Source organism: Carica papaya, chromosome 9 (genome assembly GCF_054855325.1).
Source record: "Carica papaya isolate Zhongbai chromosome 9, ASM5485532v1, whole genome shotgun sequence".
Taxonomy (NCBI): Eukaryota; Viridiplantae; Streptophyta; class Magnoliopsida; order Brassicales; family Caricaceae; genus Carica; species Carica papaya.
The window spans coordinates 11,527,308-11,666,499 of NC_142317.1; the positions used below are offsets into that span (position 1 = coordinate 11,527,308).

The 139,192-nt window shown below is 38.0% G+C and overlaps 1 long non-coding RNA gene, 1 other non-coding gene and 32 pseudogenes across 2 annotated transcripts; 19 read left to right on the plus strand and 15 right to left on the minus strand.

Moving 5' to 3' along the window:
• Positions 1–51,598: 51,598 nt before the first annotated feature.
• On the minus strand, positions 51,599–51,718 carry LOC148239825 (5S ribosomal RNA; annotated as a pseudogene).
• Positions 51,719–51,924: 206 nt separating this feature from the next.
• On the minus strand, positions 51,925–52,043 carry LOC148239826 (5S ribosomal RNA; annotated as a pseudogene).
• Positions 52,044–52,249: 206 nt separating this feature from the next.
• Positions 52,250–52,369, minus strand: LOC148239827 (5S ribosomal RNA; annotated as a pseudogene).
• Positions 52,370–52,894: 525 nt separating this feature from the next.
• On the minus strand, positions 52,895–53,013 carry LOC148239828 (5S ribosomal RNA; annotated as a pseudogene).
• An 801-nt stretch (positions 53,014–53,814) lies between these two features.
• On the minus strand, positions 53,815–53,933 carry LOC148239829 (5S ribosomal RNA; annotated as a pseudogene).
• Positions 53,934–54,462: 529 nt separating this feature from the next.
• On the minus strand, positions 54,463–54,579 carry LOC148239830 (5S ribosomal RNA; annotated as a pseudogene).
• Positions 54,580–55,432: 853 nt separating this feature from the next.
• LOC148239831 (5S ribosomal RNA) lies at positions 55,433–55,551 on the minus strand (annotated as a pseudogene).
• Positions 55,552–56,689: 1,138 nt separating this feature from the next.
• LOC148239832 (5S ribosomal RNA) lies at positions 56,690–56,808 on the minus strand (annotated as a pseudogene).
• Positions 56,809–58,548: 1,740 nt separating this feature from the next.
• On the minus strand, positions 58,549–58,667 carry LOC148239833 (5S ribosomal RNA; annotated as a pseudogene).
• A 1,756-nt stretch (positions 58,668–60,423) lies between these two features.
• Positions 60,424–60,542, minus strand: LOC148239834 (5S ribosomal RNA; annotated as a pseudogene).
• Positions 60,543–62,292: 1,750 nt separating this feature from the next.
• Positions 62,293–62,411, minus strand: LOC148239835 (5S ribosomal RNA; annotated as a pseudogene).
• Positions 62,412–63,674: 1,263 nt separating this feature from the next.
• On the minus strand, positions 63,675–63,793 carry LOC148239836 (5S ribosomal RNA; annotated as a pseudogene).
• Positions 63,794–68,287: 4,494 nt separating this feature from the next.
• On the minus strand, positions 68,288–68,406 carry LOC148239837 (5S ribosomal RNA; annotated as a pseudogene).
• Positions 68,407–69,056: 650 nt separating this feature from the next.
• LOC148239838 (5S ribosomal RNA) lies at positions 69,057–69,175 on the minus strand (annotated as a pseudogene).
• Positions 69,176–70,024: 849 nt separating this feature from the next.
• LOC148239839 (5S ribosomal RNA) lies at positions 70,025–70,143 on the plus strand (annotated as a pseudogene).
• Positions 70,144–70,348: 205 nt separating this feature from the next.
• Positions 70,349–70,466, plus strand: LOC148239840 (5S ribosomal RNA; annotated as a pseudogene).
• Positions 70,467–71,318: 852 nt separating this feature from the next.
• On the plus strand, positions 71,319–71,437 carry LOC148239841 (5S ribosomal RNA; annotated as a pseudogene).
• A 520-nt stretch (positions 71,438–71,957) lies between these two features.
• On the plus strand, positions 71,958–72,076 carry LOC148239842 (5S ribosomal RNA; annotated as a pseudogene).
• A 206-nt stretch (positions 72,077–72,282) lies between these two features.
• LOC148239843 (5S ribosomal RNA) lies at positions 72,283–72,401 on the plus strand (annotated as a pseudogene).
• Positions 72,402–72,603: 202 nt separating this feature from the next.
• LOC148239844 (5S ribosomal RNA) lies at positions 72,604–72,723 on the plus strand (annotated as a pseudogene).
• An 851-nt stretch (positions 72,724–73,574) lies between these two features.
• Positions 73,575–73,693, plus strand: LOC148239845 (5S ribosomal RNA; annotated as a pseudogene).
• A 3,646-nt stretch (positions 73,694–77,339) lies between these two features.
• Positions 77,340–77,458, plus strand: LOC148239846 (5S ribosomal RNA; annotated as a pseudogene).
• Positions 77,459–78,706: 1,248 nt separating this feature from the next.
• LOC148239847 (5S ribosomal RNA) lies at positions 78,707–78,825 on the plus strand (annotated as a pseudogene).
• Positions 78,826–80,488: 1,663 nt separating this feature from the next.
• On the plus strand, positions 80,489–80,607 carry LOC148239848 (5S ribosomal RNA; annotated as a pseudogene).
• A 2,516-nt stretch (positions 80,608–83,123) lies between these two features.
• LOC148239849 (5S ribosomal RNA) lies at positions 83,124–83,242 on the plus strand (annotated as a pseudogene).
• Positions 83,243–85,260: 2,018 nt separating this feature from the next.
• Positions 85,261–85,378, plus strand: LOC148239850 (5S ribosomal RNA; annotated as a pseudogene).
• Positions 85,379–85,726: 348 nt separating this feature from the next.
• On the plus strand, positions 85,727–85,845 carry LOC148239851 (5S ribosomal RNA; annotated as a pseudogene).
• A 347-nt stretch (positions 85,846–86,192) lies between these two features.
• Positions 86,193–86,311, plus strand: LOC148239852 (5S ribosomal RNA; annotated as a pseudogene).
• A 347-nt stretch (positions 86,312–86,658) lies between these two features.
• LOC148239853 (5S ribosomal RNA) lies at positions 86,659–86,777 on the plus strand (annotated as a pseudogene).
• Positions 86,778–87,579: 802 nt separating this feature from the next.
• On the plus strand, positions 87,580–87,698 carry LOC148239854 (5S ribosomal RNA; annotated as a pseudogene).
• A 1,673-nt stretch (positions 87,699–89,371) lies between these two features.
• On the plus strand, positions 89,372–89,490 carry LOC148239855 (5S ribosomal RNA; annotated as a pseudogene).
• A 1,740-nt stretch (positions 89,491–91,230) lies between these two features.
• Positions 91,231–91,349, plus strand: LOC148239856 (5S ribosomal RNA; annotated as a pseudogene).
• Positions 91,350–93,210: 1,861 nt separating this feature from the next.
• Positions 93,211–93,317, plus strand: LOC148239857 (small nucleolar RNA R71). Its single transcript, XR_015816625.1, has one exon. It is a non-coding gene; the product is annotated as a small nucleolar RNA R71 (small nucleolar RNA).
• A 34,354-nt stretch (positions 93,318–127,671) lies between these two features.
• On the minus strand, positions 127,672–129,777 carry LOC148239858 (uncharacterized). Its single transcript, XR_015816366.1, has 2 exons — positions 128,994–129,777; positions 127,672–127,978 (listed from the first exon to the last, which is right to left on the minus strand). It is a non-coding gene; the product is annotated as an uncharacterized LOC148239858 (long non-coding RNA).
• Between the last annotated feature and the right edge of the window lie 9,415 nt (positions 129,778–139,192).

Here is a 139,192-nt window from a genome sequence, read left to right on the forward strand (position 1 = left end):
AATCAAAATATAACAATTTTCGGTTTTGGCTCTATTAGCAATTCATAATTAATTATGCACATTTATTAAATTCGTACAAAATACTATATTATAATTTATTTAAACTTCAATTCTATAATAGAAAATAAGGTGAGGGATCCTTACTCGATTTGATGTCCGAAAAAGTAAGCTGTTCGACTGCGCCTATGGGCATTTCATAGGTTCCCTGAATTTTTTTTCGTAAATTAAAACACGCTAATAGTACCTACAAATATCTCAAACAAACCCAAGATAAGTCCCAGGGCCCACTTAGCCAATTTTAAAATTCCGGCAGGGCGGCTCCCCCATGCTTCGACGACGGCGCTACCGCCCGCGGCGGTGGTCCGCCTCGGGTCAGCTATTTCTGGCTGAATTCGGTCGATTTTACATTGATCCCTGTGAGAAAACACGTTTAAGTGACTCGGTTGGCCGAAAAAATACAAAAATCCAAAACTCACCGGCGACGGGGCTCTTTGGTGCGGTGGCTCCTTCAGCTCACGTTGTGGTTAGGTGTTTTACTCCGGTCAACCTATAGAGAAGGACATGGTGATCACAATGATAGAAAAAGTACACATAACGGGAATCAGAAAAAGCCTCATCGGAGGCATTTTGTAAAATTCTCCACATTGGCGCTGCCATGCTTCATCGATATTTTTTGACCAATTGGTTGGTCTTTTTGCTCAGATTTGGCCATGAGTGAGCTTAAAATTGAATTTCGAGTAAAAAGAAAAGTTTTTATCTTTTTTGGCGGTCGAAAACGATGCGGCAGCGAGTGGCGGCAGCTCATTCCCGGTGGCCAAGTCTTCTTCTCCGACGAGGGGTTCTGGAGGCTAGGATTAGGGTTTGGTACGAATAAGAGTTATTTATGTACGTCCGCTTTTGATCTGGACCGTCCATCATATTTGATCTAGACCGTCCGATTATGATTAAATGGGGAGTGAATCTGGACCGTTAATCGTGACCCAATCTGGATTATCTATCGCATTTGAATCTAGCCGTTCAATTGCATTTGGGAGGGAGCACATCCAGGCCGTCCGTGCGTGCGGGAACTGCGTCAGTGCCCGTTGCCACGTATCACGTCCTGGTTCGTCGGGGCTGCTGATCGGGCATCCTACGTGGTAATTTTTTTTCTAAATTGCGTTTTGACCATTAGTTTTCGATTTTTCTTTCAAAATACTCTCAGAACTCAAAATTTTATCCATTTTTTCCCAAAATTGCTTTTAATTTCATCCTCCATCAATTTTACTTTCTTTTTTACTCTAAATTAAAATTAAAAATTGAAAAATTAAGAAATTATATTTATAATTAAATTTTAAATTACATTAAAATTAAATTTAGGGTATTACATAATAAATTAAGATGCAAAGTTTATTGACTTTGCTCTAGCAATATTTGTGATATAAAAATATCCTTTCTATTATATTAATATTTCATATTTAAATTAAGTTTTTTAGTTTTGTTTTGTAATAAAATACTTGTGTTTATCTCAAAATCAATATCATTATAGATAGAAGAAATAAGATGTCCAAAATATTTTGATCATGTTTTAAATAAATGCATTAGTATTGTAAAATGTTAATTGTATTATATTTGAAAAGTTTTAGTACTTAAAATATTTGCATTAGTATGTAGCTCTATTCTTAATATTATCTTATGATTTATCCTAATACTAAAAAGAAAGTAGGTTAAATTAAGTTACTTTAATTTTTAATTAATTATATATTTTCCTCCTCCTAAATTACAAAAAGGTAAAACATTTTTCTATGGATTGTGGGTTATATACCACGTACAATGGGTTTGGTTCATAATTATTATATTTCAATTCAATTTATTGATATTAATTATTAAATATGTAAAAAAAATATTTCATTTTAAATATTATTTAAGGGGAAAAAAAACAAGAAAAAGAAAAAGAAAAAGAAAAATAATTTTTAAAAATAAAAGATATTTGGTATAATTTGAAGGGGGAAAAGCAAATTGCAACAGAATCTGACAAGCCAACCAGTGGGTCCACTTCCACCATTAGTGGGCCCAGAAATAATTGCGTGCGCGTGCTCCTGCACGTGTGGTGTTCCTTTATTTTCTTACTCACTTCATTACTTAACAAACTTTTATTTTTAAAAAATAAAAAAATATATTAAATATTCAGTTGTTGAATTTTTATTTTGTACTCGTTTAAATTTAGACAATGATAAAGATTTATTTAAATAATAAGTAAAATATTTCAACTTATAATCCAAAGAACTAAACTAATATAATGTGATTTTATTCACACGTAAAAAAGCCCAATCATTTAGTTCACGCTCTATTTAATTTAATTTTTTATGTGTTTAATTGTTATTCTAACATAATTTAGTAAAAATTCCTTTTTTAAAAGGTAATTTTTTCTTTTAACTCAAGAAATACTCATAGGGGGTTTATTGCACCTATCTTATAAACCCTTTAAGAAATATAAGATGCAATTTTAAGATTTCAATTTTTAAGAGTAGATATTGAAGAAATAAACATTTTAATATTTCAATTTAACTTAAAAAAGAATCTATAATAAATTCTCTTGATTTTTTTTTTTTATGTTTATAAGAGAATGAATAATATTTAAACTCGATAAATCTTTTAATCATTACTCGTAAAAGAACAGAGGTTGAAGACATTTAATATACGATTACGATTAAAAAAATATGTACAAGTACTTTTTTATGGGTCATCGTACAACGATATATCTATTTTAAGAATAAAAAATTAATAATTTGTGTATAATAGTGCAATATATATGTGCATAACACATTTGATCATCTTATAATGATATCTAATTTTTGAATTAATTTATTACATAAAACAAACTTAAAGTCATTGCCTCTACGAAGAAATATTTTATAGCCATTTTTTATTTTTTATTTTTAAAAATCAAGCTTCTAGTGTTGAGATTTCAAAAAAAAATAATTAATATCTTGAAATATCCAAATAATGCTTTATGAAGGCTAAAAAAATAAATGAAATGTTTCTCATACCTCATTCATAATTCGAATCTTTTATAAAAAATAAGATATGGTATATTTTTATATTTTTCAGAAACCATATTATTTTTATAAAAATTCTATTTACATAAATAATATTTATATCATTTTTTATATAATTGTAAAGAATTCTTTTACAATTATCTATTGTGCGTAGCATAAACTGAAAATTTAGTTTGAATTTATATGTTCAGTAATCACTCAAAATAATCTTTAAAAGTATACCAAATTTAGTTTAATTGGTGCTAAAGTCTCATTTCAATGCTATTTATAATTTAAATTCAATTTTCTATAGGTAAAATGTAGTGGTTAATATTATTTTATTTTACTTTAAAGTCTCTATTTCAAACCTTACCATGGAACCAAAATCCTAATTTTAGCACTTGACTTAAGTATGTATAAAGTCTTTTAATCTTCGATATCTTAGACTTACTTAATCCCATGTATAAAATCATATTTCTTATAAATTATAGTTTCTATAATCAACATATCAATTTGATGATATATACACACACACACGTTTTTTTTTCTTTGGTATGCTAGACTTACTTGATCCGACACGGAAAATCGTATTTTCTATAATAAACCATATCAATTTGGTAATGCATAAATGAGTGAATGATTGGATACTTTTCTCTTTCTATATAAAATTATAAATTTGACTCGAATAGTCATCTCATGTGTCCTTACTATAAGATTATGTTATAAATGGTGTGCATGTAACACCTTATTAATGAAATATAAAAGTTTTTACTCTATATATATATATATATATACACTCATACATCATAATAAGATAACATCACCACATTCACAATAAAATTGAATAATAAATTTACTATGTTATTTGTAAAAAAATTAAATAAGCTACACGTAAGAAATAATGACAACATCAAATTTATCAATCTGTTTTAATATAACCATACATCATGTAACAAGAAAACATTAAAATGACAACAAAATTAAATCATAACTTTATTAGTTTATTTGTAAGAAACTAAATAAAGTGTATAGAAGAATTAGTGACAATTACAAATTTCTTTATCTATTTTAACATAATCAAGCATAATGTAACCAAGGCTTAGTAATTGACTATTCTTCAATATACCTATGTGTTTCTTTAGGAGAAAAAAAATCAATTAGTCAATATGATAATTTCCTTGTAAAAGAACAAAGAAAATTAGGTGCCCCTTTATATCTCCCTAGTTAAGATATGTGTTGGCCAAAATTTTATGGTAACCAAAGAGAGGCATTGAATTGGGTTATAAAATTTTTAAGATTTTTAACATACTTCACAACTACTTTTCAATCTCAAACTCATATTAAAATAGACAATCTACTTATATATATATATATATATTCACTATTAAATTTGTATTATAATGTTTAGGTGCTAATGAAGTATGTTCTTATTAATTGATTTTTCACATAAAATAATAATGATATGCACAAGTAAGAAAAACAATAAGTGTTTGTGATTAATTATGCATATGCATGTTTTACAAGAGCAGTAATATGATACTGTATAAAGATATAAAATAATTTAAAGTAAAGACGGTATGGAAGAAAGTGCAAATTTTTTATAAAGATTAGGCTACACCACTATGCCTACGTTCTCTTTATCAAATCAACTACTTAAGTTTTCATTAATTTCTCCAAAGTATTATGAAAAGTTTGTTGTTCATGGTGCTTAACTCACAAATAACTTATTTCCACCGAACATTATATCTTGTTAATGAAGGTGTCAAACTCATCTACTACTCATGTTCAACCAAACATCACAGCTTATCAGTCAAAGTGTTAAGCTCACCTATAACTCACATTTCCTCGAACACTATATCTTGTTTATCAAGGTGTCAATTTTACCTATAACTCGTGGTCCATCGAATACTACAATTTGTATATTAAGGTTCTCAATTATTCTTTCTTTTGTGTCCCTTTGGCATAATATTACTCGAAGGTTTCTTACAATGCCTCAAAAAAATAATGCTAATAAAATTATAGCTTTCTTCTAAAGAATATATATTCAAGTAAAACATTTACTTAGGGGTTTAAAGAAGGCTTAAGAGAACAAAAAAGATTATTTTTTTGAAGTTTCATGTCTATGTTTAAAGTCTCTCTTATTTAAAATCTGTTTGATGCAGTATTTATGGGTAGGAAGGTCAAAAAGTCATTAGAGACTATTTGAAATATGTTTGATCTCCAAAAAGATACCGCATAATTTTTCCAAAATGTGCAAGAAATTCTATATAATATAATCATAACAATGATAACTTAACCTTAAAATGACAATCAATTTCGAAAAGTTGTCTTGGAATCTTTTTTTTTTTACACCTTTAATGGTCAAAATGATACTTTAAATCAAAAAGGGATTTGATTCATGCTATAAAATAACATGAACACATGGCTAACCCCAACAACGTTAAAACCACATTTTTTTGTGTGTGTTTTGAGTTGTGTTTTACTAGATTACTCCTCGAGTTGTATTAATCTCTTAAGGTAATATCTTTTAACTATATTAAGGTGATTCTTTAAATCATATATGCTATCACACAAATGCACATATGCTATCACACAAATATATGAAATCATAAAACCTCTGTACTTTTAAACTTCTCTAATGTTTAAATCCCAAATAAAAAATAATTTAAGAAACACTTTTCGCAAATCTAATTTTTATCTACAAAAAACACATAACCCAATCGACCATTGTGTAGAAAAGGCTAGCATCAATTTAAATCTTATAAACTTCAAGATTTACAAATATTAATCTTGGAATTAAATGTTTTTGTGAACCTACTGATCTATCGCCTACCAAAAACTCCAAAGGTGAGAAAACATAATTCATGTGATATGTGTGTGGGCTAAAGTACATAAAAGCAGTATATTCAAACATATAACCATGTTGGAATTCGTTACCTAAAAGAGCAAAGCACTTTCAAATATTATCCACATATATAACTCTTAAATAAATGAACAATGAAGTTTTTTACAATGTGAAAAATTGTGCACTATGATAATTCGAGAGTACACCACATATATAACTCTTAAATAAATGAACAACAAAGTTAATCATGCGAAAGATCATGATAGGTAGACAAAGTTTGCAATCAACTTTGATAGGTCTACGCCGATGCGAAAGAATAATATATTTGTGCTTGAAACCAGAAAACTGGAGAGGGACAAGCCGAGGTAATGGCTGGTTGCATAATTTTATGGATTTGTAGCATTTTTTTTAATCTTTTTTCAGCATGACTTCACGAGATCTATGTCGGATCTTAGGGGCACGCAGTTCTATGGTGATTTTTAATCAGTTATTGGCAGGACATGTTGGTTATGATGATGGCACGTTTGGCGGCGCGTAGTGGTATTGATGTAGCGTGTGTTGATTGAGGAATTCTAGTGGGTATGCATAGTGTTTTTTATGTGCAGTGGTGTTTTCTTGTGAGCGATTGTTGTTTTTTTATAGTATAATTTCTCTCTATTTATTTTTGGTACACAGTCTAAAGATATTAGATGACATCTAAAAAGTATGAGACTGAGAAGTTTGATGGTGGTATGAGTTTTACTCTATAAATAATCAAAATGAAATTATTTTTAATTTTACAAGGTTTGTAGAGGGCAATTGAAGAAAAATTTCTTGAGGGTATGAGAGAGTTGGATAAAGTATATATGCAAGAGAGAGCCTTGGGTGTAATTTTCATGAGTGTAACTGATAATGTTATGGAGAAAATTGCTAAAGAAGTTTCAGTTACAGCTACGTGGAAGAAATCAAAAGAGTTATACTTTATAAAATCCCTGACAAATCGTTTCTATTCGAAGAAAAGATTGTACAATCTGAGAATGAATGAGGGATGCCTATAAAATAGAATATTGATGAATTTAACTCCTTCATTATGGATGTGAGAACATAGTTATCAAGATTGATAATGAGGATTAGGTATTAATTATATTATGTTCACTATCATCCTATTATGAGGCTTTTGTTGATACTCCACTATTTGAGAAGTTTAATATTTCACTAGATGATGTTAGTAATACACTAAAAATCAAAGAAGTTGAGAAATAACTTTCCAAAGTATAGAACATAAGGAGAGATTTTGGTGAATAGAGGAAGAGCATAGACAAAGGCCATATCAAAATCTAAAGCTAAGAGCACAAATTATTTTGAGTGCGAGGAGTAGGGTCACTTCATGCGAGAATGTATTAAGTTGAAAGAGAAAAAAGGAAACACGCAGGAAAGTGTTGCTAATGTTATTGAAATAAATAATTATGATGATCGTGATAACAATATCACTAGGGAAGTCTTACTTATGAGCAGATCATAGAAAGAATTCATGGATTCTTACTTCTGGTGCTATATTCCACATACATCCACACAAGCATTAGTTTCCTACATATAGATATATGAGTGATACTATGTATATGGGTAATAATTGTTAGTTATCTGTATATGAGATTGGTAATATTAGGATATGAATGTGTGATGGTATAATAAGAACAACTGAGTGTTGGCATTATTAGGGACATAACTACTTTGCCTAAGATCTAATTATTGAATATATTTTTATTTGACAATTTATTTTAACATATGATAATAATATTTTTATTATCATATTTATTATCTTGTTGTTTAATTTATAGATAAAGTTCTTGATTAAATTTAGAGACTTTACATCAAGATATAGATCTTAATAATAAGAGTAAAAGCTTTTGTGATTTAATTTAAAATATTTTTTGTTGTTGAATCATCAAAATAGGATATTAATAATCCGATAAGACTAATATATATGTGATGATCTCTATAAGATAAAAATTAGTTGACCTTATTAAATAAATCACATATGTAGATTATGTATATAGAGATATGATCATTGAACCAATCGAATTGAGAATTCCTAATAATTAATATTATCTTAAACTATCAATAGAATATTATCTTAAAATGATGAAATGTAAGATTTTTTTTTTATATGAGATCATCATAGTAATTAACATATCATTTATCATACTTTAATTCTAGATACCTATAGTCATAGAGCTATAGTTGAAAGGATATTGAGAGTGATTAAATACATATAGAATTAATTATTGATCAAGACAGAATCTGTCAACTTTAGTAATAAGTTCAAACTCTATGTTGTCATTTATTATAACAACTACATTAAGATTTTGGTTAGAACAATTGAATGAAAGAAGAAAAGAGTTCCTTATATCATTAATTAGTCAATTATAATTGATATGAAACACAGTTGGTTACCTATTGGGATTTGACAGTTGAACCATATCCTAGGATCAACCCGAAGTGATAATGTCGATTGGAGATATTATATCATTCTTTAGCAGGTTCTTAAGAGTAATTGTACAATTCATGTTATCCGGTCGTTAAAGAGTGTTGCCGGACACTAATTTTAATTAGTAAATTGGTTTGACCATTTTACTACTAGTTTAGTATTGAACTTATGAGGTCGCACACTAACAAATATTCTTATTTTTGCTAAATGGATTAATTATTTTAATTATTTGATAATTAAATTAGAGAATTTAATTTAATCAAATAAATAAAATTTTTGATATAAATAGAATATGATTATATTCTTTGCTAGCACAAAGGATATAATTAATATTGATGATAAATTTAAAATTTTCTATTTTAAAAATAAAAAAATACATATTTATATTTCTTGTTTATTATATTATTAGTGTAATAATATAATATATACGGCTATTATAATAATAGAGATTATTGTAAAATCTAATTTGGAATTGAATTAATTAATAAACTGTTTGATTAAAAATAATAATAAAAGAAAAAGGGACTTGACGTGACATATATATATTATTGCGGTGCTAAACTATATATATATATATATATATATATATATATATATATGAGATATATATGTAATTGAGTTGTTGAAATATATATATAATTGGGGTGCTGACATATATATATATATATATATATATATATGAGATATATATAATATGGTGTTTAAAAAAAATGCATAAAAAGGTAGTTGCACAGTTAGGTTAAATAACCTAATTGTGACCGCGGACATGTATATATGAGATATACATATATGATATATATATATATATGAGGGAACTTTTCTTATAATTTTGTTAAAATTTTGAGATAAAATTTTAACACAAATATTATTCAATTTGTTCGCGTGTTCCACTGATCAAAAACTTGATTAACAAAGGTCAGTTTCGATATGGATATGCATAAAGTCTTTATATTTTCAAAGAATTTTAATTCGAGAATCTGCTATCATGTATGTTTTTTATTTGATCTTTAACATTCAATATAATTTTTAAGTACAAATAGATTATATTGGATTGTTTTATATTTTCTGTTGTGTGGTTTGAACACATTGCAATCATTCAGATATGTCTCACAGATAAATAGAAATTTGATTTCTCTTTGTGCACTGGCATCTTAGGGTTATAGATACTATGCACAGAATGGTATTCTCTAAGTGTATAAAGGCTCTATGATACTCATAAAAGGCAGTTTAAAGCCGAGATTGTATGTTCTTCATGATAATATAGCTTTAGGGGAAGCTGTTGTGACATTTAGGAGTAATGATCAGAATCAGACAAAATTGTGGCAACTGTATTTGAATCATATAAATGACAAGGGGTTATCTATTTTAAGTAGAAAAGATTTGTTGAATGGATATAAAGAATTCATGAATTTTTGTTAGCATTATGTTTTTGACAAACAGACCAGGGTAAGGTTCAACAAAATGTGTAATGCATAAAATCAAAGGTAAGTTAGATTATGTTCATTCTGACTTATGGGGTCCATATAGAATTCTCTCCAAGAGTGGTGCCAAATATTTCATGATGCTGATTGATTATTACTCTCGGAAGGTTTGAGTGTATTTTCTGAAGTCTAAGGATGATTCATTTTTTACATTTATCAGATCGAAAACCATGATTGAGAAACAGACTGAGATGAAGATCAAGCTTTTTAGAACTAATAATGGGTTAGAATTTTATAATGAGTTTGATGAGTTATGTAGTACAGAAGGCATAGTGAGACACCACACTTATGTAGGAATACCACAACAGAATGGTATTACAGAGTACATGACTAAAACGCTTTGTAATAAGGCATGAATCACGTAGTCCCATTTGGGTTTGGGGCAGATATTTTGGGTCGAGGCTATGAACACTGCTTGTTACTTAGTTAATATATCTCCATCAACAACTATTGAGAGTAAAGCTCCTTTGAGATATAGTTTGGATCACTTGTTGATTACTCTCATATGAAAGTGTTTGGTTGTCCTACATATGCTCATGTGAGGAATGGTAAACTTGAGCTGAAGGCAAAGAAATGCATATTTCTAGGGTATGCATCTGGAGTGAAAAGGTAAAGGTTGTGGTGTAGTTATTCTAGGTCTCCAGGGTTGATTATCAACAGAGATGTGACATTAATGAGTTCACTTCACTAAACAATCAGAAGGAGAATCTAATAGCAGAATCAGATCTCGGTGTCAGAGAACAAGTAGAGTTAGAAGTTCAATTCAATAATCTAGGGAATGAAGTGCAATGTCTTAATTAAGGAGGTGATGGTGCAGTTGATCAATAGTAACCATATAGTGTTACAATAGACAGAGAGAGTAAACATATTAGACCACCACAGAGGTATGAAAACTTAGTTGTATATGCCTTGTTAGTTGCAGGAACAATTGATTTACAGGAACTAGGGAGTTCAATTGTAGATTAGTGACATGGTGCTATATGTGATGAGCTTAATAGTAGATATGTAACGACCTTAGAAATCCAAAATAGAATATATAATAATTTAAGTGCGGAAGAGAAATAAAAGGTTAAGGTTTACATCCTTTACACAATAACTTAAAAGTACTAAACAAACATTATGGAATGAATTCTTTGAAAAAAACACGAGAAATAAGAAAAATAATGAAAAATATAAAGTATCTAGCATCTACTCGCAATCTTCTTGCGGATCAGGCACTGGAACCAGGTCCTCTTGATCTGAAATGGTTAAATAAAGGATGAGCTACACTAACCCAGTAAGGATATCACACTATATCACCGGCACAGAAGTAAAGATTGGTAGAAAATCAAAACAACTAACGGAGCACTAAATTTAGCAAATTCGTTTATCAATCATAAAATCATTTACCGTTCACTTACCATTGTGGAATTTATGAAAACAACCTATAGAAACAATAATACCATACAGATCATAACTTCATGCACAATCAGCAACATAGAGCATATCATAAATTCATATTCATTAACAATAAACCAAATCATAATTGTTTCTCGTTTCACCAGCCTACTAGTATCCATGAGGGTTCATAGGGGTGTCTCCGCTACACGTGAACCCTTTCCCTTAACAATCTCAATTACAGGGCCATCCCCATACCCCGTCCGGTATGAGTGCCAAAGATATTAAAGCTCAATACCTCATCTGGTATGAGGGTGAAGCAGGTAATCTCCATACCCCGTCCAGTATGAGCTCCGATTTACCAAGTCTCCATACCCCGTCTGGGATAAGACAACGTTCACGGTAGGATTTCCTATGTACCCGGTCCATCCACCATCTCTCAGGATATCTAGTAAGGCTGTCATCCTATCTGTTTATTTGATCACACCCCTTTCTTATTTTTCCTTAGTCTCCATTACCAAATCAAACATAATCACATAAACAAATATTTTGCATCCGGTAATTCAATCATGTATCAAATCCCAAAATCAAATAGTGGTAAGGTAAGACAGTAATACATGCATTTAAACCATAAAATAGATAAATTAGATACTATCATACTTTTAGACTGTAAAATACATCAACAGAAATCAATAAAGAACAATGTCCAGTTCGGGCTCCATTAGCAATTCGTAATTAATTATGCACATCTATTTAATTTGTACAAAATACCGTATTATTATTTATTCAAACTTCAATTCTATGATAGAAAATAGGATGAGAGGTCCATACTTGATTTGATGCCGAAAAGCTAGATGGTTTATTGCGCCTACGGGCGGTCCCTGGGTTCTCTGAATTTTTTTTCGGGAACTGAAATGCACTTATAGTACCTAAAAATATCCCAAATAAACCCAAAAATTAGTCCCAGGGTCTACTCGACCAATTTTAAAAATCTGGCACGGCGGCTCCGCCGTACTCTGGCAACGGCGCTGCCGCCCGCAGCTGCGGTTTGCCTCGGATCGGCCGTTTTGGCCGAATTCGATCGATTTTACATCAATTTTTGCTAGTACACAATCTAAAGGGCCTCGGTGGGCCAAAAAATACGAAAAATCGAAACTCACTGGCGGTCAGGCTCTCCGATGTTGTGGCTCCTCTGGCTCATGTTACGGTTGGGTGTTTCGCTTCAGCAACCTGTAGAGAAGAAAACGGTGATCACAATGGTAGAAAAATTACACGAAACAGGAATCAGGAAGGGCCTCATCAAAGGCGATTTGTGAAATTTCCTATGGCAGCGTCGCCGGGCTTCGGCGGTATTTTTCGACCAATTGGCCAGTTCTTTCTCTCTAATTTGGCTATGGGTGGGTTTAAAATTGAATTTCGTACAAAAGAGGAAATTTTTACCTTTTTTTGCGGTCGGAAAGGGTCCCGGTGCGGCGGCAGGTGGCGGCGGTCGGCTCCCCGGCGGCTGGGTTGTCTTCTCCGGGAGGGGCTCTGGCGGTTAGGGTTAGGGTTTGGGTGCGGATGGGGTTATTTATACCCATCCACTTTTGATCTGGGTCGTCCATCACTTTTGATCTGAACCGTCCGATCGCAATTAAATAAGGAATGAATCTGAACCGTTCATTGCGATTCAATTTGGGTAGTCCATGTGCGATTCACTCTGGGCCATCCGTGCGTGCGGAAACGGACCTCAGTCGTTCGATCGCGCATATGTGGATCGCCCGCGTGGCTTCCCCCGCGTGGCCTCCCACGTCAGCGCCTCTGTCACTTGGCGCGTCCTGGTTGGTCGGGGCTGTTGACTGGCCATTTGACGTGGCGTAATTTTTTTAAATTGCGTTGTGACCTCCGGTTTCTGATTTTTTTTTCAAAAATACTCTCAGAACCCAAATTTTCACCCCTTTTTTCCCAAAATTGTTTTCAATTTAATCTTTTATCAATTTACTCAATTTTTTTCATTAAATTAAAATAAAATAAAATAAAATAAAATAATTAAATAAATACAAAATTATATTTATTAAAAAAATAAAATAATAAAAATAAAAAATAAATAAAATAAAATAAAATTTTAGGTGGGTGTTACAAGATATCACTTCATTCAAGGATCAGATAGCTAGTTTAGGTACTTTTTATACTTAATTGGAGTATGTGATACTTAGTAGTGCCCATGTGAAGGCAGTTTGATAAGACGATGTGACGAGACAAATTCAAGCCAAGGGGAAGATTTATTGATGTGGTTTAATTTTAAGATATCATGTTTGATCATAGAAATATTTCATATTTATCATGGGAGATTTGTATTTATCATGGGGGGAAATTTTATAATTATCTTAGGAGTTATTTTATATATATATTGGAGAGTTTGTGATAGGAAAACTCTCATAATTTCTTTATATATTAGTCTGCTAGCTTATTGGTGGTGTATTTTTAAATTATCATAGTGAAAAAAAATTTTCTCGGTCTTACCCGTGGATGTAGCTACATTATCAAACCACGTTATATTTTATTTTATTTTTTTTTCTCATTTTGTTTTTTAGTTTATTGTGATTGTGCATCGTTTAGGGATTCATTTTTCCAACAATCATCTTTTGCCCATGATCAAACTAACTTATCTAGAGGGAAATTCTTACTTATAGGGATTTGAAAAATTTGTTTAACTATAAACGATAGGAATAAACTTTTTACAAAAGTATGATCTAACTAGAAATGGTTATGTTTCAATAAGATAAGATACAAGAATAAGAAAATGGAAAAATAGTTTTTGGGACCCAAGTGTTTGCTAAGCTGAGAGATACCACTTATTTCCCAAATAAGGACTTGTTGTCCATTACCAATCTTTGAAACTATTTATCTTCTAAATAAAGACTTGTTTTCCATTACCAATCCTTATTCTAAGGATGGGCACCCTGCTTGGATATTCCTCTATCTTTAATTGTGGTTTTCCTTAAGATGGATCACTAGGAAATCATGTTTCTCATAATCTTTTACCTTTAAAAGCTTTTAAGAAAATAAATGTTCAATCAAACCACCATTTTTTGGGAAGCGAACTTCTCCTATGAGATCCAATGAATTTTCTTATCTTTAGATTTATGACTCCATAAAAAATTTGATATCATCTTTTCCAGGCGACCAAAAATATATTGGGCCATCAGAAAAATACTCATAAGATAAGATGGAAATTGCTTAAGTATAAGCCTTGAAGACTATCTCTTTATTTGCATTTATTATTACACTTTAACACCTTAACCAATTTGCTACTCTTTTTATTATAAACTCAAGACATCCTCTTAGATCTCACAATAGTAATTGGCTGCATTAGTTTAAATTTGGACAATATTGATGACTGAAAATGGAGGAAGGTATAAACTAAAGATCAAACCATTTAATTTTTAATCTAGTCTGGTGTGGATCAATAATTTTTTGTTTGGTTCATTCTACATCAAGAAGACATAAATTCTTTTTTTTTTTTTTTTGCTAAAATTTATCTCAACTAAAAAATTAATAAAAATCAATAGAAATAAAAATAGTACACAAACATACTACCATATATATCTGGACACCCCATTAGGTGTTGCCTTATTATTAGTTTTTTTAATTCTATTAGAAGTTAATAAATTACTTAAGAATAACATTATACACACACGCACACACACCTTTCTTGAAAGAGAATAAATTTGATGCAACTTCTACTAATTCCTAAGATGCTTAGGCTAAGGGATAAGCCTTTCAACAAGCTTTTCATACCTCATTCTACGTGGCTATGCTAAAATTGTTTCATTTCATCCTCACTTATCATATATAGCTTAACCTTATGATTGTCCCCACTTATTTTTCTTGTCATACATTTCATCAAATCGCTAAAACTAACCCAATATTCCCATATGTTCACCATTACCTATTTTTTCTCATTCATCCCATTTTTCCTCATCAACCTTGCTGTTGACATATCAACTTAACCTTAACCTTAACCTTAACCTTGTTATTAATATATCAAAACTAGCCAATTTAACAATCCTATTACTCAATTCTATGAGATACCTACCCCTTCAATATCCTTATCAATTTCCTTTTCTATAATAGTAAAGGTTTTTCTAGATCCAGTCTCTCCAATGCCTTTTTTTTTTTAGTTTACTATCTTTCAAATCAAGATTAGCCTTTCAACTGTAATCACAATAAGGCTTACCAATACTATTACTTGTAGTCCCAAAAGACTAGCCATCCAGTCATTAACAAGTCTATTATATTAGAGCCCAATTTAGGGCCAACAAGCCCTTGCTCATCCCTTCCAGCCCATATATACTTCTACCTTTCCCCTTATAAATCCTACTTTAACACCTATGCCTAGACACCCTCTTCGCCCACGATCTATTTATAAAGAATCAACATAAAGATCATATAATTTTCCAAGCCCTATACAACATCTATCTCCCATCTTTCTACATCTGTTACGAATATTAAGGCCTTAGAGGTAAGCCATCACTCCTTCCTTCTAAACGAAGAAATTAGCAATCAACTGTGAGGGTTAGGTCAGGCCTCAATAGTTCTTCCTCTTAAAGCACTTCTAAATAGATTAAATTATTTCATTTTGTTTTTAGTAAACATAAATTATCCAAAAACCGGTTTTAAATATTCTATTACACCTTAAAGTTCTCCCATTTTTTGTTTTGGCTAGCTAAGGCCATAGAAGGAGGCCAATCTATAGCAGGGGACTCTTGGCTCTTCATAAGGCATTTAACTTATTAAAGTGTTTTTATTATAATTCTAATTAAAAATGTAATTCACATTGCATATGGTCTCAATACCATAGTAAAAAGAAGTTGTTTTGGGTAGTGAATGTTTACACTGCCACGGGTCATTTTGAGTGAATTGAATGATATTTCAAGGCCATATGAATGTTTACGTCATAAAACACCTCAGGCATTCTATTATCTCTTTTTCAAGCAGTAGTTGAGGAACTCGAATTACTGGATCGAGGGTTCAAAAGTCAAGCTTATACTTGATCAAACAAAAAAGAATAAGCACCACAAATGTTAAGGTTATAGTAGATAGAGTTTTACAAATTCAAAATGGAAAAATTTATATCCTAATACACTGGTTAAACATTGATACATTACATTCTCATACCATCGTGCCCTCCTTGATATTGAAGGTGTGAATGCAGGCCTATGACATAAAACAATTATATGATTTCTAAATGCTTGGATTTAAGATCCTATATATTGTGCAATAGTCTATAACACTTAGAACCAATTAACGATTGGATCCAAGAGACATCAATCTTGTTAGAAACTATAATAAAACATCTAGGAGCAATGTGAGGGTTAGGCTAACCCTCGACATTTTTTTTCTCGTAAGGCCTTTTTAAATAACTTAAATCTTTCCCTTATGTTTTTATCTGAATATAAATTATCCAAAGCCACTCCTAAATTCTATCATACCTTAAAGTTTCTCCATTTCGTTTTTGGCTGACTAATACCACTGAAGGAGGCCTTGCCATAGCATAGGACTCTTAGACTCTTTATAAGGCACTTAACTTATTAAAGTTTTTTGTTATAATTTTAATTGAAAATTTATTTCACACTGCTATTGGATGTCTATTGGTGCATATAGTACTCCATAGCTTAGTAAAAAGAAGTTGTTATGGGGATTGAAAGTTTAAATTTTCGTGGGTCATTTTTGGTGATTTTAATGATATTTTAAGGTTGGATGAATTTTTACCTCCTAAAACACCTTAGACCTTCTATCACCTTTTTTCAGGCATTAGTTGAGAAACTCAAATTATTGGATTCAGGGTTCAAAGGTCAAGCTTTTACTTGGTCAAATAAAAGAATAGGCATGGCAAATATTAAGGCTAGAGTAGACAGAGCCTTACCAAATTCAAAATGGAAAAATATATATCCTAATACATTAGTTGAACATTGGTATACTATATTTTCATACCATCACGCCCTCTTCCTTGATACTGAAGGTGTGAATATAGGCCCACAACATAAAATAATTGCATGGCTTGAAAATACTTGGATTCAAGAATTTGCATGTGCATCAGTAGTATATCAGACTTGACACCAATAAGGGATTGGATCCAAGAGATATTAATTTTTTCAAAACGTAAATTAGTAATGTCCTCCCTTAAGAAACAATACCCACTTACTCTCTGAAGCAACCCCCCCCCCCCCCCCCCCCCCAACACCAAAACTTAGGTTTTTTAAAACATATTACGATATAAACATAAACTCAATTAGAACATCTATATTTACTCACACCTTCTATAGATAACTCTCAATGAGAATTTACATTGCAAATTAAACTTCAAAATTTAGTTAAACGATAGGAGGCCTATTTGTGTCAAAAGGCCAAGGATAAGTAGCTTTATAAGAATTACCGAAATGCTCCTTATCTCTATCTAAAAGTCACCATAAGGAAAATGAAAAACTTTATAGAGAACATACACATAAAGCAAGGGGAAAGATTGACAAATCATTAAGCTATTAGTTAGTGTATTAAGGCATAATATGATAACATATTTTCTACTTCCTCACCGCCAATAACCAACCTGTTTTTTTTGTTTATGTATGAAACTTATATACTAATCTATAAATGAGGAAATTATTGAAATCCCCCAAGACTTTGAAATTTATCATGCACATAAATTATTTGGCCCAGTAAAGCACCCAAACTAGATAGAATACCTTCCTCTTTTTATTGAACCTATTAGGATATCATTCATACAGAACTCATTACATATTTACAAGCCTTTTATCACTCATGGTATTTATTAAAATAACTAAACCAAACACACGTTACATTAATTCCCAAAATCCCCTCACCGCAAAGACTACAACATTATCAAATGATCCCTTTGTGTAATGTAAGTTACAAAATAATTGTTAATAGATTAAAAACTTATATAGAGATAATCATATCCCCTTATCAAGTACCTTTTGTCCCTAATAGGAGTATACAAAATAATTAATTAGTAGTACAGGAGCATTGATATTTAATGAAATAGAAGAAAGGCAAGATAGGTTGGTTTTCCATCAAGTGTGATATGAGTGGAGTCTATAATAAGATCAAATGGTCTTTTCTAACTAAGATGTTACAGTGCCTTGGATTTTATCAGAGGGCTATTTAAAATCTTTAACAATGTTATGCCATAGTCTCTTATCATATTATAATCAATATAATTACCAACCTTGGGTAATCTTCCTCAAAGAGGCCTCAAACAAGGGATTACCAACCCTCCTTCTCCACATCTATTTATCCTTTGTATAAATGTTCTATTAAGGCTACTACACCTAGCAGAATCATAACATTATATTTAAGGATTACAAATTAATGTTCAAGCTCCCTCAATCACTCATCTACTCTATATTGATGATCTTATCTTATTTGGGAGAGCCTCAAACTAAAACCTCAAGAATTTTCTTCGTATCCTCCAAACTTACTGTTAATTGTTAGGTAAGTTCTTAAACTATAATAAGTCTCATGTTATCTTTAGCTTGAACCTATCTCACGCAATACGAAACCACCTTCAAACTATAACACATATGAGCTATATTCTCGTTTCTAGTAAGAACTTAGGCCTACCACTTACATTAATAAACAACCTTTTTCATTTTCTATTGATTGTTTTAAAGCCAAATGACATACTTGATAGGCACTATATTATCCTATGCTGGGAAGCAGTTCTATCTCAATAGTTATCCTAGTACAACCTACCATCATGACTATTTTTAGATTACCTAAGTTAATCATAGAAACATTGAATTATTTAGTTAGGAAATTTTAGTAGGGTACATAATAGCTCTCTTAATATGGTTATTATCCTCTACGATCGAAAGCCCTTACATAGCCTAAAACATAAATAAAACTCAACTTTAAGGACCTGGATACGTATAATATTTCTTTGATCACCAAACTAGCATGGTCCTTATTATAACTATTTTATCATATATTGGATAACTACCACATGCTAAATATCTCCAATAATACTTTCTAATGCAATATACCCTAAAGTCCTCATACTCTTTAGCTTAGAAAGACATTTTAGAAAGTATGAGGGTTTTATCTCTAGGTACTCATAAGGTTATAGGTTCAAGTCAAACCATCTATTCATGGATGGACCCACGGGTAGCTTCCTTTATTTCCATCTTTCATCCACCAAAGAATTGATTCTTTATCAAAGTCAGCTACTTTATTTACCCACATTCCCATACTTGAAATATCCCTTTTTATTTACAACAATTTTTATCTCTTTATGTTAGCCTAATCTTTAAGCTAACAATTTCTTCTTCACAATAAGAGGAGAACAAATGGGAAGAGAAGTATACAACCACAAGAGTTTACACGACTCAGACTGGCTATCACCTTTTGTAATAATTAAAAACATATAGAGAATCTTTATTAAGTTCAAGGCTCTCATTAGAGCCTACTGTGAAAATTTAAAATTCTATCTCAACATATGCCTATGACAAAGAGCTCTACATAATACCCTACTAGGTTTTATATAAAAGTAATGCTCATTCTATTTACTTTAAATGTAGGTTTAGTGGATAAGAAAATACTAATACTACAAAAGATCTCCTACTAGATTGTTATCTAACTAGGTTATTCTAGTATCTTTCTACCTGTGCTTTCAAGATCTCATAATTACCAAGGCTATTTATCTTAGAATGGGCTATTTACCACCTACTATGATAGTTTTATATGATCCCACAAACCTCTTTTCTCAAACACATTTTTTTATATGCATATATTATGTTAGATTCACTATACTACTAGTAAACAAATTCATATTTAGTCACACATGTCACAACTAAATAATACTATATGAGGATCTTATTGGAATACACAATTCAATAACCAATAATAAGAAAAAAAACACATGCAAATCATTTCTTGAGGCAATATAATATTAGTGAAATAAGGTCGAGCATTATCTAGGTAAAGGCAATAGCTAGTCAACAGATCTTCGTTTCCCTTGCTCTAAAGCTTGAGAGAATTGCACGAGATTTTCATCTCATGTTGTGCAGAGCCTCAAGCATCGCTCTCTCAAAGACTTGAGTTTTTATCTATACAAATAAAAAATTTAGGGTTTACTCAGGCTTTTTTATACCTGGGACATTTACATTGTTGAGGAATGTTTCAACCTATGAATATGCCCATTTACTGTGTGAGTTCTTTGCCTCTTTACGTGGCCTCCAAACAAATTTGGACTCGGTTCATTTTGTATGGAGTAATTAGTAGTTTTGCCAAAATGTTTTGGACCATTAGCTACTAAGGCGAGCTATCGCATTGAGTGAAATAGGTTGAATTTGGTTTTAATGTACTCTTTATTTTTATTTTTTGGGTTTAAATTATATGTTTCTTTTATCTCAAAGAAACGGATAATAATTTTTAATAATTTATCAACAAAAAGAAGTACTAATATTTATGATGTGGTAATAGTTAACAAATAGCATTAATCATTCATATGGACACTATTTATGCATAAACTAGGGTTGGCGTATGATACAAGTGTATAATATATGACTGTAAACATTATGGGGGTTTAGCTGTAATAGGCAGTAAGAGTGACAGGCTGGTCATCCTGTCGGTGACCAAGTGGTGAAAGCGATCTGATGAAGGTAATACCACAAATCTACGCGTGGTATCGTGACACGTCAGCAGTTGGACATGGGCACGTGTTGATTGCAGTTTGTGGGTCCCTCCACATCATCTTCTTCAATCAAACGCTTCCGAAATCTCAATGTTCAGTGCCTATTTATTCAAAATTGGACGAGAAGCCGATCGAGTGTAGGCCCCACATGGGGGGAAAATTATAGTATGTGTGGGCCCTGTTATTATCTAGTGACGATGGATGGTGACAGACAGACAGTCATATCAGCCAAATCTAAAAGGGAATTTCTCAAGTGACGGAGTGAAGTTATTGTTGGATTCTTACTTTCAGTAAAAAGAACCTTACTCGCTTTTATTTTCTGACACGTAGCGTCGAACGTTTATTCACAAAGTTGTCGAGCGTGTGGGTGGACACGTGTCATTCACCCAGACGCGGCGGGTATCTTTTTTTGGTACACGAAGAGAGAGTCAAATAACTATAAAAACTGATTACCCGTTCCGTTTTGGGAAGGGCCATTCCCCCTTCTTGCTTCTTTTTTTTTTTTTTTTTTTTTTTTTCCTTTTTAACACCCAGCGGAGGACATAATGAGTTAGAATATGGATTTCATAATATCTAGTTTTATGTGATAAATATATACATATATATTATCATAATTTTAAAAATATTGTTAGCTTGGATAACTCATATGAAAATTTTAAATTTTTAGACAATTATAATTAAGTTTATTAAGATTTATAATTTTTTTTTTTTAAAATACATTTATATCTTAATTATTTATTAACTAATTATTAATTGACAGTTTCCAATAAAAACTTATGAACCTATTATGAAACAATGCCTAATATCAAACGACCATAATGTAAACATACAAATTATTTTAATTATTTATCAAATACCACTTAAATGCACACATGTATAAGCTAGTTGATTCAATTTAAGACATTAAGGAGTAACATTTGACTTGAAAAAATACAAGACAATTTACAATTATCTTGAGCAAAAGTCGTGAAACTTATAAGCCATAAAAGAGGGTTTTATTACTATTAGCCCAAATTTTCTAGATGAGCAACATTGAAGAGTCAATGAAACTTGGGTTCCCTTCAATATATAAACTTTTATAGTTTTGATTTTCTAAATTTATGTATTTATGCATATTTTATTCATATAATATGTTAAAGATGTCCATTTAAAGAATAATTAAGTACATAGAGAATAGTTTTCTAAAAAAAATAACTACAATATTTTCAAGATTTTTTAATTTCATTAACATTTTCACTATTTTTATTTATTATTACCAACTTGTATGTTTTTATGAATTAAATACATAAAATGTGCTTCTGTACCTAACAAAACTAATGAAACCTTGTTTTACTTTTTATGTGACATTGGACGTAATCATTGTATTTGTGTTAGTTATATAATCTAGGTTTAATAATTTTTCATGAAATTTGATGGGGTTAACAGCTTCACAAACCTTGTGGTTCATGATGCAATATCAAAGAACAGATATAGCGATTCTTAAATAAGAGAAACCTCTAGGGAAGAAAGACAATGGTTACTTATAACTAGGAAATTTTATGTTGTTATGTAGATAAAGAAGTGATAGTTATTGAGGTAATCAACTTCTAAATTCATCTTTATGCATTGTAGCCATTAGAATGGTTAGTACTATAACATCCCGAGCCCAAAAATTAGGCTCGGAATGATGTGATTTATTTTTTTAAAATAATGATAAAAAGTGTAGGGTTTAATTTTAATTGTTTTTTTAAATATATGTATTTTGGACGAAACTAAAAATAATTTTAGAAAGCAGAGCAAAACTGTAAATAAATGGGGGGATATTTGAAAGAAAAGTTTAAAAACAGGAGTTAAATCGTAAAAAGAGAAAGTACGGGCCACGTAAGATAGCGATGTCAGCAGCACGGTGAGTCAGGATGCACCGCGTGGCAGACACACAAACAGGGGCTCCACAAGAGCGCCACCCGGGCGATTGAACGACCCATGTCCACTCTCACGCGCATAAACGGTTTAGATTGATTTCTTGGATAAGCGCGATCGAACGATCTGCACATCTTCAATCGAACGACGCATATTTGTTTTCCATATAAGCGAGATCAGATGGCTAAGGATGATCCACGCAGGCTCGGATGGACAACCATGTAGATGGGAGGGGGTATTTAAACATCACTTTGGACGACCCCCAAAACTTTAACTAGAGGACGTCGGCACCACCGCACTAGAGACCAAAAACACACTAGTAAGCACGTATTTTTGTCTCATTCTTCTCGTTTCTCTGCCCTTTAGTTGCTTAACACATTTTCGATGCAGGTTGGCCAAGAAAAACAAGGAACTGCGAGGGAGGGATGGCGGAGCTTGGGCGAGCCGCTGCATCAGAGGATCGAAACAGCCGATAAGCATATGTTTTTCCCCTTTTTTACCTAGAAACACCTCCTAACTATGATTTAAACAGATTTTCACCAAAAACTGGCCAAAAATAACCTGACTGAGAGGAAGGGCTGCCAGAAAAAGAAGACTAGGCGGCAGAGCACAGCGACACCGCTAGACTGGAACCCCAACCTAACCCTGGGTGAGATTTTTTTATCTTTTTTCGCTGTTCTTCGTGCATTTTTATACCATTTGACGTACATTTTAATCTTATCAGGAAAATTCAAAAACTCAAAAAATCAAGAACCATAAAAAAATACAGTGAAAATGACAGTGTTCTGGACACCGACCCAGGGTAAGAATCTCTCACCCATTTTTTCTGTTACGGTTAAATTGAAACTAAATTAATAATAAACGAAAAATTATAAATAGTTGGCAACCCCTTGATTAATTAAATATAGGTTGTCGATGGAGGCAGTAACTGGTTAGTCTATGTTTGTCACTAGCTTATTCGTGTTGTCTATTCGTTATTTTTATTCTTATTTTATCGTATTTACTTATTTTGACTTCATTTCATTTTGTTATGCTTTATTTTATTTTTAATCTATTCAGTTGACCTAACCTATTTCTATCTTTCTTTCATTATATTAGTTTAACACAAACATTTTAATTATACTTCTTAAATCTTTAGATTTTAGTTCATTTCACTTCATTATCACATTCTGCTCCACCTTAATTGATCGTTTCATTTTACTATTCGTATTATCGCAACATATGATGTCCCTATTGTATTATGATACTATAGTCCATCTTTACTTATAGTTTTATCTCTCAACAAGTATTGAACCATGGATTTCATTTTCTTGTATTTGCGAGATATTAGTCTTACACGTTATTGATGGCTAAATAATGATGTAAACTATGTATGTGTAAATCAACGTTATTAAATTAAAGGGTTTACCGTGTGTCCTGAGAAATGGTATACAGACCTGGTACATAGGGTGAACCCCAACGTGGACGTTACCCTCAGCTGTACAGGACTGGAAAGTTCCATATCGGGTAAGGTTGAAAGTTTATAAGTGTCACTCATACCGGATAGGGTATTGAGCCAGTTTCTAGTTATGGCACCCAGTACCAGAAGGGGTATGAGAACGACCTTTTGATTACAAAGAAAGTATTTGTATCTATGTGTAGCGATGGTCCCTATGGACCCTCAATGGCATCGGTAGGAAAAGATAAAATAATAGAGTAGTGATAGACATGGTAAGGATTCGACTTTAGAAAAATAACAAAAAGTAAAATGTTATGTCTTTTGGTATGTATACTGTTAGATTGTTATTCTGATTTTTATCTTAATGTATGGTATTTGAGAAGTTACAAGTTAGTTGAGAAAATACTAATGTTTTAAGTGAAATAAATGATGAATGCACTAGCATTTCGAGTTTTATTAAGAATGGGCTCCATTGGTTGTTTTATATATTCTACAACTCTTTGATTTTTCGTATTAGTAGAAAGGTGTTAATATTCTTACTAAACTAGTGTAGCTCACTCATTTCTTATTAACCATTTTAGATCAGGACGAACAAGACCCAGATCCTAAACCGCAAAAGATCAATTAAAGAATTCTCTTCCACTTTGCCAGTTTCGAGTAGAGGGTAACCATAATTATTTTCCTTCTATGTTTTTTTTCGTTGAAGTTTCAAAAGTATTCTCATAACTTTATTGGGTATTTTTAATAACGTGTAAGGAATGTAACCTCAAAATATTAATTGCTTCCGCTAAAAATAAATAAATTTTAGTATTGTCGTATTATATTTACTGAGTTATACGCTCGAAATCTCTGATATGAGTTTGGACTTTTACAAGTACACCAATATCTTAGTGAAAAATCCTACAACTGAGATATTTTTCTTTTTTCAAACCCCAAACTTATGGATCATTTGAAGCAATGAGTTGCTATGTTACATGAAAGAAAATAAATTTGAAAAATCTTAGCCATTAATTTTTCTTTTCATTAAGGAAGAAAATTGGCTAGGAAAATATTTATTCATTGATAAAAATATAATTTAAAGAATCAAGTTTAAATCTTTAAAATCTATGTAAGAGACAAGAGTATTTTGGTTATTTAGCTCACATTGGGATAGCTAATAGAGATATTGGTTACCTTATATGAATAATTAATTAAGATAAAGGTCATGTTAAGTCTTAATATTTATCCTAAACTCTGGGTGTGAAGTCCATTGATTAAAATACCTATATTAGTTTGACTAGTACTTAGTATTTTAATTTGACATACACTCTAGAGTTTGGAAACTTGATGTTAGTTTCATTTATACCCTCTATAAGAGTTTTTACAAAAGAAGGAAAACAAAATAAAGGTCAATATAAAGGAGAAATATATCTTGGTTACAATTTATTTAAGACATGAAATTAGTTTTAGGAAAAGTCCCCGAATCAATTAAACTCTTGCTTCTTTCTTACTTATTCTAATATCTTCTAATATAGTCTAAACTCTTCAACGAATATCTACAATAGAGCATAGACTCTCACATGCTAGTATGCTTTGTTATTATAGGATTACTCACTCAAAGCTTCAAAAAAAAAGAATTCTGAAACTAATTTTAGAGTCTAACAACTATGTATATGAAACTGAAGAGATTTTAATTTTAGATTTTCTTTTTCTCAAGCAAAATCAATAAAATAAAGATTTTCTTAGAGGTGAGTGTTCACTCAAGAGGGTAAAGAGAATAGTAAAATAGTTCCTCTCTAATTCGGTAACCTAACTCATGAACTAGGATGAAGAAAAGGCAAAGAAAATTTTTGTCTTCTCTTAGTGCTTTTTCCTCCTAGGTTTTACACCAAGAACACAAGGTATGTAGATATAAAATTTTTGATGTCTACAAAAAAATGAAGCCAAAATAGTTTGACTTGTTTAAGTTTTAATTAAATATTAGAACCTACCCTAGCTTAGATGAAAACAAATCATATGTGATCCATTTAAAAAAAAAAAATTAATTAAATGAAAATTTAAATTTTGCATCTAATCTAAAAAGATGCACAAACTTACAAACTAAAAAATCCGTCAAATTCCTTCCATATATAAGAGTTAAAGCATATATTTTTTCCACATACCATGTAAATGATGATATATGAGCTAAAGGTTGACAATAAAGCAAAAATCAATGGCTAGATCAAATAGTGGAAACCCTATATGGGAACTAGAAGACTAAAGATGAGTATCGATGATGGAAATGTAAATGAAAAAGTATATAATGGAAATAGATGCACAAAAAGTTCGTAGAATGGAATTTATAGAAGATTAAATTGCCCAAAATAATATAAAGCAATTGAGAACTTATCTCTTCACCTTAAAAAGTTTTAAAATAGGGTAATCCTCTTCAAAAAGGGGGGGGGGGGGGATGGGTGGTGGGAAGAATGTATCTAAGAAAAGAGCAAAGTTATATAGGAATGTTTCTCTCACTTTGAATTAAATCATGCATCAAGTGCCACTTAAAGTTAGGAGAAACATTTTCTTCCTATACATTGAAATTGACAAATGCCTTGAATAACAAAAAGAATGTGATAATGTTTAAGAGCCAAAGTTGTTTGAAAAATAAATTATCTATTATATATTTTTATTATTTTTAATGTGCTTGTAGATTAAATTTCTTTTTAAAAGAGTTTTGAAGAATTTTTTTAGTAGACTTGCAAACCTCCCACGTTACTAGTAATGATTTCTTAGGACCTTATTGGATAAGAAAGAATTGACTCTTATGACTATATTCAAAATAAAATTGTTCCTCAACCCTTGCTTTATATCATTTAGAAATTGATTGAGACATGATATTGATTATTACCTTATGTAATGACCTATTTTCCTAAACTATATTTATTTAGTTATTTTGAGTATCTATTTTATTTTGAGTTTTTTAGCATATTGAGCATGGTGATTATAATGAAATAGAACATGATTTTATTTTGTCCATTTGATATTGTATGTGTGCATTATTTTTCTACATGAAATATATAGCCTTTTATAGGAAAAATTTAATACTTGGCTTTAGCAAGGGTTAGTCTTTATATTAGACGAGCTAGGATTTTCAAATCTTTTTTTTTTCGACTCCTCTTTTTGAGAAGTAGTTGGTGGGATAAAATAATAAACTATTATTTTATTTATGATAGTCATTAACTTAATCGATAATATGAGCATATTCTAGATTTAAAAAATCATGAGGAGTAATGCCCTCGTCATTTTTACCAACTTAAAAGCCTAATTAGTGTTTCCTTGAATTAAAAAATTTACATAATCTTCATTACTAATCCTTGAACTCATACTTAGGATACTTGATCAAGTCCCTTATAAGGGATACACAATCATTTATTATTTCGATCATTTTCAGTTTTATGTGGGTGGAGACTCCCTACTATGTCTTCATTTTAGCACATCTAATAACTTTTCAATTCCTATGCTTCAAGCCCAATGATTGTTGTGGGAACAAAAAATTTAAATTTTCTAAGTCAAAATTTATGCCCTCAATGGTGATTCTTCTAGAGATAGAGAACTGATTTTAGATAAAATTTTACATTAATGTTTATTTTGTTTTGGGAATAATCTTGATATTCTTAATCTTACATGCATTATGCACACTGTTTCTAATTAGGAGGGAGCGGACTTCGTGCAATTCACGATCAAAATATAGCATTCTGGATGAAATTGAGTTTTACAATGATTTCTAAGCTTAATCTTTTATGGGTCCAGGTTCTCACTCATAAGTATAAATGAAAGGGATTATCATAGAATTACAAGTTGAATGAGCTAGCCTCTCATCTTTGGCATAATCTAAACCATCTTTGGACATACCTTAAAATGGGCATCAAATGGTCCATTAGCTCAGGAAGAAATGTTAGGTTTTGGGAAGACTGTTGACCAATCCTTCCAAATTCACATCTTTGGTGAAAGAATTTTTTTTGTAATTCCTTACATAAGGATTCGGAAAATATTGGATCTCCGCCTACACAAGAAAATTGTTGATAAAACTCCAAAATGGCATTTTCTTTTGACCCAATTTTTTTTTCTCCTTATCGGTTAAGAAAGACAAGAAAATTTTAGGGTAGCAAACATTCTCTAAAGAATTTCTCTTAGATTCGAACCCATAGCTGATGATAGAACTAAAATAAATATTTTCTGTTTCCTACTCACACGAGCCCATATCCTTGCTTTTTTATCAATCTCTAATTTTAACCTTCCTCCCCAATCTGATATTATAGTGCCGGTATGGAATTGGTTAGGTGATGTTGGGCCTCTTAAGTTATTGGCGTATGCTCTTATTGATGAGCATGAGCTCTAGAAATATGTTAGGGACTTCATTGCGTCGTTTAGCTAATGGAATTAGAGTGCTCTGCACCATGTGTTGTCGACAGGTATTCTTCTCCAAATAGCGCCAGGGCAGATACCTAACAAAGATAATCTTCCCGACTCTTATTATTGGGGTAGGTCGAGCTCAAGAGAATTCTCAATTAGTTCAACTTATGCTCTTCTACAGAGTGATCATTAGAACATAGATGATAAGGATTGAAAGGTCATTTGGCATTGGCCAGGAGCCTAACATGTGCGTACTTTCCTTTGGCTTACGGTGAAGGAAAAACTCTTAAAAAATTGGGAGAGGCACTAGCGACATATGACATCTAATGCAGGTTGTAATATGTGTGGCAATATCATTGAAGACGTTGATCATGTTCTCCGGGGGTATAGCAAAGCTAGGATACTTTGATCGAAAATCATTCCTCAAGAAGTTCCAATATCCTTTTTCAGGGATATTAGAAATGATTGGTTCATGATGAATCTCAAGAATTGTTGGTCTTGGTGCAAGAATTTTCAAGATTAGAGAGTGGTTTTTGGTCTAACTTACTGGATACTTTGCAATCACATGAATAATTTTATTTTTCAGGGGATAGTTAGTAGTGTTGATGATCTAGCTAAGGAATTTTTTCTTATGACTTATTATACTTTTATGGCTAATACTATGAATATTATGGATGTCAAAATCCCTCCCGGGTTGAGTCAAAGTGAACATTGATGGAGTCCATCATGATAACATTAATCTTTCCTACTATGGTGGCCTTATCAAAGACAAGAATGGAGTGTGCTTAGAAAGTTTTAACAGGAAAATGGGTAGTTTTTTACTGTTGTAGGCTGAGCTTTGGGAGGTCTTAGATGGTCTTCAGCTCGCATGGACTACTGGATATTGTAGCATTATTCTTGAGATAGATAGTTCTCTGGCTGTGCAACTGCTTACTAAGGATGATTATTGCATTAATGCTCATGTTGCTCTCGCCCATGCTATCAAACACTTGTTATTAAAGGATTAGTATGTTAAAGTTCGACATGTATTTTGTGAAAGGAATAAATGCATTGACTAGTTGACGAATTTTGGTTTCTCGTTACAGCTTGGTCTTCATGACACATGTGATCTCTAGCAACTTATCATGAAAGATGTTATGAAAATTTCTTGGCCCAGGATGTGCATGAGAAGCTCTTAGTTTTCTAGGCTTTTGCCTCTCTTTATAACCCAAAAAAAAATTGAGGTTATACTTCAAATGGGTTTTAAATTATTCGTATGTCCTTTTTATTAATTATTATTGGTTAATTCAAAATAATTTAAATTCACATGCCTATTTCCCAATTATCGTATCTTATTAGTTCATCAATTTTAAGAACAATTCACAGGGTTACTCTATTAAAAATTAGGGTTATATTTCAACTAGATTTTTAATCATCTCTATTTTTTATATATTTTATTATTAATTAATATCAAACAATTTAAATTTACTTACTTATATCCTAATTAATTAACTAAATTATAGTGTCACAACCCTCTCTTAGGTATGACCATAACACAAATTCATGAATAGTAACATTACTATTATTTATAACGCAGATTCATATCCCTTGAAAACATATATACATTGTATATACAAACGATAAGGCCAGATTCACAAATCTTGCGGGTACATAAACATTTCTTCAATACACTCGAACACGTAACGGGCATGTATGGACAGAAAAACAGACTCCTAACATAGTATAGATGGATTTAAAGTTGTCAATGAGGCCACACTCCCCTCATAATTATTGATGAACATATTTTCAAAATTATGTGTTGAAAATGAAAACGTAATGATTACTAATTTTTAGTTTCAAAATCAAAATGTTGATTTCTGGAATTTTTAAAACAAATATGATAATTTGAATTTAATAATCTTGGATTAATGACATAATTAACTCATACTTCAAACATTAAAATCAGGCCACTAAAACCATTGTAAGCACATATATTGTTCTCATTAATTTTCAAAAAATCTTTAAACCCTTTTCATAGTTCCAGCGGCATATCAGCTTAGTCGAGTACTGATTTTATCCCTAATTTTTAGCAAAATACGAGTTTTTTATGTCTATATTTATTTTTAAATAATATCTTAATTATATTCTGATTGACATTCCAAAATTAATCATAAAATCAGAATTTCAAAATTTTAGAAAAGTTTTAGAATTATATATTTGAGGCTCATCTAGTTTAGCTTGTTTTCTTTACTATTTCGACCGCGATTCCTTCCTTCTTTCCTCCTTATTTTATAAATTTTATTCTTTGCAAATATTTCTCAAATTCTCTCCAAAATTCCTTCACAATTTTCTCAAAATTTCTTATCTCAAAATACTATTTTCTTAATTTTTTTCTCTTCATTCTTCTTCACGTCTTTCTTTTTTTTTTTTCTTATTCTTTTTTTCTTCTCTTTTCTCATTGCTAATTTCTCCTTGAGTTCCCTCCCTATTTATAGGGAGAGGGAACCATTACAAATGGACAAGTGCTGGGGGAAGGTTGAGCTTCCTATAACAAGTGTATGCATATATTGGTGTATATATATACTTGTGTGTGTGTGTGTGTGTATGTGTATATTGGTGTGTATATATATATAAATATATATATATATATATGTATAACATGGCCCTTATATCCTCAAAATTCGCCACCTCACTTCCCATTATCTCCCTTCACTTTTCTTTTCTTAATTCAACGCCGCTTATTTCTCTCTCTTCTTATATATATATAATATATATATAACATTAATTAATTCATATGTATATATATATTAATTCATACATTATATATAATATTAATTTAAATAATAATAATTATTCATGTGGCCTTCTTCATTTAATCACATTCTCTTCTTCATCTTATGATTAATTTTATTTTACTATATATATATTTTTTTATACCATTAATCCATTTTCATGTTAATTAATTAATTTATTAAAGTTCTGATTAATTTTGGACACTTGGCAAGGGTAAATCAAAGGGAAATACAAAACCGAGGGATTTCTTTACCCGCGGGATTTTTATCCCTCAACCACGGGTTGGCTAATTTTCTCCTATTTTTCGTTTCTCAAAATTTTTTCTTTCTTTACTACTGCATTTTCCTATATGTTAACATGTCCTCAGTCGAATTCAAAGTTAAAATTCCAAGTATTCCAATATCAAGAAGCATTTTAACATAAAAAAGGTTAATTTAGGATTTTTCAAGGGATAATTTACGTAATCTTTGCTTCTCTCTCATTTTTCTTGCTCCAAAAATTTTTCTTTCCTTACAATTCTCTTTTCTTTTGTGCTAACTAATATTTTCCAAAATTTTAGACTTAAATTTTAGGATTTTTCAAGGGATAATTTACGTAATCTTCGCTTCTCTCTCATTTTTCTTGCTCCAAAAATTTTTCTTTCCTTACAATTCTCTTTTCTTTTGTGCTAACTAATATTTCCCAAAATTTCAGACTTAAATTCCTTCTATTTTAAGTTCAGGAAGCGTTTCAAGCTCAAAAGGTCAGTTTATCTCTCAACTAGGCGATTTAGGGTTTCCCTTTAATCCTAATTTTCGTTTTATCACTTAGCTTTTGTTCTGATTCTTTTTCTCATTCTCATGGAATTTTTTAAAATTTTTTAGAATGTTATCTAGGGTTTAGAAACCTAATTCGAAGTTCGGAATAACTCAACTCCACTTTTGAGGGATAAAATCCCTTGTTCGGGATTTTTCTCTTTAAACATAATTTCTCTTTCATTTTTCTTTTCTAGTTTTCCTTTTTCTACTTTTATAACATATTTTTATTTATATGTGCATGTTAAACATTCATGTCATGTATAAATTAGAAAATGAGTAATTTGGGATATTAAATTTCTCCCCACCTTAAAATAAATTTTGTCTCCAAAATTTGAACTTACGAGGGATTGAAAAATAGATGAGGGTACTTGTCTTTACTCTCCTCTTCTAGCTCCCAAGTAGATTTCTTAGTAGAATGGTGTTGCCACAACACCATCATAAATGGAATCACCTTGGATTGTTGTACCTTTTTTTTTATGATCCAAAATCTACACAAGGACCTCAATATATAACAAATCATCTTGTAAAGGAAGGCATTTATACCAAAGTCCATGTGTTAGATCTGATTGATACTTCCTCAGTGTAGACAAATGAAAGACATTGTGAATATTGGTTAGTTCCAATGGTAAGGCCAAAATATATGCAACAACTCCAACTTTATCTAATATCTCGAAAGGTCTGATAAATCTGGACTTAGTTTGCCATTCGTTTCGAACCTCATTATCCCTTTGATCAGAGATATCTTTAGGAAAACATGATCGCCTACCTCAAACTCTAAAACTCTTCTCTAGTTACTTTTATAGCATTTCTACCTATTTTGAGCTGTCAACAGATGTTTTCTGATTAACTTGATTTTCTCTATAGCCTCTTCTACTAAATCTAAGCCAAATACCTTTTTTTCAAACTATTCCTTACAGACTGGTGATCTACATGGCCTTCTATATAGAGCTTTTTACAATGTCATTTGAGTGTTGGACTGGTTTGTTATTATAAGTAAACTTTATCAAAGGTAAATGATCGTCCCAATTATCTTTTAGTTTGAGAACACAAGCTCGTAACATAGCTTCCAGTGTCTTCTTTCATATCGTCTATTTGTTTGTGGATGGAACACTACACTAAATGATAATTTAGTCCTCACAGCACTCTGTAAGCTTTGCCAAAATCTTGAAGTAAGCAGTGGATCTCAATCCCAGATAATAGCAATTGGAATCTCATGCAATCTTACAATTTATTTAATGTAAAACTTTGTCAATCTACTTAGAGAATCATTCACCTTTTGTGGCTTGGTCAACCTATCATAATCACCATATGGAGTCATGGTTAGATCTTGTTTTAGGGAGGCCTACAACAAACTCCTTAGTGATGTTTTCCTATTTTCATTCAAAGATTGGTAAAGGTTGTAAGAAACCTGCAAGGTCTATGATGTTTAGCTTTTATGTGTTAACACGTAAGGCATTTTGACACAAATTTTATTAAATTCTTCTTCATGTTATTCCACCAGTATCTCTTCTTCAAATTCTAATACATCTTGGTGTTCCCTGGGTGCATAGCAAACTTAGAGCAGGTGACTTCCTCTCAAAACTTCAGTAAACCATCTTTTGAAATTCTAAACCTTGGCTTCAGACCTTTCTAAAAATCATTACTGATGGATTTTAGTACTGAATCTTTTTATTGACTCTAGTGAATCAATTGTATCATAATTAGCTGAATTCTTAAATTTGCTAGATAGCCATTTAACCTTTACCTTTGAACATTAAGACTTAGTTTCTACACATCCTCTAACAACTTTCATTTTGAAACCATCATGTGGGCGAGGGTGTTTTTTCTACTCAGTACATCTATAACTTGATTACCTTTGTTTGCATGATATAAAATCTTACAGTTGTAATCATTTAACAGATACATCCACTATCTCTAACACATATTAAGCTTATTATAAGAAAATAAGTACTCGAGACTTTTATCATTAGTATAGATCTTAAAAGTCTCACCATAAAGGTAATGACATTAGATCTTCAGTGCAATCACAATGACAACTAACTCTTTTACATGGGTGTGATAGTTTTGCTAATGATTCTTCAATTGTCTTGAACCATAAGAACTAAGTTTACCATTTTGCATTAATGTACATCTCAACCCCAGTTTGAAAGCATCAATGTATATTATAAATCCTCATGTGCCTTCTGAAATAGTCAACACTAGTGCAATAGCCAACCACTTCTTCATCTTTTTAAAATTGTTCTCACATTTATCTGTTTACTCGAACATTACATATTTTCTTGTCATTTAGGTCAACGATGCTGCAATCTTAGAGAATCCCTCTACAAATCTTTTGTAGTAACCTATCATTTCTAAAAAGTTTCTAATTTTTTTTACTATTGTAGGCCTTTCGCAGTTTATCACATCCTCAACCTTCAGTAGATCCATTGAAATGCCATATTTAGAAACTATATGATCAGCCATGTTGCGTGAATAGATTAAAGTATCACATATGAAAACAATGATATATCTATTAAATAACGACTTAAAAGTTTGATTCATCATATCCATAAATATAGACATAGCATTAGTTAACCCAAGTGGCATAATGAGAAATTCATTGTGCTCATATCTTGTTCTAAAGGTAGTATTGGAAATATCTTCGCCCTTGATCTTCAAGTAATGGTACCCTGATCTCAAATCTATAATTGAGAATACCTGGGATCCTTGCAAATGGTCAAACAGATCATCAATTCTAGGCAATAGATACTTAATCTTGATTGTTACCTTATTCAACTATCTATAGCTAATGTAAAGCCTCATTGTGTTATCTTTCTATTTCATGAATAGTACCAGTGCTCTCTACAGAGATATACTAGGTGATAAATCCTTTGTCTAACAATTCTTACAATTGTTTCTTCAGTTTTTCTAGTTGAATATGACCACCTGATTAGGAGTCTTAGAAGTTGCATTTACTCTGGGAATCACATCAATTGTAAATTCAACTTCTCGATTAGGAGAGAGACCTCAAAGATCCTCTGGGAACACATTTGGAAATTCTTTCACTATCAGTATCTGTAGTAAATCCATATCACCAGTCTTGTTCTCTGTCACGTACATTAAGGTAACCCCCACATATTGTTTCTAGAAATTGATGAGATTAAATGCTACAAATTAAACAAGGACTTCGAGATTCCTTAATTCCTTTAAATTAAAAGGGCTTGTCATTAAAAATGTTGAAAGTGGCTACCTAGATCATAGTCTGCACTTGTGTGATACGTGGCTAACCAATCCATACCGAAAATGATATCAAAATCATGCATATTTACTAAAATTAAATCTACCTTTAGTTCTCTATCATCAATCTCTATTATATAGTTCTTACGTACACTATCAATAATTAGTTCAGTATATGCTAGTGTAGATACTATCAGAAAGCAGTCTAATTATGGAAGTTTAACATATAACTATGATGCAAAGTAATAAGACAAAAAGGAATGTGTCAAAGAAGGGTTCATCAGAACTTTTAGTAACTGCTTAAAATCATATCCTAAATCACAGTTTGAGTCACCTATGCATCTCTCTCAGTAATGGCATAGACTCTTCCTTGTGCACTGGGCCTATTCTATTGTTGTCGGAGGGGATAATACCGAATCATGTACTATTTACTACCACATGTGAAATAACTATTAATTAGCTTGTAGTATGACTTGTTCCCATGATTTTTTCCATAATGCAGACAGTTTTGCTCAAGTACTGGAACTAGTCATGAGCTTTAGGTGCCAGAGCTCTAGGTGCAATAAATATTATCCTAAGCCTCTTGTCTAGCTATCTCAACTCTTGTGGTCTCCTCTTATTGTTGTTGGGCATAAAATTTCTTGCCCTAATTGTCTAAGCCACATTCCTGGTTGCTTATTCTAGAAGTTGAGTATGATCCAATGCCTCCTGATAGGTACTCAATCTGAGTATGAGATCATATTCCATATCTATTTACACAGACGGTGTTGGAACTTCTTTATCTTGCTTTTTTCATTTACAACCAAGTATGGAGCAAATATGAAGAGCTTTGTAAATTTCTCTGCATACTTTTAGACACTAATATTGCCCTATTTCAGCTCAATGAACTCAACTTCCTTCTGGTCGCTAATGTACTAACAAAAGTATTCCTCATAGAATGCTATCAGAAATACTTCTTAGGTCACTAGAGCTTTCAATATCTCTTTTTTCATGCAACACTAGTATGCGACGACTCCCTCAATTATAAAGCTTATCAAATGGACCTTATGCTTGGAGGTAGGTCTGATGATCTCAAACAATTTCTCAATTTGCATTATCCATTATTCAACTACAATTGGATAAGGTCCTCCTCGGAATGATGGTGGTCCGAGTCTCTTCCAAAATTCTTCCATTGATCTCCCCCACTATTTCAGATTGGTTATTGTTATGATTTAGTGTTTTGTTGTTATTGTTTGCAACATTCTATTGATTAATCACTTGTTGGCTTATTATTGTAGCCAACCCTTCCATGATCCATATTAATCGATCCAGAGTCTGTTATGTTCTATCTTATGGTGCAGGTTGCATCCTTGGCCTCACCATTTTTCCTTACATTCAAAAAATAAATTTAGGTAGAGTTTTTCAATGTTATTCTACTATTCTATCTTGTGTTCACAAAAACCTAAACATCATGTTTCAAGGGACATTTAGAAACTTGGCTCTGATATCATCAAATGTCACAACCATCTTTTATAAGGTATGACTGACACAGATTCATGAACAGTTACACATTATTATTATTTATAATATGGAAGCATATTCCTTGAAAACATATATACATTGTATATAAAAACAAGACTCTATTAGTTTACAATTCTTACAAAGATAAACATTAACCTTGATATTACAAAATTTAGAGCCTAATGTATCCCCAAAACCTTCTTAGCACTACCCACTACTCAACAATAGTGTCCTTCGTATCTAAAGAGTAATCCTTGGGTGAGATTTACTATCTCATTAAGTATCTTACTATGGAAATACAACATTTATCAAGTAATATACACATACATATATATATATTCTCATGTAAAATATCATGTACAAAATCATATATATATTTTGTATTGAGAAATCAACGTATACGTATACAAAACAGAGCATACAAAACACAAAATGAATTTATAGAGTTATAGTGCTACATTGTACAATGAGCCTAATTCATCTTAACTATGGAGGGCACAACAAATATATCCAACTGCTCCATGCCTAAGCACAAAATGCTGATAAAACCAGACTCCCAACCTCCTGGGCACATAAATATATCCCCAATACACATGAGTATGCAATCAGCATGTATAAAAAGACAAAAAGACTCCTAGAATGGTATAGATGGGTTTAAAGTTGCTGATGAGGCCAAACTCCCCCCATAATTATTAATGAGTATATTTTCAAAATCATGTACCATAAACAAAAACATAGCGGCTACTAATTTTCAATTTAAAAATAAAAAAAGATGATTTTCAAATATTTTCATAATTTTCAAAACAAATACGATAATTTGAATTTACTAATTTCAAATTAACAATATAATTAATTCATACTTAAAATATTAAAATCATGTCAATAAAACCATTGTAAGCACTTAATTCTTTAAACCCTTTTCATAGTCCCAACAGCATAATAGCCTACTCAAGTACGAATTTTATCCTTAATTTTGGATAAAACCTTGAATTATTTTATGTCTATATTTATTTTCAAATAATACCTCAATTATGTTCTAATTGACATTCTAAAATTAATTCTAAAATGAAAAAATTTGGAATTTACAAAAATTTTATAATTATACCTCTAAGGCTCTTTTGCTTTAGCCTTGTTTTCTTTCCTAGTATGGCTATGGTTCCATCTTCATTTCCTCTTTATTTCCTAACTCTTATTCTTTTTAAAATATTTCTCAAATCTCTTTAAAATTCCCTCACAATTTTCTCAAAATTTTCTTCTCTTAAAATATTATTTTCTTAATTTTTTTCTCTTCATTTTTCTTCACGCTTTTCCCTTTTTTTTCTTATCTTTTTCTTTTTATTTCTTATTTTCTTGTTATTGATTTCCCCTTCAATTCCCTCCATATTTATAGGGAGAGGGAACCATTACAAATGGATAAGTGATAGGGGAAGGTTGAGCTTCACACACCGAAACTTTCTTCTTCCCAAATGGTGCCCATCACCGTTACCAACTTAACTTCCACATTTTAAATCATTATTCAGCAAAATCTTGATTCCACAAAACCCACTCAACATCAAATGTTGATACAAAGAACAAAGGGTGAACATATTCCACACCCACTATCAGGTCGATGAAAAGGTATGTAGTATGATCGTCGATGGAGGAAGCTGCACCAACATGACAAGAACCTGCTCGTGGAAAGATTGGGACTAGCATGCACTGCTCATCCCAACCCCCCTATCAGTTGCAGTGGTTAAATGAGTGTAGTGAATTAAAGGTAACCCAATAAGTCATGGTACCCTTATCCATCAGTAAGTACAAAGATTAGGTATGTTGTGATATTGTTCCTATGCACATCAGCCATATGATACTTGGCAGGCCTTGGAAATTTAATAGACAAGTCCAATAGCATGGTCGGACTAATCACTATTCTTTATGAAAAGATGGCCTCACTCATGTTTTCATACCCCTCTAACATCAAGAGGTGTACTAGGATCAAGTGAAGGTCAAAAAGCCTTCGAGGAATACCTAAAGAGATAAAGGGAGAGAAAGATTTAGGAGTCCTCAGAGAGAAGTAAATTGGGTCCAGTAAAGACCCAAGAAAGAGAAAAAAAAAAAGAGTCTTTATGTGAGGGAACAACAGGTGAAGCAAGTAGTTTGTGAAAGAAAAAACCTCATCGTGTTGCGATATAAGGAAGTCTATCTGAACCTATCTAGCCTAACCAACCCTACCTCGAGGTATTATTTCCCTCCTCCAAGAATTTGAGGATGCTCTGTTGGAGGAAATTTCGGACGGACTTCCACTATTGTGGGAATCAAACATCATATTGATTTTATCCCCAGAGCGACCATTCCTAATCGCCCTACCTATAGGAGTAATCCGGAAGAAACTAAGGAACTCCAGCGCAAAGTGGAAGAGCTATTAGCAAAGGGGCATATTGGGGAAAGTTTAAGCCCTTGTACTATACTTGTCCTACTAGTATCCAAACAAGAAAGTTCCTAGAGAATGTGTGTCGACTATCGGACTGTTAAAAAAATTATCGTAAAGTATAGGCACCCAGTTCCTCAGTTAGATGACATGCTAGATGAACTTAGTGAGGTAAACATTTTCACCAAAATCGATCTCAAAAGTGGGTACCACCAAATTAGGATGAACTCTAGAGATGAGTGAAATACGGCATTCAAAACTAAGTATAGCCTCTATGAATGGCTCCTAATGCCTTTTAGCCTTTCAAACAACCCTAGTACTTTCATGAGACCTATGAACCATATCTTACAACCTTTCCGAGGAAAATTCGTAGTTGTGTACTTTGATGATATCATAATCTACAGCAAGGATCTAGATGAACATATCCAGCATATTTGTTACATTCTTGAGGTTCTACGAAGGGAACAGTTATATCCTAATGCGAAGAAATGTACCTTATGTAGTTATAAATTGACCTTCTTAAGATTCATAATGAGTGCTCGTGGTATTAAGGTTGATGAAGAAAAAATAAAAGACATTAGAGAATGGCCTCCATAGAAAAATACGAGTGAAGTGAGAAGCTTCCATGGGCTAGTCAATTTCTATCGCAGGTTTGTTAAAGATTTCAATTCCATCGCGACACCTTTAAATGAGTTGGTTAAAAAGGACATCAAATTCGTGTGGATTGATAAACAGGAATCCGTCTTTACCCTGTTAAAGAAAAAGTTGTGCTCTGCCCCTATACTTGTTTTACCTGACTTTAATAAAACATTTGAGTTTGAATGTGATGCTTCAAAAATAGATATAGGAGCTATATTGATGCAAGAAGTGTGCTTGATAGCCTACTTTATTGAGAAACTTAGTGGTGCACCACTTAACTACTCGACCTATGATAAGGAGCTATATAACTTGGTACAATCCTTAGAAGTGTGGCAACATTACTTGTCACCAAAATAATTTGTGATTCAAACCAATCACGAATCCCTTAAGCACTTAAAGGACCAAGGTAAACTCAAGTATCGATATGGTAAGTGAGTAGAGTTCATAGAAATGTTCTCCTATGTGGTCAACTATAAGCAAAAGAAAGATAACATCGTTGTGGATGCATTATCTCAAAAGTACGCACTTCTCTCCACTTCAAGTTCCAAATTTTTAGGATTTGAGCATATAAAAGAGATGTACACTAATGATAAAGATTTTTCCTCTGTTTATCAAGGTAATGAGAACTATGTTTTCCACAAATATCACCGAAGTGATGGGTTCCTCCTAAGGAAAAATAGGCTCTGTGTACCAAGCTATTCCATTAGGGAATTAATGGTACAAAAAGCACATAATGGGGGACTCATGGGACATTTTGGGGTAGCAAAAACTCTAGATATGTTACAGGAACACTTATACTGACCAAACATAAAGAGAGATGTCAAACGCATCTATAGTTAGTGTATAACACATAGGCAAACTAAGTCTAGAGTAATACCTCATGGCATATACACCCTGCTACTTGTACCCACCGTCTGGTCGGTTGACATCTCTATTGACTTTGCTCTAGGGTTGCCTAGGACAAGCAAAGGTCATGATAAAGTATTTATTGTGGTAGACTGTTTTAGCAAAATGGCCTATTTTATTGCATGCCATAAAACAGATGATGTCATAAATATCACAAATTTGTTCTTTGAGGACGTCATAAAACTTCACAGTATACCTAAAACAATTGTGAGTGATAGGGACGTTAAGTTCCTCAGCCACTTTTGGAGAGTGTTGTGAGAAAAACTAGCGATAAAATTGTTATTCTCCACTACCTATCACCCCCAAACTGATGGGCAAACTAAGGTGATAAATAGGACCCTAGGATCTCTTCTAAGAGTCGTGGCATCGCCTTTCAAGATAATATATAGTTTTAATCCTTAAACTCCATTAGATCTAATCCATGTTCTTGTGCAAGAAGTGAAAAATACAGATGGATAGCAGCGCGCCAAACTCATTAAAACCATAGATAAGAAAAATCGAAAACACATATAAAACAAAATGAATCTTATGCCCACAATGCTAACAAGGGATGGAAACACATCATTTTCAAACCAGGAGACTGGGTATAGGTTACTTGAGAAACGATAGATTCCCTAAACAGCAAAAATTTAAGCTGAATCCTCGGAAAGAAAAACCATTCCAAGTTTTAAAGCGTATCAATGACAATGCCTACAAGATCAATCTACCAGGTGAATATGAAGTGTCCACTACTTTTAATATATATGATCTCTCGCCTTTTAATATAGGTGAAAATTCGAGGACGAATCTTTCTAAAGAAAGGGGGGATGATGCAAGAACCATCACAAAGGATATTCTAATAAAATAGGAAGAGACGTAGGACACTGAAACCCATGACAAACTAGGGTGAATAGGGAGATAAGCCTAGTTTCCCATAGACCCTACTTTTAATATATATGATCTCTCGCCTTTTAATATAGGTGAAAATTCGAGGACGAATCTTTCTAAAGAAAGAGGGGATGATGCAAGAACCATCACAAAGGATATTCTAATAAAAGAGGAAGAGACGTATGACACTGAAACCCATGACAAACTAGGGCGAATAGGGAGATAAGCCTAGTTTCCCATAGACCCATTCACTCGAAGTCGGGCCTGCAAGCTTCAAGGAATTTTTAATTTGATAGTACATGACTAGATAAGCAACACAGTCAACAATGAAGCACAAAGAAAGGCCCAAAGTCCAGTGCAATAGTGGAAGACAAATGCAACATACATAAACTACCTCTAACACATGGGTAACAAGCATGGGAGTCCACCCGCAAATGCAGGGGACTCACACGTGTGAAACAGCATGCGAGCATGTGACAAAAGCAACTCGCATGCCTAGCGTACGTGGCATACGCGCAAGACACGAGTGACATACTCACGGAACCATGCATTTATGCGAGCCCGGGGTTATATGTACTACCACCCATGGAGGCACAACCCATGGCCTAAGAGAGGAAGACCTGCGGCAAGTAGGCCCAACTTGGTCGCCCCATGTAGAGAGGCCAGAAACTGGCCTTGTTGGCCTAAACGAACAAGCCCGTGACCACCAACGGGCCTGCCTTGTGCAACCCGAACAGGCCGGTTGGCCCAACCTATTGGGTTCTCCAAAATCAGCCCCCTTCCCACCTTTTTAATTAAATAAATTATTTTCAATTATTCTAAGGCCGTAGTTTCAATTCCTAATGTTTTAATTTAATTCCCACATGTCTAAATTAATTTTCTCATGTATTTTACATGAAAATGAGATGGGATAAAGTCTTATTTTATTTTTATTATTATTTTAATATAAATTCTCTCCCTATGATTATTTAATTAATTATCTTGTATTTAAATGGGATAGAATAAATATTTTATTACATAATTATTCTAGAATTAGATAGAATTTTATCTAGATTATTATTTTATTAATTTTTTAAGAGATTATAATCATCTAGAATTATCCCAGGGAGTGCTATAAATAGGCCTTTGTCTATAGGTTGCAAACACACCTATTACAATCAATCTGAGAAAAATTCTTGAAAGCTTAGGTTTTTCTTCTATTAACATTTTTGTTAATTTAGCTTCTTCAAGTTCTTTGAAGAGCAGGAGTCCTTAAAAGTCTTATTAAGCCAAGAAATGAGGATCAACTAATCAGTTAGTTTGCAACGTTTTTCCTTTCCTTATTTTATTTTTTCTATTATTTGTTTTTGCATTCCTTTTAGGATTGTAGATTCAATTAGAGGAAGGAGTTTTTTAGGTAGTTAAGTTTTGGTATTGTATAACATTAAGTAGGTTATAGGAGTTTATTCGATCCTCCCTATGCTCTCCCACGTCAACATGGGTCACCGTAAATCAAAAAGTAAAGAGTTAGCTTATTAACTCATTGAGTCCATCCCTTATACAACGATTTATTCGCCTTCCCACAGCCAAGGAAATATAGTAAACTGTATCAAGGAATTTTTATGATAGATTATATGAAAATCGTCTATTTAAATTAAGTTAGAAGACCTTTTCTACCACACAAAATGGTAGACCACTGTCTATTTACTATAATGAACTTGTTGCTATTTTTTAGAAAATTGATCATAGGACTAACTCTCAAGTAGAAACAGTTGAAAGAGTTGTCCAGTTGCATTTTGCAATGGCTAGACTTCGAGTTCATATTTTTTTAAGTGGACTTGATTTTGAGTTTGATCAAGTTCATGGAGAAATCTTGTAAAAAGATCCAAAACTGGAATTAGAGAGTGTATATGTACATATAAGAAAAGACTACCAATAACGACAGACAATGGGAGGTTCTCAAGTGATTACAGAAAGCTCAGCCATGCTTGTTAATTGAAAACCGAATGGATTATCCTTGACATCACCAAAACTTGAAATAATCAATCCATTGGAAAGTCCAACAATTTTGTGTGCAGCCATTAGGGTGAGACATGTCATTTTAAAAAATAATGCTATGAAATCATTAGTTATCCTAAATGATGGGATTTCTCAAAGAAACCACAGAAAAAGATTGTAGGGAAAACTACGACGAGATCGTCTAAGGAAGTTGAATTTAATACGAAAGATAATTTGCAGCTTATAGCAAATGTTGTTCACCCAGGTATTCTCAATCAAACAAATATTTTTTCTGTAACTTCTAAGAATACAACTTGGATTATTAATACAGGTGGATCTGATCATATGACTAAAGACCCTTCCCAGTTACAATCCATTTGTTCATCTTCTTAATCCATTATATTTACAGCTAATGGGAGTACAAGTCCTGTTACTAGAGAAGGATATGCCATTTTGTCTGATACACTTACTTTGGATATAGTTATTATTATCATATCTCTTGAATATAACTTTTTACATGAGACAAATTACCTTATCTCTTGATTCGGCAATAACATTTTGACCTTATTTTTATGTATTTCAGGATATTTTTACCCAAAAGATTTTTGTTTATGATATTAAACGAGGCAAAATCTACTATTTGAATTGACAAAAAATGGGGAACAAAAATTTAATCGTACATGTCAAACTAATAGTGAAGAGAAAGCTTGAACAATTATATGGTTATGACATAGAAGATTGGGGCATCTTTCTTTTAGATATCTTTAAAATTGTAACCACTTTTATTTTTGAACCTGGATGTTTCTGATTTTTATTGTGATATTTGTGAGCCGGCTAAAAGCCATTGTATTCCTTACTTACCTAGTAAGAATAAATGTTCTAAACTTTTTGTTGTCATACACTCTAATATTTGAGGCCCTGCAAAGGTTCCTTCTCTATCTAAAGCTTTATATTTTGTTACATTCATTGATGAATGTACTAGGATGACTTGGGTGTCCTTGGTTCAGAGAAAAATTGATGTTTTTATAGCTTCACAAACATTTCATAGTTTGGTGGGAACTCAATATCAATGCAAGATTTGTGTTTGGTGATCTGACAACATAAAAGAGCTTGTTGATGCAAAGTTTAAAAATTTTCTTAACTAAAAAAGTATTCGACATCATACCTCTTGCACATATACTTTGTAACATAATGGGATGGCAGAGAAGAAGAATAGGCAAATAATGGGGGTGGTTCATGCATCGCTTTTTGATATGAATATGCCTTGGTTCTATTGGGATGAGGCTATAAAATATGCTGCTTATTTAATCAATCAGACACCTTCTAGACTATTAAATTTCCAAACACCATAACAAAAGATTTAATCTATTTAATCAATCTTTTTTCTCCATTCTACTATGAAACTTAAAGTAGACGAAAATATTAATCGATATAAGCCGAGACTAGTTGCAAAAGAGTATACACAGAAGTATGGGGTGGATTACCAAGAGACATTTGCACTAGTAACTAAACTAAATACAATTCGCATTCTCTTATATATAGCAGCAAATCGAGACTGGCCCTTGTAATAATTTGATGTTAAGAATGCATTTCTTAACAGAAACCTAGAAGAAGAAGTTTATATGGAGTTGTCACCAAGATTTATGCAAAATTCTTCAAGTAAAAATAAAGTCTATAAATTAAAGAAGTCATTGTATGGACTTAAGCAGTCACTAAGAGCATGGTTTAGAAGGTTTTCTGCAGCAATGAAAGCTTTTGTTATAAGCAAAGTAATTCATATCATACTTTGTTTATAAAGAATAAAGAAGGGAAGGTAACGACTTTAATTTTGTACGTTAATGACATGGTCTTAACAAGATATGATTCTTGTGGAATGAAGTTATTATAAGAATATTTGGATACTGAATTCGAAATGAAGGACCTAGGACAACTTAAATACTTCTTAGGTATTGAAATAACCATATTGAACACGAGATTTTCCTTTCACAGTGAACATGTGCTGGATCTTTTGACTAAGACTGGAATGCTTGCTTGTAAGCCGATAGACACACCCATGGAAATGAATCACAAGGTTGAAATTTTTTCAAACCAAGCTTTAACAGATATTGGTCGATATCAACAGATGGTTGGGAGATTAATTTATTCGACACACACCAGGCCAGATATATCCTTCGATGTAAGTGTCGTCAGACAATTCATGCATGCATTAAGCGAAGATCATTAAAATGCAAAGTACTAAATCTTGAGATACTTAAAGGTGCTCCCGACAGAGGTTTATTATTTTCAAAAAATAACTCCTCAATAATTGAAGAATACACAGATGCTGATTGGGCAGGTGATCAAATGACTAGATGATCCATTTCTGGTTATTTTGCTTTCATGGAAGGTAACCTGGTCACATGGAAAAGCAAAAAATAAAAGATTGTTGCAAGATCAAGTGCAAAAGCTGAATTTCAAGGAATGACTCATGGAATATGTGAATTGTTATAGATCAAGTGTATTTTAAAAGATTTCAGAATTAAATATGAGAAACCTATAAATTTTTATTATGAAAATACAACTGTTATTGAGATTGCACAAAATCATATACAACATGATCGCACTAAATATATTGATATTTATATACACTTCATCAAGAAAAAAATGGATCAAAAGATTACACTTTTTTTCTTTGTCAAATTTGAAAATTAGTTAGTTGACATTCTCACAAAAACAGTTACTGGAAAAAGATTCTCTGAAATGACCAACAAGTTAGGCATGATAGACGTTTATGCTCCAACTTAATGAGCAATGTTGACATGAGTTGTAAATTATTAATTAATGTTATAAATTATTATATTAATTGCTAAATTATTGTTGTAGATTACTCTCTTAGTATCATAATTATGGAAACATGATTAACTAATTTTTGTATAATAATTTTTATTTTTTTTATGTGATATAATTGTATCTTTATATTAACTCTGAATATAGAAGAATAGGTATCCGTGAGTTAGTTACAAATTCTATTGTTTTACATAAACTAATACCATCTACTCTAATTATTTTTCTCTTATAGATACTTATATTATCCATCACGTATTATTGTTTACATTGTTTGGCTTTCTGTTTTTTTTTTTTAACTACTATTTTTATTTCACTTCATTTACATATGTCTTTGTGAATAACCTAATGTAGTTGTTCTCTTTCTTTTATGCAGTAAATATATACTTATATCTAAATGTCATATAATGTATGAACTAAATTGAATCGTTATAAAATTAAAATTTAAATGAATTAGTAACATTAAATAATAAGAAATGAACTCTAATAAATAATTTAAAATATATAATAATAATTTTTCTAATCATACTCAACTTCTAAACTTTTAAAAATGAGATTAATCATTAAATCCTGATAAAAATCTACTATCTACTCTCAACATAAGAGTGATGTTCTATTTTGATATTACTTTAAATTTATCTAACTAACTTATTTCGTATTTTTAAAGATATAATGTTTGAAAATTGAAACATGTTAAAAACTTGATGTACATATATATTTTTATAACTCAACCATTTGTGTGTATATATATATTTATATATATTTTACAAGAGGTTAGAGTTGCTAACTATTTGTATTTATACACACCACCTCCTGTATATATAGCTCAAGCAGTCTAGAAAAGATTTTTCATAGCCATAACAAAATTTTGAAACCAAAAAAAGAAAGTTCGTATATGTTGACGAGGGTAGCCAGACAACAAACCATAAATAACTATTATCTCTATTTTCCACGTCACCCAAGAAAGAGCACCTGAATGTGATATTACTTTAATACCCTTGGAAGACACTGACATTTTCTAAAAAAACCAGGGGCAGGCAGATCTGTACATGGATACAAGACTACTAGATCTGTACATGATTAATTCAATTTCATTTACCTCTTTCTGCTTAACTCAGCGAATCTTAACCGTTCCAATAAATTAACGGCCAAGATCCATTGAGACTTCTTGCAGTACGACACTGCCAAAATATGACCATACATTTTCACCATTGAGACTTTTTCACTGACAGGACCAGAGCGCGTGCATATACGCTCAAGTGTATTGTCCTAGCTTTTGACGTTGTGTATAGGTTGGAAAGGAAATGACGATTGGCACGTGGCGTATACGTCCCTCTAGAGAGAGTGAACTATGTAAGTTTATTTATTATTATTATTATTATTTTATCTCATGAGAAGGCCAATAATTTTGGAGTTTTCAGGTTTAAGAATTTTCTTTTCTTTTTTCTTTTTTCTAATAATGGAAATTAAAATTAGCATTTCTTGTTCAGCTCTTGGGATATTTTTCTTTGAGAATTTTCAGTATTACTAAAGCCATAGCTTCATTCTCTTTGGTATGTTTTTAGGATTGATATATCTTTGAACTCTTTTTTATGAATTAATATAGTAAACTTGTGTTTTGTTATATATATCTTTTTTTAAGAAAAAAAAATCTAAATCTTCATTATAAATCTTTGAATTTTGCAAGAAAACGAAAGATATTTTCTTTTTATTGAAAAGTATTTTGAAGAAAGATTTGTAAGGTGTGAGCTTGGTATCGAGATCAACAAACATTGTAAAAATTAAAGCTTAATGTGTTGAGAAAAAAATAGTTGTATTTAGAGGAACACATTTGAGAGATAAAGTTAGGTACCTTGAGAAAAATAAACAGTTGTAATCGAGTTTTTTATTAGTGAAAGTTTTAAAATGATCAACTTGAGAAGATGATATAACACAAGTTGTGCAACATCCTAGATACCTGGTGGGGTAAAAAAGAGTGTGATAACAAAAACATATACAAGTGTAAGTATATATATATATATACTTATATAGCAAAAAAAATAGAAATCTCTTACAATAAAATCAAATATTCATTTACACCTAAGGCCAAAAGTTGGTTATCAAAATACGAATATACAAAAGTAAGAGTCATTATAATAATTACAAACAAGTATCATTAGAGTGCAGACAAAATATTGCACTCGTAAATATCTTAAGGATCCAAGAAGGGATCCAAATAAGGTTAAAGGGCAACTCAGCGAGCGAATCATCACTTCCATCATATGAGAGAGGCATGGATTGGTGTGAGTTCTATAAACTCAGTAAAAAAAATTATATAAACTACACAACTAAGGTTTAAAAAATGATTAACTTTCATAATAAAACGTCATTTTTTTAACTAAACAACTTACCTCAGATATCTCTATAGGACGAGTTCAATTTAAATGTGTAGAAGAGATCGTTATTTCTTTATAAAAATATATGAACATCATCGATATATTAAATAACAAAGGCATAAAAAATATAAAGTCATTCATAAATCAAACAATTCAGTATAAACTAGTTGAACAAACCAAGAACACAATAAGATCAAGATAAATTAAAAGAATCATCATACAAAATTGTCATACTGTATCAACAACTATTCTAGTCAATATTTGTATTTTATTTAACTCTTCTACTGAAATCTGCACAAAATCGTTCTAACATATATCCAATGAGGGCAAAGGAGATTCTTAACTACTATTGTGAATGACTAATTAATTCTATTTCCATATTGGGTCGGTTCCATTTTTACGTTGGGTATAATTTATGACCACAATTGTACGTTGCCACTGTGGCTCGACATATCATATCGTATATCTACTCTCATCAACGAAAATGCCAATTATTTATATGGAGCGGTTCACCAACATTTCATATTTAGAATAAGGAGAGACAAAAACTCTTCAAAAGTAACAATTAAATGAGTTTTTATTCTTTTCTCTTTTATATTCGACGTTCAATCATAATTACTTTTATACTTAGAATTCAGTGAGGATCTAAGTACATGTTCGGCCCAATGCTCATTTACCCGGACTTGACTTTTGGGTCATCCTCTTAAGTCAAGACTCATTAGTATAACCATCTTCGACATTATCAATATATAGCGAATGACCAAACCCGCATGCATTTTTCAATCATCATGTTTTTATGCATCATAGTTATTATTTCCATAATTCATATTCAAATGAGCAATAATCAATCACCATAAAGATTTATGCATCAAAATCATCATACTCAATAATTCTGTATTTTTATATCTAAAAAAACAATCGTCAATCATAATAGAATTCATGCATCATAAATCATTTAAATTATTCTTTCTAGAAAACACACTTAGGAATATTAAAAAAAAACTAAAAGAATTCCTTATCAAAACCGAAGTCATATTAGTCTCTAGAAAAGGAATGAAGGATTTTTAGTTCTAGTTGTATAACTTCTTAAACTTCTACTTTCTTATCTTTGTTCTTGCCTATTTTTCTCACTAAAATTCTCTCTCTCTCTCTCTCTAAAGTCCCTAGAATGAAAAAGGGAAAATGGTGAGAAAAATATGAAGAGAGATGGGTCTTTAAATAGCCATGGATGGGTGACACGCGACACTTATCTAGATGGGACACGTGGTGGGTAAGTGCCCTAAAAGTTGCTACAGCATAGGGTGGTGTACCCACAAAAGTGGTAAGACTGCGGACGAGATAACTTGTCACGTCTGCACACGGGAAGGCATGTTCACGTGGCAGGAAGGCATGTCTGCACGGCTGCTAGCACACATGGCCTGCGTGGGCTGCGCGCGCACAAGCAAACATGTCGTGCATTATGCCCGCATAGAGCATGCGTAGGCACTTGCGTGCATGTCTGCATGCACAGTGCGCGGACATGCATGCACGGTGTCACGCAGGGGCTGACACACAGGCCCACACGAGTTGGTGGTATAATTTTGGAAAGATGACTCATTTTCTTAGATATCCTAAAGGATTTTCTACCTACAGCCTCAGTTGTAAGGGATTTGGTCTGCGTAACTACTCTGATACCATCTGTGACATTCCAAATGCTAATTAAGGCATAAGGATTCCAGATACAGAAACAGATTACGGGTGCATGATAGATAATTGTATGCAACAGAGCAAATTATTATAAATCCCTTATCAAAATATATGAGTTCCTATTACACATATATATAACTCAAGCCAGAAGTGGCAGTAAAATACAAATATCAAAATACAAAAAGGGTCACTTCTTTCACTATATGAATGAACTCATCAGAGTACGGTACAAGTCATACACTCAAGGTTTGTGGATCCACTGGATCCTCATACACTTCAAGGGATAGGTCAGCAATCGAATAAGGAAAAGAGTACTTAAATAACCTCATAAGATTTTAAAAGTGAATAATTTTGTTATCAATACTTACCATCAGGGATCACATCAGGGTCATTTCTTACTTTATGAAAATAATTTAATGGGTGCAACATGAGAACTTCCTAAGAGGTCACCCATCTTAGTACTACTCTCACCCAAGTACACTTAGATGCGTAGTTCTTATAGGATCCGGTGAATTAGTGTTGGGATGATCGCACCCGTTTCATTCCGTGCTGCAAATACATACACTCCTTCTCATTCCTTCCCCCCTCCCATCATTTGTTTCCTTGTGTGCGCACACTACATCTCTTCTTCTCGTTCTAATATCAAGTAAAATATCCTGGCGCCTTGACTCATAATTGCGAATAAATCGGCAGATCATAGTTCCAGTGGCACGTAACGTCGAACGCCCCATCTGCAAAAAAAAAATAGTTGCAAGACGAGGACTTCCCAGGAGGTCACCCATCTTAGTACTACTATCGCCCAAGCACACTTAACTGCAAAGTTTTGATGGGATCCGGTGCATTAGTGCATCCATTTCATTCCGTGCTGCAAATAGATATACTCCTTCTCCTTCCCTCCCCCCTCCCGCCATTTGTTTCCTTGTGCGTGCACACTGCACCACTACTTCTCATTCTAATATCAAGTTTGCCTTGACTCATATTTACAAATAAACTGGCGGACCATAATTCAAGTCACGTGTAACGTCGAACGCCTCATCTGTAAAAAAATAAGGGCAACACGAGGACTTCCCAGGAGGTCACCCAATCCTAGTACTACTCTCGCCCAAGCACACTTAAGTGCAGAGTTCAGATGGGATCCGGTGCATTAGTGCTGGTATGATCGCACCCATTTCATTCCTCGCTGCAAATACATACACTCATTCTCCTTCCCTTCCCCCTCCCATCATTTGTTTTCTTATGCGTGCACACTGCACCTCTGCTTCTCGTTCTAATATCAAGAAAAATGTCTGGCGACTTGACTTACAGTTGTGAATAAATAGGCAGACCATAGGTCTAATCGAGTGTAACGTCGAATGCCCGATCTGTAAAAAAAATAGGTGCAAGACGAGGACTTCCCAGGAGGTCACCCATCCTAGTACTACTTTCGCCCAAGCACACTTAACTGCAAAGTTTTGATGGGATCCAGAGCATTAGTGCTGGTATGATCGTACCAATTTCATTATGCGTTGCAAATACATACACTCATTCTCCTTCCATCCTTGCTCCTGTTATTTGTTTCCATGTGCGTGCACATTGCACCTTTACTTCTCGTTCTAATATCAAGATAAATGCCCCGGTGCCTTGACTCACATTTGTGAATAAACCAGCGGACTATAGTTCCAGTCGCGCGTAACATCGAACGCCTCATCTATAAAAAAATGGGTGCAACACGAGAACTTCCCAGGAGGTCACCCAATCCTAGTACTACTCTCATCCAAGTACAGTTAACTACGGAGTTCTAATGGGATCCAGTGCATAAGTTCTGGTATGATCGTACCAGTTTCATTCCACGCTTCAAATACATACACACCCTCTCCTTCCCTCTCGCTCCCGTGATTTGTTTTCTTATGCGTACACACTGCACCTCTGCTTCTCATTGTAATATGAAGTAAAAAACCCCGGTACCTTGACTCACATTTGTGAATAAACTAGCAGACCATAATTCCAGTCTCGCATAACGTTGGTCGCCCAATCTGCAAAAAAATGGGTGCAACATGAGAACTTCCCAAGAGGTCACCCATCTTAGTACTACTCTCGCTCAAGTACACTTAAGCGGAGTTTTGATGGGATCCGGTGCATCAGTGCTGGTATGATCGCACCTGTTTCATTCCCCTGCAAATACATACACTCTTTCTCCTTCCCTCACCCTCTCATCATTTGTTTCCTTGTGCGTGCACAATACTCCTCTACTTCTCATTCTAATATCAAATAAAATGCCCCGGCGCCTTGACTCACATTTATGAATAAACAAGCAGACTATAGTTCTAGTCGTGTGTAACGTCGAATGCCTCATTTGTAAAAAAATAGGTACAACACGAGAACTTCCCAAGAGGTCACCCATTATAGTACTCCCCTCGCTCAAGCAAACTTCACTACGGAGTTCTGATGGAATCCGGTGTATTAATACTGGTATGATCGCACCCATTTCATTATGGGTTGCAAATACATACACTCTTTCTCCTTCGCCCCCCTTCTCGTCATTTGTTTCCCAGTGTGTGCACACTACATCTTTGCTTCTCGTTCTAATATCAAGTAAAATGCCTCAGTGCCTTGACTCACATTTGCGAATAAACCAGCAAACTATAGTTCCAGTTGCGCGTAACATCAAACGCCCCATCTGTAAAAAAATAGGTACAACATGAGGACTTTCTAGGAGGTCACCCATCCTAGTACTACTCTCGCTCAAGCACACTTAACTGCAAAGTTCTGATGGGATCCAAAGTACTAGTGCTGGAATGATCATACACATTTCATTACGCCCTGCAAATACATACACTCATTCTCCTTCCCTCCCCCCTCCTGTCATTTCTTTCCTTGTGCGTGCACACTACACCTCTACTTCTCGTTCTAATAGCAAGTAAAATGCCCCAACGCCTTGACTCACATTTATAAATAAACCAGCGGACCATAATTCCAGTCACGCGTAATATTGAATGCCCCATCTGCAAAAAAATGGGTGCAATAAGAGGACTTCCAAGGAGGTCATCCATCCTTGTACTACTCTCGTCCAAGTACACTTAGCTGTGGAGTTCTGATGGGATCCGGAGCATTAGTGCTTGTATGATCGTACCCATTTCATTACGGGCTGCAAATACATACACTCCTTCTCCTTCCTCCCCCTCCCGTTATTTGTTTCCTTGTGTGTGCACACTACACCTCTGCTTCTTGTTCTAATAACATAGTTCCAGTCGCGTGTAACGTCGAATGCCCCATCTACAAAAAAATATGTGAAACACGAGGACTTCCCAAGAGGGCACTCATCCTAGTACTACTATCGCCCAAGCACACTTAACTGCGGAGTTCTGATTGGATCCAGTGTATTAGTACTGGTATGATCGCACTCGTTTTATTCCATGCTATAAATATATACACTCCCTCTCCTTCCCTCTCCCTCTCGTAATTTGTTTTCTTATACGTGTACACTGCTCATCTACTTCCCATTCTAATATTAAGTAAAATGTCCCGGTGCCTTGACTTATATTTGTGAATAAACCAGCGGACCATAGTTCCAGTTGCGCATAACCTTGAACGCTCCATCTGCAAAAAAATTGGTGCAACACGAAAAGTTCGCAGGAGGTCACCCATCTTAGTACTACTCTCGCTCAAACACACTTAACTGCGGAGTTTTGAGGGGATCCAGTGCATTAGTGCTGGTATGAACTCACCTGTTTCATTCTGCACTGCAAATACGTAAATTCCCTCTCCTTCACTCCCCCTCCTGTCATTTATTTCCTTGTGCGTGCACACTGCACATCTTCTTCTCATTCTAATATCAAGTAAAATACCTCAATGCCTTGACTCACACTTGCGAATAAACCAGTAGACCATAATTTCAGTCGTGCGTAACGTCGTACGCCAAATCTACAAAAAAATGGGTGCAACACGAGAACTTCCCAGGAGGTCACCCTTTAGTACTACTCTCACCCAAGTACACTTAAATACGGAGTTCTGATGGGATCCAGTGAATTAGTGCTGGTATGATCGCACCCGTCTCATTCCGCACTGCAAATACATACACTCATTCTCCTTCCTTCCCCCTCCTGTCATTTGTTTCCATGTGCGTGCACACTGCTCCTCTGCTTCTCGTTCTAATATCAAGTAAAATGCCCCCGTGCCTTGACTCACATTTGTGAATAAACAAGCGGCCCATAGTTTCAATCGCGGATAACGTCGAACGCTCCATCTGCAAAAAAATGAGTGTAACACGAGGACTTCCCAAGAGGTCAGCCATCCTAGTACTACTCTTACCCAAACACATAACTGGGGAGTTCTGATGGGATCCGGTGCATTTGTGCTGGTATGATCGCACCTATTTCTTTACGCACTGCAAATACATACACTCCTTCTCCTTACCTCCCCCTTCCCGTTATTTGTTTCCCTGTGCGTGCACACTGGACCTCTGCTTCTCGTTCTAATATCAAGTAAAATGTCCTGGTGCGTTGACTCACCTTTGTGAATAAACCAGCAGACCATAGTTCCAGTCGCGTGTAATGTCGAATGCCCCATCTATAAAAAAATAGGTGCAACACGAGGACTTCCAAGGATGTCACCCATCTTGGTACTACTCTCGCCCAAACACAGATAATTGCAGAGTTCTGATGGGATTCGGTGCATTAGTGCCGGTATGATCGCACTCGTTTCATTCCATGCTGCAAATAGATACACTCCTTCTCCTTCCCTTCCCCCTCCTATCATTTGTTTCCTTATGCTTGCACACTGCACCTCTGCTTCTCGTTCTAATATTAAGTAAAATGCCCCGGTGCCTTGGCTCACATTTACGAATAAACTAGCGGACCATAGTTCCAATCACGCGTAACATCGAACGCCCCATCTGTAAAAAAATGGGTACAACTTGAGGACTTCCCAGGAGGTCAACCATCCTAATACTACTCTCATCCAAACACATTTAACTGCAGAGTTCTGATGGGATCTTGTGCATTAATGCCGATATGATCACACCCTTTCCATTATGCACTGTAAATAGATATACTCCTTCTCCTTCCCCCCTCCCATTATTTATTTCTTTGTGCGTGCACACTGCACCTCTGCTTCTTATTCTAATATCAAGTAAAAAATCCCAGTGCCTTGATTCACATTTGCAAATAAACCAGCGGACCATAGTTTCAGTCGCGCGTAACGTTTATTATCTCGTGTGAAAAAAAATAGGTGTAACACAAGGACTTTCCAAGAGGTCAGCCATCTTAGTACTACTTTCACTAAAGGACACTTAACTGCATAGTTCTTATGGGATTCAGTGCATTAGTACTGGTCTGATCGAACCCGTCCCATTCCGTGCTACAAATATATGTGCCCGTTCTCCTTCCGTCCCCCCTCCCGTAATTTGTTTCGTTGTACACGTACACTTCACCTCTGCTTCTAGTTCTAATATCAAGCGAAAAGTCCCAGCTCCTCGACTCATGCCCATATGAATGGATTGCACGCCGCACTTATAATTTCATTGTTCTACTATATAAGATACTCGTAATAACATTCTTATCACGTGATGGGCTTTAATTGAATGCACAAAAAATATTAAGTAAAATGCCTGACGCTACGACTCACGTTTGTGAATGAACTAACGGACTGTGGTTCCGGTCGCGCGTAACATTTATTGCCTCATGTGCAAAAAAATAGGTGTAACACAAAGACATTTAAAGAGGTCAACCATCTTGTACTACTCTCACCAAATGACACTTAACGACAGAGTTCTTATGGGATTCGGTGCATTAGTACTGGTCTGATCGCACCTATCCCATTCCCCGCTAAAAATGTATGTGCCCCTTCTCCCTCCCTCCCCCCTTCTGTCATTTGTTTCGTTGTACGCGCACACCTCACCTCTGCTTCTAGTTGTAATACTAAGTGAAATGCCCTGTCGCCTCGACTCATGCCCATATAAATGGATCGCCCGTCGCACATCTATTTTTGTTGTTCTACTATATAATATACTCGTAATAACACTCTTATCACGTGATGGGCTTTAATTGAATGCACAAAAAATATTAAGCAAAATGCCTTGGCGCAGTGACTCACGTTTGCGAATGAACCAATAAACCATCGCTCTGGTCTCGCGTAATGTTTAATGCCCCATCTGTAAAAAGAAGGGTGCAACACGAGGACTTCCAAGGAGGTCACCCATCTTAGTACTACTCTCGCCTAAAAACGCTTAACTGCGAAGTTCTGATGGGATCCAATGAATTAATGCTTGTATGATCGCACCCGTTCAATTTTGGGCTGCAAATAGATATACCCCTTCTCCTTCCCTCCCCCTCTCGTCATTTTACTCGCTGTGTGCGAACCCTGCACCTCTTCTTCTAATTCTAATATCAAGCGAAATGCTCCGGCGGCTCGACTCACACCCAGATGAACGGACCACCTGTCGCACCTCATTTTTTGTTGTTCTACTATGTAAGATGCTCGTAATGACACTCTTATCACATCGTGGAATATAAATGAATGCACGAAAAATATTAAGCAAAATGTCCTGATGCCACTACTCACATTTGCGAATGACCTGACGGACTATTGTTCCGGTCGCACGTAATGTTTTTTTTTTCATGTGCACAAAAACAGGCGCAACACGTGGACTTTTCAAGAGGTCAACCATCTTAGTACTACTCTCACCAAAAGACACTTAATTGCAGAGTTCTTATGAGATTCGGTGCATTAGTGTTGGTATTATCGCACCCCTCCAGTTCCGCGCTAGAAGTGCATGTGCCCTTCTCCTTCCCTCCCCCCTCCCATCATTTGTTTCACTATGCGTGCACACCTCACCACTGCTTCTAGTTTTAATATCAAGCAAAATGCCCCGGCGCCTCGACTCATGCCCATATAAACGAATCGCCTGCTGCACCACTATTTTCATTGTTCTACTATGTAAGATACTTGTAATAACACTCTTATACCATGATGGAATTTAATTAAATACACAAAAAATATTAAGCAAAATGCCTCGGCGCCGTGACTCATGTTTGCGAATGAACTAGCGGACCTTACTCCAGTCCCGCGTAACGTTTAATGCCCCGTCTGAAAATAGAAGGGTGCAACATAAGGACTTCCCAGGAGGTCACCCATCCTAGTTCTACTTTCGCCTAAAAATGCGTAACTGCGGAGTTCTGATGGGATCCGGTGAGTTAGTGCTGGTATGATCGCACTCATTGTATTTCACACTGCAAATATATATACCCCTATTTTTTTCCTCCCCCCTCCCGTCATTTTTTTCACTGCGCGTGCACCTGCACCTCTACTTTTAATTCTAATATCAAGCGAAATACCCTAGCGGCTCGACTCACGCCTAGATGAACGGACCGTCCGCTGCACCTTGTTTTTTATTATTCTACTATGTAAGCTACTCATAATAAGACTCTTATCACGTGGTGGACTATAAATGAATGCAAAAAAATATTAAGTAAAATGCCATGGTGCTGAGACTTACACCGGCAAAAGAACCGGTGGACCAAGTCTCCGGTCGTGCGTAATATTTAACGCTCCATCTGAAAAAAGACGGGTGCAACACCAGAATTCAATGGGATTATAAGGAAACTTAACTGCAGAGTTCTTATGGGATTCAGTGCATTAATGCTGGACTGATCGCGCTCGTCCCATTCCCCGCTACAAATGCATTTACCCCTTTGTCTCCCGCTACAAATGCATTTGCCCCTTTGCCTCCCCCCCGAGCACTTGTATCACTGTACATGCACACCTCACATTTGTTTCTAGTTTTAATATCAAGCAAAATTCCCCGGCCATGCCCAAATGAACGGATTGCTTGCTTCACCTCTCTTTTCGTTGTTCAACTATATAAGATACTCGTAATAACACTCTTATCACATGGTGGGCTATAATTGAATGCACGAATAATATTTAGCAAAATGTCTGGTGCCATGACTCACGTTTGCGAACGAACCAGTGAACTGTCACTCTGATCCTACGTAATATTTAACACCCCGTCTGCGAAAAGAATGGTGCAACACGAGGACTTCCCAAGAGGTCACCCATCCTAGAACTACTCCCGTCCAAGCACGCTTAACTGTAAAGTTTTGATGGGATCCAGTGAATTAATGCTGGTATGATCAAACCTATTTTAATTTGCGCTGTAAATATATATATTCCTTCTCATTCTCGCCCCTTTCCCGCCATTTATTTCGCTGTGCGTGCACACGGCACGTCTGCTTCTAGTTCTAACATCAAAGGAAATGCACCGTTGCCTCGACCCATGCCCATGTGAAAGGATCACCCGCCGCGCCTCTGTTTTTGTTGTTCTACTATGTAAGATACTCGTAATAACACTCTTATCACGTGATGGGCTTTAATTAAATACACAAAAAATTTTAAGCAAAATGCCTCATCGCCGTGACTCATATTTGCTAATGAACTGGTGAACCGTCGCTCTGGTCCCGCATAACGTTTAATGCCCCGTCATCAAAAAGAAGGGTGCAACATGACGACTTCTTAAGAAGTAACCCATCCTAGTATGGCTCTCGCCCAAATACGCTTAACTGCGGAGTTCTGATGGGATCTGGTCAATTAGTGCTGGTATGATCACATCAATTCTAGTTCGTGCCGTAAATACGTATACCCCTTCTCCTTTTCGTCCCCCTCCCGTAATTTTTTTGGCTGTGCACGCACCCCGCTCCTTTGCTTCTAATTCTAATATCAAGGTAAATACCCCGGTAGCATGACTCGCGCCCAGATGAACGGACTGCCCGCCATACCTCGTTTTTTGTTGTCATACTATATAAGATGCTCGTAATGATACTCTTACCATGTGATGGACTCTAATTGAATGTACGAAAAATATCAAGCAAAATGCCCTGGCACCGTGATTCATGTTTGCGAATGAACTAGCACACCGTCGCTCTTGCTCCCCATAACGTTTCACACCCCGTCTGGAAAAAGAATGATACAACACGAGGACTTCTCAAGAGTCACCCATCCTAGTGCTACTCTCACCCAAAAACGCTTAAATGCAGAGTTCTGATGAGACTCGGTGAATTAGTGCTGGTATGATCGCACCCGTTCTAGTTCGTGCTGCAAATACATATACTTTTTCTCCTTCCCTCCCCCCTCCTGTCATTTTTTTCATTGTGCGCTCACTCTGCACCTCTTATTCTAATTCTAATTTCAAGCAAAATGCCCAGCAGCTTGACTCACACCTAGATAAAAGGACTGCCCACCGTACCTCATTTTTCGTTGTTCTACCATGTAAGATGCTTATAATGATACTCTTATAACATGGTGGACTATAAATAAATGCACGAAAAATATTAAGCAAAATACTCTAACTCCGCGACTCACGTTTGCAAATGAACCGATGGACCGTGGTTCCTTTCACGCGTAACATTTATTGCCTCGTGTGCAAAGAAACAGGTGCAACACAAGGACTTTTTAAGAGGTCAACCATCTTAGAACTACTCTCACCAAAGAACACTAAACTACAGAGTTCTTATGGGATTCATAGCAATAGTGCTTGTCTGATAGCACCCGTCCCATTCTACACTACAAATGTATATGCCCATTCTCCTTCCCTCCACCCTCCTGTCATTTGTTTTGCTGTGCGCGCACACCTTACCTCTGCTTCTAGTTCTAATATTAAGGAAAATACCCCGACACCTCGACTCATGCTCATATAAACAGATTGCACGTCGCAACTCTATTTTTATTGTTCTACTATGTAAGATACTTGTAATAACATTCTTATCACATGATGGGCTTTAATTGAATGCACAAAAAATATTAAGAAAAATGCCCTGGCGCCGTGACTCACGTTTGCGAATGAACTGGTGGACTGTCACTCTGGTCCCGCGCAACATTTAACGCCCCATCTGCAAAAAAAAAGGGTGCAACACGAGAACTTCTCAGGAGGTCACCCATCCTTGTACTATTCTCGCCCAAGCACGCTTTACTACGGAGTTCTTATGGGATATGATTAACTAGTGCTGGTATGATCACACTCGTTCCATTTCGTGCTGTAAATACATGTACCCCTTCTCCTTCTCTCCTCATTCCCATCATTTTTTTCGCTGTGTGCACACCTCGCACCTCTTCTTCTAATTCTAATTTCAAGCGAAATGCCCTGGCAGCTCGACTCACACCAAGATGAAATGATCGCCCGTTGCACCTCGTTTTTCGTTGTTCTACTATGTAAATGCTCGTAATGAGACTCTTATAACGTAGTGGACTTTAAATAAATGCACAAAAAAGTATTAAGTAAAATACCCTAACGCCGCGACTCACGTTTGGGAATGAATTGACAGACCGTGGTTCCTTTCGTGCGTAACGTTTATTGCCTCGTGTGCAATAAAACAGGTGCAACACGAGGACTTTCCAAGAGGTCAACCATCTAAGAACTACTCTCACCAATGGACACTTAGTTGTAGAGTTTTTATGGGATTTAGTGCAATAGTGCTCGTGTGATAGCACCCATCCCATTCTACACTACAAATACATGTGCCCCTTCTCCTTCTCTCCCCCCTCCCGTCATTTGTTTTGTTGTACGCACACACCTCACCTCTACTTCTAGTTCTAATATCAAGGGAAATGCCCCAACGCCTCGACTCATGCCATATAAACAGATTTCCCACCACAATTCTATTTTCGTTGTTCTACTATGTAAGATACTCTAATAACACTCTTATCACGTGATGGACTTTAATTGAAAGCACGAAAATTATTAAGCAGAATGTCCCAACATTGTGGCTCACGTTTGCGAATGAACCAACAGACTGTCGCTCTGGTCCCATGTAATGTTTAACGCTCCATCTGCAAAAAAAGAGTGCAACACGAGGACTTCCCAGGAGGTCACCCATTCTAATACTACTATTGCCAAAAAACGCTTAACTGCGGAGTTCTTATGGGATCTGATGAATTAGTGCTGGTGTGATCGCAGTCGTTCTAGTTCACATCGCAAATACATATACCCCTTCTCTCCCCTCCCCCCTCTCATAATTTTTTTCGCTGTGCGCGCACGCCTCACCTCTTCTTCTACTTTTAATATCAAGCGAATTTTTTCGGTGCCTCGACTCATGCCCATATAAACGGATCGCCCCCTGCACCTCTATTTTTGTTGTTCTACTATGTAAGATACTCGGAATAACACTCTTATCACGTGATGGGCTTTAGTTGAATGCGCGAAAAATATTAAGCAAAATGCACTGGCATCGTGACTCACGTTTGCGAATGAACTGGCAGACCGTCGCTGCAGTCCGGCATAACGTTTAACGCCTCATCTATAAAAAGAATGGCGCAACATGAGGATTTCCCAACAGATCACCAATCCTAATACTACTCTCGCCTGAACATGCTTAACTACAAAGTTCTAATGGGATCCAGAGAACTAGTGCTTGTATGATCGCACGCTTTCTGTTTGTGCTGCAAATACATACGTCACTTCTCCTTCCCTCTCCCTTCTCGTCATTTGTTTCACTGTACGCGCACCTCACCTCTGCTTCTAGTTCTAATACCAAGCGAAATATTCGAGCACCTCAACTTATGCCCATATGAATGGATCGACCGTCGCACCTCATTTTTCGTTGTTCTACTATTTAAGATGCTTGCAATGACACTCTCATCACGTGAGGAGCTTTAGTTGAATACGCAAAAAATCTTAAGCAAAATGCCTCGGCGCCGTGGTTCACATTTGTTAATGAACCGGCGAACCGTCGCTCTGGTCCCACGTAACATTTAATGCCCCATTTGCAAAAAGAATGGTGCAACACGAGGACTTCCTAGGAGGTCACCCATCCTAGTACTACTCATGCCCAAGCACGCTTTTCTGTATAGTTCTGATGGGATCCAGTAAACTAGTACTGGTATGATTGCACCCTTTCTTGTTTGCACCTTAAATACATATGCCCCTTCTCCTTCTCTCTCCCCTCCCATCATTTATTTCGCTGTGCGCACACCTCTCTTCTATTTCTATTTCTAATATCAAGCGAATTACCCCGGCGCCTCGACTCATGCCCATATGAACGGATCGCCTGTCGCACCTCGTTTTTTGTTGTTCTACTATTTAAAATGTTCGCAATGATACTCTTATCATGTGGTGGACTTTAATTGAATGTGCGAAAAATATTAAGCAAAATACCCCGGCGTTGTGATCATATTTGCGAATGAACCAGCAGATCGTCGCTCAGGTCCAACATAACGTTTAACGCCCCGTCTGCAAAAAGAAGGGGTCAACACGACGAATTTCAAGGAGATCACCTATCCTAGTACTACTCTCGCCCTTGCCCCCTTAACTGCAAAGTTTTGATGGGATCCGGTGAACTAGTGTCGGTATGATCGCACCTCTTTAGTTTGTGCTGGAAATATATATACCCCTTCTCCTTCCCTCTCCTCTCCCATCATTTGTTTCGCTGTGCACGCACCTCACCTCTGCTTCTAGTTCTAATATCGACCGAAATGCCTCGACGCCTCGACTCATGCCTGTATGAACAGAACACCTGCCTAGCCTCATTTTTTGTTGTTCTACTATGTAAGATGCTTCTAATGACACTCTTATGACGTGATGAGCTTTAACTGAATGCGCGAAAAATATTAAGCAAAATGCCCTAGTGCCGTGATTCACATTTGCGAATGAACTGGCAGACTGTCACTACGGTCCCGCGTAACGTTTAAGGCCCCCTCTGCAAAAAGAAAGGTGAAACATGAGGACTACCTAAGAGGTCACCCATCCTAGTACTACTCTCGTCCAAACATGCTAAACTGCGGAGTTCTGATGGGATTCGGTAAACTTGTGCTGGTATGATCGCACCCGTTCTTGTTTGTGCTGTAAGTACATATACCCCTTCTCTTTCGCTCTCCCTTTCCATCATTTGTTTCACTGTGCGGGCACCTTACCTTTGCTTCTTGTTATAATCCAACGCCTCAACTCATGCCCATATGAATGGATCGCACCGCATCTCGTTTTTCATTGTTCTACTATGTAAGATGCTCGCAATAAAACTCTTATCATGTGATGGGCTTTAATTGAATGCGCAAAAAATATTAAGCAAAATGCCAGGGTGTCGTGACTCACATTTGCGAATGAACCGACGGACTGTCGCTTTATTCTAAAACAACGTTCAACACCCCGTCAGCAAAAAGAAGGGTACAACACGAGTACTTTCGAAGAGGTCACCCATCCTAGTACTACTCTCGTCCAAGCACATTTAACTACAGAGTTCTAATGGGATCTGGTGAACTAGTGCATGTATGATCGCACCTCTTCTAGTTTGCTCCGCTAAGACATATACCCTTCTCCTTCCCTCTCATTTTCCGTCATTTGTTTTGCTGTGTGCGCACCTCACCTCTGCTTCTAGTTCTAATATCCAGTGAAATGCCCCAGTGCTTCAACTCATGGCCATATGAACGGAACGCCTGCTGCACCTTGTTTTTCATTGTTCTACTATGTAAGATGCTCACAATGACACTCTCATTCAAGTGATGGGCTTTAATTAAATGCGCAAAAATTTTTAAGCAAAATGCCTCGCCGCCGTGACTCACGTCTGCAAATGAATTGGCGGACCGTCGATTTTGTCCCACGTAATGTTTAACGCCCTGTCTGCAAAAAGAAGGGTGGAACACGAGATCATCCAAGGAGATCACCCATCATAGTACTACTCTTGTCCAAGCACGCTTAACTATGGAGTTCTGATGGGATCCGATGAACTAGTGTTGGTATGATCGCACTTGTTCTTGTTTGTGCCGCAAGTACATATACCCCTTCTCCTTCCCTCCCTCCTCCCGTCATTTGTTTCGCTATGCGCACACACCTCACCTCTACTTCTAGTTCTAATATCAAGGGAAATGCCTTAGTGCCTCAACTCATGCCCATATGAACGGATCGTCCACCGCACCTCATTTTTCATTTTTCTACTATGTAAGATACTCGTAATGACACTCTTATCCTGTGATGGTCTTTAATTGAATGCAAGAAAAATATTAAGCAAAATGTTCGGGTGCCGTGACTCACGTTTGCGAAAGAACTTACGGACTGTCCCTCCAGTCCAACGTAACGTCTAACGCCATGCCTGCAAAAAGAAGGGTGCAACATGATAACTTCCCAGGAGGTCAACCATCCTAGTACTACTCTCGCCCAAGCATGCTTAACTACAGAGTTCTGATGAGATCCGGTGAACTAGAGCTGGTATGATCGCTGTTATGAGCTTTAATTGAATGCACAAAAAATATTAAGCAAATTGCTCTAACGTTGTGACTCACGTTTGCGAATGAACCGGCGAACCATCCCTCCAGTCCTGCGTAATGTTTAATGCCCTGTCTACAAAAAGAAGGGTGCAACATGAGGACTTCCAAAGAGGTCACCCATCCTAGTACTACTCTCACCTAAAAATGCTTAACTGTGGAGTTTTGATGGGATCCGGTGAATTAGTGATGGTATGATACGCATTTGTTCCATTTCGTGTTGCAAATACATATACTCCTTCTCCTTCCCTCCCCCATCTCGTCATTTTTTCGCTGTGCGCGAACCCCCACCTCATCTTCTAATTCTAATATCAAGCGAAATGCCCCGACGGCTCTACTCACGCTGAGATGAACGGACCGCTCGTCACACCTCATTTGTAACGGCCCCGAAAATTTAGAATGAAATATGTGTATTAAGAATGTCAAATGTGGAAGCGTAATAAAAATTTTGATTAACATTCCTTACAGAAAAACCAAAAACGTGCTCAAAATATAAAAGAACAAACTAACTAAAAGAGATATTCGAAAATAAGAACTATAAATATAACTACGGAGTCTTTAGGCGTCCCCTTCGCCGTCTTCCTGCGGAACGGACTCGGGAACAATGTCTTCCTGATCTGAAATGGTTAAATAAGGAATGAGCTACACCAGCCCAGTAAAGACATCACACTATCTCACCGCCACTGAGGTAAAGGTGGGCAGAAAACACAAAAAAGACCAATGGAGTATAATTTATAATAAACTCGTTTATTGACATAAAAACCTTTACTGTCCACTTACCTCGGTGAGATCCATAAAACAACATATGAAAGCAATAACATTATCATCATCACGAAATCATACACACTTTATAACATAACATATATCACGCCTTTGTATTTCAATCATTAAACAATACATTTTCCTCATTTACCAGCCTACAAGTATCCATGGGAATCCATAGGGGTCCCGCTACCCGTGAACTCTTAACATTTATAACCTGATTCCAGAACCGTCCCCATACCCCGTCCGGTATGGGCGCCAAAACCATGAACCTCAATACCCCGTCCGGTATGAGGGTGAAACGGACCGTCCCCATACCCCGTCCGGTATGAGACACCACGTTCCCGGTAGAGTTCCCTACGGACCCGGTCCGTCCACCATCTCCCAGGATACCTAGTCAGGCTATCCACATTATCCCTTTATCAATTCACATAACCTTTTTGCCATTTTTCTTGGTTTCAATCACCCAAACACACACAACATGTAAACCAGTAATAGATACCAAACAGGACAACACTGTATCGGGTTCATCATAATACAAACTATAATAAAAGAAACCATAATTCATGCATACGAGACCATAACGTAATTACATCAAACATCATGCTGCATTTAATACTGGAAATTAAATCAAACAATAACAGACCAATACAGTATCAGACTCGGGCTCCATTTGCAACCTTAAACAATTATACATTTATAACGTCACACAGTACAGTTTAATTATTTATTTAGCTTTAATACCGTGATAGGAAATAGGGTGAGGGGTCCTTACTTGTTTCAGGGTCTGAATACGGCTCTACAGTGCGCCTACAGGTTGTCCCTAATTTTTCTTGAATTTTTTCTGGGGAACTGAAACGCACGACTGGTACCTGCACGAGTCCCAAAAAATCCCAAATTAGACCTAGGGCCCCTTTCGGCCAATATCGCAATTCCGGCACGGTGGCTCCGCCGTGCTCCAGTGACGCAGCGGCGATTCACCTCGGGTTGGTAGTTTTCGACCGTTTTCGGCCGAATTTGGCCACACTTGCATCGGTCCCTGCGATAGAACAACCCTAGGGCCCTCGGTGGGCCGAAAAATCACGAAAAACTGAAACTTACCGGCGACGGTGCTCTCGGGTGCGGCGACTCCTCCGGCGTGAGTCACGTTTTGATGTTTGGCTCCGATCAACTTGTAGAGAAAAGAACGGTGATCACAGTGGTATAAAATTTGCATCAAACGGAGGTCGGGAAGGGCCTCATTGGAGGGAAAAACCGAGGAGGGGCGCAGCGGCGCCGCTGGGTTTTGGCTAGATTTTTCGGTCGTTTTGCCGGTGATTTGGCTCTGGTTTTGCCATAGGCGGACTCAGCGTTGAAAAATGAGCAAGGGAGAGAAAAATTACCTCGATCGGCGGTCGAAAACTTCCCTAGTGCGGCGGCGGGTGGCGGCGGCCAGCTCCTCCGGCGTCTGGTTCTTCTTCTCCGGCGAGCACTGGCGGCTAGGGTTTCTTTGGTCAGGTGTGGGTGGGGGTATTTATACCCTTTGCCTTTTAATCTCGACCGTCCATCAAGATTGAATATGGACCGTTCGATCGCGATTTAATTGGGATTAAATCTGGGCCGTTCATCGCGATGCAATCTGAGCCGTCCGTGCCTGATTGAATCTGGGCCGTCCGTGCGTGTGAATCTGGGCTGTCCGTGCGCACGTTTGATCTGGGCCGTCCATGTGCGCGGGAACAAATCTGGGCCGTCCGATCGCGCGCACGTGGATCGCCCACGTGACCCGTTCCCTGGTCAGCGTTGCCTTGCCACGCAGTGCGTTCTGGTTGGCCGGGGCTGCAGACCGGGCTGCTGACGTGGCTACTGACGTGGTGCTGACGTGGCACAACTTTTTTAAATTGCGGTTTGACCTCCGGTTTCTGATTTTCTTTTCAAAAACACCCCCAGAATCCAAATTTTCACCCATTTTTCCCAAAATCAATTTCAATTAAATCCAAATAATATTTTTACCCAATTTTATCATTATTATTATTTTTATTTTCATTGAATTAAATTAAATTAAATTAAATAAATAATTCAAATAAATAAATAAATAAAATATTTATTTTTATTCGGGTGTTACATCATTTTTCGTTGTTCTACTATGTAAGATTGTCGTAATAAGACTCTTAAAACATGGTGTACTATAAATGAATTCACGAAAAATATTAAGCAAAATGTCCTGACGTCGCGACTCACGTTTGCGAATGAACCAACGGACCGTTGTTCCCATTGGACGTAACATTTATTGCCTCGTGTGCAAAAAAATAGGTACAACAAAAGGACTTTCCAAGAGGTCAACCGTTTTAGTACTACTATCACCAAAGGACACTTAACTGCATAGTTCTTATGGGATTCGGTGCATTAGTGCTGGTCTGATCACACTCATCCCAATCCGTGCTACAAATGCGTGTGACCCTTCTCCTTCCTTCCCCCTCCCATCATTTGTTTCGCCGTACGCACACACCTCACCTCTGCTTCTAGTTCTAATAATAAGCGAAATGCCCCGACACCTCGACTCATGCCCATATGAATGGATCGCCCACCGCACCTCTATTTTTGTTGTTCTACTATGTAAGATACTCGTAATTATACTCTTATCACGTTATGAGCTTTAATTGAATGCACGAAAAATATTAAGCAAAATGCTCTGACGTCGTGACTCACGTTTGAGAATGAACCAGCGAACCATCGCTCCGGTCCTACGTAACGTTTAACGCTCTGTTTGCAAAAAGAAGGGTGCAACACGAGGACTTCCAAAGAGGTCACCCATCCTAGTACTACTCTGGCCCAAAAATGCTTAACTGCGGAGTTCTGATGGGATCCGGTGAATTAATGCTGGTATGATCGCATTTGTTCTATTTTGCACTGCAAATACATATTCCCCTTCTCCTTCCCTCCCCCTTCCCGTCATTTTTTTCGCTATGCGCGAACCCCACACCTCTACTTCTAATTCTAATATCAAGCAAAATGCCTCGACGACTCGACTCATGCCCAGATGAACGGACCACTCGTCGCACCTCGTTTTTCGTTATTCTACTATGTAAGATGCTCGTAATGAGACTTTTATAACATGGTGGACTATAAATGAATGCACAAAAAATATTAAGCAAAATTCTCTGACGCCGCGACTCACGTTTGCGAATGAATCGACAGACCGTTATTCCCATTGGGCGTAACGTTTATTGCCTCTTGTGCAAAAAAATAGGTGCAACAAAAGGACTTTCTAAGAGGTCAACCATCTTAGTACTACTCTCACCAAATGACACTTAATTGCAGAGTTCTTATGGGATTCGGTGCATTAGTGCTAGTCTGATCGCACTCATCCTAATTCGCGCTACAAATGCATGCGCCCCTTCTCCTTCCCTCCCCCCTCTCGTCATTTGTTTCGCTGTATGCACACACCTCACCTCTGCTTCTAGTTATAATATCGAGCGAAATGCCCCGGCTCCTCAACTCATGCCCATATGAACGGATCGCCTGCTGCACCCTGTCTGCAAAAAGAAGGGTGCAACACGAGAACTTCTCAGGATATCACCCATCCTTGTACTACTCTAGCCCAAGCACGCTTAACTGCGGAGTTCTAATGGAATCCAGTGAACTAGTGCTGGTATGATCGCACCCGTTCAAGTTTGTGCCGCAAATATCTCCTTCACTTTCCCCTCCTACCATTTGTTTTGCTGTACACACTTCTGACCTCTGCTTTTACTTCTAATATTAAGCGAAATGCCCGGAGTTTCGACTTTGGGCGAGAGTAGTACTAGGATGGGTGACATCCTGGGAAATTCTCGTGTTGCACCCTTCTTTTTGCAGATGGGGCATTAAACATTAAGCGGGACCAGAACGACAGTCTGCCAATTCACAAACATGAGTCACGGTGCCGGGGCATTTTACTTAATTTTTTTCGTGCATTCAATTAAAGTCAATCATGTGATAAAAGTGTTATTATGAGTATCTTACATAGTAGAACAACAAAAAAAGAAGTGCTGCAGGTGATCCTTTCATATAGGCATGAGTCGAAGCACTGAAGCATTTTGCTTTATATTAGAACTAGAAGCAGAGATGAGGTGTGCGCGTACAACGAAATAAATGTAGGGAGGGGGGAGGGAAGTAGAAGGGGCACATGCATTTGTAGCGCAGAATGGGATGGGTGCGATCAGACCAGCACTAATGCACCGAATCCCATAAGAACTATGCAGTTAAGTGTCCTTTGGTGAGTGTAGTACTAAGATGGCTGACCTCTTGGAAAGTCCTCATGTTACACCTATTTTTTTTGCACATGAGACGATAAACAGTACGCGCGACTGGAACTATGGTCTGCTTGTTTATTCGCAAATGTGAGTCAAGGCGCTGAGGCATTTTACTTGATATTAGAAAGAGAAGCAGAGGTGTAGTGTGCACGCACAAGGAAACAAATGACGGGAGGGGGAGGGAAGGAGAAGGAGTGTATGTATTTGCAGAGCGGAATGAAACGAGTGCGATCATACCAATACTAATGCACCGGATCCCATCAGAACTCTGCAATTAACTGTGCTTAGGTGAGAGTAGTACTAGGATTGGTGACCTCCTGGGAAGTTCTCGTGTTGCACCCATTCTTTTACACATGGGGCATTCGACGTTACGCATGACTGGAACTATAGTCCACTAGTTTATTCGCAAATGAGAGTAAAGGCACTGAAATACTTTACTTGACATTAGAACGAGAAATAGAGGTGCAGTGTGCACGCACAAGAAAACAAATGACGAGAGGGGGAGGGAATAAGAAGCAGTGTATCTATTTGCAGCACATGATGAAACGAGTGCGATCATACCAACACTAATGCACTGGATCCCATCAGAACTCCGCAGTTAGTGTGCTTGGGCGAGAGTAGTACTAAAATGGGTGACCTCCTGGGAAGTCATCGTGTTACATCAATTTTTTTCTGGCTGGGGCATTTGACGTTACGCACGACTGAAACTATGGTCTGCTGGTTTATTCGCAAATGTTAGTCAAGGTGCCGGGGCATTTTAATTGATATTAGAATGAGAAGTAGAGGTGAAGTGTGCACGCGCAAGAAAACAAATGACGGGAGGGGGGAGGAAAAGAGAATGAGTGTATGTATTTGTAGCGCATAATGAAACGGTTGCGATCATACCAACACTTATGCACATGATCCCATCAAAACTCCATAGATAAGTGTGCTTGGGTGAGAGCAGTACTAGGATGGGTGACCTCCTAGAAAGTTCTTGTGTTGTACTCATTTTTTTGCTGATGGGGCGTTCGACGTTACACGCCACTAAAACTATGGTCTGCTTATTTATTCACAAATTAGAGTCAAGGCGACGGGGCATTTTAATTGATATTAGAACGAGAAGTAGAGGTGCAGTATGCACGCACAAGGAAACAAATGACTAGAGGGGGGAGGAAAGGAGAAGGACTGTGCATTTGCGGCGCGGAATGAAATGGGTGCGATCATACCAGCACTAATGCACTGGATCCCATCTTAACTCTGCAGTTAACTGTGTTTGGGCGATAGCAGTACTAGGATGTGTGACCTCCTAGGAAGTTCTCGTGTTGTACCCATTTCTTTGCAGATGGGGCATTCGACGTTACGCGTGATTGGAATTATGGTCTGCTGATTTATTCACAAATGTGAGTCAAGGCGCTGAAACATTTTACTTGATATTAGAACGAGAGGCAGAGGTGCAGTGTGAACGCACAAGGAAACAAATAACTGAAGGATGGGGGAGGAGAAGAAGTGTATCTATTTGTAGCGCGTGATGAAACGGGTGCGATCACACCAGCAGTAATGCACCAGATCCCATCAGAACTTCGCAGTTAAGTGTGCTTGGGCGAGAGCAGTACTAGGATCGGTGACCTCTTGGAAAGTCCTCGTGTTGCATCCATTTTTTTACAGATGGGGCGTTCGATATTACGCACGACTGGAACTATGGTCCGCTGATTTATTTGTAAATGTGAGTCAAGGCGGTGGGGCATTTTACTTGATATTAGAACGAGAAGCAGAGGTGCAGTGTGCACGTACAAGGAAACAAATGACGGGAGGGGGGAGGGAACGGAAAGGAATGTATGTATTTGCAGCTCGTAATGAAACAGTTGTGATCATACCAACACTAAAGCACCGGATCCCGTCATAACTCTACAGGTAAGTGTGCTTGGGCGAGAGTAGTACAAGAATGGGTGACCTCCTCAGAAGTCCTCATGTTGCACCTATTTTTTTGCAGATGCGACGTTACGCGCGACTTGAACTATGATCCGCTGGTTTATTCGCAAATGTGAGTCAAGGAGCCGGGCCATATTACTGGATATTAGAACGAGAAGTAGAGGTACAGTGTGCACGCATAAGGAAACAAATGATGGGAGGGGGAGGGAAGGAGGAGTGTATGTATTTGCAGCGCGAAATGAAACATTTGCGATCATATAAGCACTAATGCATTGGATCCCATCAGAACTCTGCAGTTAAGTGTGTTTGGGTGAGAGTAGTACTAGGATGGATGACCTCCTGCGAAGTCCTTGTGTTGCATCTATTTTTTTGCAGATGGGGTGTTCGGCGTTACGCACGACTTAAACAATTGTCTGCTATTTTATTCGCAAATGTGAGTCAATGCGCCATAGAATTTTACTTGATATTAAAATGAGAAGTTGAGGTGCAGTGTGCACGCACAAGGAAACAAATGACGGGAAGGGGGAGGGAAGGAGAAGGAGTGTATGTATTTACAGTGCGGAATGAAACGGGTGCTATCATACCAGCACTAATGCACCGGATCCAATCAGAACTCTGTAGTTAACTGTGCTTGGGCGAGAGTAGTACTAGAATGGGTGACCTCCTGGGAAGTCCTCGTGTTGCACATATCTTTTTATAGATGGAGCGTTCGACATTACACGCGATTAGAATTATGGTCCGCTGGCTTATTCATAAATGTGAGTCAAGGCGCCGGGGCATATTACTTGATATTCGAACGAGAAGTAGAGGTGCAGTATGCGCGCACAAGCAAACAAATGAGGGGAGGAGGCGGGAAGGAGGAGTGTATGTATTTGCAGCGTAGAATGAAACGGGTGCGATCATACCAGCACATATGCACCTGATCCCATAAAAACTCTGCAGTTAAGTGTGCTTGGGCGAGAGTAGTACTAGGGTTAAGTGACCTCTTGGGAAGTCCTCGTGTTGCAACTAATTTTTTTGCAGATGGCGCGTTCGACGTTACGCGCGACTAGAATTATGGTTCGCTGGTTTATTAAAAAATGTGAGTCAAGGAGTCGGAGAATTTTACTTGATATTAGAACGAGAAGCAGAGGTGCAGTGTGCACGCACAAGGAAACAAATGACAGGAAGGGGGCGGGAAGGAGAAGAGTGTATGTATTTGCAGCGCGGAATAAAACGATTGCGATCATACCAGTACTAATGCACCAGATCCCATCAGAACTCTTCATTTAAGTGTTCTTTGGTGAAAGTAGTGCTAGGATGGGTGAGCTCCTGGGAAGTCCTCTTGTCGCACCCATTTTTTTTCAAATTGGGCGTTCGATGTTACGCACGACTGGAACTATAGTCCGTTGGTTTATTTTGAAATGTGCGTCAAGGCGTTGAAACATTTTACTTGATATTAAAATGAGAAGAAGAGGTGCAGCGTGAACACACAAGGAAACAAATGACGGGAGGGGGGGAGGAGAAGGAGTGTATCTATTTGCGGCACGTGATGAAATGGGTGCGATCATACCAGCACTAATAGACCAGATCCCATCAGATCTCTACAGTTAAGTGTGCTTGGAAAAAAGCTGTACTAGGATGGGTGACTTCCTGGGAAGTCCTCGTGTTCCATCCGTTTTTTTACAGATGGAGCGTTCAACGTTACGCGCGACTGGAACTATGGTCTGCTGGTCTATTCGTAAATGTGAGTCAAGGCGCCGGAGCATTTTACTTGATATTAGAACGAGAAGCAGAGGTCCAGTGTGCACGCACAAGGAAACAAATGATGGGAGGGGGAAGGTAAGGAGAATGAGTGTATGTATTTGCAGCGTGTAACGAAAGGGTGCGATCATACCAGCACTAATGCACCGGATCCCATTAGAACTCCGCAATTAAGTGTGCTTGGATGAGAGTAGTGCTAAGATAGGTGACCTCCTGAGAAGTTCTCGTGTTGCACCCATTTTTTTACAGATGAGGCGTTCGACGTTATGCGCGACTGGAACTATGGTCCATTGGGTTATTTGCAAATATGAGTCAAGGTGCTGGGGTATTTTACTTGATATTAGAATGACAAACAGAGGTGCAGTGTGCACGCACAAGGAAATAAATGACGGGAGGTGGGAGGGAAGAAGAAAGAGTATATATTTGAAGCACGAAATGAGACGAGTGCGATCATACCAGCACTAATGATCAGATCCCTTCAGAACTCCGCAGTGAAGTGTGCTTGGGCGAGAGTAGTACTAAGATGGGTGACCTCTAGGGAAGTTCTCGTGTTGAATCAATTTTTTTGCAGATGAGGCGTTCGACGTTACGGGGGACTGGAACTATAGTCTGCTGGTTTATTCGTAAGTGTGAGTCGAGGAACCAAGGCATTTCACTTAATAGTAGAACTAGAAGTAGAGGTGAGGTGCGCGCACAGAGAAACAAATGACGGGAAGGGAGAGTGAAGGAGAAGGGGTATATGTATTTTCGGCGCAAACTATAAGTGGTGCGATCATAGTAGCACTAGTTCATCGGATCCCATTAGAACTCTGCAGTTAAGTGTGCTTGGGAGAAAGTAGTACTAAGATAGGTGACCTCCTGGGAAGTCCTCGTGTTACATAAATCTTTTTGCAAACAGGGCGTTAAACGTTACATGGGATTAGAGCGACGGTTTGCTGGTTCATTCGCAAATGTGAGTCACAGTGCCGGAGTATTTTGCTTAATATTTTTTACGCATTCAATTAAAACCCATCACGTGATAAGAGTGGCATTTTGCTTGATATTAGAAGTAGAAGCAGAGGTGAGGTGCGCGCACAATGAAACAAATGATGGGAGGGGAGAGGGAAGGAGAAGGGGTATATGTATTTGTGGCGCAAACTAGAATGGATGCGATCATACCAGTACTAGTTCACTGAATCCCATCAGAATTCTGTAGTTAAGCATTTTTGGGATATAGTAGTACTAGGATGGGTGACCTCTTGGGAATTCCTCGTGTTGCACCCTTCTTTTTGAAGATGGGGCAAACGTTACGTGGGATCGGAGCGACGATCCGCTGGTTCATTCCTAAACGTGAGTCACAGTGCCAGGGTATTTTGCTTAATATTTTTCGTGCATTCAATTAGTGCCCATCACGTGATAAGAGTGTTATTGTGAGTATCTTACATAGTAGAACAACAAAAACAGAGGTGTGGCAGGCGATCCGCTCATATGGGCATGAGTCGAGGCGTCGGGGCATTTCGCTTGATATTAAAATTAGAAGTAGAGGTGAGGTGTGCGCGTACAGCTAAATAAATGACGGGAGGGATGAGGGAAGGAGAAGGGGCACATGCATTTGTAGTGAGGAATGGGATGGATGCGATCAGACCAGCACTAATGCACCGAATCCCATAAGAACTATGCAGTTAAGTGTCCTTTGGTGAGAGTAGTACTAAGATGGTTGACCTCTTGGAAAGTCCTCGTGTTGTACCTATTTTTTTCCACACAAGCAATAAACCGTTACGCGCAATTGGAACTATGGTTTGTTGGTTCATTCGCAAACGTTAGTCACGATGTCAAGCCATTTTTCTTAATATTTTTTTTGCATTCATTTATAGTCCACCACATGATAAGAGTATCCTTGCGAGTATCTTACGTAGTAGAAAAATAAAAAAACGAGCTGCGACGCGATTCGCTTATACGGGCATGAGTCGAGGCACGAGGCATTTTGCTTGATATTAGAACTAGAAGAAGAGGTGAGGTACGCACACAGTAAAACAAATGACGGGAGGGAGAGGGAAGGATATATGTCTTTGCAGCGTAAACTATAATGGGAGCGATCATACCAGCACTAGTTCATGGATCCCATCAGAACTCCGCAGTTAAGTGTGCTTGGGCGAAAGTAGTACTAGAATTATCAACCTCTTAGGATGTCCTCGTGTTGCACCCTTCTTTTTGCAGATGCGGCGTTAAACATTACATGGAACTGGAGCGACAGTCCACTGGTTCATTCGCAAACGTGAATCACGGTGCCAGGGCATTTTGCTTAATATTTTTTACGCATTCAATTAAAATCTATCACGTAATAAGAGTGTCATTACGAGTATCTTACATAGTAGAAAAATAAAAAATGAGGTACGGCGGGCGATCCGTTCATATGGATATGAGTCGAGGCACTAGGGCATTTCACTTGATAGTAGAATTAAAAGTAAAGGTGAGGTGCACGCACAACGAAACAAATGACGGAAGGAGAAAGGGAAGGAGATGGGGAATATGTATTTCCAGCACAAACTAGAACGTGTGCGATCATACCAGCACTATTTTCCCGGATCCTGTCAGAGCTCCATAGTTAAACGTGCTTGGTCAAGAGTAGTACTAAGATGAGTGACCTCCTGGGAAGTTCTCATGTTGCACCATTCTTTTTACAGACGGGCCATTAAATATTATGTGGGACCGGAGAGACAATTTGCAGGTTCAGTCGCAAGCGTGAGTCACGGTGCCGGGGCATTTTGCTTAATATTTTTCACGCATTCAATTAAAACCCATTACGTGATAAGAATGTCACTTTTAGTATCTTATATAGTAGAACAACAAAAAATGAGGTGCGGTGGGCTGTCTGTTCATATGGGCATGAGTCGAGGCATCGACATTTCGCTTGATATTAGACCTAGAAGCACAGGTGAGGCACGCGCACAACGAAATAAATGATGGGAGGGGAGAGGGAAGGAGAAGGGATATATGTCTTTGCAGCACAAACTAGAACATGTGCGATCATACTAGCTCTAGTTTACCCGATTCTATCAGAACTTCGCAGTTAAGCGTGCTTGGGCGAGACTAGTACTAAGATGGTCATTTAATGTTATACGAGATCGGAGTGATGGTCCGCCGATTCATTCACAAATGAGAGTCACGGTGCCAGGATATTTTGCTTAATATTTTTTGCGCATTCAATTAAAGCCCATAACGTGATAAGAGTATCATTGCAAGTATCATACATAGTAGAACAACGAAAAATGAAGTGCTGCGGGCGATCCATTCATATGGGCATGAGTCGAGGCACTAGGGCATTTTGCTTGATATTAGAACTCGAAATAGAGGTGAATTGCGCGCACAACGAAATAAATGACGGGAGAGGAAAGGGAAGGAGAAGGGGTATATGTATTTACGGTGTAAATTAGAACGGGTGCGTTCATACCAGCACTAGTTCATTGGATTCCATCAGAACTCTGTAGTTAACCTTGCTTGGGCGAGAGTAATATTCGGATGGGTTATCTACTGGAAAGTTCTCGTGTTGCACCTTTTTTTTTTACAAACGGGGTGTTAAACGTTATGCAGGACCGGAACGACGGTTTGTCGGTTCATTCGCAAACATGAGTCACGGCGTCGGGGCATTTTGCTTAATTTTTTTGTGTATTCAATTAAAATCCATCACGTAATAAGAGTGTTATTACGAGTATCTTACATAATAGAACAACAAAAACAGAGGTGCGGTGGACAATCCGTTCATATGGGCATGAGTCGAGGCGCTAGTGCATTTCGCTTGATATTAAAACAAGAAACAAACGTGCGGTGTGCGTGCAGAATGTAACAAATGACAAGAGGGGGAGGGAAGGAAAAGGGTTATATATATTTAAGGCACAAATTAGAATATGTTTGATCATACCAGCACTAATTCACTGGATCTCATCAAAACTTCGCAGTTAAGCGTGCTTGGGCGGGAGTAGTATTAGGATGGGTGACCTCTTAAGAAGTCCTCGTGTTGCACCCTTCTTTTTTGCAGACAGGGCGTTAAACTTTACGTGGGACCGGAGCGATAGTCCGCCGATTTGTTCCCAAACGTGAGTCACGGCGCTAGGACATTTTACTTAATATTATTCATGCATTCAATTATAACCCACCACGTGATAAGAGTGTTATTACAAGTATTTTACATAGTAGAACAACAAAAACAGAGGTGCGGCGGGCAATTCGTTCATCTGGGCGTTAGTCAAAGCGTTGGGGCATTTTGCTTGATATTAAAACTAAAAACAGAGGTAAGGTGTGCGTGTACAGTAATACAAACAATTGGAGGGGGGAGGGAAACCAAAGTGGCACATGTATTTATAGTAGGGAATGGGACGGGCACGATCAATCCAGCACTAGTACACTGAATCCCATAAGAACTCTGCAGTTAAGTGTACCTGGAATCCCACTGAATCCTCGTGTTGCACCCATCTTTTTTCAGATGGAGCGTTAAACATTATGTGCGACCAAAGACGTGGTCCACCAGTTCATTCGCCAGCGTGAGTCTTGGCGCCATGGCATTTTACTTCATATTTTTCATGTATTCATTTATAATCCACTACGTGATAAGAGTGTCATTACGAGTAGCTTAGATAGCAGAATAAAAAAAAATGAGGTGCGACTCTCAGTCCATTTATCTGGGAGCGAGTCGAGCCACCGGAGCATTTCCCTAGATATTAGAATTAGAAACAAAGGTACAGGGCGTGTGCACAGCGAAAAAAATACGGGAGGGGAGAGGGAAAGAGAAGGGGTATATCTATTTGCATCGTGAAATAGAACGAGTGTGATCATACCAGCACTAATTCACAAGATCTCATCAAAACTCCGCAGCTAAGCGTTTTTGGGAGAGAGTAGTACTAGGATGGGTGACCTCCTAGGAAGTCCTCGTGTTGCACCCTTCTTTTTGCAGATGGGACATTAAATGTTACGCAGGACCGAAGCGACGATCCGCCAGTTCATTCACAAACGTGAGTCATGACGTCAGGACATTTTGCTTAATATTTTTCGTGCATTCTATTAAAGCCCATCACATGATAAGAATATTATCACGAGTATCTTACATAGTAGAAAAACGAAAAACATGGTGTGGCGGGCGTTCCGTTCATATGGGCATGAGTCGAGGCACTGGGGCATTTCGCTTGATATTAGAACTAGAAACATAGGTGAGGTACACGCATAGCGAAACAAATAACGGGAGGGGAGAGTAAAGTAGAAGGGGTATACAAACTAAAATTGGTGTGATCATACCAGCACTAATTCACTAGATCCCATCAAAACTCCACAGTTAAGCATGCTTGGGTGGGAGTAGTACTAGGATGGGTGACCTTTTGGGAAGTCCTCGTGTTGCATCATTCTTTTCATAAACGGGGCGTTAAACGTTACATGGGACTGGAGCGACAGTTCGTCGGTTCGTTCGAAAACGTGAGTCACGACGCCGGAGCATTTTGCTTAATATTATTCGTGCATTCAATTATATCCCACCACCTGATAAAAGTGTTATTACGAGTATCTTACATAGTAGAATAATGAAAACAGAGGTACGGTGGGCGATCCGTTCATTTGGGCATGGTGGGGCATTTTGCTTGATATTAAAACTATAAACAGAGACGAGGTGTGCGTGTACAGTGATACAAATGATCGGAGGGGGGAGGGAAGGTTAAGGGGCACATGCATTTGTAGCGGAGAATGGGACAGGCGCAATCAATCTAGCACTAATGTACTGAATCCCATAAGAACTCTACAGTTAAGTGTCCTTTGAACCCCATTAAATCCTTGTGTTGCGCCTGTCTTTTTTCAGATTGAACATTAAGCATTACACATGACCAGAGACGTAGTCCACTGGTTTATTCGCTAGCGTGAGTCTTGGCGCCATTCATTTATACTCCATCACGTGATAAGAATATCATTACGAGTAGGTTACATAGTAGAATAATAAAAAATGAGGAGCGACAGATGGTCCATTCATCTGGGTGTGAGTCGAGCCACTGGGGCATTTTGCTTGATATTAGAATTAGAAGCAGAGGTGCAAGGTGCACGCAGAGCAAAAAAAAATGACGAGAGGGGGGAGGGAAGGAAAAGGGGTATATGTATTTGCAGTGCAAAATGGAATAAGTGCGATCATACCAACACTAATTCACCGAATCCCATCAGAACTCCACAGTTAAACATTTTTTAGGGAGAGTAGTACTAGGATGGGTGACTTCTTGGGAAGTCCTCGTGTTGTACCATTCTTTTTTTAGACGAGGCGTTAAACATTGCACGGGACTGGAGCAATGGTCTGCTGGTACATTCACAAACGTGAGTCCCGGCGCTGGGGTATTTTGCTTAATATTTTTTATACATTCAATTAAAGCCCATCACGTGATAAGAGTGTTATTACAAGTATCTTACATAGTAGAACAACGAAAATAGAAGAGCGGCGGGCGATCTGTTTATATGGGCATGAGTCGAGGCGCTGGGACATTTCGCTTGATATTAGAACTAGAAGCAGAGTGAGGGGTGCGCGTACAGCAAAACAAATGACGGGAGGGGGAGGGAAGGAGAAGGGGCACATGCATTTATAGCGCAGAATGGGACGGGTGCGATCAGACCAGCACGAGAAGGGGTACATGCATTTGTAGCACAGAATGGGATGGGTGCGATCAGACCAGCACTCATGCACCGAATCCCATAAGAACTCTGCAGTTAAGTGCCCTTTGGTGAGAGTAGTACTAAGATTGTTGACCTCTTAAAAAGTCCTCGTGTTATACCTATTTTTTTGCACACGAGGCATTAAACGTTACGCACGACCAGAACCACAGTCCGTCGGTTAATTCACAAATGTGAGTTACGATGTCAGGGCATTTTGCTTAATTTTTTTTTGCATTCATTTCATCTGGGCATGAGTCGAGCCGCTGGGGTATTTTTTTATATCAGAATTAGAAGCAGAGGTCCGGGGTGCACGCACAGCGAGAAAAATGACGAGAGTAGGGAGGGAAGGAGAAGGAGTATATGTATTAGCAGCGCGACATGGAACGGGTGTGATAATACCAACACTAATTCACCGGATCCCATCAGAACTCCGCAGTTAAGTGTTTTTGGGTGAGAGTAGTACTAAGATGGTTGACCTCTTGGAAAGTCCTCGTGTTGCACCCTTCTTTTTGCACACGAGGTAATAAACATTATGCGCCACGGGAACCAAGGTCCATCGGTTAATTTGCAAACATGAGTCGCAGCATCAGGACATTTTACTTAATATTTTTCTTGTATTCATTTATAGTCCACCACATTATAAGAGTCTCATTACGAGCATTTTACATAGTAGAACAAAGAAAAAAAAAGGTGTTGTGGGTGGTCTATTCATCTGGGCGTGAGTCGAGCCATCGGGGCATTTTGCTTGATATTAGATTTAGAAAAAGAGGTGTGGGGTGCGTGCACAGCAAAAAAAAATGATGGGAAGGAGGAGGGAAGGAGAAGGGGTACATATATTTGCAGCATGAAATGGGATAGGTGCGATCATACCAGCACTAATTCTACGAATCCCATCAGAACTCCTTAGTTAAGCATTTTTGGGCGAGAATAGTACTAGGATGGGTGACTTCTTGGGAAGTCCTCGTGTTGTACCCTTCTTTTTGCAGATGGGGCGCTAAACGTTGCACTCGGTGTCGGGGCATTTTGCTCAAAATTTTTCATGCAGTCAATTAAAGCCCATCACATTATAATAGTATTATTACAAACATCTTAAATAGTATAACAACAAAAAACAAGGTGTGGTGGGTGATCCGTTCATATGGGCATGAGTCGAAGCGATGGGGTATTTCTCTTGATATTAGAACTAGAAGTAGAGGTTAAGTGCGTGCATAGTGAAACAAATGACGGGAGGGGAGAGGGAAGGAGAATGGGCATATGTATTTTCGGTGTAAACAAGAAAGGGTGCTATCGTACTAGCATTAGTTCACCGAATCAAATCAGAACTCCGTAGCTAAGCGTACTTAGGCGAGAGTAGTACTAGGATGGGTGAAATCCTGGGAAGTCCTCGTGTTGCACCTTTTTTTTTTGCAGACAGGGCGGTTAACGTTACGCAGGGCCGGAGCGACAGTCCGCTAGTTCATTCGCAAACGTGAGTCACGGTGCCAGGGCATTTTACTTAATATTTTTTGTGCTTTTAATTAAAGCCCATCACGTGATAAGAGTGTTATTACGAGTATCTTACATAGTGGAACAACGAAAATAAAAATGCAACGGACAATCCATTCATATGGGCATGAGTCGAGGCGCTGGGGCATTTCGCTTGATATGGAATTAGAAGCAGAGGTGAGGTCTGCACGTACAGTAAAACAAATTATGGGAGGGGGGAGGGAAGGAGAGGGGGCACATGTATTTGTAGCGCAAAATGGGATGGGTGCGATCAGACCAGCACTCATGCATCGAATCCCATAAGAACTCTGCAGTTAAGTATCTTTTGGTGAGAGTAGTACTAAGATTGTTGACCTCTTGAAAAGTTCTCGTGTTACACCTATTTTTTTGCACATGAGACATTAAACGTTATGCGCGACCAGAACCACGGTCCGTCAGTTCATTCACAAACGTGAGTCGTGGCGTTAGGGCATTTTGCTTAATTTTTTTCATGCATTCATTTCATCTGGGCGTGAGTCGAGCCGTCGGGGCATTTTTTTATATTAGAATTAGAAGCAGAGGTGCGGGGTTCATGCATGGCGAGAAAAATGACAAGAGTGGGGAGGGAAAGAGAAGGGGTATATGTATTGACAGCATGACATGGAACGGGTGTGATCATACCAACACTAACTCACCGGATATCAAAACCCCGCAGCTAAGCGTTTTTGGGTGAGAGTAGTACTAAGATGGTTGACCTCTTGGAAAGTCCTCGTGTTGCACCATTCTTTTTGCACACGAGGCAATAAACGTTACACGCCACAGGAACCACGATCCGTCGGTTAATTTGCAAACGTGAGTCGCGGCGTTAGGGCATTTTACTTAATATTTTTTGTGCATTCATTTATAGTCCACCACGTTATAAGAGTCTCATTATGAACATTGTACATAGTAGAATAATGAAAATCGAGGTGCGGTGGGCGGTCCGTTCATCTAGGCGTGAGTCGAGTCGTCGGGACATTTTGCTTGATATTAGATTTAGAAGGAGAGGTGTGGGGTGCGCACACAACAAAAAAAATGATGGGAAGGGGGAGGGAAGGAGAATGGGTATATGTACTTACAGCGCGAAATGGGACAGGTGCGATCATACCAGCACTAATTCTCCGAATCCCATCAGAACTCCGTAGTTAAGCATTTTTGGGCGAGAGTAGTACTATGATGGGTGACTTCTTGGAAAGTCCTCATGTTATACCCTTCTTTTTATAGATGGGGCGTTAAACGTTGCGCTCGGCGTCAGGGCATTTTGCTTAATATTTTTCGTACATTCAATTAAAGCCCATCACGTGATAATAGTATTATTACAAGCATCTTAAATAGTATAACAATGAAAAACGAGGTGTAGTGGGTGATCCATTCGTATGGGCATGAGTCGAAGTGACGGGGCATTTCGCTTGATATTAGAACTAGAAGCAGAGATTAGGTGCGCGCACAGCGAAACAAATGATGGGAGGGGAGAGGAAAGGAGAATGGGCATATGTTTTTTCGGCGTAAACAAGAAAGGGTACTATCATACCAGCATTAGTTCACCAGATCAAATTAGAACTCTGTAGCTAAGCATGCTTGGGCGAGAGTAGTACTAGGATGGGTGACATCCTGGGAAGTCCTCGTGTTGCACTTTCTTTTTTTACAGACGAGGCGGTTAATGTTACACGGGGCCGGAGCGACGGTCCGCCTGTTCATTCACAAACATGAGTCACGGTGCCAGGGCATTTTGCTTAATATTTTTTGTGCTTTCAATGAAATTCCATCACGTGATAAGAGTGTTATAACGAGTATCTTACTTAGTAGAACAACGAAAATAGAAGTGCGGCAAACGATCCATTCATATAGGCATGAGTCGAGGCGTTGGGGCATTTCGCTTGATATAGAACTAAAAGCATAGGTGACGTGTGCACGTACAACAAAATAAATTATGGGAGGGGGGAGGGAAGGAGAAGGGGCACATGCATTTGTAGCGCGGAATGGGACAGGTGCAATCAGACCAGCACTCATGCATCGAATCCCATAAGAACTCTGCAGTTAAATATCCTTTAGTGAGAGTAGTACTAAGATTGTTGACCTCTTGAAAAGTCATCGTGTTACAGCTGCTTTTTTTCAAACGAAGCATTAAATGTTACGCGCGACCAAAACTACGGTCCGTCGGTTCATTCGCAAACGTGAGTCGTGGCGTCAGGGAATTTTGCTTAATTTTTTTCGTGCATTCATTTCATCTGGGCGTGAGTCGAGCCGCCGGGGCATTTTTTTTATACTAGAATTAGAAGAAGAGGTGCGGGATGCGTGCACAGTGAGAAAAATGACGAGAGTGAGGAGGGAAGAAGAAGGGCTATATGTATTGGCAGCGCGACATAGAAGGGGTGTGAACGTATCCCATTAGAACTCCGCAGTTAAGCATTTTTGGGTGAGAGTAGTACTAACATGGTTGACCTCTTGGAAAGTCCTCGTGTTGCACCCTTCTTTTTGCACACGAGGCAATAAATGTTACGCTCCACAAGAACCACGGTCCGTCGGTTAATTTACAAATGCGAGTCACGGTGTCAAGTATTTTACTTAATATTTTTCGTGCATTCATTCATAGTCCACCACGTTATAAGAGTCTCATTACTAGCATTTTACATAGTAGAGCAATGAAAAATGAGGTGCAGTGGGCAGTTCGTTCATCTGGGCGTGAGTCAAGCCATCGGGACATTTCACTTGTTATTAGATTTAGAAGAAGAGGTGTGGGGTGCGCGTCACAGTGAAAACAATGATGGGAAAGGGAAGGGAAGGAGAAGGGGTACATGTATTTGCAGTGCGAAATGGGATAGGTGCGATCATACCAGCACTAATTCTCTGAATCCCATCAGAACTCCATAGTTAAGCATTTTTGGATGAGAGTAGTACTAGGATGGGTGACTTCCTAGGAAGTCCTCGTGTTGTACCCTTCTTTTTGCATATGGGGTGTTAAACGTTGCGCTCGGCATCGGGGCATTTTGCTTAATATTTTTCGTGCATTCAATTAAAGCCCACACGTTATAAGAGTATTATTACAAGCATCTTAAATAGTAGAATAACGAAAAATGAGGTGTGGTGGGTGATCCGTTTATATGGGCATGAGTCGAAGCAACGGGGCATTTCGCTTGATATTAGAACTAGAAGTAGAGGTTAGGTGCGCGCACAGTGAAACAAATGACAGGAGGGGAGAGGAAAGGAGAATGGGCATATGTATTTGTGGCACAAACAAGAAAGGGTGCTTGGGCAAGAATAGTACAAGGATGGGTGACCTCCTAAAAAGTTCTCATGTTGTATCCTTCTTTTTGCAAATGGGGCATTAAATGTTAAGCGGGACTAGAGCGACATTCCGCTAGTTCATTCACAAACGTGAGTCACAGTGTCGGGGCATTTTGCTTAATATTATTCGTGCATTCAATTATACCCCACCACGTGATAAGATTATTATTATGAGTATCTTACATAGTAGAACAAGGAAAAAGGAGGTGCCGCGAGTGTTCTGTTCATATAGGCATGAATCGAGGCACCAGAACACTTCGCTCGATATTAGAACTAGAAGCGGAGGTGAGTTACGCGCACAGTGAAACAAATGACGGGAAGAGAGAGGGAAGGAGAAAGGATATATGTCTTTGCTGCGCAAATTAGAAGGAGTGCGATAATACCAGCACTAGTTCACTAGATCCATCAGAACTCTATAATTAAGCGTGCTTGGGCGAGAGTAGTACTACGATGGGTGACCTCTTGGGAAGCACTCATGTTGCACCCTTCTTTTTGCAGACGGGGTGTTAAATGTTACGCAGGATTGGAGCGACGGTACGCCGGTTCATTCGCAAACGTGAGTCACGGTGCTAGGGCATTTTGTTTAATATTTTTTGTGCATTCAATTAAAGCCCATCACGTGATGAGAGTGTCATTGCGAGCATCTTAAATAGTAGAACAACGAAAAATGAGGTGCGCCTGGCGATCCATTCATATGGGCATGAGTCGAGGCGTCAGGGTATTTCGCTCGATATTGGAACTAGAAGCAGAGGTGAGTTGCGCGCATAGTGAAATAAATGACGGGAAGGGAGAGGGATGGAGAAATGTTATATGTCTTTGTGGTGCAAATTAAAAGGGTTGCGATCATACCAGTACTAGTTCACTTGATCCCATCGGAACTCCGCAGTCGAGCGTGCTTGGGCGAGAGTAGTACTAGGATGGGTGACCTCTTGGGAAGTACTCGTGTTACACCCTTCTTTTTATAGAAGGGGCGTTAAATCTTACGCAGGATCGGAGCAATGGTCCGCCGATTCATTCGCAACGTGAGTCACGGCACCGGGACATTTAGCTTAATATTTTTTGTGCATTCAACTAAAGCCCATCACGTATTGAGAGTGTCATTGCAAGCATATTACATAGTAGAACAACAAAAAAGGAGGTGCGGCGGGTGTTCCATTCATATAGACATGAGTCGAGGCGCCGGGATATTTTGCTCGATATTAGAACTAGAAGCAGATGTGAGTTGTGCGCACAAGGAAATAAATGATGGGAAGGGAGAGGGAAGGGGAAGGGGTATATGTATTTGTGGCGCAAACAAAAACGGTTGCGATCATACCAGCACTAGTTCACTAGATCCCATCAGAACTCTGCAGTCAAGCGTTCTTGGACGAGAGTAGTACTAGGATGCGTGACCTCCTGGGAAGTTCTCGTGTTGCATCATTCTTTCTGCAAATGGGGCGTTAAATGTTACGCGGGACCGGAGTGGTGGTCCGTCGGTTCATTCGCAAACGTGAGTCTCAGCATCAGGGGATTTTACTTAATATTTTTCGTGCATTCATTTATAGTCCACCACGTTATAAGAGTCTCATTACGAGCATCTTACATAATATAACAACAAAAAGCGAGGTGCGATGGGCATTCCGTTCATATAGGCATGAGTCGAGGCGCCGGGGTATTCACTTAATATTAGAACTAGAAACAGAGGCGAGGTGCATGCAAAGAGAAACAAATGATAGGAGGGGAGAAAGAAGTAGAAAGGGTATATGTATTTGTGGCGCAAACTAGAATGAGTGCGATCATGCGAGCACTAGTTCACCGAATCCCATCAGAACTCCGCAGTCAAGCGTGCTTAGGCGAGAATAGTACTAGGATGGGTGACCTCCTGGGAAGTCTTTGTGTTGCATCCTTTTTACAAATAGGGCGTTAAACGTTACGCGGGACTGGAGCGATGGTCCGCCGGTTCATTCGCAAACGTGAGTCACGGCGTCGGGGCATTTTCCTTAATATTTTTTGTGCATTCAATTAAAGTCTATCTCATGATAAAAGTATCATTGCGAGCATCTTAAATAGAAGATTAACGAAAAATGAGGTGTGGCGGGCGATCTGTTCATATGGGCATGAGTCAAGGTGTCGGGGCATTTAGCTTGATATTAGAAGAGGTGAGGTACGCGCACAACGAAATAAATGACAGGAAGGGAATGGGAAGGAGAAGGTGAATATTTATTTTCGCTGTAAATAGAAAAGGGTGCGATCATACTAGCACTACTTCACCTGATCCCATTAGAACTCCGCAGCTAAGCATGTTTGGGCGAGAGTAGCACTAGGATGGGTGATCTCTTAGGAAGTTCTCATCTTGCACCCTTCTTTTTGCAAACAGATCGTTAAACGTTACACGGGATCAGAGCAACGATCTGCCGGTTCATTCACAAATGTGAGTCACGACACTGGGGCATTTTGCTTGATTTTTGTGTGCATTCAATTAAAGTCCATCACGTGATGAGAATTTCACTGTGAGAATTTTAAATAGTAGAATAACAAAAAACGAGGTGCGGCTGGCGATCCGTTCATATGGGCATGAGTCGAGGCGTTGGGGCATTTCGGTTGATATTAGAACTAGAAGCAGAGGTGAGGTGCACGCTCAGAGAAACAAATGACGGGAGGGGAGAGTGAAGGAGAAGGGGTATATGTATTTGTGGCGCAAACCAGAACGGGTGCGATCATACCAGCACTATTTCATCGGATCCCATCAGAACTCCGCAATTAAGCGTACTTGGGCGAGTGTAGTACTAGGATGGATGACCTCCTAGGAAGTCTTCGTGTTGCACCCTTCATTTTGCAGACGGGGTGTTAAATGTTACGCGGGACCGGAACAATGGTCCACTGGTTCAATCGCAAATGTGAGTCACGACGCCGGGGCCTTTTCCATAATATTTTTTGCACATTCAATTAAAGTCCGTCACGTGATCAGAGTGTCATTGCGAACATTTTAAATAGTAGAACAATGAAAAACAAGGTGCGGCGGGCAATCCGTTCATATGGGTATGAGTCGAGGCGCTGGGGCATTTCTCTTAATATTATAACTAGAAGTAGAGGTGAGGTGCGCGCTCAGTGAAACAAATGACAGGAGGAGAGAGTGAATGAGAAGGGGTATATGTATTTGCGACGCAAACTAAAATAGGTGGGATCATACTAGCACTAGTTCACCGGATCCCTTCAGAACTCCGCAGTTAAGCATGCTTGGGCAAGTTTAGTATTAGGATGGGTGACCTCCTAGGAAGTCTTCTTGTTGAACTCTTCATTTTGTAGTCGGGGCATTAAATGGAACCGGGGCATTTTGCTTAATATTTTTTGTGCGTTCAATTAAAGCCCATCACGTGATAAGAGTGCAAGCATCTTAAATAGTAGAATAACGAGAAAACGAGGTGCGGTGGGCCATCCGTTCATATGGGCATGAGTTAAGGCGCCGGGGTATTTCGCTTGATATTATAACTAGAAGCAGAGGTGAGGTGCGTGCATAAAGAAACAAATGATGGGAGGGGAGAGTGAAGGAGAAGGGGTATAGGTATTTGCGGCACCTAATAGAACAGATCCGATCATACCAGCACTAGTTCACCGGATTCCATCAGAACTCCGGAGTTAAGTGTGCTTGGGCAAGACTAGTCTAGGATGGGTTACTTCCTGGGAAGCCCTCGTGTTGCAACCTTATTTTTGCATATAAGGCATTAAATGTTACGCAGGACTAGAGCGATGGTCTGCCGATTCATTCGCAAACGTGAGTTACGGTGCCGGGGCATTTTGCGCATTTAAGTAAAGCCCATCACGTGATAAGAGTATCATTGCGAGTATCTTAAAAGTAGAACAACGAAAAATGAATTGCGGCGGGTGATCCATTCATATGGGCATATGTCGAAGCACTGGGGCATTTCACTTGATATTAAAACTAGAAGCAGAGATGAGGTGCACGCACAACAAACAAATAATGGGATGGGAGAGGGAAAGAGAAATGGTATATGTATTTGCAGCGGAAACTAGAATGGGTGCGATCATATAAGCACTAGTTCACTGGATCTGATCAGACCTCCGCAGTTAAGCGTGCTTGGGCGAGTTTAGTACTATAATGAGTGATCTCTTGATAAGTCCTCGTGTTGTACCCTTCTTTTTACAGACGAAGTGTTAAATATTACGCGGGACCGGAGTGATGGTCTGTCGGTTCATTCGCAAACGTGAGTCACGGTGTCGGAGTATTTTGCTTAATTTTTTTGCGCATTCAATTAAAGCCCACCACATAATAAAAGTGTCATTGCGAGCATCTTAAATAATATAACAACAAAAAATGAGGTGCGGCAGGCGATACGTTCATATGGGCATGAGTCAAAACTTCGGGGTATTTCGCTTGATATTAGAACTAGAAGCAGAGGTGAGATGCGCACACAGCAAAACAAATGATAGGAGGGGAGAGTGAAGGAGAAGGGGTATATGTATTTGCGGCACAAACTTGAACGGGTGCGATCCTACTAGCACTAGTTCACCGGATCCCATCAGAACTCTGCAGTTAAGCGTGCTTGGGCGAGAGTAGTACTAGAACTAGTGATCTCCTGGGAAGTTCTCATGTTGCACCCTTCTTTTTGCAAACGGGGCATTAAACATTAAACGGAACTGTAGCGATGGTCCGTCGATTCATTTGGAAATGTGAGACACAGCACTGGGGCATTTTGCTTAATATTTTTTCAAATTTTAATTAAAGCCCATCACGTGATAAGAGTGTCATTGCGAGCATCTTAAATAGTAGAACAACAAAAAATAAGATACGACAGGCGATCCGTTCATATTGGCATGAGAGGTGTCGGAGCATTTCATTTGATATTAGAACTAGAAGAAGAGGTGAGGTTCGGGCAAAATGTAATAAATGACGGGAGGGGAGAGTGAAGGAGAAGGGGTATATGTATTTGCTGCAGAAACTAGAACGACTGTGATCATACCAGCACTAGTTCACCGGATCCCATCAGAACTCTACAATTAAACGTGCTTTGGCGAGAGTAGTAATAGGATGGGTGACCTCTTGGGAAGTCCTCGTGTTGCACCATTCTTTTTACAAACGGGGGCATTAAACGTTACGCGGGACCAGAGCGATAGTCCGCCGGTTCATTCGCAAACGTGAGTCACAGCTCCAGGACATTTGCTTAATATTTTTTCTACATTCAATTAAAACCCATCACGTGATAAGAGTGTCATTTAAAGCACCTTACATAATAAAATAACGAAAAATGAGGTGCGACGGGCAATCCGTTCATATGGGCATGAGTCGAGGTGCCAGAATATTTTGTTTGATATTAGAAGTAGAATAAGAGTTAAGGTATACACACAGCGAAACAAATGATATAAGGGGAGAGGGAATGAGAAGGGGTATATGTCTTTACCGTGTAAATTAGATAGGTTGAGATCATATAAGCACTAGTTCACTGGATCCCATCAGAACTCCTCAGTTAAGCGTGCTTGGGCGAGAGTAGTACTAAGATAGGTGACCTCCTTGGAAGTTCTCATGTTGCACCCTTCTTTTTGTAGATAGGGCGTTAAACATTTTTCAGAACCGGAGGACGGTCCGCCGGTTCATTCGTAAACGTGAGTCACGGCGCCGTGGCATTTTGCTTAATATTTTTTGCTTATTCAATTAAAGCCCATCACCAGATAAGAGTGTCCTTGCGAGCATCTTAAATAGTTTAACAACGAAAAATAAGGTGCGGCACAATCCGTTCATATGGGCATGAGTCGAGGCATCGGGGCATTTCGTTTGATATTAGATTGATGCAGAGGTGAGGTACGCGCACAGCGAAACAAATGACAGGAGGGGAGAGGGAAGGAGAAGGGTCATATGTATTTGCAGCACAAACTAGAATATGTACAATCATACCAGCACTAGTTCACCAGATCCCATCAGAATTTCGCAGTTAATTATGCTCGGGTGAGAGTAGTACTAGGATTGATGACCTGTTAGGAAGTCCTCGTGTTACACCATGCTTTTTGCAGACGGGGCGTTAAACATTATGCGGGATCGGAGCGACGGTCTACCAGGTCATTCAAAAACATGAGTCACGGCGTCGAGACATTTTGCTTAATATTTTTTTCGCTTAATTAAACCCTATCACGTAATAAGAGTGTAATTACGAGTATATTAGATAGTAGAACAACGAAAAATGAGGTGCGGTAGGTGATCCGTTTATATGGGAATGAGTCGAGGTACTAAGGTATTTCGCTTGATATTAGAACTAGAAGTAGAGGTGAGGTACGCGCACAGCGAAACAAATGACGAGAAGGGGGGAGGGAAGAAGAAGGGGTATATCTATTTGCAGCGCAAAATGGAACGAGTGCAATCATACCAGCACTAATTCACCGGATCCCATCAGAACTCCGCAGTTAAGCATTTTAGGATGAGAGTAGTACTAGGATGGGTGACCTCTTTGAAAGTCCTCATGTTACACCTTTCTTTTTATAGATGGGGCATTAAATGTTACGCGGCACCGGAGCGATGATCAGTCGGTTCATTTGAAAACATGAGTCACGGCGCCTGGGCATTTTTCTTAATATTTTTTGCGTATTTAATTAAAGCCTATCGCATAATAAGAGTGTAATTAGGAGTATCTTAGATAGTAGAACAACGAAAAATGAGGTGCGGCAGGCGATCCGTTCATATGGGTATGAGTCGAGGCACTAAGGCATTTCGCTTGATATTAGAACTAGAAGTAGAGGTGAGGTGCGCGCACAACGAAATAAATGACATGAGGGGAGAGGCAAGATGAAGGGCTATATTTATTTGCGGCGCAAACTAGAACATATGCGATCACACCAGCACTAGTTCCCTGGATCCCATCAGAACTCCGCAGTTAATCTTGCTTGTGCGAAAGTAGTACTAGGATGGATGACCTCTTGGGAAGTTCTCGTGTTGCACCCTTATTTTTGCAGACGGGGCTTTAAACGTTACGCAGGACTGAAGTGATGGTCTGTCAGGTCATTCGCCAGTGTAAATCTTGGCGCCATGGCATTTTGCTTAATATTTTTCGTGCATTTATTTATATTCCACAATGTGATAAGAGTGTCATTACAAGCAGTTTAGATAGTAGAATAAAAAAAATGAGGTGCGGCAGATGGTCCATTCATCTGGGCGCGAGTCGAGCCGCCAGAGCATTTCGTTTGAATTAGAATTAGAAGCAGAGGTGAGGTGCGCGCACAATAAAACAAATGACGGGAGAGGGGAGGGAAGAAGAAGGGATATCTCTATTTGCAACGCAAAATGGAACGAGTGTGATCATACCAGCACTACTTCACCGGATCCCATCAGAACTCCGCAGTTAAGCGGGCGAGAGTAGTACTAGGATGGGTGACCTCCTAGGAAGTCCTCATGTTACACCCTTCTTTTTGCAGACGGGGAATTAAATGTTACGCGGGACCGGAGCGACGATATGCCAGTTCATTATAATTTTTAAAGCATTGTGGAAATGGAACAGGTAGCACATAAGGCTTGAGCACAACTTTTTTCCTCTTCATATTGCTCCACCTTTTCTTTTTCAACCATTTTCTCTATGGCCGCTTCATCCTTTCTAGTATCTGCCAACTGTTTCCTGCTTCTCAAGGTGATTGCCATAACCTGTTTTTTTAAATTTGTCTCTATGTTACTTAGCAAGGTACCTTAAGCTCTTCCATTAATCATGCTTGCTAATTGACCCATCTGGATCTCAAAGTTTAATCGACGCTTGTTGGTTTTAGAACATTAGTTGTTGATTCTGAATGGCTGCTTCAGTCTTTGTTGCAAACTCTATTGTGTTCTTGCGAATGGTTACGATCATATCTTTATGTGAAGGTTTTTTTTTTTCTTGAGGTTGAAATCCTAGGGGAGACTTGACCACATTATGTTGATTCCTATATAAAAGATTTAGATGATTTCTCATGCCAGGATTATATGTATTGGAGTATGGATTATATGGTGGCTTGCCCTACCCAGCTACAAAACTTACTTGTTCCACATCATATCCTTGGAAATAATATTCAAATAAACCCTGCACATTAGAATTTAATAATATTACAACTTTTTTTATCAATTTTCTTAAATAAACAATTAATTTTTGCAGTGAGTGCAGTTAAAACATCAATCTCGTATATTCTAGTGTTTTCTTGGGTTGAAGTCTTAATATTGGCCATTGATAGTTGTTCGTGATCATCGCTTCCAGTAGCTCATAAGCATCATCCGTAGACTTTCCCATCAAAGCTCCTCTAACAGCTGCATTGATTGTGATCCTGGTTTGTTGGCTCAATCTATTGTAAAAGGTTTAGACTAACAATCAATTAGGCAACCTATGATGAGAACATCTTCTAATCAACTCCTTGAATCACTTTCATGCCTCGTAAAATGTCTCTCCATCCATTTGATAGAAACTTGTGATATTGTTTCTCATCTTTACCGTCTTGACTGGTAGGAAAAATTTAGCCAAAAATTTTTAAGCAAGATCTTCCCATGTAGTCAAAAAGACAATGTAACCAATTCTTAACTTTATCTATCAAAGAAAAAGGAAAAATTCTAAGTCTAATTGCATAATTAGAAATACTATTTTATCTAAAAATACCACAAATTTTTAAAAAATTAAAGAGATGCACATTAGGATCATCATCGGGTAAACCCCCAAATTAAATTAAGGTTTGGATCATCTAAATAATGGCAGGTTTAATCTCAAAGTTATTAGCGTTAACACTTGGTCGAACTATGCTGGATTAAGGTCCTAAAAAGTGAAGGAGTAGCGAATTCCTTGAGTGCTCTCTCGGTATTCTCGTTTAAAACATCCCCTATTCGTCTACTTTTTTCGTGTTCAGCCATCTAAATTCTTGTTTATCTTTCTGCTGCTAAATCTTCCCTTCTCTCTCAATTCAATTGTCTACAAGTCTTTTCGCTCTTTGGATTTTTAGGAAGTAGTTTTGCATTGTTTGATCGACTTATATATCAACTGAAATCAGAAAAAGAAATGGCATAATATCCTCACAAAAAATAATAAATAAAAATAAATTAAATTAAAATGAAATAAAATAAAAAATAAAAATAAAAACTAAAAATGCAAGTAAACTAAAAACAAAAAAAATAAAAAATATATATATATATATAAATAAATAAATAAATAAATTAATTCTAGATTAATAATGGAACCGTTAGTATTGATATAACAATCCCTAGCAGGGGCACCAAAACCTTGATGGGTAAATTCACAAGAGTACAAAATCGTTTAAATAATAAAGTGATAAATATAGTATTGTCTCACAGGGATCGTGTATCAAGTATCAAAATTGTACTATTATCTAAAAATAAAAATTTAATTTATGAGAAAAAATTAAAATAATTAAATCAAAGCAAAATAATTGCATTAAGAAAAATTTATCAATGGAAACGCACCAAAGTAATTGATTTCACCTAAGTCTTAGGTATGTTTGAGTTTTAATTTCGCAATCAATTTAATCTAGTCTGCAATGGTTAAACTATCGTAATGTACTTTTGGTTTCTTTCTCAGTTTTCCTAGGTTTATAAATTAACAAGTGTTAACTTTTTATAAAAATTATTAATTTGATTCAATTAAATATGTAATAATTCAATTAACCCACATGAATTCAATTATATTACTCTCGTTCAAACCGCAATTAACGCTTAACAATATTTGTAACGGCCCCGTAAATTTTAAAATGAAATGAGTATTTAAATATATCAAATGCGGAAGCGAGATCAAAATTTCAGTTAACATCCCTTACACGAAAAACCAGAAACGTACTTAAAATATAAAAGATTAAACTAACTAAGAGAGAAACTCAAAAATAAAACTATGAGTATGACTACAGAGTCTCTAGGTATCCCCTTCGTCGTCCTCCTGCGGAACGGGCTCGGGAACCATGTCTTCCTGATCTGAAATGGTTAAATAAGGAGTGAGCTACACTAGCCCAGTAAGAACATCACGATATCTCACCGTCACGGAGGTAAAGGTGGGTAGAAAAACACAAAAGACCAATGGAGCATAATTTACAATAAAACCTTTTATCAATAATAAAACTTTTACCATCCACTTACCTTGGTGGAATTTATGAAAACAATATGAGAAAAACAATAACATCATCATAATCATTGAATAATCTAAGCTGTAAAACATAACACTTATCACGCCTCTTGTAATTCAATCATTGTACAACATATCCTTTTCTCATTTACCAGCCTACTAGTATCCGTGGGGGTCCATAGGGGTTCCGCTACCCGTTAACCTTTAACATTCATAATCAGTTTCCAGGACCGTCCCCATACCCCGTCCGGTATGGGCGCCAAACCATAAACCTCAATACCCCGTCCGGTATGAGGGTGAAACGGGCCGTCCCCATACCCCGTCCGGTATGGGCGCCAAAACCATAAACCTCAATACCCCGTCCGGTATGAGGGTGAAACGGGCCGTCCCCATACCCCGTCCGGTATGGGCGCCAAAACCATAAGATCTCCATACCCCGTCCGGCATGTGAGATCACAATCCCGGTAGGGTTCCCTACGGACCCGGTCCGTCCACCATCTCCCAGGATATCTAGTCAGGCTGACCCCATCATACAATTATCAGTCTATACAATGTTTCATTTCCCTTTTTCCTCAATAAGCATCATCAATTCACATTTAAACAAGCAAATCGTAATTCATGCCGAACAGACAACATACAGTATCAGTTCTTCAGTCATTCAACCCATAATTAATAAAACAGTAATATATGCATTCGAAACTATAAAATGAACACATCAAACCCCATAATGCATTTAAAGCTGTAAAACAGGCCAAATAACAGTAAATCATCAATCACACTAGACTCGGGCTCCATTAGCAACCTTAAGCAATTTCACACATGCGTTAATTCAAGAAATACCGTTTTATCATTTTGAACTTTAATACCGTGATAGGAAATAGGGTGAGGGGTCCTTACTTGTTTTCGAGATCCGAATACGATTCACAGTGCGCCTGCAGGCCTTCCCTAATTTTCCCTGAATTTTTCCCGGGGAACTGAAACACACTAACAGTACCTGCACGTGTTCCAAAAAAATCCAAATTAGGCCCAGGGCCCCTTTCGGACCAAATCGCAACTCCGGCACGGCGGCTCCGCCGTGCTCCGGCGACGGCGCCGCCGCTGGCGGCGGCGAGTCGCCTCGGGTTGACTGTTTTCGGCCGTTTTCGGCCGAATTCGGCCACACTCGCATTGGTCCTTGTCAGAAAACAGCCCTAGGGCCCTCGGGGGGCCAAAAAATCACGGAAAAACGGAGCTTACCGGCGGCGGCGCTCTCGGGTGCAGCGGCTCTCCGGCGAGGTTCGTGTTTTGGTGATTCGGCTCCGGTCAACCTGTAGAGAAAAGAATGGTGATCACGGTGATATAAAAATTGCATCGAACGGAGGCCGGGAAGGGCCTCGTCGGAGGCAAAAACCGAGAGGGGGCGCGGCGGCGCCGCTGGGCTTCGGCCGCGTATTCCGGCCGTTTGGCCGGGATTTCGGTTTCGATTTGGCCATAGGAGGAATCAGTGGGGAAAAACGAGTCGGGGGTATGAAATTTACCTCGATCGGCGGTCGGAAATTTCCCCGGTGCGGCGGCGAGTGGCGGCGGGTGGCGGCGGTCGGCCTCTGGTTCGTCTTCTCCGGCGAGCGGCTGGCGGCTAGGGTTTGTGGTCTGGTGTGGGGGTTCTATTTATAACCCCTTGCCTTTTGATCACAGCCGTTCATTTTGTTTTAATCTGGGCCGTTCGTTTTTGATTGAATCTGGGCCGTCCGTGCGATTGAATCTGGGCCGTCCGATCGCGTGATTGATCTGGGCCGTCAGATCGCACCCACGCGGATCGCCAACGTGGCTCCTTTTGGAGTGACGCGGTCTTGCCACGTGGCAGGCCCTGGTTGGCCGGGACTGCTGACTGGGCCTGCTGACGTGGCTGCTGACGTGGCCGCCCTTTTTTTTTTTTTTTTTTTTTTTTTTTTTTTTTTTTTTTTTTTTTTTCTTCTCCTTTCCGGGTGCTACAACTCTCCCCCCCATAAAGAAATTTGGTCCCCAAATTTGCCTCATTACTCTTGATCAAACAGATGAGGATATTGGGCCCTAAATTCTGATTCCAGCTCCCAAGTCGCCTCCCTAGGCGTGTGGTTCTGCCACAAGACTTTTACAAATGATATTTCCCGGTTACGGAGTATTCTGCTTTCTCGGTCTGTGATACTGACCGGTACTTCTTCATAAGACAAGTCCTCTCGGAGTGAAAGCGGTTCATGAGCCACGACATGAGAAGGGTCCGGATTGTACTTGCGCAGCATAGATACATGAAACACATTGTGAACCCGGGAGAGCTCAGGGGGCAGTGCAAGTCTGTAGGCAGTGGTACCAATCTTGTCTAAGATTTCAAAGGGTCCAATGTATCTGGGGTTTAATTTTCCCCTTCTGCCGAACCTACTAATTCCCTTGAAGGGGGTGACTTTAAGAAACACACGGTCACCTTTCTCAAAGGCCAGGTCTCTCCTCCGGGTATCAGCATAGCTCTTTTGCCTACTCTGAGCTGTCTGGATGTTCTTCTTGATCTTAACTATCTTGGACGTGGTTTCTTCCACCAAATCCGGGCCAAACAATCTTCTATCGCCCACTTCCTCCCAACAAATCGGTGACCTGCACAGACGCCCGTATAGCGCCTCGTATGGGGCCATGCCGATGCTAGCTTGGTAACTGTTGTTGTAGGCAAACTCTATCAGGGGTAGGTGGTCGTCCCAATGGCCTTCGGAGTCAATGACACAAGCTCGGAGCATATCCTCCAGCGTACGGATTGTCCTCTCTGATTGTCCATCGGTTTGGGGGTGGAAGGCAGTACTGAGGGACAGCTTTGTTCCCATAGCTTGCTGGAAACTATTCCAAAACCGAGAAGTGAATCTGGGATCCCTGTCGGATACCACTGTTACTGGGACCCCATGCAGTCTGACTATTTCCCGGACATACATTCTTGCCAACTTGTCCAACGAATCAGTCATCCTGATGGCCAGGAAGTGGGAAGACTTAGTGAGTCGGTCAACAATTACCCATATGGCATCGTGTCCCGATCGTGCCTTGGGTAGTCCCGATACGAAGTCCATGGTGATGTGTTCCCACTTCCATTCTGGAATCGGTAAAGGCTGAAGCAACCCCCCTGGGCGTTGATGTTCTGCTTTGACCTGCTGACATACCAAGCACTTAGATACAAAGTCGGCTATATCTCTCTTCATCCCATTCCACCAGAATCGGGGTCGCATAGTTTGGTACATTTTTGTACTTCCTGGATGCATGGCGAACCTTGAACTATGGGACTCTGTCATGATGTCTCTTTTTAATTCATTGTCGTCTGAGACACACATTCTGTCCTTGAAACGAATCAATCCGTCGGCGGAGATCTGAAAGTCTGAGTTCACTCCTTGTTCTGCATCCTTCTTGCGGTTTACTAGGGCGGGGTCGATTGACTGGGCTTCCTTTATTTTTTGGATTAACTCGGGTTGGACTGCTAGGTGGCTCAAACATGTGGCCCTTTTCAGATCTTGCAGTCGAACCTGCTGCGTAGCCCCAATGGACCTGCATTCCGAAACCATCAGATGGGCTAGGGTGCCTGCACTCTTCCTGCTGAGGGCATCGGCTACTACGTTGCCCTTACCTGGATGGTATAGGATGTCACAATCATAGTCCTTGAGGAGTTCCATCCACCTTCTCTGACGCATGTTGAGATCCTTCTGAGTGAAGATGTGCTTCAAACTCTTATGATCGGTGTAGATCTGAAAGGTCTCTCCATACAAATAATGGCGCCAGATTTTCAAGGCGTGTATGATTGCGGCAAGCTCCAAGTCATGGGTAGGATAGTTCTTCTCATGATTCTTTAGCTGTCTAGACCCATATGCTATAACCTTTCCATGCTGCATCAGGACACAACCCAGGCCCAGATAGGAGGCATCACTATAAACTGTATACCCTCCTGATCCGCTCGGTAGAGCCAGCACGGGTGCAGTAGTCAGTCGCTTCTTCAATTCTGAAAAACTCCTTTCGCAGTTCTCATTCCAATCAAACTTTGCATTCTTCTTTGTGAGTCGGGTTAGAGGGGCCGCTAGACTGGAGAACCCTTCGACAAACCGGCGGTAATAACCCGCCATCCCTAGGAAACTGCGAATTTCCTTAACTGTTGTCAGCCTTTTCCAACCAAGTACCGCTTCAACCTTTTCGGGGTTCACCGACACCCCTTCCTTCGATATAACATGTCCTAGGAAGGCGGTTTGCTCGAGCCAAAATCCACACTTGCTCAACTTTGCATACAACTTCTTTTCCCTGAGTACCTGGAGGACTTGGGCAAGATGATGAGCATGTTCTTCTCTACTTTTTGAGTAGATTAAGATATCATCGATGAACACGATGACAAATTTATCCAAGAACTCTCTGAAGATTCTGTTCATTAGATCCATAAAGATGGCCGGGGCGTTGGTTAGCCCAAACGGCATAACCAGGAACTCATAGTGTCCGTACCTGGTTCGGAATGCCGTCTTGGGGATGTCTTCTGCTCTCACTTTTACCTGATGGTAACCTGATCGTAGATCTATTTTAGAAAAGACCTGTGCACCCTGCAACTGATCGAAAAGGTCATCAATCCGGGGGAGAGGATACTTGTTTTTAATTGTTACCTTGTTTATCCTTCTATAATCAATACACAGCCTCAACGTTCCATCTCCTTTCCTTGCAAAAGTAACCCCGGCACCCCATGGGGAAATGCTGTGTCTAATGAAGCCACTGTTTTGTAGCTCAGTGATTTGTTTCCTTAGCTCTTCCATTTCGATGCGGCTCATTCGGTAAGGAGCTACCGAGATGGGTTGGGTTCCTGGCTGTAAGTCTATGGTGAACTCGACCTCTCTGTCCCCTGGTAGACCGGGCAGTTCATCCGGAAATATGTCTGGAAAGTCTCGGACTACTGGAATCTCTTGGATACAAACTTCCTTCTAGGGTTTACCATGTACCACGTCCGGGTCTGCATCGGCATCCTTCTGGGTAAGGTTGTAAACTCTGCCCTGGATTGGAGGCCTCCCTTGATTCTGGTTCCTAGGGCACTCCCTTGCATAGTGCTAGGCACTGCCGCATATGCGACAGGTGTTGTTGAGGCGGTAGCAGGGTCGGTCAAGGAGGGAGCGGGGTCTCGAGGTAGAGGGACTGGGGCCGGCTGAGGGTGAACTGGGGGACCCTGTGGTGGCGCCTGCTGATGGGGTGGGGGCACTGGAATGTGCTGTGGCGGTACTTGTTGGTACTGTGGCTGTGGTACCGGGTCGTACCGCGGCTGTGGTGCCGGGTGGTACTGTGGAGGAACAGGCTCCTGCCGGGGTGGCTCGGGATCAGCCTGCTGTAACGGGGGCTCAACCTGCGCTAGCGGAGGAGGTCCGGGTAACTCCCTTCTCTCCTCTTGCCTTCGCTGGGCAGCTACGAGAGCTTCCACCATCTCATATAATCTGTCCAAATCCTCTCGAAGCGAATTATCTTGGGCCGCTTGGTTTAGTGGGGGCCTTCCTCTCCTCATTCCCGTTTACTCGTTTTCACAAGGAATGATCGAGTAACGACCAATCGGTGAGTATTTCTTTAAAGGACTATAGTGTAAGGGATGGGTCCGAGGAAATGCGGCTCTGATACCAACTGTAACGGCCCCGTAAATTTTAAAATGAAATGAGTATTTAAATATATCAAATGCGGAAGCGAGATCAAAATTTCAGTTAACATCCCTTACACGAAAAACCAGAAACGTACTTAAAATATAAAAGATTAAACTAACTAAGAGAGAAACTCAAAAATAAAACTATGAGTATGACTACAGAGTCTCTAGGTATCCCCTTCGTCGTCCTCCTGCGGAACGGGCTCGGGAACCATGTCTTCCTGATCTGAAATGGTTAAATAAGGAGTGAGCTACACTAGCCCAGTAAGAACATCACGATATCTCACCGTCACGGAGGTAAAGGTGGGTAGAAAAACACAAAAGACCAATGGAGCATAATTTACAATAAAACCTTTTATCAATAATAAAACTTTTACCATCCACTTACCTTGGTGGAATTTATGAAAACAATATGAGAAAAACAATAACATCATCATAATCATTGAATAATCTAAGCTGTAAAACATAACACTTATCACGCCTCTTGTAATTCAATCATTGTACAACATATCCTTTTCTCATTTACCAGCCTACTAGTATCCGTGGGGGTCCATAGGGGTTCCGCTACCCGTTAACCTTTAACATTCATAATCAGTTTCCAGGACCGTCCCCATACCCCGTCCGGTATGGGCGCCAAACCATAAACCTCAATACCCCGTCCGGTATGAGGGTGAAACGGGCCGTCCCCATACCCCGTCCGGTATGGGCGCCAAAACCATAAACCTCAATACCCCGTCCGGTATGAGGGTGAAACGGGCCGTCCCCATACCCCGTCCGGTATGGGCGCCAAAACCATAAGATCTCCATACCCCGTCCGGCATGTGAGATCACAATCCCGGTAGGGTTCCCTACGGACCCGGTCCGTCCACCATCTCCCAGGATATCTAGTCAGGCTGACCCCATCATACAATTATCAGTCTATACAATGTTTCATTTCCCTTTTTCCTCAATAAGCATCATCAATTCACATTTAAACAAGCAAATCGTAATTCATGCCGAACAGACAACATACAGTATCAGTTCTTCAGTCATTCAACCCATAATTAATAAAACAGTAATATATGCATTCGAAACTATAAAATGAACACATCAAACCCCATAATGCATTTAAAGCTGTAAAACAGGCCAAATAACAGTAAATCATCAATCACACTAGACTCGGGCTCCATTAGCAACCTTAAGCAATTTCACACATGCGTTAATTCAAGAAATACCGTTTTATCATTTTGAACTTTAATACCGTGATAGGAAATAGGGTGAGGGGTCCTTACTTGTTTTCGAGATCCGAATACGATTCACAGTGCGCCTGCAGGCCTTCCCTAATTTTCCCTGAATTTTTCCCGGGGAACTGAAACACACTAACAGTACCTGCACGTGTTCCAAAAAAATCCAAATTAGGCCCAGGGCCCCTTTCGGACCAAATCGCAACTCCGGCACGGCGGCTCCGCCGTGCTCCGGCGACGGCGCCGCCGCTGGCGGCGGCGAGTCGCCTCGGGTTGACTGTTTTCGGCCGTTTTCGGCCGAATTCGGCCACACTCGCATTGGTCCTTGTCAGAAAACAGCCCTAGGGCCCTCGGGGGGCCAAAAAATCACGGAAAAACGGAGCTTACCGGCGGCGGCGCTCTCGGGTGCAGCGGCTCTCCGGCGAGGTTCGTGTTTTGGTGATTCGGCTCCGGTCAACCTGTAGAGAAAAGAATGGTGATCACGGTGATATAAAAATTGCATCGAACGGAGGCCGGGAAGGGCCTCGTCGGAGGCAAAAACCGAGAGGGGGCGCGGCGGCGCCGCTGGGCTTCGGCCGCGTATTCCGGCCGTTTGGCCGGGATTTCGGTTTCGATTTGGCCATAGGAGGAATCAGTGGGGAAAAACGAGTCGGGGGTATGAAATTTACCTCGATCGGCGGTCGGAAATTTCCCCGGTGCGGCGGCGAGTGGCGGCGGGTGGCGGCGGTCGGCCTCTGGTTCGTCTTCTCCGGCGAGCGGCTGGCGGCTAGGGTTTGTGGTCTGGTGTGGGGGTTCTATTTATAACCCCTTGCCTTTTGATCACAGCCGTTCATTTTGTTTTAATCTGGGCCGTTCGTTTTTGATTGAATCTGGGCCGTCCGTGCGATTGAATCTGGGCCGTTCGATCGCGTGATTGATCTGGGCCGTCAGATCGCACCCACGCGGATCGCCAACGTGGCTCCTTTTGGAGTGACGCGGTCTTGCCACGTGGCAGGCCCTGGTTGGCCGGGACTGCTGACTGGGCCTGCTGACGTGGCTGCTGACGTGGCCGCCCTTTTTTTTTTTTTTTTTTTTTTTTTTTTTTTTTCTTCTCCTTTCCGGGTGCTACAATATTTGTCTAATTTATGAAATTTTCCTCTTGTTAATCTAAAACCATCAATCACAAATAAAGTTATGAGCTGGTCAATTCTCACAATCTAATTAAGTTCAATACTGCTAATTGCAACAAGAAGAAAGCTAAAAATTAAATCACAAATTTACCTTTGATTCAGATTATGTGAATTACTCTAGTAAAGAGAAATTAGCAAGACACGGTGGATTTAATAACAATAATTTTATTTGAGAAAAATTTAATCATGCAATAATCTAAAATAAATGTCTGAACTATCCCAAGTATTAACATGCGAGTTTCATCCAAAGAAAAAGAATATCCTGATAATTTTTCCAAAAAAAATATGCTAATAAAAATATATTACTTGAATATTTTTTTTTTCTTGGCTTCTCTCTCCAGTAAACTCTTTGCTCTCTTGTGTCAGCTCTGTAATCTCATCTGCTTCTCCACCATCAGCTTGTTTCTGCGTTTCTGCTTCTTCTATGCAACTTCTGTTTCTACTTCTACACCAACCTTCACTAGTTTACATCGCTACTTCAGCTTTTCAATCAGAGCTACTTCACTTGTTGGCTACTTCCTCTCTCTAGCTCTCTATAAGCTTTTGGCTCTTTCTTATTTTTATTTTTTTAACTGGTGGCTGCTAGAGGGAAGATGGGGTTCTCTTTTTTTTTACCCTTTTTTTCCTTATCAGCCCTTTTTTTCTCTTATGCTACTTCTTTTTTTCTTTTTCGCTGTGCGATAAATTTTTTTTTCTCATTCTTCAAAACAGTGCCATTTTAAAGTCTGATTCTCATACTCAAAACGATGTCATGTTTGGTGTTACTGAGCTTGCTTGTTGTTGTGGGTCTAGGCGAGTGTTGGGTTTTTTATATTTTCTTAATCTTCAACCATTTTTTCTCTTTTCTTCATCAATATCACCTGCGTCAAAATCTTGTTAATTAATTTATTTTTAAGTCAAAAGTATTCAAAAGTTATTCCAATTTTAAGTAAAATAATATTAAAAATATTATAAAAATACAATACATCATTTACAAATTTATCGAACACTTGTTGATTTTGTGCTTAAATTCGATTTGGAAATTGGAATGCTCATTTATGCATGTGTATGAAGTGTGTTTAGAGGAATAAAAATGCATGTAATGGGAAAAGTTAAAAAAAAAGAGGCACTGAGGTGTCGTAAACAGACTGCAGCACGGGCATCACGACATGTCAAACGTACGAAGGACACTGTCCAGGCACGCATATATGTTGAGACGCTATCCAGGCACGCACATGTGTTGGGACAGAGCCCCAAAGCATGTAGTACATGCACACAGTAGCGCACACACATGTGAGCTTCGCCAGGCATGCTTGCATGCCGAGGGAGCCCGTAGAAGATTTACGCGTGCATGTGCAAGGGGCTACTTTGGCACACCCTCAGTGTAAAAGCTAGTCCCTAGCATGCATAATGCACGAATAGGCTTTCTCTCAACTGGGCACCCAAGCGAAGGTGAACATGCACAAGGGCACCTTGTGTTGCGTGAGAGAGGGAAAGAGAGACATTTATTGCGTCGCAAGCATGCGCGGACATGCCGAGTAGCGCAAGCACGCGTGGGCATGCCACGCGAATGAGTGTATAGACATCTCATGCCACACAAGCAAACGAGTATGATGCCTCAAGTGATGCGACCTACGCTCCTGTGTACAAAGGTCAGTCCCCGACATGCCCACTGTGTGTGGATTGTCCATCCATGCACGCGATAATATGTGTTGTCTGTTAGGCTATGTGACCTTGCCAAGTACACTTGTGTGCCGAGAGGGCCTCATGGTTGGCCCCTGCCTTGCCCATTTGGTGGATGACGTGAGGAATTTTCTTCGTGGGCCTTGCACCCTTGGCGGGCCCCAAATGGGTCGTGTCATTTGGTGTGCTTCAAGGAGCCTAAATGAGGACTGATGGCCTCTATTAAGCCCATAATCTATTAATGGGCCTTACCAAGCTCAAAAACTTTAAATGGACCCTATCAGGACAGAAAGTATTTGAAAAAATATAATAATAGGTCTTGATGGGCCTTAGGCTAATTATGGGCCTTGTTGGGCCTAGAATTAATTGAAAAGTGCATTGGTGGGCCGACGGGCCATACAATGTTATTTATCATGTTAATTGAAATGATGTGATGAATTTGGGTTCTACTTTAGGGCTAGGCATTGATTTTGATATAAATGTAAAACAATAAAGAAAGTCTTAAATTTGTTTAACCATTATCACGGAAGGGTTATAGTTATTGATCTATTTACCGATTGTTGATGAACCACTCTCTGTGATGGGTATTGTACTAGTTTTTTCTCTAACAAGAGTGGATCGTGATTGACTGTAGAGGTCATAGTGGTGAAGTAATATTGGGATCATAGATTATCTGAATTACTATCTTCTGAACTAAAATGTTTACCCCATTCATAGTGGTAGTTGAGGATCCCCTTTACCCTCTATTGATATAGGTCTAAATGGCTTTGCGCAAATGTCTATAAATAACGAAAACTTAAACTAAGTCAAAATAATTGGAATTATCAATAAAATCTAGTTGTCCAATCTTTGGTTAAAGTGCATGTTGTTCTGAATGAATTGTCTTGCCATGTACTTCATTATAAAGATATGACATAATAGAATTTCTATTTTAAAATAACTTAAGTTTTACTATTAAAATTTCAATAGTCTCTATCATGCAGTACAATACTTGAAATGTAAAGAGGTGATTCACTTATTGCTTTAATAAACCTTTGAAATGTTAATAGTATGATTTTAATGTTGTTTTCTTTACTGAGTTTCATAGAACTCACCCCAAATCCATTGTCCCCAGATGACGTTGAAGAAAATGATATGCCTCTTGATGTCTGTTTGGATCTGTTAGTGGATCCTTAGATTGTTGAATGCATAAACGCACCCCTACTCTGAAGAACAATTGTTTTGTAATTTATAGAAGTAGCTTGAACATGGTTTGTAAATATTTTAATAGCTAACTTCTAATACCTCAAATTTATAATTTTACTTTTGTAAGGGATGAATGTAACTTCTATGTTTTGATTTTTAAAATAAATTACACTAATAACTACTCTATATTGGACAACACTTCCCACCGGGTAGCAAGATGTCACACACAAGATCACAATATAAGAAAAGAATAAAATGGGTTAGTTGTTCTTTACTCATAGTTAACTCATAATCAGTCATCCATGTTGGCCTTCCCTAACTCTTTGAGGTTTTTGTTTATCATCGATTGGAGGACTTTGAGTAACCAATGGTTGTTGTTCACTGGCCATGTGTTGCTTATTCACCAAAGGTTGTTACCTTTCTTTATTTTCAGCATCCAAATCAACTAGAATTTGCTGTTAAATAATGTTTCCATCCCATTTTTAGAAGTTTTCTTCATCAAAAATCACATCATGGCTTATGACAATTTTCTTGGTGATAGGATTATACAACTTGTAAGTTTTAGAATTATCACTAGCATCAAGAAAAATTCAATTTTCTCCTTTGTCATCTAATTTCTTCTCTTTTTTCATCTAGAAGATGAGCATAAGCTATGCATCCGAAAACTTTGAAGTAATCTACTGATGGTTTATATCCATTCCAATCTTCCTCCAGGTTCATTTTTGAATAGAAAATGTGGGAAATCTATTCAAAACATGACTACTCCAATTAACTACTTCAGGCTATAACATTTTTGGAATGTCACTCCTCTTTAAAAGACTTCAAACCATATTCAAAATGGTGCAATTGTTCCTCTCGCAAACACCATTTTACTCAAGTGTGTATGCTGCTATAAGTTGCCTTTTAATTCCATTAGACTCATAAAAGTTTGCGAATTCCTGTGAATTGTATTCTCCACCACAATTTATTTGAAGGATTTTTATCGAACTTCTAATCTCTTTCTCAACAAGTGCTTTAAAGCTATTAAAGATTGCAAGAGCTTCAGATTTTTCTTACAAAAAATAACTCAAGTTTTTCGATTATAATTATCAATGAAGGTGATTATGTATTTTTTTACTTCGTTTGAAGATGGACTAATTGGGCCACAAATATCAGAGTGTACTAGCTCTAAATCTTTCTTTGCTCTCCATGAATTTATTTTAGGAAAGGTGTTACGATGTTGTTTACTAAAAACACAATCTTCACAAACATCTAATGGACTATCTGATGTGAGCATGGACATGGACCATAAAGAGAAGGTCCAATCCAAATAAAAAGGAGGGAATAGGTCAAAAAGGAGATCTTATGGTCGGCCCTAAATTTTCATGTGTCTCCCAATTAATTTAACCACAATCTCTTTTAATTAAAGGGGGAAGACTAAATCTATCTTAGTTAGGAAATCAACCTTTAATTTTTAATTTGTTTCCATATGTCAACCCCCTTAATTTGGCCACAATCTCTTTAATTAAAGAGGAATACTAAATCTATTTTAGTTAGGAAATTAGTCTTTAATTTTTTCCTATGTATTTACAAATTAAATTAAGAGATTTATTTCCTTTTTATTTACTTGGCTAAGCCTATAAATAGACTACTAACTATTTATTATAAGAGATTTAGAAATTATCGCAATAATATTAAGAGTGTTTCTTTTCAAAAGAGGTTCTTTTACCATCTTGTTGAGCAATGAGTGGATATACTTATCAAGGTACAATCTTGTGGCATTTTTCCATTCTATTTCTTTCATTTTCAGTGATCTTAGTTGCTATCATTCTTGATAGCAGGTTAAATAAGAAGGGTTTTTATAGGATCAATTCTTTTTATGCCTTTAAAATAAAATTATGTGAGTTCTTGATCATGCTGGTTGATCTTGGGTTTCGCATCATTTGGTATCAGAGCTTTGGCTCCATCTAAACCTACTATCTTTTACTTTTGCACTTTTAAATTCTTGCACCATTTATTTTTTTTGTTCATCTATTAAAAAAAGAGAATTGTCTCATACATCAATTTGAGTAAGGCATAATGTCAATTAACACTTTCTTGGCTTGACAAAATGGTTCTTAAGTACCGATTTTTTTTCTACTTTTCGTATAATCTTATTTCTTGTACAAATAAAAAAAAAGAGAAAAGAAAATAAGAGAAAAAAATAAAAGAAACAAAGGAAAGAAATCTTGATCAAGTGACATACTCATCAGGAAAGTACTTACCTTTTTGGTACTCAACCATCCTTCTTTGAAATGGTGCAAAAACCAACTCTTCATAAGGAAAAAACCCCTTTTATTTTACAATTTTTTTTATAACCACATGCATCCGCATTTACACAGTTCATTAAAGGTTACTTTTTTTATCGAACACAACGTATATCGAGAATAGATTGGTAGGAATATTGTAACATCCCAAATGCTAATTGAGGTAAATAGGTATAAAATATAGAAACAGGATTACGAGTGCATGATAAACTTTTATGCAGCGGAACAAATTAATACAAATCTCTTACAAATATATATGAGTTCCAATTACATACATGTAACTAAGGCCATTAGTGGCTACAAAATAAAAAGTCAAAATACAAAAGAGGTTTATTTCTTTCACTATGCTATTGGACTCATCAGACTGCGGGAACGATCATGCACTCAAGTTTTGTAGATCTACAAGATCCTCATAAACTTCAATAGGTAAGTAGTAGGTGATTCCTCATTTTCTTTCTCATCTGGGGGGAGCGCATAGAAATAGTGAGTTTCATATGTTCAGTAAGGAAAACAGTATTTAAATAACATCGCAAAGTTTTAAAAGTGAATTATTCTAACATAAATGCTTACCATTTGGCTATTTTGTAGACATATCTTACATTATGAAAATAATTTATTTATTAGAGAAAACAACACGTTAATAGAAGCAAAACAAACACACATCATACTAGAAAATAGAAAAAATCAAATAAATCATGAAATGCTCAGATTTTCATGTCATGCTTCGCGAAGTTATTATAACTTCAATTTCTGAAGGCAGATACAGATTTTTAACTACCAATGCGGAATGACCAGATCAGATATAAACAACGACAATTTGCTCAGGCACATTTTTTGCTTACCAAACTATGGTACAATCTATGATCACGACCGTACCGATGATAGTGGTCCTATCATATATTCTATAGTCATGATAGTACTTAACCAAAGGGGACCCCTAACAGATATTTGTGTCACCACTATCGTTAGAGGGTATACTGTCATCCACTTAGAGCGATCTTCTTACGTCTTTTCAGACTAGATGGAGGAGGAGAAACAGATACCCCTCAGAAATAAAAAGTCTAACAAGACACTTGATGCATTATGCATGTCAATACAGATACATACTTCGGACCATTCATACTTCATTCCACATTTCTTTTTCTTTTTTTTCTGTTTCTTTTATTTTTCAGGTAACAACACCAACTTCCTACTATTTTTATTATATGCAGATCATCAAGTATCTATAAATCATATAGCATGCTTGAAATTAAAAACAGTTCAGCTTATTGGACTTACAAATATAAAAGCATGCAAAACAGGCAAAATCACAATTATTATATTTAATAATTTCTTTTATCTAAAAATACCCTTTAAGATGTTTAAAGAAATACTAAATTTCTTATCGAAACCTTGATAATTTCTTCTACATTGTTCTTCTTTTCTTTCTTTCATTCTCTCTCTAGATCACTCTCTCTCTCTAATTCTTGAAAAATGGAAAGGGAAGGCCCTATTAATAGAAATTAGGAATCGTCGAATTCGCACCAAGCGATAAAATTTGGTGAACACAGAGAGAGACAAAAAAGATGCTCGGCACGAAAAACAAGGGAGGAGAGTCTCCTCTGCCAGCAGCGGCGGCATGCCGCCCGAGGTGACGATGGCGCACTGCGTAAAGCAGTAGTGGCCTTTTTGGCACGCTACAGGCTAACCTGTAGGCACACGACCCTCATGTCACGCGTAGGCCTCAGGAGCACAGGGGCCTATCCACACAGGCCTATTACGCAGATGGCGCACGCACAGTGTGCGGCGCCTGTTCGCGTGCGTGCTGTTGCATAGACGGCCTGCTTGCGCGCGACAGGACGCGGGTAGGGTCTGACACCGCGCCGTGCTCATGGATGGAATGTGTGCATTGTGCACACGTCTCGCACCTGTTGTGCACGCATGCACACACACAATGCGCAGGCGCCTGCGCGGACAGCTTCCTTCCCTGCGAGATTTTTTTCAAATTAATAAAATAAAATTTTCTCATAAAATAAATGCAATTAAATAAAAATAGAATTAATTAAGATAAAATTAAATTAAATCAAGTTAAAATCGATAAAATTTATGAATTATGATAGTAATTTATGGAGTAAATTAAATGAGTTCAATGGGGCCTAAAGGCCCGAATGAATAGGGTTTTCCAAATTAATTATAGCAATGGACGTGGTGTTACATTCCCCCTACCTTAGAAAAATTCAGTCCCCAAATTTGTCTTTAACAAGTCCAGATACTTCTCCCTCATCTCACTCTCTAACTCTCTCGTGGATTTTTCCAGGGTATGATGTTGCCAATATACCTTCACCATGGGAATCGTCTTGTTGCGCAAATCTTATCAGTCTATCTAAGAATCTCCATGAAAATGTCCTCATATGTCATATCCGCTTGTATCTGTGCTTTAGTGTGAGAAATGATATGAGAAGGGTTAGGGTGGGACCTTTTAAGCATCTAAACATGAAAGACGTCATGTAGACCTGTAAACTCTCAAGATAAAGTGAGGTGGTATGCCACAGGTCCAATGCACTTAATGATCCAAAAAGGTCCCACATAACAAGGGCTTAACTTCCCTCTTTTTTCGAACCGCATCCTTTCCTTATAGGTGAAAACCTTGAGGAAAACCTGTTCTCCAATGACGAATTCCAAGGGTCGCCTACAATTATCGGCATAACTCTTCTAATGAATTTGGGTAGTAGCCAAGTTCTTGCGGATAATCACAACCTTCTCATAGTCTCTTGGATGAAGTCTAGTCCCAAACGGAATTGGTTCCCGACTTTACTCCAACAAATGGGAGAACAACAAGGCCTTCCATAAAATACTTCATACAGAGCCATGCCGATGCTGGAATGATAATTGTTATTATAAGCAAATTCATACAGGGGAAGATACTCATGCCAGTTATTGCGAAAGTCAAGGACGCAGGCACGCAACATAACTTCCAGTGTCTAAATTGTACGTTTTAACTAACTATCCGTTTGTGGATGATAAGTGGTGCTGAAATACAACCCAGCCCCAAGAGCTTCCTGAAGGTTGTCCTAAAAGTGGGAGATAAATTGAGGGTCTTGATCAAATACAATGGATGAGGGAACACCATGAAGTCGAATAATCTCATCAACATATAGGTGGGCTAATTGGCTGGTGGAGTCACTGGTTTTAATGGGCAGGAAATGGGCGGTCTTGGTTAGCTTATCAATGATGACCCAAATAGTGTTTTGACTAGAACAAATCCTAGGCAATCCTGTGATAAAATTCATAGTTACATGCTCCCACTTCCATTATAAAATTGAGAGGCCTTGTAACAAACCGTCGTATCTCTAATGTTCTGCCTTAATCTTCTTATAAGTAAGGCATCGAAAAATGTAGTTGATTATGTCCTTCTTTATTCCTAGCCACCAGTATTGACGCTTCAAGTCCTGCTACATCTTGGTACTCCCAGGATGGATAGATAGCTTGAAAACATGGGCAGTAACTAAGGAACAGAAAATCCCCCTAGTAGCCTTTATGCTAATCGGTTAGTAGAACACTAGTGGCGATTTAAGAAAAAAGTCATGCTTACCCCTATCATCTGAAAAGTTTTCATGGATGCATTCTTTGATAATTTTTCCCAGCTTATACTTGAGAGAAGGAGCAGGAATTTCAAGACCTCCGCCAAGGAAATCTGATGGTTACCGAATATGTAGCCTAATTTGTCCAACTATCTAGATTTGCTCCTCTAATGGTCACCCCAAAAGTTGTAAAGCTATGAAGTTTCTGAAAGACATTCGTGTTGATATTTATGATTAGGTTGCGATGTTGAGACCCAGCTCGTATGTCGAGGTGCTGGAACATATCAGTTGGCCAAAGACCTCATCTCGACTAGGCACCAATGCATTATTCGAGTCCATACCCAACAACAATAACCCCAACAACCTATAAGAAAATTGCCCGGCCCTATAAGTAGCCACCCCGATAAACGAACCCGAATTGCTCTTTTCCCAACTCTACCTCCACCTACTAGAAAACCTACTCGACTTTCCCAACCATGTCAACATTGTGGTCGCTCGCATGGTCAATTACCTTATTGGCATATCAATCACACCTGCTATCGGTGCCAAAACACCCAACACCTTATAAAGGATTGCCCTCAGCGGCCGAAGAACGTGGGCAAACTTGTAACTCAGGGTCGTGTGTACCTCCTAGATGAACCCGGTGCCCTCTCACTCCTTTCCTTATCTAGGGTATACTTTCTATTCATGATACTTTTGTTAAGGCTTTGATTGATACAATTGCTACCTACTCTTTTATCTCTTGTACATTTGCTTGTAAATTAGATGTTAGGCTTGAACTTTTAAAACAAACATTAGCTGTAGAGACTCCCTCTAGGGGATTATTAGAAGCTCACTGTATGTATAAAAATTATAAGATAAAAGCTTCACAAATAAAAATATTTATAGACCTAATACTCTTAGATTTCTCAGGGTTTAACATTAGTTTAGGAATGGATAGTTAGAAAAATATAGGGCAATTATTAATTGTGAAAGTAAAGTTATAACCTTGCGAATTTTGAAAAAGCAGTAAAATCTATTTTTCTCCCTAACAATGGAATAAATAGGAATATGGATGTTGATCTTACTGTGTATTCCATTCCCATTTTTTGTAAATTTTCAGAAGCTTTTCCAGTCGAATTACCTGGTCTACCTCCCCCGCAAGAGATAGAGTTTTTTATCAAACTGATTCCTGGAACACAACCAATCTCGAAACCTGCCTATCGAATCAATTGTGTTGAGCTCGTAAAACTGAAAAACTAGCTTTATGAGCTTCTTGGCCAAAAGTTTATTCACCCTAGTCACTCCGGTGTTATTTATGAAAAAAGATGGCTCCCTCAGACTATGAGTAGACTACCAAAAACTCAGTTGAGTTACAATAAAAAGCAAGTATCCCCTACCTCAAAGTGACAATCTTTTTGACCAATTGCAAGAAGCCACAGTCTTCTCCAAGATCGACCTCAGATTGGGATACTACCAGCTGAGAGTCAAAGAAGAAGATATTCTGAAGATCATTTTTCGATGTAGATACAGCCTATATGAGTTCAAGGTGATGTTGTCTGGGTTAACTAATGCCCTGTTGCCTTCATGGATATCATGAACATAGTTTTCTAACATGCACTAGATTAGTACGTCATCGTGTTTATTGATGATATCCTAGTGTACTATAAGAGCCTAGAGGAACATGCAGTCCACCTGTCTGAAGTGTTGGGGACAGTTCGCTAGAACCAGCTGTTTGCTAAACTTAGCAAATGATCCTTCTTGTTGGATAGAGTTTCCTTTCTTAGTCATGTGATTTTAAGTGAAGGAGTTTCCGTCAATCTGGCCAAGGTTGAAACAGTGATCAACTAGAAACCATCCACCAATATAGCTGAGGTACATAGTTTCCTTGGCTAGGTAGGTTACTACCAATGATTCATTGATGAATTTTTTAAGATTACTGCTCCAATGACTCAACTCACTCGAAGGGGTGTACCTTTTGTCTAGGATTATGAGTGTGGTAAAAGCTTTATGGAAGAATTGTCTTACCTCTGCTCCGGTGTTGATCCTCCTCGATAATACTGGAATATTTTAGGTCTACGGCGATGTATCCCATATTGGTTTGAAATGTATTTTGATGCAGCATTGTAGAGTGGTCGCTTATAGATCTAGACAATTGAAACCTTATGAGCAGAACTACCCTACTCACGACCTAGAGTTAGCAACTATTATCTTTGCTTTGAAAATATGGCGTCAATATCTGTTTGGTAAGATCTTTGAAATTTACACTGACCACAAAAGTTTAAAGTACATCTTCTCACTGAGGAAGTTGAACATGAGATAGAAACGTTGGATAGACTTTCTGAAGGACTACGACTATAAGATCATCTACCATCATGGTAAAGGGAATGTAGTTGCTGATGCGCTGAGCCAAAAAGAGCCCACAGTGTTGGCCTAAACCATAGCCTCCAGTTGAAAATTAGTAGATGCTATGCAGGCACTCTACCTCCATCGCTATGGCAATAGTACCTATCTCGCGTAGATTCGAGCTTTGCCTGATCGTTTTATGAAGATTTAGGAAGCTTAGTCCACAGACCAAGAAATCACAAAAAAATTTGAGTAAGTTCTCTTCTGATGAGTTTTCTAATTTCAGACTCTTAGATGATGGGTTGTGTAGATTTTGGGACCAAATTTGGATCCCTGTTGCTGTCAAGACGGATGTTCTCAAGGTTGTCTATGCCTCTAAACTGTCCATCCACTCCAGGAGTACCAAAATATACTGGGACCTGAAGTGTCAATACTAGTAGCTAGGAATGAAGAAGGACATCGTTGACTATGTCTCCTAATGTCTTAGCTGCTAGTGAGTTAACGTAAAACACCACAAACTCGACGATTTGTTATAGGGCCTCTCAATTTTAGAATGGAAGTGGGAGTATGTAACCATGAATTTTATCACCAGACTACCCAGGACCTGTTCTGGTCGTAATGCTATTTAGGTCATCGTTGACAAACTAACCAAGACCATCCATTTCCTAACCACTGGCTCCACTAGCAAATTAACCCACCTTTATGTCGATAAAATTGTTCGACTCCATGGTGTTCCCTCATCCATTGTATCCGATTGAAACCCTCGATTCACCTTCCACTTTTGGACAGCTTTCAGGAAGTGCTTAGCTCTGGATTGTACTTCAGCACTACTTATCATCCCTAAACTGATGATCAGTCTGAATGCACTATCCAGATATTGGAAGATATATTGCGCGCTTGTGTCCTCGACTTTGGCAATAATTGGTATGAGTATCTTCTCTTGTGTGAATTTGCTTATAATAACAGTTATCATTCAAGTATCGGCATGGGTCCACAAGAAGCCCTGTACGGTAGGCCCTACTGTTCTCCCACTTCCTATAGCGAAGTCAAAAACCAATGTTATTTGGGACCAAATTTCATCCAAGAGACTATTGAGAAAGTTACAATCATCTGTAGGAACTTGACTACCGCCTAGAGTTGCCTGAAGAGTTACACTAATAATCATAGAAGACACGTAGAATTCACCGTTGGAGACTAAGTCTTTCTTAAGATTTTTCCCTACAAGGAAAAAATGTGGTTCATGAAAAAAGGGAAGTTGAGCCCCTATTATATGGGACCTTTTTGGATTGTGAGCGTATTGGACCCTGCCTTACTCTGTCTCGAGAATTTGCGGGTCTACATGATGTTTTTCACGTCTCCATGCTCAAAAGATACCACCCTGACCCTTTTTATATCATTCCTCACGATGAGACGCAGGTACAAGTCGATATGACTTACGAGGAACTCCCCGTGGAAATTCTTGATTTTACCAATAAAGTTTTACACAACAAGATGATTCCCATGGTGAAGGTACGGTGGCAGCACCACACTTCGGAAGAGGTGATGTAAGAGTTGAAAAGTGAGATAAAAGAGAAGTTCCCAGACCTATTCGAAAAAAATTTAAGGGACCAAATTTTATAAGTTTGGGGGAATATAACACCCTGCTCACCATTGCACTAAATTTTTATATGAAAATCATTTACTTGATCCTTAAGACCACTTGAAGTCATTTAAATTTATCTTGTTTTATATCATATTTCATAATTTAAATTTGTAATTTTAGTTTAATCAGATTTTGTTATTTTATTTATTATTATTATTATTTTATTTTATTTTATTACATTGTTTATTTTAAAATAATTTTTAGGAGAAAAATAAAAAATGGGGCAAAAATCACGCAAAAAAATGCCCATAGGAGAGGCTCGCCTGCGCGGGTGCAGTGCATGTGCACGTGTGACCAGTGTTGGATGCGCACACTATCACATGCCCCATTTTCATGAGGCGTGGGTCCAGTTTGCATACGTGTCCCATCGCGCGCAAACAAGCTAGTTCGTAAGCGCGCGAATAGGGCCAGGCGCCATACACTCTGTGCGCGCACCGTCCGCGCAGTAGGCCTAGGCAAATAGGCCTACTCGTAGCGCCCTACACGTTGTAGGCACTAAGCGTGACAAGATAGGCCAGCACCCATAGGCTAGGCCTGTAACACGCAATCAGCCTAGTGAGGTTCATTGTCGCCTCGGGCAATGTGTTATCACCCTCTTAAGCGTCGTGCATCGCCTTGGGCAGTGTGTCGATGACTTGGGTGGAGAGCCGCCGTGGGTGGAGGATTCTTCCTCTATTTTTTGCACCATTGTTACATCACGTCAAATCACTCATCTTTCACTCAACTTTTTCTCTCCTCACCAGATTTTGCCACTTACAACAAATCAAATAGTCCCCATTTTCTATAAATAGGGATTTTTTTCTTCTACTTTCCCCATCACTTCCATTTCATTCTTCCATCTTCCAAGAGCTTAGAGAGAGAGGGAGTGATTGAGAGAGAGAAGGAGAAAAGAAGAAGAAGATAGGTGTCTGAAAACTTCAAGATTTTTGTAAGGAATTTAGCATTTCCTTAAACATCTTAAGGAGTATTTCTAGAAAATCAAAATTATGAAATTTGTGTTTTGTGTTTTATATATTTTATGTTTAACAAAGTGATTTGTTCTTGATTTCAAGCATGCTATGCAATTTTATAGTCACTTGATGATATGTAAATTAAATAATATGAATCCGATGATAATTTCTGAAATATATATATATATATAAGAAAGAAAGAGAAGGGGAATGAGCCTGAATGGTATGATAATTATATGTTTTTGTATTGACATGTATGCATCAAATGTCTCATTAGGCTTTTTATCTCTGAGGGGTTTCTCTTTTTCCCTCCCCCATCTGGTCTGAAAAAATGTGAAAGGATCGCTCCCTGTGGATGACTGCATATCCTCTAACGAGAACGGTGATGCGAATATCTATTAGGGGTCACCTTTGGCTAAGTACTGCTGTGACTATAGAATATTTGATAGGACCATTGTGGTTGGTATAACCGTGGTCATAGATCGTACAATGGTTTGGCAAGCCAGAAATGTGCCTGAGTAAATTGTCGTTATATATTTGATTTGGTCATTCCACATGGGTAATCAAAAATCTGTATCTGTACTCAAAGATGGAAGTCGGAATGACTTCGCGAAGCATGATACGAAAATCTGAGCATTTCATGATTTATTTGATTTTCTCTATTGTTAAGTATGATGTTTAATTTTATTGTTGTGATTATGATATGATGGATATGATGTTTTTTTTAATAAATAAATTATTTTTATAAAGTAAGAAACCCGAGGTGACCTGTTGGCAAGTATTAATGATATAATTATTAACTTTTAAAACCTTACGATGTCATTTTAGTACTATTTTTCTTACTGAGTATATAGAACTCACCCTTTCTATGCCCTCTTGTAAGATAAGAAAAATAGTGAGGAACCGATCGCTGACCTACCCCTTCAAGTCTATGAGGATTTTGTGGATCCACAAACCTTGAGTGCATGACTTGTTCCGCACTCTGATGAGTCCAATCGCATAGTGAAAGAAGTGGCCTTTTTTGTGTTTTTTATATTTTGTATTTTTTTACCACTTCTGGCCTTAGTTATATATATATATATATATATATGTAACTGGAAGTCAAAAATTTTGGCAAGGGATTTGTACTAATTTGCTTCGTTGTATACAATTTTTATCATGCACTCTTACGGCATAAGAGTGTCAGATACAACAATAGATTATGAGTGCATAAGAGATAAATGTATGCAACAAAATAAATAATTGCAATCTCTTATAAAATAATAATAAAGTTCCATACAATACTGAGGCAAAAATAAAATTAATTATAAGCCTCTACAAAAGATGGACTCATCACAGTGTGAGACAATTATGCACTCAGAAAAGTTCACGAGTCCATGGGATCCTCAAAGGTTTTAAGGGGTAGGTTAACGATCGGTTCCTCACTAGTTTCCTCATCTCGAGGGGGGCATCGAAAGTGGTGAATTTCATATACTCAGTAAGAAAAGTAGTATTTAATTAGCATTATAAGATTTTAAAAGTAATTAAAAGTACTATCGTTACATACCATCAAGAGTCATGTCAGTGTTCTTTATTTATTATGAAAACGATTTATTTAATAAAGAAAATATCAAGTCAAAGTTATATCATGTCAATCAAATCAATCATGCTGAAAATAAAAAAAAAATCAAACAAATCATTATATGCACTATTTTTCATTTTATTCTTCGCACGAGGTTATTTTGACTTCTATCTACTAAGAGCAATACAGATTTTCGACTACCCATATGGAATGACAAATTTATTTTATATTATATCAGCAATTTGCAGCTTGCTAAACCAACAACACATTTATGGTTTTCTAAACCATGATACGATCTATGACCACGGCCGTGCCAACCATAATGGTCCTATATGTTAACTATGGTCACGGCTATACTTTGCCTAAAGTGACTCCTACTATCATATTACGTCACCACTCTCGTCAGAGAGTATGCCGTCATCCATAGGAAATGATCCTCTCACATCTTTTCAGACCAGACTGGAGAGAAACAAAAATTTCTTATAGATAAAAAGCCTAATGAAATACTTTATGAACCATGCATGCTGATGCCAATTCATATTTCTCATGCTTAAACATCACTTTTATTTCTTCACCATTATATAATGTCTCATGCATCAACATTTATCCCAAACAATTAATCATCCAAATTGGACATGCAATTAATTGATTTACATATGTTCGTAAAACATGCAATTAACAATGTAAATCATTTCATTTAAGCATATAAAATAAATCATGCAACCATTTAATTTAACTTCGTTTATTTTAGTCTAGAAATACTCCTTAAGATGTTTAAAAGTAATAACTAATTTCTTACCAAAACCTTGGTGTTTCCTATGCCTTTTCTTCTTCTTCTCCTATCCTTTTCTCTCTATATCACTCCTTTCTCTAAAACCCTTTGGTGGATGGAAGAATGAAGTAGAAATGATGAGGAAATGGTGGAGTGAGGATCCCTATTTATAGAAAATGGGGATCACTAGATTTACGCAAAGTGGTAAAATCTGGTGAAGAGAAAAAAAATAAGATGAAATGATGAGATGTGACAACCGACAGATGTGACCGACAGATAGATGATGCGATGTGATGGTGGTGCAAAATATTGGAGGCATGTCCGCCCAAACGACAACGACACGTCACCCAAGCGGCGGCAGGAGACCGCCCAAGCCAACGATATGCCACTCAACTGGCAACACATGCTGCCCGAAGTAGTGCCCACTGCCCTAGCCTGCCGCGCACTCTAGGCCTACTGTGCACAGGCCTATTGCGCGCAGGCCTCCTACGTGCAAGCCTATCCCACACAAGCCTACTACATGCAGGCCTACTGTGTGAACAACATGCACATAGGGCAAGTGGAGCTGCACGCTCATCTGTGAATAATGGGACACGCGCAGACCATGCCTCGCATCCTGTGCGGATGAGATGTGCGCATTGGTGCACGTCCTGTGCTACCCGCGCGCGTGCAGGATTCTTCCTACGAGCATTCTTGTGGGATTTTTCACCATTTGTTTCCTCCACTTTCTTTTGAAATCTTTTTAATTAATTTAAATATAAATCATCAACGAATAAATAAAATAAAATAATTTCAATAATTATTTGAATCAAATAATATGTACATAAAATATGAAATTCATTTAAAATTCAAAATACAAAATATCAAAGAGTTTAAATGACCTTAGGGCCTGAATAAATAGGGGTTCACATTACAAATTAAGCATAAAGGTTTTTGGGGTGTTACATTCCCCCCACCATAGAAAATTTGGTCCCCTAAATTTGTAATGAATAGGTTAAGAAACTCTCTCACATTTCGTTCTCCAACTCCCATGTCACCTCCTCCGGAGTATGGTATTGCCACTACGCCTTCACCATTGGAATCCTCTTATTGCGCAACCCTTGTTGGTCCAATCAAGAATTTTCACAGAGAGCTCCTCATATGTAATATCAGCTTGAACCTGCATTTCTTGGTGAGGAATGATGTGAGAAGAGTCGAGGTGATATCTTTTGAGCATGGAGACAAAAAAAAATCATTCAGGCCCGCAAATTCTTGTGGCAGAGCAAGGTGGTACAACATGAGTCCAACATGTTCCACGATCTAAAAAGTTCTCACATAATGAGGGCTCAGCTTACCTTTTTTACCAAACTGCATTTTTCCTTATAAGGAAAGATATTAAGGAAGACTTGATCGCCAATAACAAATTCTAGGGTCTTCTACAGTTGTTGGTGTAGCTTTTCTAGCGACCCTAGGCGATGGCTAAGTTCCTTCGAATGATGGTGACTTTGTCGATAGTCTCTTGGATATAATTAGGTTCTAAATAATGCTGGTTCCCAACGTGGAAAAACGGCAAGCCTACCATACAGGGCTTTATATGGAGCTATGTCGATACTTGAATGATAACTATTGTTATAAGAAAATTCACACAAAAAAGATACTCATACCAATTATCACCAAAGTCAAGGATACAAGTGCGTAACATGTCTTCTAGTATCTTGATAGTACGTTCAGACTGGCCATCGGTCTGGGGATGATAGGTAGTACTGAAGTAAAATTTTGAACCAAGTGCTTCTTGAAAGCTGTCCAAGAAATGAAAGGTGAACCGAGGATCTCTATTTGATACAATGGATGAGGGAACGTCATGGAGTTGAACGATCTCGTCGACATAAAGACAGGCTAATCTTTTAGTGGAATATATGGTTCTAATTGGTAGGAAATGGGTGGTCTTGATCAATTTGTCACTAATGACCCATATTGCATGCGACTAGAACAGGTTCTAGGCAAACTGGTGATAAAGTCTATGGTTACATGCTCCCACTACAATTTCGAAATAGAGAGGCCTTACAAGAAACCACTGAATCTCTGGTGTTCAACCTTAACTCCCTAGTAAGTAAGGCATCGGGAGACATAGTCTGTAAAATCCCGCCCATTACTGTGTTAAAATGATTTGGAAACTCTATTTATTCGGGCCTTTACCACCCTAAATTTAAATAATTTACACCATTCTCGAGATCCATAATTTTAATCTAATTTTATTTTTATTTTTATTTATTTTATTTTACTATTATTTTTATTTTATTTATTTTATTTTACTATTATTTTTATTTTTATTTATTTTATATTAGTTTGTTTTATTTCAAAAGAAAAAATTAGAAAAAATCGAAAAAACGACGAAACAGGAGAAAATTGACTCGCGGGAGAAAACTGACTCACAGGAAAAAATCCTGTGGGAAAACAGGTTTGCCCGTGCGAGTGCTGTGCAATGCGCGCGCGCACGCCCATCTGCACGCTAGCACATCCCCTTTGCAAGCATGCACGTATGCACGCGCAGGATGTGCGCACAGTGCGCACGTCCCATCTGCGCGCATGGTGCAAGGTCAGGACCTACGAGTGTGTCCTGTCGCGCGTAGAGGGGCCATCCATGCATCACTTCGCGCACGGACTGGCGCTACACACTATGCGCGTGTCGTCCGTTCTATAGCCATGTGCGGACAGGCCCTGCATGGACAGGCCCTATGCGCCTAGGGCCTACGCGCAATAGGCCTGCGCACGCGGCGCCCAATATGCTGAGGCCCTCCGCGCGTGACAGCAGGCCTTTATGCCTCCAAGCTAGCCTACAACGCGCTGGCCGGGCTTTGCCACCTCGGGCAGAGCTCTGCCACGGCCTTGGGTGGCACGCCGCTGCCGTCGATGGATGAAATTTTCCTTCCTCATTTTTTCATGCCAAGAATCTTTTGCTCCTCTCTCTTCACCAAAATTTGCCACTTGATGTGAATCTAACGGTTTGAAAATTCTATAAATTGCCCTTCCCCTTACCTTCCTCTCCACACTTCTATTTCTTCCATTTTTAAAGATTTATAGAGAGAGAGATAGTAAAATATTGAAAGAAGAATAAAAAGAAAGGAAAACGGTGAAGGAGAAAACATCAAGGTTTCGGTAAGAAATCTGGTATTACTTTCGAAGTCTTATGAAGTATTTTTAGATAAGTAAATTTAATATAATAGTTATTTTATCTATTTTGCATGCCTCTATATTCAAATGAGTCGAATTGTTTGATTTTCACGCATGCTGTGTGATTTACTGACACTTGGTAAATTTGCATGTGATAAATGTAATATGCAGATCGTGATAATAAAAAAAATAAAATAAAATAATAAAGAAAAAAGTATAATGAAGCCTGTATGGTCCGATGTATATCTGTATTGACATGTATATTAGATCAAGTGTCTCGTTAGACTTTTTATCTCTGAAGTGTATCTGTTCTCCTTACTCTTCGGGGTATCTGTTTTCTCCTCCCCTATCTGGTCTGAAAAGATGTAAGAGAATCACTCTTAATGAATGACAGTGTGCCCTCTGACGAGAGTGGTATCGCACTATCTATAGGGGTCACCTGTGGCTAAGTAATGTCGTGACTATAGATTATCTGTTAGGACCACTATGGTTGGTACGGTCGTGGTCATAGATCATACCATGGTTTGACCAGCTGGAAGTGGGCCTAAAACAATTATCGCATATGTATCTGATCTTGTCATTCCGCTTAGGCAGTTGGAAATCTGCATCTGTATCTTCCATTAGAGATGGAAGTTTGTAATGACTTCAAGAAACATGACACAAAAAATCTTAGCATTTCATAATTTATTTGATTTTCTTTATTATTTAGCATGATATATGTATATTTGATTTTCTGTGCTAACGTACTATTTTAATATTCAAATAAATAATTTTTTTCTAATGATGAGTTAGTTAAACAAGGAAACTAATCAGTAAGATAAAATAATAAATTTTTAAAATCTTATGATGTTAATTTAATACTGTTTTCCTTACTGAGCATATGGAACTCATTCTTTCCATTCCCTCCCCATATGAGGAAGAAAATGAGGAACCACAGGTAAACCTACCCTTAGAAGTCTATGAGGATCCCATCAAGTCTGTGTGCATGTCTGTTCCCGCACTCTGATAAATTCCAGTAGCATAGTGAAAGAAGTGGCAATTATGTTTTATATTTTGTAACCACTTTTAACCTTAGTGATGTATATATTTGGAACCATATATTTGTATCTGTAAAGGATTTGTTAAGGTCTTGATTGCGCTTCATAAATATTATCATGCACTCATTATTCTAAATCTGTATCTAACACCTAATTATCTTAACTGACACTTAGGACGTCACATAATCGATAATATCTTTCTTCATTCCAGACCACCAATTTGATGCTTCAGGTCCCCATACATCTTAGTATCTCTAGGGTGAATGAATAATTTGGAGGCATGGGCAGCCTTGAGAACATTTGTCCTAACAGCAGCAGGGACCCAAATACGATCTCAAAATCTGCACAATCTATCATCAGTGAGCCTGAAATCAAGAAATTCATCATAAGTAAACTTACTCAAAATTTTGGTTATTTTTGGGTCAGTGGACTAACCTTCCTAAATCTTCATGAAAAGATTCGGCAAAGCTCGAATCTGGATGAAGTAGGAACCATTGCCATAATGGTTGGTTGAGGCGGAATGCCTACATAACAACAACTAACTTCCAATTGGAGGCCAAGGTTTAGGCCAACAAAGTGGATTTCTTCCGGCTCAGAGCATCAATAACTCCATTACCTCTATTGGGATGGTAGATGATCTTAAAGTCATTGTCCTTTAGGAGGTCCATCCAACATCTATGTCTCACGTTCAGTTCTCTCTGCAAAAATATATACTTCAAATTTTTGTGGTCAATAGATATTTAAAATATCTTACCATACAAATATTGGCACCATATCTTCAAAACAAAGACTATGTCCGCTAACTCCAAGTCAAGGTGGGAAAGCTATACTCATGGGGCTTCAATTGTTTGGATGTATAAGCAACTACTTGACTATGTTGCATCAAAGTACAACTCAAACCCATGTGAGATGCATCATAATAAACCTAAAATCTTTCAGTATTATCGGGGAGGATCAACACCAGAGCAGAGGTGAAATGATACTTAACTCAGTAAAACTTTCATCACATTCATAGTTCCAAATATAAGGTATATCTTTCCTGGTGAAACAGGTCAACGGAGCTGCAATCTTGGAAAATCCATCGATGAATCGCTAGTAATAACCTATCAAATCTAGAAAACTACATACCTCAGCGACATTTGTTGGCGGGTTCCAGTTTATCACTATTTCAATTTTGGATGGATCCACAGAAATTTTTTCGCCAAAAATTATGTGGCCAAGGAAGGAGACTCAATCCAGCCAAAAAGAGCGCTTGCTAAACTTAACATACAGATGGTTCTGGCGAAGAGTTTCCAATACTCTAGACAAGTGAACTACGTATCCTTCATGGCTCTTAGAATCTACTAGAATGTCATTAATAAACACGATGACATATCGATCCAGTGCATGCCAAAAAACTCTATTCATAAGATCCATATAAGTAATAGAGGTATTAGTTAGTCTAAAAGGCATAACCTTGAATTCGTACTGACCGTACCAGTATCAAGGCAGTTTTTGAAATATCTTCTTCTTTGACCATCAACTAATAGTTCCCTGATTTGATATCAATCTTCGAGAAGACCATAGCACCTTGCAATTGATCAAAGAGATCATCAATATGAGACAAATGATACTTATTTTTCATCGTTACACAGTTGAGCTCTTTGTAATCTATGCATAATCAAAGGGAGTCATCTTTCTTCTTCAAAAATAACATTGGGGCACCCTAAGGGGAATGACTAAGACGAATAAACTTTTGACCAAAGTTCGAAGAGTTGGTTTTTCAATTCCACGAGCTCAGTATGACTCATTCGATAGGTAGGTTTTAAAATAGGTTGTGTTCAAATGAACAAATCAAAAAAAAATTCTATCTCCCGTGGGACGAGGTAGACCAAGTAGATCCTCCAGAAAGACGTTCAAAAAATTACAAATAGTAAGAATGGTGTATATAGCAGGATCAACATCCATATTCTTGTTTATTCAAATGTTAAATAATAGCAAAACTAATTTATAGATTTTTATTTCATTTTTGATGATCGCGAAGTTACAATCTTACTTTTACAGTTAATGATTACCTTATACTTCTCTAACCAATCTATTCCTAAGATAACATTAAACCTTGAAAAATCTGAAAGTATAAGGTCTACTAACAGTTCTACTCCTAAAGTTTTTATTTTACAATTTTTATACACACAATGAGTTTCTAATAAACCTGTAAAAATATTTTCTACTGCTATTACTTTATTTAAAGGTTCAGGCCTAATGCCTAATTTACAAGCAGATGAACAAAAAATAAAAGAGTGGTTAACACTTGTATCAATGAGAGCTCGGGCAAAAATGTCATGAATAGAAAGCATACCCTAGATAAGAATAGGAGTGGTGAGGACACCGGGTTCATCAAAGTGGTAGACACAACCCTGGGCTATTAGTTTGGCCATTTCCTTCAGCCACTAGGCACAGTCTTTAACAAAGTGTTGAGTGCTTCGATACTTGTAGCTGGCATTTTTTAAACACTGACAAGGTTGATCACCATGCAAGCGATCAAAATGCTGACATGGTTGAGTAGGTCGGGCAGGGTGTCTAGTAGGTGGAGGCAGAGTAGGGAGAGGGGCAACTCGGGATCATTTATCAAGATGGCTATTAACTCGGTCCAACAATCTTCTTCTTGGTTGTTGGAGTTGGTGTTGTTGGGTATGAACTTAGTCGATGCATTGATACCAAGTCAAGATGAGGTCTTCGGCCAACTAGGCATGTTTCAGCACCTCGGTATACGAGATGGGTCTCAGCATCGTAACCTAGTCTTAAATGTTGGCACAAAGGCCCTTTAAAAACTTTATAGCCTTATGACTCTCAAGGGTGACCATTAGTGGGGCAAACCTAGACAGCTAGACAAATTTAGTTGCATACTGGGCAACCGTCAAGTTTTCATGGCGGAGGTTGTAGAATTCCTCCTCCTTCTCTCGGACATAGACTGGGAAGAAGTTTTTAAAAAATGCATCCATGAAAACCTCCCAAGTAGTTGGGATAGGTAGGACTTCCTTTTTAAACCGCCATCAATATTTGGCTTCACCGGTTAGCATGGAGGTTGCTAAGGAAACCTCTTTGTTCCTCGGTTAGGTCTAAGATAGAGAAAATTTTCTCTATCTACAGGATCTAGGCTTCAGCTACTAAGGAGTCGGGACTTCCTTGAAAATGAGGTGGATTAAGCTTCCTAAATTCTGCTATATTGTAGGAGATAGACCTCTCATCTAGGCAGTAATTAGAGGCAGGAAGCTGTTGACAAGGATTGGCTTGGTTTTGGCCTACGGTTGCAGTTAAACCTTAGATGGCTCAAAAGATTTCAGTAAACTCGGCCCTGGTTGGATGATCCTGGGCCTCAAGTCTTTTGGTACGCTCTACAGAAGGTCTTCCTCGTGTCATTCCTACAAAAAAAAAGGAAGACACGAGTTAGTGGTATAGTTTTAAAAAGAAGACATATCCTAAGTATCTTAGAAGGGTTTTCTAACTATAGCCTTACATGTAAAGAATTATTCTAAATAACTGCTCTGATACCATTTGTGACACCCTAAATGTAATTAAAACATAAGGGCACCATATACAGAAACCGATTATGAGTGCATAATAAATAAATATATGCAGCGGATTAAATAATTACAATCATTTACAAAATAATAATAGAGTTTCATATACTGAGGAAAAAATAAAAATAATTACAAACCTCGACAAAAGATGGACTCATCAAAATGTGAGATAATCATGCACTCATAAAATTTCATGGATTCAGGAGATCCTCAAAGGCTTCAAGGGGTAGGTTTGCGATCAGTTCCTCACTATCTTCCTCATTTGGAGAGTAGAATGGAAAGGGGTGAATTTCATATACTCAGTAAGAAAAACAGTATTTAATTAACATCATAAGATTTCAAAGGTAATAAAAAGTACAATCATTACTTACCATCAAGAGTCATGTCAAGGTTCTTTATTTATTATGAAAAAAAATTATTTAATAAAGAAAACATCAAGTCAAAGTTATATCGTGTCAATCAAATTAATCATGCTAAAAATGGATAAAATCAAATAAATCATGATATGTACTGTTTTTTATTTTATCCTTCGTACGAAGTTATTCCTATTTTCATCTACTGAGAGCAATACGAATTCTCGACTAACCATGTGAAATGACAAATTTATTTTATATTATATTACAAATTTACGGCATACCAAACTAATAGCACATTTATGGCTTGCCAAATCATAACACGATCTATGACCACAGTCATGCCAACCACAAAGGTCCTACATGTTGACTATGGCCACAGCCGTACTTCACCAAAAAGGACCCCTACTACATATCGTGTCACCACTCTCGTCAAAGGGTATACCGTCAGCCATAGAGAAAGGTCATCTCATGTCTTTTTAGACCAGATTAGGGAGAAAATGAAGCCCCTCAGAGATAAAAAACCTAACGAAACACTTTATGAATCAAGCATGTTGATACTAATACATATTTCTCATGCTTAAACATCACTTTTATTTCTTTACCATCATACAATGTCTCATGCATCAACATTGATCCCAAGTAATTAATCAACCAAATTGGACACGAAATTAATCGATTTACATATCTCATAGCCACACCTCTCTTAAAGGGAGTGTCCGGAGCACACTATATTTTACATTTAGCTAAATAAAATATAACAAGCTTTCATTAATAAAAAAATGCATAAACATTACATCCCATGATATATGTACATTAGATACATGCAAAACGAGACTTAAAATTTTTTTTCCTTCTTACATTATAAAGAAAAAGTACAAAGTAGTAACCTGAGTCTTATAGAGCCTAACTTGCAAAAGACTTCTCTGCTGTTATCGCTTACTCCTGAACGGGTCTCTGTAGGATCTGAAAATGATGAGGGAGTGAGATACACAATCTCAATAAACAGATACCATGATACATAGCGTAATACATGCAATATATAAAGCTTTCACATACATTAAAACATATATCTTATACATTTGCAAATAATAGATAATTGAATAAGAAAACAGATAACTAAATCATCACATTCACTTGGCTACAGTGTACAATGAGCTATACTACATCACCATTATGGAGGGTCATTCACATCTTCCTACTTTCATGAATGCATAGGTGCACAATTAACACTTAATACATCCCCATGCACCTGAAAAAGGAACAGTTATACATGGGCACACAGAAGCCTAGCATCATGCAGGTGCTTTCAAAACGGCTTACCTCAATAACGATCAATGCATACATATAAAAACCACTTTCTAAAACATATGGGTAAAATAACACTTAAAACACAATAGCCCTTTCGCAAACACTTGCACTTTATATATGAAAATACATATAAAACACTAATGAAAACACTTGAAAACTATATATGCTATGTGATCACAATATCCACTTACCTTAGGTCCTACGCAACCTTGATTTGGTTAGAGTCCCCTCTTACACAAGCTCTAATCACTTTAATCAATTTGACAAAATTTTCCCTTATAAAACCTTTAAATTTCTCGATTGACGCGGGTAAAGTCTCCTCTTATGAAAACCTTAATTTTCTGTTTCAAATGGGCAGAGTCTCCGCTTAGTTTATCTCAATTTTCTAAAAAAAAATTGGCAGAGTCTCCTTTTAGGAATATTGATAATTTTTAATCCAAAAATAACCTCTTCATATGAAAATTACATTTTTAAGAAAAGGAGGTTTAAATGAGGTTACCTTAACTCTAATAGAGTTCCGACTTAATTTAGAGCCTTTTTCTCCCAAAAATTTGGCTAATTCGAGGATGTTTTTGAGCTATTTCTAACCTCAAAAATATCCTTCCCAAAATTTAAAAACTAACCTCAAAATTTCAATAGAAATAGAATACAATTGATGGAGAGAACTTACCTTAAGCTCACAGGTTCCCTTATGCTGGTTATGAGCTTTCTTCCTCTTTTTATCTCATTTATTTTGGTTTCTTCCATCCTATCCCTTCTTCTCATAATTTGGGTGGAATTTCTTCAAGGAAAAACTCCCAAATTCCTTCAAATTCCCACACTTCTCTTAGGTAGGCTCCTTTTTTTCTCTTTTTTCTTTTACTCTCTCTCTATCTCTCTCTTTTCCCTTTCTAAATATGCTCTCCTTCACTCCAGAATGCATTTCCCATCTCCCCACCCCTATTTATAGGGGATGAAAGCCCAAAGGGTTGGCCAAATGGGGTTTAGGTGGTAAATGGTGAGGTTGCCACCTCAATTCCTCAAGTTTTTCCATTTTTCTCTTTTTTCCCTCTTCCTTCACTCTTAAGTAATTCTAGAATATTCCATCCTTATTTAAACACCACACACATCCTTATCCTCCTTCTAGGAGCTTCCATACTAGATTTGGGCCCTATTCAAGTTGTTTTGGATTACCTTAGGCCCACCTACACCCGCAAGGCCCACAATGTCACTTCATGCACATGCCTTCACTTCAAAACTCGATAACTTGCTCAATTCTTAATTGTTTTGGGAAATCTTATGCTTTTGTGTTCTTTTAGAAGGCAGCTATCACATTATTTTTTTTTGGGCTTCATTCAAGTCCATTTGGCCCATTTATGTCCCAATACCCAAAAGGTCAAAACTATCTTCAATGCGCATGCCTCTCGGGTTTGACCTCATTTCTCCAAATTTTTCTTCTATGGACATTTTTCTTTTTGCCAACTTCTTCCTTAATGTCTTCACTATTCCTCATTCAAAGTTGAGTCTCAAATTCGATGTAGTTTGGTTTTGGTATACAAATCAACCCAAAAGGGTCAATTAGGGCTTCTTAGGAAATTTCCTCCCTCACATGAGGGATTTCCCTCTCGATTCTTCACCCGACTATTTTATTATGTTCTCAAAGTACTTTCTTACCTTTTATGATATTTTTTTAGTCTCGAGAAGCATTCCTGGATCTAGAAAACTTAGTTTCCTCTATTGAGAGAAAATTTTTCTTAAGGGATTTCGGCTATCTGAATCTTATCATTTTCATTTTGTTTGGCTTAAAACTTGGTAAGTAACTTAAATTATGATTCTAATCACATACATACATACAATCATGCCTATCATATACTCGAGACAAGCTTAGGGGAGAGTTAGGTTATCACATCCTTGCCCCCCCCCAAATAAATTTGGTCCTCTAAATTTGTACCTACTAGGATTCTTCAAATAGGTGCGGGTACTTGGTCTTCATCTCTTCCTCTGGCTCCCAAGTGTCTTCCTCTATTGAGTGATGTTTCCATAGAACTTTTTCAAGGGGAATCACCTTGGATCGAAGTACTTTCTCTTTTCGGTCCAAAATTTGTATAGGAACTTCAATATAGAAAACGTTGTCTTGTAATGGAAGAGGTTCTTACCTTATAACATGTGATGGATCCAGTTGATATTTCTTCAACATGGATACGTGGAATACATTATGTATATTTGTTAATTCTAGTGGCAATACTAATCTGTAAGCAACTGCTCTGACCTTCTCCAAGATCTCAAATGGTCTAATAGACCGGGACTCAGCTTCCCTTTCTTCCGGAACTGCACAATCTCCTTAATTGGAGAAATCTTCAAGAATACATGGTCGCCCACTTCGAATTCTAAGCCCCTTCTTCTGTTGTCTACATAGCTCTTCTGTTGACTCTGTCCAGTCAGGAGATGCTTCTTGATCAGCTTAATTTTTTCAGTCGTTTCTTCCACCATCTATAGTCCAAGTACCTTCGTATCTCCTACTTCTTCCCAAGAAATAAGTGATCTACAAGGTCTTTCGTATAACGCCTCTTATGGTGCCATCTGGATACTAGCTTGATAATTGTTATTATATGCAAACTCGATCAAAAAAAGATAGTCCTCCCAGTTTTTCCCCAAGTTGATCACACATGCTTGCAACATGTCCTCCAACGTCTGTATGGTGTGCTCTGATTGACCCGTCTGAGGGTGGAAAGTTATACTAAAAGATAACTTGGCTCTCATTGCTTTTTATAAGCTCGTCCAAAATCTCGATGTAAATCGGGGATCTCGATTAGAGACGTTGTCACTGGAATGTCATGCAGCCTTACGATCTCCCTTATGTAGAGCCTAGCTAGCTTGTTTAACGAATCACTAATCTTAATAGTAAGGAAGTGAGCTGACTTTGTTAAGCGATCCACAATCACCCATATGGCATCATGATTTGATCTGGTCTTAGGTATTGCTAAGTGTTTTTTATCTTTTGTGCTACACCAGACTGTATCCAAATGTTGGCGAGATATCCACCTATTCTCTTGAGTTGAACGTTTAGGTCTAGCTTCTAAAACTCCTCTAACAATCTCCATTAAGATGTCATCAAGTGAGCCAAAGTGCATGAACTTTTCCTCCTTAATGCATCTGCAACCATGTTTCCTTCGCTTGTATGATATAGTATCTTACAGTCATAATCTTTAAATAAATCCATTCATTTTCTCTAGCGCATGTTGAACTCCTTCTGAGAGAATAAGTACTTGAGACTCTTGTGGTCATTATAAATTTCAAAACTTTCTCTGTACAGATAATGTCGCCAGATCTTTAGGGTGAATACTATGGTTGTCAGCTCTAAATCATGGGTAGGATAATTTTGTTCATGATTTTTGAGTTGTTTAAAAGCATATGCCACGACCTTCTCATGTTGCATCAGAACACATCTCAACCCTTATTTTGATGAGTCACTAAATATAAAAAATCTACTAGTATCGTTAGGAATTGTCAGTATTGGAGCTGTTGTTATCTACTTCTTTAATTCTTAAAAACTTTCCTCACACTTACTGTTCCATTCAAACTTCACATCTTTTCTGGTGAGTTGTGTTAATGGAGCAGCTAACTTAGAAAATCCCTCTACAAATCGTCTGTAGTATCCAGCCAACTCAAAAAAGCTTTGAATTTCTATTACTATCGTTGGCCTCTTCTAATTCACTGCAACTTCTAACTTGCCTCGGCCTACTAAAATCCTTTCTTTAGAAACTATATGCCCGAGGAATGAAACCTCTATTAACCAAAACTTGCATTTCTTAAATTTAGCATACAACTTCTTTTATTGGAGTATTCTAAGCACTGTAGTCAAATGTTCCACATCTTCAGCTTTGCTCTGTGAATAGATTAATTGTCATCAATGAAGAATATGACAAACTTATATAGGAACTGCTGAAATACTCTATTCATGAGATCCATAAAAGGTTGCAGGGGCATTTTTTAGACCAAAAGGTATGACTAAGAATTCATAGTGACCATACATGGTCCTAAATACCGTCTTGGAAATGTTTTCTTTCTTAATTTTAAGCTGGTGGTACCCAGAGCGTAGATCAATCTTCGAGAATACTTATGCTCCTTATAGTTGATCAAATAGATCATCAAAACGTGGTAGTGGGTACTTGTTCTTAAAAGTGACTTGATTTAACTGCCGGTAATTGATGCATAATCTCATGGTATCATCTTTCTTCTTTACGAATAACACTAGAGCTCCCCATGGTGAAACATTTGGTTTGATGAAGCCTTTGTCTAATAACTCCTGTAATTGTTTCTTTAGCTCCTCAAGTTCTGCCTTTGCCATTCTATACGGTGCCTTTGAGATCAGATTTGTACTTGGAATAACATCGATAGTGAACTCGATTTCTCGATCCGATGGTAAGCCTGGGAGATCTTCTGGTAAAACATCAAGAAAATCCTTTACCATAGGTATTTATTATAGGCTTACTTCTTCTTCTTTGTTCTCTATTACATATGCGAGATATCCTGCGCTTCCTTCTTCCAATAATAGATGCGCTTAAACATAAGAAATAAAGCATGGATGTTGAGACTCTGTCAAGCCTTTAAATTGGAATACTTTGTAATTTAGAATATTAAATGTCGTCGTTTCTTCATGATAATCTAAACTGGCATGATATGCTGCAAGCCAGTCCATTTCTAATATAATGTCGAAGTCGGGCACATCTAGAAGTATGAGGTCTACTAGCATTTCCCTGTCACCTATCTCTATAATATAGTCCCGACATACTATATGAGCCATTAAGTCTTTGTTTGTGGGGGTGAAGACTACTAATATGATATCTAGCAGTGTCTTATCAATATTCAAATATTGTGCAAAACCAAATGAAGCAAAAAAATGCATAGATCCTGGGTCTATTAGGACTTTAACCAAGGTACCAAAAATAGTAAGCATACCTTAGATTACGTCTTGAGAAGCTTCAACATCTTTCTTTGTGATGGCATATACCCTCCCTTGAGTCTTCGGCTTATTCTGCTCAGTTATGAGAGGGCAGTTCTTGATCTGATGTTGGTTGCTACCACACTTGAAGCATGTCTTTGTTAGTTTGTAGTAGGGTTTGGTGCTATGATCACATCCATAATGTTGGCAAGTTTGACCAATCATTTATGTTGGAGCCCTTACAGTAGTAGCAGGGTCAATCCTCTATCTTTTTTCTGACTGTGGTTGCTCTAGAGCCCTCTTGTTATCTGGTACAAAGTTCTGTGGTTACTGGTGCTGCTGCAATATATTTTCTTCGGCTATCTTAACCCGTGCCAATGTTTTATAATATGATCGTATTTGCATCATGGAGATAGCATCCTAAATTGTTTTACGTAGCCCCCTCTGGAACTTCATAGCTTTTGTGCTTTCTTCCTTAAGCACATACTCTATTATCGTCATGTTTTCTTGCTTTAGCTCTATGAACTCCATCAACTTCTATTTTTGGATATAATCGGGGAAGTACTTGTCATGGAAGACTACGACAAAGGTTTCCCATAAAATTGGGGCTCTGAGGGAATCTTCCTTAAGTCGCCACCAATGCTCTGCAGCTCCCTCGAATATGAAAGTAGTGAGTTCTACCTTCTGCTCGGATATAGGCTTGAGAACTTTAAGCCTCTTCTCTATTTAAAAGAGCCATTGCTCAGCTATTGCTGAAGAAAGTCCTCCTTGAAAGGCAGGCAGATTCAACCCTCTAAACTACTTAATCAACTTCCCATTATTTGGCTCAATTGGCTGCAGTGCATTTGCAGAGGCATGATTCTAATTGCCACTATGATCACCATTAGGATTATGGGCCGTGTTTTGGTTTACTGTTGAGATAAAGACCGCCACTAGTTGTGTTAGCCTCTCAACAGTCTGTTCGAGGCAATTCTCCCTATCCGAACGTGCAGTTTCTCTCCTGTCCCTTGCCATTTTCTACATCCAGAAAACACCAAGTTATGAAAGAGTTGTCTGCAACATTCTACTGTACTAAATTTTCTTATCTAAGTCTCTTGTAATCCTAAGCCTCGTATCAAGGGATGTTCCTAGAACTGTGCTATGATACCACCTATCATGGCCACCCCTCTCTTATAGGGCGTGTCTGGAGCACACTATACTTTATATTTAGTTAAATAAAACATAACAAGTTTTCATTAATAGAAAAGTGCATAAGATTTACATCCCTTGATATATATAATTAGATACATGCAAAACGAGGCTCAAAATTTTTTTTCCTTCTTACATTACAAAAGAAAAGTACAAAGTAGTAACCTGAGTTCTTATAGAACCTAACTTGTAAAAGACTTCTCTACTATTATCGCTTACTTCTCAGGGGTCTTTGCAGGATCTCAAAATGATGAGGGAGTGCGATACACTATCCCAATAAACAAATACCATGATACAAAGCATAATACATGCAATATATAAAGCTTTCATATACATCAAAACATATATCTTATACATTTACAAATAATACATAACTGAATTAGAAAACAGATAATTAAATAATCACATTCACTTGGCTTATACTATACAATGTGCTATACTACATCACTGTTTTGGAGGGTTATTTACATCTTTCTACTGCGATGCATGCATAGGCGCACAATTAACACTTAACACATCTCCATGCACCCGAAAACATAACGGTTATGCATGGGCACACAAAACCTAACATCATGTAGGTGATTTTGGAAGAACTTACCTCAATAACGATCAATGCATACTTATTAAAATCACTTCAAAAAACACATGGGCAAAATAACACTTAAAATACAATAGCACTTTCACAAACACTTGCACTTTTTATATGAAAGTATATATAAAACACTAATGAAAATACTTGAAAACTATGTATGCTATGCAATCACAATATCCATTTACCTTGGGTCTTGCAGATTGGGTCAAAGTCCCCTCTTATACAAACTCTAGTCACTCTACTCAATCCGGCAAATATTTCCCCTATAAAACCTTTAAATTTCTCGATTGATGTTGGCAGAGTCTCCTCATATGAAAACCTTAATTTTCAGTTTTCAAATGGGCAGAGTCTCCCCTTAGTTTATCTCAATTTTCTACCAAAATTTTAATAAAGTCTCCCTTAAGGAATATTGGTAATTTTTAATCCAAAAATAAGCTCTTCATATGGAAATTACATTTCTAAGAAAAAGAGGTTTAAACGGGGTTACCTTAACTCCAGCAGAGCTCCAGCTTAATTTATAGTTTTTTTCTCCCAAAAATTCAGTAGAGTTCTGGGATGTTTTTGAGCTATTTCTAACCTCAAAAATATCCCTCACAAAATTTAAAAACTAACCTCAAAATTTTAATAGAAACATAATACAATTGATAGAGAGAACTTACCATAAGCTCATAGGTTCCCTTATACTGGTTATGAGCTTTCTTCCTCTTTTTATCTCTTTTTGTTTGGTTTCTTCCTTCCTCTTCCTTTTTCTCATAATTTAAGTAAAGCTTCTTCAAGGAAAAACTCCTAAATTCCTTCAAATCCCCTCACTTCTCCTAGGTAGGCACCCTTTTTTCTCTCTTTTCTTCTCTCTCTCTCTCTCTTCTTTTTCTATCTAAATTTGCTCTCCTTCACTCTAGAATGCATTTCCCATCTCCCCATCCCTATTTATAGGGGAGGGAAGCCCAAAGAGTCGACCAAGTGGGGTTTAAGTGGCAAATGGTGCGGTTACCACCTCAATTCCTCAAGCTTATCCATTTTTCTATTTTTTCTCTCTTCCTTCACCCTTAAGTAATTATAAAGTATTCCATCCTTATCCAAACGCCACACACATCCTTATACTCCTTCTAGAAGCTTCCATACCAGATTTGGGCCCTATTCAAGTTGTTTTGGATTGCCTTAGGCCCGCCTACACCCATAAGGCCCAAAACTGCACTTCAAAACTCCATAACTTGCTCAATTCGTAATTGTTTTGAGCAAGAGTATGCTTCTGTGTTCCTCAAGAAGGTAGCTATCACATAATTTTTTATTTGGGCTTCATTCGAGTCCATTTGGCCCATTTATGGCCCAATAAAGCCCAAAAGGTCAAAACTGTCTTCAATGTGTATGCCTCTTGGGTTTGGCCTCATTTCTCCCAATTTTTCTGCTATGGACATTTTTTTTTCACACACTTCTTCTTTAATGTCTTGGATATTCCTCATTCAAATTTGAGCCTCAAATTCCATGTAGTTTGGTTTCGATATACAAATCAACCCAAAATGGTCAATTAGGGCTTCTTAAGGAATTTCCTCCCTCACATGAGGGATTTCTCTCTTGATTCTTCACCCAACTATTTTATTTGTTCTCAAAGTATTTGTTTTTCCCTTTTATGATATTGTTCTAGTCTCGAGAAGCGTTCCTGGATCTAGAAAACTTGTTTTCCTCTATTGAGAGAAAAGTCTTCTTAAAGGATTTTGGCTCTCTAAATCTCATCGTTTTCATTCTGTTTGCCTTGAAACTTGCTATATAACTTAAATTATTATTCTAATCACATGCACACATAGAATCATACCTATCATATACTCGAGACAAGCTTAGGGGAGAGTCAGGTTATCACAACATATGTTCGTAAAACATGCAATTAACAACGAAATCATTTAATTTAAGTATATAAAATAAATCAAGCAACCATTTAATCAACTTCGTTAATTTTAGTCTAAAAATACTCCTTATGATGTTTAAAAGTAAATGTAACACCCATTAATTTTATCATTTTTATTATTCTTATTATTAATTTTTAATTTATTTTATTTAGTTTATTTTATAATTTTTGAATTTTAATTGATTTATTTAATTTAATTTAATAAAAATAAAAATAATAATAATGATAAAATTAGGTAAAAATATTATTTGGATTTAATTGAAATTGATTTTGGGAAAAATGGGTGAAAATTTAGATTTTGGGGGTATTTTTGAAAAGAAAATCAGAAACCGGGGGTCAAAACGCAATTTAGAAAAATTGTGCCCCGTCAGCGCCACGTCAGCAGCCACGTCAGCGGCCCAGTCAGCAGCCCTGGCCAACCAGGACCTACCGCGTGGCAAGGCCACGCCGACCCGGGAACGGGGCACGTGGGCCATCCGCGTGCGCGCGATCGGACGGCCCAGATGCGTCCCCGCGCGCAAGAACAGCCCAGATGCACGTGCACGGACGACCCAGATCTAATCCAAATTAAATCGCCATCGAACGGCCCAGATTTAATCCAAATTAAATGGCAATCGAACGGCCCAGATTAAATCAAGATGGACGGCTGTGATTAAAAGACAAAGGGTATAAATAAACCCCCCACACCTGACCACAAAAACCCTAGCCGCCAGCCCTCGCTGGAGAAGACGAACCAGACGCCGGAGGAGCCGGCCGCCGCCACCCGCCGCCGCACCGGGGAGTTTTTCGATTGCCGATCAAGGTAAATTTCATACCCTCAGCTCGTTTTTCAATGTTGAGTTCCCCTGTGGCCGAATCGGAGCCAAACTCCTGGCCAAACGGTCGAAAAACACAGCCGAAACCCAGATGCGCCGCCGCGCCCCTCTTCGATTTTTGCCTCCGATGAGGCCCTTCCCGACCTCCGTTTAATACAATTTTTATATCACCGTGATCACCATTCTTTTCTCTACAGGTTTATCGGAGCCAAATCACCAAAACACGAACCTCGTCGGAGAGCCGCCGCACCCAAGAGCACCGCCGCCAGTAAGCTTCAGTTTTTCGTAATTTTTTTACCCCCCCGGGGGCCCTAGGGTTGTTTTATCGTAGGGACCGATGCAAGTGTGGCCGAATTCGGCCGAAAACGGCCAACCCGAGGCGAATCGCCGCCGCCGTGCCAGAATTGCGATATTGGCCGAAAGGGGCCCTGGGTCTAATATGGGATTTTTTGGGACACGTGCAGGTACCAGTAGTGCATTTCAATTCCCCGAAAAAAATTCAGGGAAAATTAGGGACAGCCTGTAGGCGCACTGTGGAGCCGTATTCAGACCCTGAAACAAGTAAGGACCCCTCACCCTATTTCCTATCACGGTATTAAAGTTCAATAAATGATAAAACGGTATTTCATGAATCAATAGATGTGTGAAATTGTTTAAGGTCGCTAATGGAGCCTGAGTCTGGTGTGTTTGTCGGTCAGCTGCTTTTTGGCCTATTTTACAGTTTTAAATGCAGTATGAGGTCTGATGTTTTCATTTCATAGTTTCGTGTGCATATATCACTGTTTTATTGATTATGGGTTGAATGACTGAGAAGCTGATGTTGTATGTTGTCTTGTTTGGCATAAATTACTGGTTTGCTCGTTTGTGTGTGATTTGATGATGCTGACTGATGTAAAAAGGGAATAAAAGGTTATGTAAATTGATAATTGTATAATGTGGTCAGCCTGACTAGATATCCTGGGAGATGGTGGACGGACCGGGTCCGTAGGGAACCCTACCGGGATTGTGGTCTCTCATACCGGACGGGGTATGGAGACCTTATGTGTTTTGGCGCCCATACCGGATGGGGTATGGGGACGGCCCGTTTCACCCTTATACCGGACGGGGTATTGAGGTTTATAGTTTTGGCGCCCATACCGGACGGGGTGTGGGGACAGCCATGGAATCTGATTACAAGTGTTAAGGGTTCACGGGTAGCGGGACCCCTATGGATCCCCATGGATACTAGTAGGCTGGTAAATGAGGAAAAATATGTTGTGTAATGATTGAAATGCAAAAGGCGTGATAAGTATTATGTTATATAGTTCATATGATTTCATGATGATGATAATATTATTGCTTTCGTATGTTGTTTTATGAACTTCACCGAGGTAAGTGGATAGTAAAGGATTTTATTATTGATAAAAGAATTTGTTGTAAATTATGCTCCATTGGTCTTTTTGTGTTTTCTACC